This window comes from Cololabis saira, chromosome 12 (assembly GCF_033807715.1).
Source record: "Cololabis saira isolate AMF1-May2022 chromosome 12, fColSai1.1, whole genome shotgun sequence".
NCBI lineage: Eukaryota > Metazoa > Chordata > Actinopteri > Beloniformes > Belonidae > Cololabis > Cololabis saira.
In genome coordinates this window covers 33,614,983-33,759,161 of record NC_084598.1, presented here as the reverse complement: position 1 = coordinate 33,759,161, position 144,179 = coordinate 33,614,983, and the positions used below count along the sequence as shown (strand labels likewise).

Here is a 144,179-nt window from a genome sequence, read left to right as displayed (position 1 = left end):
GCAAGCTGGAAGTTCTGGCTGCAGGCTATTTCCAGGATGTACTCAGTGTCATAATTAAGCAGCGCTACTGCTGTTGTGATTCATTTTTGTATGTACACCGACTGCACGGCTTTAACATCATGCAAAGCTGCATTAAGACTTCTTTCTGCATGAATGCTTTCGGAAAAATAAACCAACTTTTTAAGAGGCTTAGTGTGCGCTTCAAATATGAAATATTCTCAATGTAGACATTTTGGACTAGAAGTTGCCATTTACTGGTAGAACCCAATTTCAGCACTTTACTTTCACAGCCATCATCACAGTGGGAACACGATTGAATGCAGGGAAGGCTGAAAAAGCTTTACCATTTTGACCTCACATCCATTTGTAACATGTCCAGTGGTGAAAGAAAAAAAGAAAAAATCCTTTATTCAATGGTCTTATTGAATACATTTTTTTTTCATAAAATATGATATAATGTCATATAATTCGCAATAATCAACAAAAACAATGTACTGAAGTTGATAAAATATAAGGAATTATCATTTCTTGTGTCTTTATTGAACACACCCATTAAATATACACAGTAAAGAGGTAAAAGTAAACAAACCCTGGGAGTTTAGAACTGGTTGAACTGCCTTCGGCAGGAATGACTTAAAGTAAACAGTTTCAGAAGAATTGTTAAGCGTTTCTCTTTACAGAGCTGATTCAGCTCAGACATGTGTGTTGAAGTCTGGCACTGATGTCTCTGTTTAGGTCCTTCATCAGAATATTTATGAAGTAAGGTCTTGGCTCTGACTGGATCACTCTGAAAGCGCAGATTCTCTTTTTTTCTGAAGCCATCCTGTGGTGGATTTACTGTTTCTTAGGGTCAAGAGGATGATGCGTCACCCAACTTCTGGTAAACATCAGCTGGTGGATAGTCCTCCTGACATTTCCTTGTAAACTTGTAAATTCATTTTTCCATCAATGATGGCAGCAAAAGAAAGTCCAAGTCATGACGCTCCCTCCAGAGCAAAGGCTTCTGTTGTGGTGTATTGCCACGGATATCCTGTCTCTTTATTAATGTCTACTGTTACGGTAGCAGCATCAGAGCCACCGACTTAAAAGAAAAAAACTAAATGAACAAAGTGATAAAGAAAGATGATTCTGTTCTGGAGCTCCAAGAACTGATTGTGCAAAGAAGGATGCCTCATAAAATGAAAAACAGACGTTTCGTCTAACTGTTGAGCGATGGATGTCGAAACAGTTTGAGATTATTCGGTCCTCTTATCTAACGTTATGCAGATCAGCAACTCTTGATCATATGAGTCCAGAGATCTCGTTTGTGTGGCGAGGATCACATCAGCAGATTCTTCTCACGAACTTTATGAACATCAATAAAGGAGCTCTCAACGGCACCTCCAAACTTATCAACTGAACCCCAGGTGTACAAACAAATGACTCCAATAAGCTTAAAGTAATTAGTCATGGGTTCACTTACTTTTACCACCAGTGCTGGGAATATTGAATGGGTATGTTCAGTAAAGACACTTCAGCTATCATGCAATTTTCAGCTAAATGAGAACCGTGCAACCAAAAAGAGTAAAGGTTTTATCTTACATTTAACTTACCTCTGTAAATGAGAGATGTAGACATGTTCCAATACAATCTGAAATTAGTATTTCCAATCTGTGGAAACGTTACTACAGCTGCAGATGATTAAATTATTCAATGAAGATCAGTTTTTGATCAGAAGCTGGTCATCCAACAATTTTACACTTTTGTCCATCATTATTCTGGTTTCTGACTTTATTTGTGAAATTTCTCTCATTTCTTAAAAGCAAATTTCAGATTTTGCTGCGGCAGTTCGTCCCTTCTTTCCCTCTAATTTTTTAAACTTGCATTTTCCCAAATGACGGCTCGTAAAATGCTTGATATGGTCGGTTGTGTTATTTTTAGCAACATTTGTGCCACCTCTGGAAACTTCAGCCTTCTAAAATAATTATGTTGCTATCTTCCTGGCAGGATATGACAGCATAAAATAATGCAATAATGTAACCAACGTAATGCCAAGGCCAGACAGCTAGATCAGTCCAACAACTTGTGTGCGACTGCATCTCCATCTGGAGACTCAAAACAGGCATTTGCAAGGCAGTATGATGTACCTTCATGTGCTGCCTTGTAGAACAACAAAACAGAATAGGGATTTACATGAAAATGTGACACGTGTCAGGAACTGTGTTGTTGCATATTATAATCATATCACACAGGTACAGTGTGCCAGGTCGGAAGGATACCTCTCCAAGGCTTTGCAGTCATTCCTTCGTAGGCTCACCTTGTTATAATATTGTGTTCAGTACTTGTGCAACCTTTGAAATTAAAAAAAAAAAAAAAAATAAAACATGCACCATTTTCCATGTGTCAATGAAGTTTTGCATTTTTTTCTCTTTTGTCTTTCTGAAACTTAAGACTTGCTTCGTCTTCGTTTAAATGTAGGTTGTTAAGGTTAACCCACGTTAACAGACTTTGTTTTGTCAGCCCTCTGATTCCTCTACCCTTATCACTGTTTCATTACCTTTTGGTATGCCACAAGTGCATTTAATTAGATCCCACCCCACCCCCACCCCCTTCCCCCAGTACTAAGCAAATCAATGGATATTTAACATTCTGGTGTCATCAGCTGTTCATCTGATGTCTGTTGCTCCCTCATGAAGGATTATTTCACTCGTCTTTGTGAAAGGACACCAATAGGTTTGGGAGATGTATTATTTCTGTTCTAAACAGACTATTATAAACAGGCATTTGCTACACGACACAAGGGTTTGGATTCTTAACAAAGTTAAATTGCTTATTTTTTGTCACACAGGATTCATATTACCAGGGCTCTCTGATAATTTGTAACAATTGGAGAGGTTGTCTGTGATATTTAATCCAGTGCAAAATGTGCCAGCATTATAATTTGTAAAGTGAGAAGTGACCTACGATATTTCTGCAAACACAGTTCATGGCATCATTTTAAACTTGAAGGAATGCACAACTCAGTAATTTACTGACTTGAGGGTGAAGTCCACTTTTTTTTTTCGTGACAAATTGCATTTAGCAAGTGCTTTTATCCAAAACGACTTACAACAGAGGAATACAATCAAGCCACACTAACCCTGTAGATCACAAAGTAAGTGTAGATAAAACATTATTTAAATCAGTGCAGCTAAGTGCCACTAAGACAAAATTTAAGGGCCTGGGAAGTTATAGGGTGAGCGCAGTTCCCAATAGAAGGTGTTCTTGGAAGAGAACAGTTTTCAACACCTTTTTGAACGTAGAGAGGGGCGACTCTGCTCTTGTGGACACAGGTAACTTGTTCCACCATTAACGAACAACGTGGGAGAAGAGTCTTGACTGAGATCATTGTGTCAGGAAAGAGCAAATGACAAAACTTTACTAATGAGCAGCCATACCAATTAATTTCTTGAAAATGCTCTATTGTGAAATGGGTCTGGTGCCCTCCCATTCAAAGTCATATCAAGGCAGCAGCGGATTCACTTGCTGGTACTGTATTTTTTGGTAAATATTTCACGCTATGGCCTCTCCTTTGTCAGTAAAAGTTACTGTTGTTCAACATCAATCAGTTTCGCCTCACAAAAAAATATGCTTTATTTGTTGCCATTATTAAAGGAGCTTGAGGCCAGATTGAGGCAGGATTTATGAAAAAACATTTGTATACGTTTTAAGTTTTCTAGTAATAATGTCAGATGAAGCGTTCCAAACCAAAAAGAATGAGCCCTCTAGCGAATCTCAGGCTGTGTGCTGCAAAATGTGCTACAATTCCGGGCCGGAATTTCCCGCGCCGTCCTGCGGATGTGATGTCACATGACGCTGCATGCGCGTTCTCCCCGTTCTCCCGTGCCGGCTTTGCTGTTGGCTGCAGTACCCCCGACGGCCGTCGTGGTGAAGGGTGGCGCTATAGAGTCTCATTTCTTAAAAAGTCAAAAAAAGTCTCAGCTACATTACAGAAATTCTACAGTAAAGAACCTGGAATGCCATCTAGTGTTTGGTGGTGTTATTGTAGAGTGAGCCGTACGTCAAATAAGTAAAAACACCAACAATGACGTAGGTCTCGTATATTGACTGTGCATAGTGGCTATTTGGAAGCATAAGTCCAGTTTAACTTAACCCTGTGTACAGAGCCGTTTGGGAGATTTGCGAGGCCCTGTTCGAAATGGCCAAAATTTGGGGGAAATTTGGGGTTTTTTCGGGTTTGATCGGGTGTCTATATGCGCAATTTTAACTCTCCAATTAGCAAAATACTGGATACCTTCCCCTGCCTCATCTCGGCTTGCCTCGACGCAGGGCCCCGCGGCTGCTTGAGACCCGGTCGGATCGGTGATTTTTGTAACAAATTTATCAAATGAGCCTTTCAGAGAGGCATTAAACTCTTCCATTTTCTTTAGTTTTTTTCTTTTTTCATTCCCTGATGGAAATGTCCTGAATCTGTCTCGTTCTCTCGACATTGTGTGACAGTTTGTTACACACTCCACCCGTCTCAATCAGAACACCTTGTGTCAATGCGCTTGGTCTGACGCAGTTGTATTGAACAACAGACACGTGCAGCTGCGCAGCGACATCAATCAGCAAGCACATCATTGCACATATATTTATTGATATGCACAGACTAGTACACATTTAGGTTTGTATTGGAATGTGACTGTTGATATTTATAAGGGAAAGAAGGAAAAAAAAAGAAAAAAAAAACAAAAACGGCCCATATCGCGACACACTTGGGGCGCGAGGCCCCGTGCGGTCGCACGGTTCGCACACCCCTTGCCGCGGCCCTGCCTGTGTATGTACCTTCATTTTAAATAGTTTTATATCGTTTTAGTATAATTATTACATATGCTTTATAGCTTTTTTAATCAAGCATTACTGAGAAAATAGCAGCTGATTGGATCTTCTAGAACTCCTGTATAGTGGAGAAATAGGTGAACCACCAGTTCTTCAGAGCTGAAATTGTACTCAGGATGGTATTGCAAGGTATCCAAGTTCCCTCTTTTTTCCCCTTGTTTGGACTGGATATTTCTATCCTCTTGTTCCCATCCACAATCCATCTCTCTTCTCATCCTTTGTCCGACTTCGGCTCCCCTCTTCTATGCCTCTTTCTCGCACCCTCCTCTTGTTTCGTGTGACAGCAGTAAAGCTCCACTGGGAGGTAATTAGAACAAGCTCCACAGAAACACACAGCCACTGTTGGAAACAAAGTTCTCCATACTCAGTCCTCTCTCCCCACATTACAATAATAAAAGGCTAGGAGCTACATTTGGAGGATTATTAAACAGCACATGCAGGCACTAGTAGGAGATCTTTAGGGAGTGATGGCAGGAGGAAATTCTTCTTTGGTCATTTCAGATTTTTAGACAGTGAGGTGTTTGGGAACAAGTTCTGTATTGCTTATGACTTTGCTTGTGTCAGTCAAAGGCAAACGGTCCCATGTGGTCTAGTCTAACTGGCTAACTTTGTTACAAAAATAGAACTCAAAGCCTTTTTTTCCCCCTTTTTTGGGGTCAGAAACAAAGTTGCTTTTCTTCCTTTGAGCAATTTGTCCACTTTACAGAACTGTATGTTACTGGCTCTATCGCTACTCTGCAGTGTAATCAGCAAAACCTTAGGATAACTCCTCAGTAAATGCACCTGATGGTTTCTTGTGAACTTACTGCCCTCTGGGCAGATTTCAAGTGTTTTCATCAAGCTGGATGGTCAGTTTGTCTCTGCCTCGCTCACCATGAATGACCTAGTTTAAGTACTTCATGGGAGAGAAAAATAAAAGGTTTCTGAGTCAACAGTGTTGATGAGTATGAACCAAGGAGACATTCAGAATAAAACACAAAGGCTTGCATATTAAGACAGCGAACCACAGTATACGACAGCTTTCATGACTTCCAGAATCTGTACCCAAACACCATAACAGTTTCACATTAAATGACTGGGTTTCTTCAGCATACTGACCTTCCATAGGAACAGAAAAGCTCAGTGGTGCTTAGGCCCCGTCTAGACCTGGTATTAACAGCCACCCTGAGTCATCCGATCACAGGGGTGCAACTCTAAGTGTGTCTGTTCACACCTGGCACTAACCAGGTGCTTACACACGTGTCTCTGGTGGCAGCTTTTGATCAGATCCAATTTCCATGTCATATTTGTAAGTAAACAAAGACGCCATGCATCGTCTGTTTTTGTCTGTAGGAGGCAGCAATGCATGCCTAGTTACCGGGAAAAAGAACAAGGATACACTTCCGCCATGTCAGATTCTTTATTTCTGTCTTTATTTATCAGAAAAACTGTAAATATACAACTATAAAGGCAATGAACAAATATCCAAAAACATGAGAGATCAGAAAGACCAGAAGGAAGGAGAACTCAGATACTCAAATTAAAACAACACAGACATCTATGATGTTGTGGTTCTTCGTTCTTGGTCTCAATCCAGGAGTGGGACATGTTGCCTATCTGACAATCCCTTGACTTTTCAAACATTGGGTTAAATGTAATAATATACATCTTCATGGCAAATTGGTCAACATTTTTATCAGCATCTATGCTGACAAAGATTATGTTGCCTTACAAATTTATTTATGTGAACAATTCTCTGAAATATTGGCAACATAATCTGACACGATCACTGAAAAAAATGTTCAAAGGCTGATGGTTAGCAGGTCTACCAGGCTGCATTTACACCGCATGTCTTGATGGCCAATTCCGATACAAGCCTGTAAAGTCAGAAGTATTATATTTGATACATGATTTTCTGAGACCCCATAACAATAAAAGTAAAAATATAAAATAAATGACATTTTTAAGAAATATGTATTCATAATGACACAAAAAGAATATTCAGACACTATTAAAGAGAAAAATAAGGGTAAATCTATGATCAATATGTAATAAACTCTTGAAATTTTGAAATAAAAGTATATATCAGAAAAATTAAAATAAAAAAATAAAAAAATGTATGAGCTGCTCACATCATCTTCTGAAGAGGTAAGCAGTAGATTGGGTATATTTAAAAGTAGAGAAGAAAGAGTAGAGCCTGTCCACTAGTGTTTATGTCAAATCACATTTTTTACGAGTTGCATTAGCAAGGAAACTCTGTCAACTTGGACGACAGATATACATTGAATGTCTGATTTATTAGAACATCCACATCCATTTGCTGTTTTACCGCCTTCCTGTCAGTCATATCTGATCTGTGCGGCATGGGAAGGGAATTAAAAAAAACTAACTCTGACCTGGGTCACTTTAACTCTGCAGCTGAGGTACACCTTATGTGAGCAAGAACAGATGTGGAGATTTTGACCTGATAAGGATCCCAGATAACAAATTAAGGATTCTCCAAGTTAACAACAGAAGGTATAATCCTGGACATGTCACTGTAATGGAGCATCTATCTACCCAGGATACTGAATGGTGGATAATGAACCAATAATTCCAGGATTCCTGCTGGATGTTGACCTCCTGGCTGCTGCGAGTTTCCATCCACGTCTTCTTCTGAGAGCTTTCACCTCACAACACAAACACTCCAATGCTTTCAGGGTGATTGCTGGAGATCAAGATCGAGCCTCCCTCTGGTACTCTTTCAACTGTCCAACATTTTGTCCACTTTTGTTTATCTATAATTTATTCTAATTTATACTGAAACAGCATAATTCTCTTTGGGGATTGATTATCAGTTCAGTTGGAGTAGATGCATGGCTAAACTGCCTGTACAGCGGTGGTAACCAAACAATGAAAAAACAACATTTAAATGTGGACAAAAATGATTTGGTCCCAAAGATCTTAAAAGGTTCTGCTTTCTGGGGCATTCAAATTCAATATTATTGAACTTTCCAAACAATTCAATTCAATTCAATTTTATTTGTATAGCGTCTAATACAACAAAAGTTGTCTCTAGACGCTTTCCAGAGACCCAGAACATGACCCCCGAGCAATTATTACATAAATTATTACATAAACAATGGCAGGTAAAAACTCCCCTAGTGGGAGAAAAGCCTTAAACCAAACAGTGGCAAGGAAAAACTCCCCTTTAGGAGGGAAGAAACCAAGCTCATAAGGTGGGGGCCCTCCTCCCGAAGGCCAGACTGGGGTGGTCGGGGACGTCAGCAAGCACACAGCAGACATCCACGCAGGCATGTGGAAGCAGCAGCGGCATGACCGGAGGGGGGTGGGACTGATGGCATGTGGAAGCAGCAGCGGGATGACTAGAGGGGGAGTGGGGGAACTGCAGGCCAGCACGCAGCTCCTGAAGCTCTGGCCTGCAAACATGCACGTAAGAGAAAAAAGGGGGGCAGCACAAGAAACTACAGGAACGATGGACAAAAATGATGGCTATGAGAAACTTATAATAAATAAAAATGGAAAAGGAGAAGAGAAGAAGGGAAGAGGAGAGGAGAAGAAGGGTGAGAGGCACCGCCCAGTGGATCATGTCGGTGCCCCCCTGCAGCATAGGCCTATAGCTGCATATCTACCACGAGGCTATATTTGAGACTAACTATTATAGTCTTGTTCTATAGCTGCAACTATGACTACTGACTCTAACACACTAGAGTTTACACTACCTAGAGAGTTAACAACACCAGCTACAGGTTTACTAAACACTAACTATAGGCTTTACTAAACAGAAAGGTTTTAAGTTTAGTTTTAAAGGTGGAGGTGGTGTCAGCCTCCTTAACCCACATTGGAAGTTGGTTACATAGTAATGGTGCCTGATAGCAGAACGCCCGCCCTCCCAATCTACATTTGGATACTCTAGGAACTACGAGTAAACCTGCACTCCGAGAACGGAAATCTCTGCCAGGAACATAAGGCACTATCAGGTCTTGCAAATAATGTGGAGCTAAGTCGTTTTGGGCTTTATACGCAAGTAATAACATTTTAAATTGGATTCTAAATTTTACGGGTAGCCAATGGAACGACGCTAACACTGGAGACATGGTCTCTCCTGCTGATTCCTGTCAGCACTCACGTTGCTGCATTTTGGATCAGGATTTGGATTTTGCAAATTACTTGGACATCCTGCTAATAACACATTACAGTAATCTAGTCTAGAAAATACAAATTCATGAACTAGTTTTTCTGCATCACTCTGTGAGAGGATTTTCCTAATCTTTGCAATATTACGGAGATGGAAAAATGCTATTTTACAAACCTGAATAACATATGGTTTAAACGACAAATCCTGAATCCGAAAAACAACACCAAGGTTTCTCAAAGTTGCACTGGAAGCCATCGCAACACCATCTAATCCCTTCCTAAAAATGCTCTGGACCAAGAATGATAACCTCTGTTTTATCTGAATTTAGAAGCAAGAAATTTCTGGACATCCAGTCCTTGATGTCCCTAAGACATGCCTGAAGTTTAATTAACGGTTCTGTTTCATCTGGCTTCATAGACAAATAGAGCTGCCTATCATCAGCATAGCAATGAAAGTGTAAGCCGTGAATCTGGATTATACTTCCCAATGGCTGCATGTATAAACTGAACAAGATTGGCCCTAGCACTGAACCCTACGGAACACCCTAACAGACCTCCGACTGTTCTGAAGAAACCTCATGTACATGAACAAACTGGAATCTGTCAGATAGATATGATTTAAACCAACGTAGAGCAGTCCCTTTAATCCCAACAACATGCTCTAACCTGTGCAGTAAGATGCCATTATCTACAGTGTCAAAAGCAGCACGGAGGTCCAGTAGAACCAGTATGGACACTAATCCCTTATCTGAGGCCATAAGAAGGTCATTCGTGACTCGAACCAGTGCTGTCTCTGTGCTATGATGCATTCTGAACCCTGACTGAAAAACTTAAAACAGATCATTTCTATACAAATAGTCACATAACTGGCTTGAAACTACCTTTTCCAGAATTTTAGATACAAATGGAAGGTTGGAAATTGGACTATAATTAGCTAAGATGTCTGGGTCAAGAGAAGGTTTTTTAAGTAAAGGTTTAATTACTGCAACTTTGAAAACCTGTGGTACATATCCTAGGTTTAGGGATAGGTTGATCTGGTCCAGTATTGTCGCATCAATAAGAGAAAAAACTTTTTTGAATAGTCGAGTCGGGATGGGGTCTAACATACATGTTGTTGATTTAGCTCTATTGACGAGTGAAGTCAGCTCAAAGAGGTCTATAGGATCGAAACAGTCTAGAGTCAGGTCAGAGCCTAGGGAAGTCGCTAAAGCTGAAGAAACGCCCACAACCGGCTGGTTGATTTCTTCTCTAATTCTCATGATTTTACTGTTAAAAAATCTCAAAGTCTTCACTACTGAGAGCTGCAGGAATGCACGGCTCAACAGTTGTGACTCTTTGTCAGCCTGGCTACAGTGCTGAAAAGAAAACGTGGGTTACTTTTGTTATCCTCTATCAATGATGAATAATAAGCTGTTCTGGCTTTGCGAACAGCTTTTTTATATACTATTAGAATATCTTTCCATTCACGATAGGAGTCTACAGACTTACAAGAGTACCCATTCCTTTCCATTTTACGCACGTTTTGTTTCAACATGCGGATATCTGAATTATACCTGGGAGTTAAGCTCCTGTGGTTAGAAACCCTCCTTTTCAAAGGAGCAACTTCATCTAAAGCTGAATGCAACAAATCAGCAGTGTTACTAGCAAGGAAATCAACATCTGCAGAGGCAGAACCCAGGTCACTGGCCTCGACTACTTCACTATTTTCCACTGTCGTAAGATGAGCAATAACCTCCCTAAATTTTGCAATAGCTTCATCAGACAAACATCTGCTAAAATAATACCTCCTATTTTGCACTTCAACATCGACAATATTAAATTCAAACGTTATTAAATAATCGTCGGATAAAAGGGAGTTTACAGGTGACACCAACAGATCATCAGTTCAACACCGTAAGTGAGAACGAGATCCAGGGTATGATTAAAACAGTGCGTCGGTTTGTCCACTTTTTGTGAGCTACCCATTGATTCTAGAAGAGAATTTGAAAGCTAATTTAAGATTATCGCTTTCAACATCCATATGAATATTAAAGTCACCCACTATGATGAATTTATCTGTACTGATCAATATTCCAGATAGGAAATCTGAAAATTCAGACAGAAACTCTAGATAAGCACCAGCAGGGGGCCGGTACACTACCACTAATAAAACTGACTTCTCTGATTTCCAGCTCGGGAATTTCAGACTAAGCGTGAGGCTTTCAAATGTATTATAATTGCACTTAGGTTCAGTTTTTTTTCCCCAAAACGTCTTCCAATTGTCAATGAAGGCCACGTACTTTTCTGAACACCACCGAGACAGCCAGCGGCAGAGCGAGAGCATGCAGCTAAATATGTCATCGCTGGTCAGATAGGGGAGGGGACCAGAGAAACTTACGGAGTCTGACAGGGTTTTGCCGTAGTTACACACCGAGACAATATTCATTTTAGTGACTTCCGACTGGCGTAGACGGGAGTCATTAGCTCCGACATTTATGATAACATTACCAAATTTACGATTACTCTTTGCCAGCAGCTTCAAATTTGCTTCAATGTCGCCTGTTCTGGCCCCCGGGATGCACCTAACTATGGTCGCTGGAGTCGGCCTCACATGCCTGACTATGGAGTCGCCAATCACCAGAGTCGGTTTCTCAATGGGTGTGTCGCTGAGTGGGGAAAAACGGTAAGACACATGAACCGGGTGGTGCTTTTTCTGTGCGCCCTTTAGAACTACGCTTCCTCCAAACCGTCACCCAGTCGCCCTGCCTGACCGGCTGCTCGGGAGCTGCAGTGGAGCGGCTAACAGCAGCTACTCTTGGTCGGTCCACCGCTAACTTAGCCTGACTAGCGGATTATGGTCAAGTTCGCGGAACCGCACCTCTACAATCTAAGTTTATATATATTATATTTTATCAAACTGAATTTGGAAGATGGTCAGCTGTAATGATGTAATGTTGTTATGCAGAGTTTGTCTTTCATTGGCTAGATTGGACATGGATGGCCTCAATGTTTGCATATCGTGCATTCCCCTTCAGTCGTTGGTAAGATCAGACAAATGTGTGAATCATTTATGAGAAGATGTTCATACGCTTGCATGGAGTGACTGTTCGCTGGCGGACAGGATCGCTGTATTCGTTACAGTGTGAGCTCTCAAGGCTTTAGGCCCAAAAGCTCTGTAAGAATCTTTAGTGAGATGAAAGCTGCCTTTGGCCACTGTGTAGATTGAGTTGACAACTCCCCAGTGGCATTGACTGACAGTTACCGTTTAGCTGCCGTCAATAATCCACAACTTTAATATTTCCACTTAAACTGTTAAAAGAAAACAGCAGATAGGAAAGGCATAAAACACAATCTGTGATGCCCCTCTTAATGTATTGACTGCGTTTTTTCCACAATGCATGTAATGTTCCCATTATGAGTTGAAACAACCTCTGAAGGGGGTAGAAGTGCAGTACAAGTAAGTTTAAGAGGCTCAGTGTTAAAGGCTCAGGGGATGGAGTCACCTCTTAAGAAGTAAATGGCTGAATAAGTATCTGCTTTTAAAGCCATTTCAAGAGCAAATCAGTTTCGTGTGGAATAGTTCTGATCTCTTTGGTATATTCCTTTGTATGATATGCACACATGAACAAACTCTTTCTGTTTGATATGCACACATGAACGGACAGTCTTTGTATGATATGCACACATGAACACACAGTCATTTGTATTATATTCTCAAGCCACTGTTTCACTACATCTTAGCTACTGAGTAGAAGTGCCAAATCATTAAGTTATTTAATAGTTCATTGACTCTCTACATTTGGCTGGTAATTAAACAACATTCGATCAGCGTGAGGAGGGAGAGGCAGTGTGTGATATTAAGTGGATGAGATGGTCATAACACCTGCAAACTGCTTGGATTCACTGATTGGCAATTAATGTTCTCACCAGCTGCTGCTGATGAAACCTACTGGAATGACTTTGAAAAGCTAAATGCTTCAAAATTAACTCTGGAACTTCAAGTATGTCTAAGATAAGTATGTGCTGTTTCTTATGCCTCGCTCACATCATGTTGCAAAGTCCTTTTACCATTTACTCTTTTCTAAAATGTTTTACTTGGAACAGTGAGCCATCACATTGTCAAAGTTCAACAAAGGCAGAAAAGCTGCTCTTCCACCCAATATACTTAAAGAACAACATTTTAAAGTCTATTTGGAAGCAGTAAAGGTGCAAGATGGACCATCTATTAGGGCTTTGTTTATTGTTGTAGCATCAACCACTAATCCATGTGTTTGCGTCCTTGGACAACTCATAATGATAATCATATTTGTAAACTGAACTTCATAGCTTCTCCAATAGATCATGGTTAAAGGTGGTGTTTGGACATGTTGGGCCACAGTCCGAAATAAATTATGGATTGTGTGATTATATGAACAGTTGAGGCCTTGGGTCAGGTTTGAGGCCCAGCTCTGGGGCCTCAGGCTGAGGCCTCGAGTTTATGATACCTGACCGCATGGTTTAGAACAAAGGAAACCCCATGGACTCAAAGCTCAACCAGGATTTGCATCTAAGGCCCTGCAGTGATAAAGAACAGCCTCTGATTGGACACAGACCCCAAGCCACAGGGGGGGCATTGACTTCCTGGGACCAGCTATAAAAGAGCAAAGCTCTCTTCTCTTCTCTGCTCTGCTCTTCTCTTTTTGCTCTTTTCCTGCAGGATCTCTGCATCTCGGACCTGCCGAGAGGTTCCCCGTGAGCAGGAACCACCATTTTTAGCACCAGGAGCGACCAGCCACGGACCGGCCTCCTCCTGTGATCGTTGACCGAAGAAGCGTCTGTCTGGATAGCTGCACGACTGACCCACGAGGTTCCGAACCAGAAAGCCGAACCAGGGACCCTGCATGCCTCGACGTGAACGCCTTTGGACCGATCTGGAGCTGAAGGAGGCCCAGCTGCTGTGCTCGTGCTGCATCCCCTCATCCGCAAGGGGACAAGGACCAGGATTGAAAGAGAGCCACTCCTTATCAGGATTCCCTGCTGAGTGTAACCCCCTTTGTTCAACAAAGAACGCCGACCAGCCAGACCAAACTACCTTTGCTTAATTTACAAAGATCCACGTAGGGACTGTTTTGTGTCTGGGCAGATAAACTTAGTTAACACAAGTTTAGTTTTAAGTTGTGAGCTGGATCGCTGATTAATTTGAATGAGAGGAGTTGTCTGTGCTTATTTTACACATATTTGTCACAACTGCTGGTTGCAAGGGCCTGTGCTCGATCTCCTTCCTTCACAATTATTCAGTAGAATAATTTACCCTGAGACTGATTTTTTCTGTTTAGTTATCATCTTCCTGATTACATCAAGTGGTGCCCCATTTTTTGATTAAGTCATTTTGATAATTCAATTTGATAAATAATCTACTTTATTAATTATTAAGGATTGTCCTCCAACAATCATTAATAACTTTTTGATAACTGAACCAGCACACCCCCTGTTGCACAACAAACAATTTGGAGTGTCTGCCTGCGTAAATGGTTTCTACATTGAAATGGTGGGGCAAGAGTGGGCTTTATTCAATGATTTATTCAAGAGCTTTTATTCAAAACAATGCTGAATGCGTGTTAGTTCCCCCATGACTTCGGCGCCCACACTCTGGGTGGGGTTGGTGAAAGGGCCTTTCTGTGTGGAGTTTGCATGTTCTCCCCGTGTTCCCTTGGGTAGCTAATGTGAGCTACCCTCACAAAAACATGCACACAGTCCTGGGCTACACATTTCCCTCTGGCCGGAATAACGTGATCCTTCCACGCGCTACGTCCGGCCAGAGAAGCCCCACCCTGTCTGGTGAAAAGATGCGGCCTGCTCACTCCTCAGGTTAAGGAGGAGACCTGAGCTCAGTGCAGGGCCCTCCCGGGTTTGGTAGAGGGGAGCAATGCCCAGGGGCCTCATTTATAAAGCTTGCTTGCGCACAAAACAGGGCTTGAAAGATGCGCACGCCACCTTCTAGGCAAAGGTTGGGATTTAAAAAAAAAACAAACCGAAAAATTTGTGTATCTTTACCCCAACCCTTGCGCACGAACATTTTGAAGATATGGGGAACTGGCGACGCAGGCGGTGAGGTGGTGAAATGAAGCCAGATTCATGTCATACTTTTAATGTCATCACATATCAGACGTATAATATAACAGCACTGATCGTGTCCCTCTGTGTTTGAAGCACAGTGTCAGCGCTTGGTTCGCTCTGGTGCTGCTGGTGCTGCAGCCGCGGTGCAGGACACGCCAGGCCGGGAACCTCCTCGTCACCCACCGCGACAACTGGAGAGTGACTGAGAACATAACAAATGAGTGCCGTGCCACTTTACGGAGCCCCTAAAGGGAATCCGTTTTTTTTTTATATATATATGAGTTTTACGTGCGCACGAAACCTTTACGCGCGCGCGTAAAGCCTAAATTATGGTTCCGTGTTAAGACGACGCAGAGCCTACTGTCAGGGTTTGACACTTCCCCCCAGTTTGTGACTTTCAGTTTCTGTCTTGCCCCGCCTGTGTCCCATCTGCCCTGATTGTGTCTGCACCTGTGTCTCGTCATGTCTTGTTATCCCTTCAGTATATCTTGTCTTGTCATTCCTTGGTTCCCTGTCGGTCCATACTGGTTCTTCCTCCATGTCTCTGTCGTTTTTTCCTGTTCCTGGTTTTTGTTAATCCTGCTCTGCAGCGCTTTGTTTTTGCCTTTTTATAATTAAACCCTGTTTTTTGAGAACTCCTGCCTCTGGCCTCCCTCTCTCTCCTGCACTTGGGTCCTAGCAAACCAAACCGCAACAGAACGGACCGACCCGATGGACCCAGCGGGAGAGCGCCTCACCCTAAGGGAGTTTTTGCGCCGGGCCGAGGAGGGGGAGTATGGGGACCCCCTTCTGGGAACATGCCAGGCTCGCAGTGGGCCCAGGAGCCTGCAGGCTCAGGGGAGGCGACAACGAGGGCGTCAGCGCCAGCCCCAGCCCCAGCCCCAGCCCCAGCTTGTTCTGGCTCCAGCTCCTGCACCTGTCCCTGTTCCAGTGGTGGTCCCGGACGCACCTGTCCCTGTTCCAGTGGTGGTCCCGGACGCACCTGTCCCTGTTCCAGTGGTGGTCCCGGACGCACCTGTCCCTGTTCCAGTGGTGGTCCCGGACGCACCTGTCCCTGTTCCAGTGGTGGTCCCGGACGCACCTGTCCCTGTTCCAGTGGTGGTCCCGGACGCACCTGTCCCTGTTCCTGTGGTGGTCCCGGACGCATCAGCCCCTGCTCCGGTGATGGTCCCGGACCCCCCTCAGCCAACTCCGAGGACCCGTATCCCCCCCCAGCCAGCTCCGAGGACCCGTTTCCCCCCCCAGCCAGCTCCGAGTACCCGTGTGTCCCCCCCCAGCCCGCCCTGGATGTGGACTGTGGGGACATCTGGGATCTGTCCCTTGAGGGGGGGCCAGCGCCCCGGACCTGGGTACCCCCGCAGCCGGCGCCCCGGACCCGGGTACCCCCGCAGCCGGCGCCCCGGACCCGGGTACCCCCGCAGCCGGCGCCTCGGACCCGGGTACCCCCGCAGCCGGCGCCTCGGACCCGGGAACCCCCGCAGCTGGCGCCCCGGACCCGGGTACCCCCACAGCCGGCGCCTCGGACCCGGGTACCCCCGCAGCCGGTGCCTCGGACCCGGGTACCCCCACAGCCACGTCGAGTTCCAGAGCCCCGTCGAGTTCCAGAGCCCCGTCGAGTTCCAGAGCCCCGTCGAGTCCCAGAGCCCCGTCGAGTCCCAGAGCCCCGTCGAGTCCCAGAGCCCCGTCGAGTCCCAGAGCCCCGTCGAGTCCCAGAGCCCCGTCGAGTCCCAGAGCCCCGTCAAGTCCCAGAACCCCGTCAAGTTCCAGAGCCCCGTCAAGTCCCAGCGCCCCGTCAAGTCCCAGCGCCACGTCAAGTCCCAGCGCCACGTCAAGTCCCAGCGCCACGCCAAGTCCCCGAGCCACGCCAAGTCCCCGAGCCCAGCCAAGAATCCCCGTCACGCCCCCCGCCAAGACCCACGCCAAGACCCAGGCCTAGGCCTCGGGGACGCTCCCCCGAGCTCTCTCGCCGGCCTGCCGGCCTCGAGGACGGCCCCCGAAACGCTCTCGCTGGTCTGCTCGGTCCCGAGGGCGGCCCCCGGAACGCTCTCGCTGGTCTGCTCGGTCCCGAGGGCGGCCCCCGGAGCTTTGGCCGTGTGTGGCCATCATGTAGTTTGCATTGCCCATTTATGGTAGAAAGTGGGCGTGTAGAGGGCGGGATATGAGGCGAATTCACGTGCGCAACCTTCCAGCTGGACTGTGATTTATAAAGCGAACATTGCGTGCAGATGTGCGTGCACACGGTTTTATAAATCAGGATTTTTTTGTGCGCACGCCATTTTCGGGTTTTGGGCACACGTGCACTTTTAGTATGGATCCTACGCATTTTTTTTATAAATGAGGCCCCAGGACTGTCACTTAGGTAGAGCACTGGGTGATGAAAATGGGGAAAAAAATCTGGGATAAAAATATTTAAAAAAAAAGAAGAAATGTGTTAACAATTCACTGCGTTCCTACTCCACTGCACACCTTCTTGTATATCTTTCGTTGATATTGGTTTTGTTGTTCTTCTACCAACTTACGTCATACTTTGTTTCTCTGATAGGTTGCATGCCTATCCAATGGCGTGTAGAGGCAGTTTCTTCTGCATCCGTTGATGCTCCCTGGAAATTGACGTTTAATTCAAAGGAACCAGATTTGTACGAGGAAAAAGTGTAAAGATGAGTTGGCCAGGTGCCAATATTATCTCCATTAGTTTCCTGATAATTAATACACCTCTCTGCCTTGGATTTTAGTTGTTTTTCGTATTCTCACTTGCTGCCATTATCCAGTTAATACTAAGCAACTACAATATAATAAAATGATATCATAATAAGCCATAAAAAACGAGAGAACAAATTACACATTAGATGTGCATAACTCGCGCTGACCTTACATTTAATGGTTTTACAATTGATTTCATGGTTGTTGATCACTTTCCATGGTCTTAGGAAAATCATTAAGAGTCACGAGTTGGTCTGTGCCTATGCGAGTGTCATATATTGGACATTGTTTGGAAAATTGTGCTCTGTATGGTCAGAATTAGCTTTGGCTACATTAAACACACCAATTCAAATTAAACAATTGTATAGTTCAGCTGAGCCACAGTTATAGTCAGTACTATGTACAGTAGAATAATGTTTGTTATGTAAAAAAGAATTCTCACATTCATCATGAAATAATTTATTCAATACAATAAATACAAAACATCTAGGAGGTAATTTTATTACTGAAGTGTTTGAAAGGATTCAGTAGATGTTCTCTATTTATTAAACCTGTGTCAGACCTCTGGTGGTTGATGTTATTTTTTATGGAGGAACGGTCAAGCTGATCTTCAGCTGCAGATTTAAACCACAGGCTCAAACAACAGTGTAGGTTCAAGAGGTCAAGTAGTGTTTTAACACCAGGTTCAACTCTAAACTACTGCTAACCCAGCAACCCTGAAAATGAGCTCAACAAGACCCCAGTGAGACCAAGGACTTTAGAGATGTCAGACAATATGTATAATGCTACAAATAACTTTTAATCTGGGAATGTATCTAAAACCTTTACGTAAAGTTAATTTCTAAAGTCTTAAATTATATTATACAAATTCTTCATCTGATATTTCACATTCGTAACATGTGGCTCATTGCTAGTGTCTGCTCGGTTTGGGGGAATAAATATCATATTTCAGTCACTAAATGAAACTGCCAGTCTTTCATCACTGTGATGACGGTGTTATAATGACAGCAAAACTAGCTGTGAAAGACATGCCAATCTAAAAGCACAGGGCCAGAGCCGCAGCAGGGCAGCAGTTGTATCGATCAGAAACAGATTCCCATGAAAACAGCTAAAAGGTCAAGCTGGCGGGACTATGTCTGCAAAATATTAAAATATTTGACTTTTTCTATGAAAGTTATCACAGTGTGCTACAACTTCTGTTGCCTGCAGGCACTAAGCATCTGGAGGGGAATATGTCAGATGGAGCAAACAAATTTCATTGTGACGCATGAAACATGGTCATACAATACCACAAACACAAGCAAGGAAGGAAGCTGTTTTGTCCTTGAACTGTGTTTTGCAAAAATCACAGTGAGAAGGCAGTATCTGATAGAAATCAGGTGTAAATGTTGAGTGTAAAATTCAGGTGATGACAAAAAAGAGAGATGAATTGTGCAGATATTGTTTGGCATACCCCAGGAGAGGAAGCCACATGGAACCATGGAACTTTTCCCTTTCAGCCGACTGAGAAAAAAAAAAGATTCCTTTCAAGCACACCCTCGAATAGAGGAGAAAAGATGTACTGTATAAAGGCAGACAAAAAAAGAAAGTAAAAGGAGAAGGGGCATAAACAGTGCAGAGGAACTCAATGCAACCCCGATCTGAATTGTGTTGAGTTACGCAGCAGGATTATTATTAATCAGATGAGATGTTAGGGTTGTTGCAAGTTGAAGAAGGAAAATGCTATTTAAAGGAGGAGCAACAGGCATTTCTATTATACCACCTTCCAAAGAAAGTGAAAACACTGGAAAAATGACACAAGTTGGAAGAGAATGGATTCAAGAAACCCAGAGGGACTAATGATGTTTAACCTGTGATGTGTTGGTGACCTTGGTGGGTGAAAACGCAGGACTCCAGGTAGGTAGGATATCAATAGTCAACAATATCCTTAAAGGCAATTCTATGTAGACAAAAGAACTGTTGACAATACTGTGTAAATGAGTTGGGATGGTCCGATATGTACTGTTATACCACTGTATCCCACTGTACTCTTGGTTGTCTCTTGGAGACATGAACTTTCTCGTGATGTGCTGCCCTGTGTAGTCAATTAATTCATACATAGAGTGGCTTTGATGAGCCAAAAACACTGCCACAACAAGATACACTGAAGACGAACCAAGAAGTTGTGGTCATGTGACAAGCTTCAAGATATGCCCTAGCATAATCCCTTTTAATGAAAAAAAAAAAAACTACCAGCACATCAGTATCTGTACAACCTGTTTGGTGCATTGTATGCAATATGTGGTTTAAAAAAGTGGTCCCCAACCTTGGTCCTTGGGGCCCACTGTCCTGCATGTTTTAGATGCAACCTTGCTTCAGTACACCATGATACAATTGACCCTTTGTTAGCCTTCTGATTGGTCCCTGACTGACTAATCAGAAAAATGATTCTTCCTGACTGACCAATCAGAAAAATGATTCTCCGTTGCTACTTCCAGGCAGAATATCCGATGGACAAAACAGCCGTCTGTCTGGTTCACATCAGTTAAGGTGAAAGAGTCAAAACCGAGTCCGATGACATCACCCACGACTGTGTATGTCATACCATTCAAAAGTTATGCCAGAAAATAGGGACTATCAAATATCTACCAATCATAAGAGGGGGCGGGGTAATTCAGGCCATTGAAGGTCAAGTACTCATCCCGAGTCCGATGACACCACCCACATGTCTTTATTACAACCTATTCAAAAGTTATGGCAGAGAAAAGTACTATCAAATATCGACCAATCAGAAGAAGGGGCGGGGCTAATTTGCACCAATTATGTTCAAGGACTCAAAACCGAGTCCGATGACACCACCCACGACTCTCTATGTCAAACCATTCAAAAATTATGGCAGAAAATAGGATCTATCAAATATCAACCAATCAGCTACTAGTATCACTTCCTGTTTAACATTGAAGTTTGACGCGGCAACACAGCTCTTCATGACTGACAAGACTTTGTCAGTCATGAAGAGCCATTAAAAATTACTGTCATGAAGCCAGCGCTAAAATGTGAAATTGCGCCTATGAAAGATAATTCGACATTTACCATGACTGGAAATCATGTGAGATCATACGGCCGGCTGCGTGAGCTAATGGAGAAAGGTGATTACACTGTGAGGGCCATAAATGCCCCGAGGCATGAAGCAAAGGCTTCAAATCACTTACGGCTCCCTGTAAGGCTGTATACAGCAGAATTATTTAAAATAAAAGGTCTTAACTAAGCTGTAATGTCTCATTGGATCTGACTTCCCCCAAACACTTATGTTTACTGTTAATTTCCCGTTTGCTCCAGACATCCACCTAAGTCCCTAAGTAAAAACAAACAAAACAAATATAACTCATAATGTACAAATATGTTTAACAAAACTATGATTCTGACTTCTATGGATGAAAACCAAACAACAAAATTAAAAAAGAAATAAAAACCATGGCATGGAGTACTTGGTCAGGTTCAAAAGTGGATTTCAATCTCTCAGGAACTTGTGACTCTTCGATCTTCTCCTGCCTGGGTGGAATAGAGCTCAGCTTGAAAGAAAGAAGTCATCTTCTATCAGCTGAAAGAAAACAACTCACATATGGCAGACAATGAATCAAACAGAAGTTCTCTAAATCGACCCTTTTCCCCCCTGCTGACTCTGTTGTTAGATGGAACCTTGACCTGCTGTTTGCCAATTGCGAGCCACTGGTCTGAGAGAAGGTAATCAAAAGTTCAGCGTGGATGAGAGAAGAGGGACAGTGATGCTATGAAGAAAGTGGGTTCCACCATGGAGATAATGATAGATGAGAAAAGGCTGATCTGGAATGTCCTAGACTCAATCTGTGCTCACGTAAAAAGAGAAAAGAAAGCAATAGAGAGATGGGTGGTAAAAGGTGTGGGCGCTGGATGGTGGGTAAGAGTTTTGGATGAGAAAAAAAGGATATAGCTTTCAGGAATCCCACTTCCTCTTTCAATAAACATTTACCATTTACAGGAAGAAAAACCAATACCCACAGGTTCAAATGTTCAAATGTGTTGCTTGTAACTGCTAAGAACAATGTTGGACAGCTTATATGTAGAGTCATCTGAAATCACTCACACAGAAATCAAACTTAAAATAACATCCAACTCTTTACTAATGAAAAGAGATGAGGATGAAACAGCGATTGTGATCAGCCCAACCAGATTGAGATCGCTCAACAGTCAGCTGACAGATTCCCATGGAAATTGATTTTGTTGAATGCAAGCAAGCTTGGCTTTTTGGGGACAGTTTGCTCTTTGAAACAGAGGACAGAATGACAGATGTGATTGCTCAAACCACATATGGAAGTGGTTTTATATCTAGACACAGTAAGAGTTGCACGGTTGCTAAAATAAGGTCCCAAATAGTGTTTTTTGTCAATTGCAATGTGGCGCAGTAAAGTTGATTACGTCTACTGGAGGGATGGAAGTGGCAGGAGGTTCCCTCGGTCAGCTAGCCTCATCTGTTCGTTAGCTGACAGCTGATCAAGCCGGACCCGCTGTACGGACGCACCCACGAGAATGCCCGTTCACCAAACACAGGACGTCCATGGACATCTTTTCTGGGGCTAAATGTTGTCAGATCATCATGACCCTTATTTACTACAAAAAAAAAGAGACTTGCCAATGATCTGTGTTTTACTGGATTAATGTGGTTTAGATTTAGCCTTTAAAAAAAACATTTAAAATTGGTGTGTGTTAAATCTATTTAATGATTACTTTTTATCTTTCACTTTTCAACCAAATCAAAGCAATGTAGATGACGGCAAAGTCTCTGTTACTTGTGGAAAAAATTGGCCACGTGCATGGGCGTCAGCAGCTTTTGTAATGTGGGGGGGACACTTTTTTTGGGGGGGGTTTGGGGGTCCTCCCCCCCAAAATTTTGAAAATAGTATATTCAATTTCCCCCATTCTGGTGCACTTTACACCCAAAATAATCTCCCTCTCTCTTTGTTTTTCCTTGGAGCTGGCATGGTCTGCAATTACTGACTACTATTATGTTTTGGTTTAATTCATAGAGGACTGACACTGACAACTTTTTTGGCACTTTTTAGGCACTTTATTAAATGAGGATTAATAATGTCATGCAACAAAAAATCTCTTGAAAAAAAAGTAATGAGGAAATACAAAATATTCAGTGACCTGCAGAACATACAATATAACTCAATACAACTATAACTCAATACTCAATACAACCTGTTAAATGTTCCATATCTTCACCCATCTCCTCTTTTATCTATACATGCTTACAGCAGGATTTCTACAAATAGAACATAACCATCATACAAAGGCTCCAAAAGTGTGACCTCTTTTGTCATTTGCAGACACAAATGACTGGCAAATCTCCTCTAGTCAAGTTTGTCAAGATGCTCTTGGTGGATGTGGCAAACAGCCACATTGTTCAAGCGATTTGAGTCATTGAAGAGCGCGGCCAGGTCTTGAGCCTTGTTAAGGCACTAAAACTTCTCTCAGCCTCTGCTGAGGAGCATGGCACAACAAGAAGAAGCCTGACCAACACTTCTACTTGAGTGAACAGACCTGGAACCTCTGGCATCATAGCTCTCAATGTATCCACCACTTCACTGACTGTGCTGCAGGGATACTGAAGTTTGAACATGGCCAGCTTTACCTCCAACGAATGGCGGTTTAGTTCTGGGTACGAACTGACCACATCCACATCCTCCACCTTTCCAGTTATTAACACTTTATATATCAGTGGCGGCTGGTGACTGAAAAAATTGGGGAGGTTGGGAGGAAAACCAACCCACGGCGTCATGTTATTTTATATCAGTTGACTACTTATCCCTATTTTCTTATATAAAAAAAAAAAAAGTAAAAGAATGGCTTACAAGATTTCTTAACAACAACAACATTTTATTCAATCCTGTTGTTTCCAGATGAACCATACAGGCCTACTACAGTATTTATCAAGGATGTGAGGTGTAACAAGAAGCAGGCCAGTGTTCAACACCTGTGAAGGCACCCAGTACGTCACAGTGGGAATTTTACACAACACCCTCTGATTTAAAAAGAAAAAACTAGTTTTCTAGGGACAAAAAAAAATCCCAGAATGCTTTTAGTCGTCATACAGCGAGAAATATATATTTTACTTTCATAATATTCACTCAGTGAATGTACATAATCACTTTTTTGCACGTTTTTTGCAACCTCGCCAGAATAAAGGCTGATTTCTGTCTGCTGCTGGCCCCGGAGCTGATTAATGGTTCCGGTGTAGGCGTAGGCTACGCGGCGACGCGCAACGTACGCCGTACCCTACGCCGTAGGCTCTGCGTCGATATATATATATAAACTGGCTGTGTTTGACCATGGAACAACGCAATTTTGCTGTTTGGCCACTCAAGGTAAAACTTGGTAACTTACTTAATTTCTTATGTCCATCTCGGCATCTCCACATCGGCTTGCCTCAGACTGACTGAATGTTTTGAATGATGCTGCTGCTGCTGCCGTGTTAAAAAACAGAAGTAAAACGCGGAGTGGATTTCTGTAAATATGGGTAATGTCCTACTCATAAAGTGGAACGGATTTGATTGTGAAGCAATGAAAACACGCTGGACTAGCAAATGTGGGGGGGTCCGAACGACTTTTTTTCAAGAGTGGGGGGACGCGTCCCCCCCAAAATATATGGTGGCGACGCGCATGGCCACGTAGCTCCACATAACGATTAGTGAACAGTAGTGAAGCCAGTTCAGCCCTCCAAATTGGTCATTGGCATCAATCCTACAAGTGTAGTTTACCAAAGCAACCACGCAACTCAGGGATCATCCACAATATAATATACAGTAAAGGGTCAATCACAACAATCCCAAAGATCAGATTGAGACTGTGGACGTATTCAACTGTATTTATTGATAAACTGCTCAGATTCTACAACTAGAACTACCTTGCCGGTTTCTCCATATATGTTCATATCATTTCTCTACCTTATCTTTTTTTCTACCTTTATCTGATTTTGTTTGACTAATCTTTAAATATAACTAATCTATATACTGCATTTTAGCCCAACAATGACAACAAATTATACTTTGTAAGTACACAGTTTTTTATTTTGAAAAAAATAAAATAAAATCATCAGCTTTAATGTGGGATACTGGGTCTGCTCAGGTCAGAAGAACAGACAAATAAGAGCAGACTGGGCTTTTCAAACCGGGCATCCTCTGTTGCTTCTGATAATAGGCTACAATGAAAGCAATTGACAGTTGAAAGCAATGGCACTCAACTAATTGTTCTAAAAGAATTTCAAGCCTTTGTATAAAAGAATAATACATACAAATATTTTACGATTTCCAGTCTTTGGCTTCTGTTGATCTGAGGTTTCTTGGCTTCATAGCTTATGTGTTTTTGTACCGTTGATTGTTCCTTGGTTGTCCTGACCTTCCCTCCCTCCCTGCCTTCCCCTCTCATTGTCACTCTTGATCAGTGCCAAGTGTTTAGTTTACCCACATCTCCCCTGATTGTACCACCTGTTTGTCCAAAGCCCTGTAAGCTACAACCCGTTGTTTAGGGCTAGAGGCCCAAAACAGGAGGGTATTTAAAAAAAAAGAAAGAAAAAAAAGAAACACATTGAAGCAAGAGCATGTTGCCAAAAACCAAAACCAGACGTGAAGGTAATGGAGGGTTACAGAAAGAATGTATTAAATGAAGCAGGTAGTTTACAAAGGGATGCATATCAATACAGCTACCTCTGGCCAGTCAATCATCCAAATGCAAGTTATCTGGCTGAATGCATGCCGGTCTGTGTATTACTACTCTGAGTTGGTCGTAGACACTCTGTATACTCTGTAAAACCATCTTCTGACAGCGACAACTTGAATTTGGGTCATGCAACATGACAAGGATATAAACCACAAAAGAAAAAAAAGGAATCAAGGTTTTGGAATGGCCAAGCAAAACTCCAGACCTGGTCCCAAATAAAAGAAAGGAGTGAGACTTTTGCACAAGAAAACATAAATAAGTTCATAGATGAAATGCCAACTTTAAGTTATTCCTGCTAAAGGTGGATTTCCAGGCTTTTGAATCATGGGCATACTTGCTAGTATTACTAGCATTATTTAAATATTATTATCAAAAGTACTACTAGTACGACAGTAATTTATTTTGGCTTAATTTTTCTGAAATAATTCAGGTCAGACTGAAAACAATTAGACATTGTCCAATATTTGCAATATTCCCAATATTTCATACACGCACTCACACAAATAGGATTATAAGAGGTCCTGCAAATTTTATTCGTACGAGCAAATAAGTGTAGTTGTTTTGCGAGGCAGCGGTGCTCAGGAATCTGAGCTCTGTTTGACAGGAAGTGCTGGCAACGGGAGAAACGAACCGCTTGTTGAGAACTGCAGTTTCTGTGACTGTCTGTAGGACTAGTGGCACAAATGTAACAATCTTTTTCATCATGTACGTCACTGTCTCTTATTTAGTGCTTCTTCCAGCGTCTGTGTCTGCATATACCAGCATGATGGAGTACGCCAATTCAACGGTGCAAGTAGTGTGTGATAAAGCTATTGTATCAGCCGGTGAGTCAGCAGTTGCTGCATCTGTTCCGCATCTGTGAATTCAGTCCTTAAACTCAGCAAAGAAACTCTGGGAGAAGCCCATTAGTAAGGAACTGAACCGCTCTCCAAGACAGACTGGACCGTCTCCGACAAGGATAAAGCAAAAAAAAAAAGAAGCAAAAGCTTTTTCACTTCATTTGGGAACCTGTGTATGAACTGCCTCTCTGTATCGTGCAGGTAGCGTCTGAGAGGCTGGTGCAGAGACAGCGAAGGAGCTACTTCATAAATGTTTAATCACAATTTTGAATGTGCAGTCAAAACAAGCATTTATATTCCTCGAGCCGATACCCAATGTGGCTTAGAGGAGGCTGATCTATGTTTAGCCATGCAAATGTGGGGATTAAAAACTTCAGGCGAGGCTGGAGAGCAGGAAAGCACTCGCTGCTAAATTAGTCATTCCCAGAGAAATGCATTTACAGGCGCACGTGTGCATTCACAGGCACAAAAACCGAGACCGAGACCCTTTTTTTTTCTTGATTTCCAACAGAACGTTACTGAAAAACAGTTTGATGTCAAGAATAAACTGTGTTTCTGTAAATCTGCTGGCTTGTCATGTTCTCCGTGACTAGCCACCCTGCAGCGAGAAAGTGCTGCTGTTCTGACAAACATCCAGCGTCCCGGAGACTCTTCAGCATCAATCAGCCCGGAGCACAAAAAGTGTCCAAAAAAAGCCCTTTTAGGTCTCTCACTGATGTGTTTCCCTCAAAGGTGAGTCATTTGTTCCACACCCAGACACTCTCTAATTGGATTGTAAATCTTTGGTGATGATTAATCATATGACCCGCTTCAGAGGTGCTAATGAGGAGCTATTTTAGCTGGATGACATCACCACAAATCACCCCGGCTGCCCCGGCTGCACGTTTTAACCTGTGTTTCTTCCAGGTGCAGAAAAATGAAAGTGTTATTGTTGCGCTCTCTCAGGGCAGCTCTTGATTTCCAGTTTGTTGAAGTAATAGCAAAAGACCCAACTTTCCAATAAGTGTGAAACATTTATACGTTTCTGTTTTTTTTCTTCCTGTCCTATTAGCATCTTACAACTCAAACAACATTTAGACATTATGAAGTCTGTTTTTCCTAAAATAGTAAAGCTGTTTATCTCGATTATGCAGGCTGTTTTTATTTTATGTTATTACTCTAGTGACATTTGCTGAACATACACCGCTAAAGGCCAACGGGCTGGGAGTTGAACTTACACCAGCTTCACAAGGGTTGTGTCCTTGCTATATTGGAATCCTGCTCAACCACAGGAGCTATCTGGCGGCCCTTCTTTTCTCTACAATCAACAATAATTGAGAGCCGCTGTGGGCTAAACTCTGGGCTCTTGTCTGACGCGCCTCCCAACAAATACATTCCAAGCACTTCCTTCATTAATTCTTTGGTTCCATAATCTAAAAGTTCAGAATAAACCCATATCCAGCTGAGACAGACTCACTGATTACTATTCCTTTGATACGCCGTCAACAGAGTATAACCACCACGAGCTCAGCCCACTTCCTCATCCATACCAAACAACGCCAGTGAGCTGGTACGTGCACCTTTTTAATGTTGTAGCCACACCCAGAATACACACCCACCACCCCCTGTGATAATGTTCAACACCTGTGTCACCTCATGAATGATATAACCCGTGAAGCTTCTACATCTGCTGTTATTGGTAGGACAAGCTGTTGTTCAGCAGGCCTCCCTCTTGCATACAAATTATTTCATTGACTTATGGCAGAGTTAGCTGATGTTAGAATATGCAGAATTCTTAAAACTAGTCTGCACTAGTCTTCAAACTTTCTTGAAACAGCTGTGGTAGCTTCTCTCGGGTCCATAGGCCTTCACTTTCTTTGGCAGTTGTACTGAGCTTCAGTTGGAAAACAAATCTATATGAACTGCTATTTGTGGGGGCTCAGTTCATGACTTGTATCTACGAGGGCCCTGGGCCACGACTCAATCTGAGGGCAACAAAACACAACTCTTCCATGGTTTTGCTTTCAAAGGCTTATATGTGCTAAATGTATATCAATGCCGAATGAGGTAGAAAACACATAATGACAAGTGCCCTACAACTCAGTGAGTTCATAGTCTGGAGCTGAAACTGAATACTTACTAGCCTAATTACAGTTATTTTATCTGGTAAATGAATAGAATTATCTGTTTTTGAAAGTTAGAATAAAATGAAATTGCTCTTGCAATCAAATTAAACACTTCTTTCTCGACATCCTGGCATATGCAGTCCCTCACCTTCCTCAGGGTATAAATCCCACTGGCTGAGTCTGCAATTCATAGATTTGAGCAGATGTGGGGTCCAGATGTAGGGGCCGTGCTGTACTTGGAGTCCGGACAGCAAGGCCGTGTCTCTCCTGATGTCAGGACATTGAAGCTTTGAAAAGAAAAAAAAGAGCAGTCTGAAATTTTGTGTTTTTGGCACCCTGGAATAATTTTAATTGGTCACATATACTTAAAATGAAAGAAAATGATTTAAGAAACAAATATATAGTGACAGATCACAGATCATACATATTATGGGCCCTTTAAGTCACTACATTTGCAGAATTAAGAATCCACCAAACGTGTGATGGATGAGTACATTCTTTAGAAAATATCATGGCTTGAAAATATCTTTTTGGTTTCGGTTCTAATCGGTTTAATGAATATATTAAGTAGTTGATTTGTCAATAAATTTAGTCATGTTTACAAGTAACTGTAACCTGGGGGAAAAATGAAACCTAACAGATGTGTAATCTGTTGAAAGAACAAAAAAAAACTATTGTTACAATGTGAAAAAAAAACACTTATGGTAAACAATTTTTTTATTTCATTGAGCATTATTTTCATTAAATTCATAATCACATTCCTTATTTAATTTTGCATTTAAATATTAATTAATTTCATCCCAGAGGTCAGAGTTGATTCAGAGTGGTTCTGTGAAGAAAAGGCAGTGTGTCATTGGTCCATACCGAGGCAGCTGAATCGCTATTGGTTTAAAGTTGTTATGTCCCGCCCTAGCGCAGGTTAACGGTACGTGCTGTGAGAGGTACACAGAGCAGAGACACGGGAGACACGTGTATGGATGAAAAATTTATACTACGTTGATATTGTGCTACACTGTTAAAAGGAGGAAGAGTTTGAGTCACTAAAAGTCGAGTGAACCACCGTGAGCGGCCCTGGGAACTTTACCTGTGTTTAAACCTTTTATTTCTCGGTGAGTACTGTGATGCAGCAGCAGAGCTCCGTGAGTTAACATAACCTCCGTGAGTTAACATAACGGGAATGTGTGTGTGTGTCTATAAAGAATATGTGAGCATTTTATTTACATTGTGAGAACAGAGAGTTATCATTTATGAGTTTCATGGGTTATGAGACTGCTTAATCCTGTATAGTAATGTGCTGAAACATATGAGTGCAAAATGTGAGTATTGTGATAACAAACTCACAAATGATCAACAACAAATTTATTTTGCATTATATTACTTACCTTAAAGGAGCTTGAGGTAGGATTTATGAAAAAAATTTGTAAACGTTTTAAGTTTTCTAGTAATAATGTCAGATGAAGCGTTCCAAACCAAAAAGAATGAGCCCTCTAGTGTATCTCTCCGTTGCCTTGAACAGGCTGTGTGCTGCAAAATGTGCTGCAATTCGGGCCCAAATTTCCCGCGCTGTCCTGCGGATGTGATGTCACATGACGCTGCATGCGCGTTCTCCCCGTTCTCCCGTGCCGGTGTCGGTGCTTTTTTTTCCCACCTGCTTTTTTTTATTGGAGGTCTCCAGGTCTCCCGTACGTGATGACGTTCCGTCTTGTGATTGGCTTTTGACCGTTTGCGTGAAAAGACCAGGAACATAAAAATAGTCCCTAATAAATATTTTAACTCTAATATTTTTTTTAGCCTATGTCAGTAAGATCACTGATAATTCTGATAATTCCTTGTATATGTTTCTTCTCCCTTTTACCTCCACTATGATCTGCTGCTTCTGACTTTACAGAAGTGTATGTCTCTATATGTTCTCATTGTTGAATCTGTAAATGTCTAAGCAAAATAGTCATAATACATTATATAAATACAATTAAAAAAATGTAACATCAACTAAGCGCTCACTGATTAATCCGCAATTGCCAAAAAAGACGTTTTGAATGTGAAGACATGGTGAAAAACTACCTTCCTAGCTTAACATGGCAAAAAAATACCATCGCGGGGAAAAAATGCACACTTCCGGGCAGAGCCGGTTTAAATAAATGGACTACACTAGGCAGACTGTGATTTTTGGGCCCCCCTCCATCGATGTTATTTATGAAATCTTAAACTTACCAAAGTTACTAATAAAACTTAATTCACATTTTACATAGCATAATCATAGTCAAGTTGGTTCTTTGTATTCCAAAATAAGTCATGTGTTGTATATTAAACAGTCTATCAGACTATTTTTAGATTTTTATTATTTATACGTTATTACAACGCTCTATTAAATTCTATTAACAAAGACCAATAAAATTTGCAGTAAGACAAAGTGTGCTGTAGTATGTATGTCTGTATGTGTATATGTACGTATGTTTATGCGTATGCAGAGTCGGGAGATTTGCGAGGCCCTGTGTGAAATAGGGGGGGGGGGGGCTCTCGCGCGTGAGCGTAGCGAGAGCGCGCAAAATTTTTGGGTTTTTCGGGTCGGATCGGGTGTCTATATGCGCAATTTTAACTCTCCAATTAGAAAAATACTGGATACCTTCCCCTGCCTCATCATCATCTCTTGCCTCGACGCGGGGCCCCACGGCTGCTTGAGACCCGGGCGGATCTGTGATTTTTGTAACAAATTTATCAAACGTGCCTTTCAGAGAGGCATTAAACTCTTCCATTTTCTTTAGTTTTTTTCTTTTTTCACCCCCTGATGGAAATTTCCTGAATCTGTCTCGTTCTCTCGACATTGTGTGACAGTTTGTTCCAACTCCACCCGTCTGGATCAGACTAGCTTGTGTCCGCGCTTGGTTGTATTGAACAACAGACACGCGTCATCATTGCACATATATTTATTGATATGCACAGACTAGTACATATTTAGGTCTGTAATGGAACGTGACTGTTGATATTTATAAGGGAAAAAACGAAAAAAAAAAAAAAAAAAAAAAAACGGCCCATAGCGCCAGGCCCCTTGGGGCGCCAGGCCCCTTGGGGCACCAGGGCGCCAGGCCCCTTGGGGCGCCAGGGCGCCAGGCCCCTTGGGGCGCGAGGCCCCGTGGGGCGCGAAGCCCCATGCGGTCGCACGGTTCGCACATCCCTTGCGGCGGCCCTGTGCGTATGCGTATATATATATGTATGTATACTAAATATAGTAATAATGCACATGTATATATGCCTTAGGTTTTTACCGGCATGTTATCAACCATTAATATGTGTGCAGACAAAAAAAAAAAAAAATTTTTTTTTTTTTTTTTTTTTGTCCCTCTGTCTGGGCCCCCCCCTCTGTCGGGCCCTAGGCACATGCCTAGTCTGCCTTTGCGTTAATCCGGCTCTGCTTCCGGGGAAAATATTTCAGCCCGATAGAATCTGGTACTCACACCGGCTTCGCTTTTGGCTGCAGTAACCCCGACGGCCGTCGTGGTGAAGGGTGGCGCTAGAGAGTCTCATTTCTTAAAAGGAGCCTCATGCTCCTTTAATCCAGTGTAAGTGAGGATTTATTGCTGAATTGTGAGTGGTTCCCCAGATCATTTACATATGATTTCCTGATTGTTTATCAGTCATTTAACGATTTTGTTTTCATTATAAAAATGGTAAGGTTAACAATTCATATGTTAACACTACAATACAGCACTTATCTTTTATAAGTTAACAGTTAAAATAAGTGAATAGATTTATTTAAGCCTGTTATATTGTACAGGCTGGGTTTTTTGATGACCCTGGATTCTGGACTGAATGGATTCTCTCCCTGACGAGGGAGTGGCGAGCCAACCCTGTGAGCATCTGGATGAAGAGGACCTTCTCCATTCTTCATCGGTCGTCTTGTCAGTGTGGTAGGACTTTGGGAAAAGACTTAAAGGAACAATTGAAGCTAACTATTTTTTCATTTTTGACAAAGACATTTATTTTTATGAAGGGTGCACCCAGTTAAAAGACAATACAGAGAGACAATACTTACTGCCGGCAGAAATTGTAAATTGTTATTATTTTCTATGTGTTAATACAGTGGGTTTGCTGTAACTTGCTTTTGTGTCTCTTTACTCATTGTGGTGTCCAAATCATTACTCCTCCCGGTGAATCTAGAATATTCAGGTCCAGAGTATATTTACCTAGCAGGTGGGTTACATAACTAAAGAAGGATTGTGGAAAAAAGAACCTTACAACATTATCTCTCTTTCTGTTCACTTCCTTGTCCTCGCTCCACTAATATTGAAGCGGTCTAGAGCCCATAAAATCAACAAGTATTAAATTCTATCCTGAGAGCTAAAATTTTGAGTGGACCGCATCAAGTACAGCTGTAAATAGAGGATGTATCAAGATCTGATCACTAGGAACCACAATCACAGGTGGTCTGGACCACATGTCTTCAGTCTAATTAGAGGGCGTACTCATTCTCACAACAACGGTGTCATATTGAAGTGTGAACCAACAAGTGGAGCCATAACAACGGACCACAACACACAACCGCAATGTCATCCCACTAACTCGTCTGTGTCGTTTTGGTTTGCCGACCATGACTATTTTATTCTTCTTTTAATTTCCATCATATTGCATTTCTGTTTCAATCTGTCTGAAGACTTTTTTTTTTTCTTATCGTCAATGTGAATCACCTCTATTGTTGGAAACAGTTCATCTGGCAGTTAATTATTGAAAAACAATGAGGCTTCGGACAGGAAGGGCATTATTCGTCCTCTTTAATAAAAAAAATATGAAATAATAGCGACCCATAATCACCTAGGAGGGTGGAGGAGTGAGATCTGATGCCAGCTGAGGCGTATGTGGAGACGCACGTTAATGTCAGCTGTGAACAGACGAATCCTTGAGCTGTGCAATGTTGATTGGATCACTCTGAACAGATGATAATTCCAGGTCAAGACAGGCCATTGATTCCCAAAGTTAATGTAAGGGGATCTCTTTCTCATTATGATTGCAATAGTGAGCATTTGGTTTAATTTATAGAATGACCAGACTAATTACAATCACCTGTTAGGCTGTAAAGTTTGCTTCAGTTCATTAATGCTTTATTAATCCCTGAGGGGGAATTTCCGACTGTATATCATTGCATCCATCCACCCACACTGACCCCCACACTGAGAGTTTGTGACACTGAAGTGATATATTTATTCAACCATGTCTTTGCCCCTCTGGCCATTAGCAACTGGTTTGAAGGGGTGGAGTCAGCCTCTCAAGTCCACGCCCCTCCTCCGTTCCAGTGTGTATACCGTTTGTTCAATCAGTCATACAGCTTTGTACAGCCCACTCCTGGGTAAAGCCGCTGCACCAGAATGTGAATTTAGATAGAGATATAAGAAAGCTAGATAATTCTGCTCTGATCTGGGTTCATGATGTCACCGAACCCTGCATATTTTGAGTTTTTACATATTTTGAGTTTTGGAAATTTAAATATAGGCACAGCCACACAAAAGGAGGGAGAGCACATTGAAGCACCGGCAGTATATGTCTCTTTTTAAATAAATGTAATTTTGGGACTTTTGCTGAAATGACTGATTTCCTCTTTCCAATTAAAGAAGAAATCATCTTTTAGGAATGTAAATGTTCTCACCTTACTCTCTTCCAAGGCTCTCCTGGTGTTGAAGCTTAGAAATAATATTGCAGAAAAACGTAATCTACACCCGCAATGTTTCTCCATAATTAAATTTTGTACAACATTTGCCTCAGCAAATTTGTTGTTAATTTTCTTCTCGAAAGAGATTAATCACAGTTGTGACATAAAGCCTGAAAATAGCATCTGTTAGGGCTGAATCTCATTTCAGAAGCTCCTTTTAACAGGATTATTTACTTATATTGAAGCCAGTGTTTTAGCAGCTTTATTAGTTTAAAGGTAAAAGGAATGATTTTAGTTTTAAATACATACACACACACACCGAAATACTTTAAAGCATTGATTTGGGTTTTATGAGGTTTTATGGCTGCCTGACTGACGCCGCTGATTCATCACAGGACTGACTAACCATTCACACCTTATATTACATTTAGTGTTGAAAACTGTAACGGCTCTGTCTCTACTAAAGGGGGAAAGAAACTAAAGAAGGGCATAGCCAAAACAAGAAAATATGCCAGAGAAACAGAGCTGTCAACAACCGGAAAAGACCAGAACAAAGGAAGTCAAACCTGAACTTCATTCTTACAGAATAAGACTTTCAAATTAAAAATAGCAAACAAGGTGACAAAAAGCAGGTTTTTATCACTTACCTTGTTAAGTGAACTTAGAGTGAGCAGTGCTTAAGGGAAGAGGAGAGATAGACTTATTTAGTCTGACTGCCTCTTCACCTTCGCAATATTTGTTTATTTGCACCATCACCATGACACTAACTGCAGTCCCTGTCCTCTCACTGCATGCACCTCAATGTTTAATAATCATCATTAAGCACACTATGTGGATATATGATTTTAATTATATTTAGTATTTTTTATCTTCAACTCTCTTTACTGTTCATCTGTGTTCTTTTATATTTATTTACTTATATTTGTCTGTCGTGTCTGTCGCTATGAGTTCAGTTCTAAAAAATATCAGACTATGTGAATCACCATGGAAACATACCTATACTTAAATGGGGAGGGGGTAAGTTTTGCTCATAATATATTGAATATTTTATAATGTCCAGTCCATGTTCAGCAAGGCTGCGGCTTAGTCACTAATATGAAATAAAAAGTAATTCCTTTTTTTTTTTTTGTTTCTGTAGCCTGACATTTCAACAATTTCCCCCCTATAGACTTGTGCTAGCATCAAGGCCTATGCAAATGCTGTCCGTTGTTCTCCATCTGCATGTTAGTGGGGCTTTTTGCCCCACTGGACAAGAGTTATTTGTCCAGAATCGGGGACACAGAGCATGCTGGCAACTGCTCACCAGTCTGCGTGCAGTTTGTTGCACGTATGATCAACATCTAGGAAACAGGGATGGGATTGGAGGGAGAAGATTTATTAAATACACCAGCAAACATATTCAGGCTAAAACACATAAATTGTACCTGAGATCCTGAGAGGCTTCTGGGCTTTAGAGGATGTGTACCAAGGAATCATGTCCATAATGAGTCGACATCTGTTGGCGCTAAAAGCCAGATCCACAAAGGGGGTTGGTGCTGGTCCCACACCTGTTTTATGGACCTGTCCCTAATTATTACTGGCTATAAAATAAGTGTTCTAAAACAAGACATGGTAGCACATATGATAGTCCTTGGGTCTTTTTGGCACCTCCCCCAGCACTTGGAGACCTATAAGCAGCAGGTGATGTGTAGCGGTGGCAGTGCTCCTTGCATTAACAAGTTTAAATATTACTTCATCCTTGTATTTGAATATTCTCCATGCACTTCCAGCCTGGAGACCCGTTTGCTCTGGTGCAACTCAATGAGATGACCCTGGAACAGCATATAGTAGGGGTGTAACGGTACATGTATTTGTATTGAACCGTTCGGTATAGCGTGTTCGGTTCGGAACGGAGGCATACCGAACGAGTTTCCCCACGGACATATTAAGTAGAGGACCGCACGTTGTGGAGCAGAGCGCTGCTGCAGTTGCGCTCACACTGAGAAAGTATTAGGATTAAAGAAAAAAGCACTAACTAATGAAGAACTAAAGAGCTAAGCACATAATTGTGACAAGTCCAGTGTTTCCCCTACCATTGTTTAGGCCTGGCGGGGCCAGGACTAAAAAAATCAATGATCATTTACGTTTTTGAGCGCCTCTGCAGTGCTGTTCTGCAACGTGAGTCAACCTGCTTCGTTGCCTAGTAAAGCCTGAATTATGGTTCGGCGTTAAATCGACGTAGAGCCTACGCCGTAGGGTACGCAGCGACGTGCACCGTACAGCCGTTCGCTGCGTACCCTACGCCGTAGGATCTGCGTTGGTGTAACGCGGCACCATAAATCAGCCTTAACTATGCGAGTACAGCTGCTGAGAGCGCGGGCATATTATTATACATTATGGGATGTATAGAGTTTGTAGCCAGCCAACTATGGCGCCGGCCAAAAAAACAAAAAATATCGCGGGCGACAGACAACATGATATAAAGAAATGTTTCTGCCAGGTACGTGTGTTTGTGTTTGCATGTGACGCTGCAGGGAAGCATGAAGGAAAAAAACGCCCGACGACACACCATGCGTCCGCTGGGTCCTAGCGCCGGCACACGTAGAGCCAATGTTATTTTGTGTGTGTGTAATAAACAACTAGCACGTTTATATTTTGCATTTTGTTTTCTTACTGTACCGAAAATGAACCGAACCGTGACCTCCAAACCGAGGTACGTACCGAACCGAGATTTTTGTGTGCCGATACACCCCTAGCATATAGTTGAGTAAAATCTGATAAAGCCAGATGTTGACCTCTAAGCTGGGTTGATTGTGTTCATGAAGACTTCCATGACATTAAGGCAAGAGCATTACCGGATAAGCGTTTTTTCATAGTTTCAGGGTTAAAACCAAATGGTCTATTAAAGCTACCAGTGCACAACTATACTGCTTCTGAGTCTTACTTAATGATGTTAGGGTCTGTTATCCACTGCAATTAGTCCCAGAGGATAGGTAGAACTATCCAGAGGATAGGTGGAGGTTGGTATAGAGCTTCAAACAAAACCTTAAAAGTAAGAAATGATTTGTTCACCGTGCCGTCTAGTACCTAGTGATACTACAGCTGGCTGCTAAATCAAAAGTGAACTTCATTTTGGGTTTGGGGGATAAATGAAAAATAGTTTTTCCATCATGGGAGTAGAAGTGGAGGTGGTGGAGGATAATAAATACATCAGTGTCCACCTGGACAACAGACCGGACTGGAGATACAATATTGATGATGTTTATAAGAAAGGACAGAGCAGTCTTTACCGTTTAAGGAATCTTAGGTCCAGCGTTTGCAGCAAGATGTTTGATAACTTCTATAAATTAGTAGTGGAGAGTTCAATCACATCAGCAGTCATCTGTTGAGGATTATTCAGGAGCCTCTGGAGATGAATCACTGTGTTGTGAATAGGATGCTCAGGCTTGTCCATGATCTTCATTAGTTTAGGAAGGATCCTCCTTTGCAGAAATATCTTCAGTCAGAAGTTCTTCAGATCCGCTGCAACACAAACCGCTACAGGAGATTCTTCCCACAGCAATGAACATCTACAATTAATCTTTTAAGAGACTTAAATCATGGCTACTGCAACAACTGATTTCTCTTTGGGGATTAATACATTATTTTTTAACAAAATTTCAATTGAATTGGAGTAAGACTCAATAGAGGTGTCTATCATCTGAATGGGTCAATGGTTCCAGAGACTTTTGGTCTTATGTGCAAACACCCACAAGCTCATCAACATGGGGTGCATAGTGCACACACTGGAGTGGTCAACTGTTGGGAAAAAAACAGTTCATATTTTAAACAAATTGAAACAATGAATTACATACTGTAGATCAAATAAAACAAGTTTTATGGTTTGGTACCAGGAAAAACCTCAATATACTGTACAAGAGGGGCCAAAAGCACCATTCTCCATAGTCAATCTGTGCATTCTTCTCTGAAATTCATTAAAAACACTTTGTCACTGAAAAGGAAAATCAGTGCAGGTACAATAAATGGGGAGATGTGTTTAAATTGCCACGACATATATCCAAAGAGATATGCATTCTAAAAGGTATCATATTTGTTATACTAAAAAAGAAAAAACTCTGTTATCTCCTTATTTAGGCTAGTCTGTAGTCATAATATGGGTACTTATTTTTTTACATTGCTGTTGTATTCTTATGTGTGTTACCTCTATTTTAATACCACATTTATTCAGCTGCACCTTGTAATTGCTGATGTAGTCATTTTAATTTAAATGTAATGCAATCAGGAATCTCAAAAACAGGCCTTGTTAGGATGAGAGTGACACTTAAAATAAATTACCTTTGTGTTGAAGTGTTGATATTATTACATGACATTAACACCAGAGTGATAAGTACTGCAAGGTCAAGTACTACAAGGGGCAATTTTTTAACGGAAGAAAAGTATTTTGGGCTGCTAACTTTTGTCACATTACTTTCCTGATGGCAGAACAGCCTGAAATATTATCTCCTTTGCACATAACAGAAAGTGTAACAAAGCCAAGGGCCAGCCACATGCTTTAATTGCACAAATGGTGCATTTACCAGAAGGATACACTGTTTGACTGTGAGTTGCTGTGTTGAGGACAGACACACCTGTATATTGTCTCAGACTTGAAGGATTATTCATTACATCCTGTGGTTTTCAACTACAGCGTCACTGCAGCTAAATACAGTCTCCACCGTTTCAGTCAGGTTGGGCATGACCTACACAGCGCAACCCGAGCATCAGCAGCACCTCTGACTAACCAAACTCCCTTAGGCACACAGTTTTGAATTTCTTTATCACGTTGCTTAACAGTTTGGTTTTGTGGAGCATGCTCAAACTGTTGCGTTTAAGGTGACATGAGCAGGATGTGCATTAACAGTCAGTCGAGACATTTTGAAGCAGAGCAGCTGATGCTCTCCGACTGTGAAAAACAACTTTACAGCACAAATCAGGAAATGTGGTGGTGTTTTCCCAGCAAAAATGGATTAGAAAGTGACATCCCCACTCTCCAAAGAAATCTCAGGATTTATGAAAAACACAAAATGATGAGTTTCTTTTTTCCTGCAAGCAAAAAAAAAATATCAACAGCAGCATTTGCGTTAAAAAACAATAATAACAACAGCCACTGCTCCATTGTCTCAATACAAAATGGAGAGAATGAAACAACTGGATTTTGCTCTGAGAAAGAGTAATATTTTGCTTGGTGGATGTGTAACAGCAAGGATGTTTGAACACATTTAAAAACCCTCAGCAAGAACTTTATGATTCACAGCAAGAATTTTCATCGTTTCATCGTCAACATTAAATTTTCTATTTTTATTGGTGTTACAGGAAACTAGAAATCTGACTGGGTTGTAATTTGTCAGCTGTCAAAACAACTCTTGGAGAAGGGCACAGATGAATGCAGCTCAACTCCAACAAGGCCGTGACCTGGATGTCGGCTCTCCATTGCCTCCACGATGGGAACACATTTATGAATAAAACATGACTTTGAAAGGGGTAGTTTAACCCCTGGATTTCGTCGGGAGTGGAAGCCCCATTGGCCGGCGCACTTCGTGGAACTTCACATCACACTCAGAGCATTTCGGAGGTGGATATTACCAGAGTTTTTTGAGATCATGTGAAAATCCCATGGTCATCTGCTTGTTTGAATAAACATTTCTTGCCGTGTCTTTTCTTTCTGGTTATCATCCTTATAAAAAGGATGGGGAGCATCAAATAAAATGTGCATTTTGATAAGCGCGTCCTTGTATGTGGATGATGTCTTTTCTGACATCATCTAAATTATTTCCCTGCCTCCTCCACAGGCTGGTCTTTTATTTTGAAAACTCATGGATTCTCTCTACCGCACTTGTCTGACTTCCTGCCAGTTCGAGCTGCATACATTTATGCGGCTTATCTGAGCGTGGACACACACTGGGTGAATATCTTCTCGGTAGAGCAGAGCAGACAGTTGCTTCTGCCTCTAACACCTCGTTTCACTTGCTTCTGTGCACTCCTGTGAAATGTCTGGAAGTCCATTCATTCCTCAAGGAACCTCTGCAATCTCAGATGCAGTTAAGAAAACATCACCTTCTTCTGGCTTTTTTCAAGCGCATTGAAAAAACGTCAACACCTGCAGTGGATTTTGGACAAACACATTTGGTGTGCTAGAATCTAATGCTAGCTAGCATAGCCAAAATAACTAGCAGTCTCTCGAAAAATGTACTTCTTTGAGTTTTTTGATACAGTACAATATAAGTATTGGTTTTCATAAGAATAGTTTCTTGCCAATAGTAGCAAGGATCTGGTATTACTAATGTTAAAATCATAAGCATTAGCATAGAACCATACCATCTGCAAAGAGATGTACTTCCTTGAGCTCATTTCCAGGGTACTTGTATCTCATATGAATTGACAGAAAACAGGTGGAAACAAGGCATAACCCCACTGCAACTAGTCTGACCAGTCTCATTGACTAGAGTGGTTAAAATTCACAACGGTTGACACAGATGATGTAAAAAAAAAATCTGGACAAAACCCTGTTTAACGTCACAATTGTGCTTCAAAAGCACATTTGTTGGAGTCTCTGTATGATGCTATCTTGACAGGAGTTGACACCACTTAACCCCAGTTAATCCAAAAGCAATTGTACTGTCAGAGTTGAAACAAGGACTGCCAAAGCTTTAACCGATCTCTATCATTACCCTCAACAAGGCCACACTTGTAACCTCTGGACCCTGGTTGGACCTTTGTTCCAAGTGGAGATAAAGATTTCAGATTTATTGTTGGCTAGCACTGTGGTAAGTCGATCTGGAATAGTCAAGGCCAACCTTGAAGGTGGCTTGACCAGAGAAGTCTGCTGCTCCTGCCACTGCCGGCAGTGCAGAGGCTCTCTGGTTAGCCTTCAGCTGGGGAATAAAAGGGCAGATATAGCTTCTGCTTGCTGCCAAGCAGAGCTTAACCCCAGGACCATTCCAGGCCAACTCAGAGCCGGTTATGGTGGTCTTTTAGTACATTTAAAAGCAAAACATGCCACATTGTCTTTAAAATAACAGTGATGATTATAAGTATACGTCTTGTCACGTTCTCTGAAAGTGCGAAGTAGCTAAAGTGACAGCTAGAGCCCAATGCCAAATTTTTAATGAAACCCTAAACTATGAATAAAATTTTCATGGATGTGACAACTGTATGTGAAATCTGACCATTTTTTGGACCAGGTTGGAAATCTTTCATTTCTGCTGTAAGTTTTGATATTTTAACCATAGACTGTTGAAACAGATGATGAAGCATTAGTCATGTGACACTCAGGTTCCTGAAGGGCAGTTTTAAAGCATCGCTTTCTTCTCACAGCCTTGTTGCTCAGGAGGCCGACGGGAACACATCCAGCATATGTCACTCGATCATCAATGAAATATCAGCAGAGCTGCTAGGAGATGTTTACAGTGAAATATTTGGTTTCACATGTTGGTTTTGATGGGCTGCTGGGTTCATACCACTTTTCACCCCCCTCAGAGTTGTCATAGATGGGAAATCAAATGACTGAGACCAAAACGTTTTTTTGAACCATGCAAGTTATATATGTTTATTAAAGTTGGACATTTAAACATGGGAATGGGTGGAGTTTGACTCACCTTTGCAGACAGCCTCCTGCAGCCAGTGGAGGAACTGCAATAAGTCTTAATTTTACATGAGATTCAACCTGGAAGTTAGAAGTCTGGTGCTTAATTTTAACATTAGTTAAATTGAAATTGTCACTAGCTCTTTGTGATTATTCCAGGAGCTGCCGTTTCTCCTACTTTTACCCTGCTCTCAACTGTCTCAGTCACCAGTCAGAATTGGTATGGGTCCCCTTCTCATCGCACACTCAAGCAGCTGCTCACCTTTGACCGCCCTGCCTGGGCTTGGTGGCAGCAAACTCTATGAAGAGCGCAGCTATGCAGCAGGGATTAATCTCACAGTACTAAAGTGTCTCTTTGGCAGCTGTCGGCACGCTCTGTCCACACCATTGATCGTGCCCGTCTGTGCGGGCAGGGCTGCATAATTTTATTTTATGTATGAGGAGCCTGGGGGTTCCAGTCCTGTCAGAGTCACTGTGGACTGATCTAACTGGCCTCATGGTAATGTGGCCTGGCAGGCCTGCCCAAGGGCACATTCTGGCTTTAGGGCACAGTGTGGCGGACTCATTCTGCCCATGCCAATTCTTCAAATAGTAGAGGAGAACCATATCTTCAGGTGATTCAAAAACCTGGAGACAGCATGAGCGAAAAAAAAAAGAGGATAAGGTTAAATACAGAAATACATTTTTTTTAAACGCAGACAGTTATATGAAAGATTAGTGGCAGGCTGTCAATATTTGCTTCTCAGTTCAAATACATGACATATCAAACCTTAAAACTTTCCTAGATATAACAATTCTTCAGGTAGTTTTTCGGGCTTTAAGTTCCAAACAGCTGTCATCTTGTTATTTTGGTCTTGCAGTTGACATCTTCTTCAGTACAAAATCCAGTGATTTTCTCAGGTTGAACACCGAAACACGTGTTTGTACTGTAAGTAATTCCTTTCCCAGGCTTTGCCTTATTTTAGCCCCATAAACTGACCCTAAACTATTCTCCCTGAAAACATTGCAGCTTATTCGGTAGCCTCTGGAATCACATTTTAATTCACTGAATACCCTTTTACTACTCAGTGTTACCCTTTGGCATCCTTTTGAAACACGCAGGGTAGTCATCTACAATATCATCATGCTGGGTGGGGATGAATACAAACCAACAAAGTCAGCATTCAGAGGTCCAGGGGATAATGGAGGACTTCCTGTGATTTAGTCCTGGGAGACTTGGCTTTTAGTTTGATATAAGGCCTCTATGCATTTAAAGTTTGTTTTGTTTTTTGCTTTTTGTTATACTGGATCTCCCTGAACCACTTAAAGGGGAGCTATTATGAAACACGTTTTCTCTTGCTTTAACATATATAAAGTGGTCTCCCCTCAGCCTGCCAACTCAGAGGAGGAAAGCAACCAAATTCTGCAGTGTCTGTACAGCCTCCCGGATGAGCCGTCCAGTGTGATGTGGCTTCTACAAGCCGTTCAAATTCTGCTCCCTTTCGTTACGTAACCAAAATGCAAACCACGCCCACAACTAAACACCGTGTCCTAACTGCATGCGAGCGTCCGACTATCGCGTCACACTGCGTGACATCGGACGCTCTCTGTCCATCTCCCTCCAGCCAGCTGCCACTTTGAAGTTTTTGTAGCGAGCGACAGGAAGAAAATAGAAGCAGGGCGTCCGACAAATGTTCAGCTCAAAACGGCGCGCCGCAGCGCCGCATCGCGCAGCGCTGCGTCGCTCGCGGCCAGTTAGGACAGTCCAATAGAAAATAAAGCAATGGAATTGATTTTGTCGCTGACGCTCGCTCGCTTCCGCCATCTTTTCGTAGAGGTGTATCGCGTCATTCAGGCAGCCAATCAGCACAGTGCCTCATTATCAAAGCCTCCCCGCCCACTCAGAATCCCACATAGATAATGAGGTTAGAGAATGACATGATAAAGACATGGCTCAGAGGCTGACTTTCTAATTTATTTAGCAAAAACAATCAAAAGCTTGTTTTTAAGACATTCAAGGCCTGTTTAAAATAGGTATTAGATGCCATAATAGGTCCCCTTTAAAATATGCAATATCTGCCCATAGAACTACAGGGTGTAATAATAGATCAGAAGTATGTCAGTCCGAAAACAAGAAGAGCAAAAGCAGACATAGAGTCTTCAGAGCATATTGTAGATCTGTCAGTCTTGTTGAAGGCATCGGAGCTGTGTTGACTTTTCTTTCTTTTTGTAGAAGTCTTTTTAAAAAAATGAGTGTGAGAGACTGCAACTCTTCTCCTGTGTGTTGTGAGTTTTTTCCTTCTGCTCCGGAGTGGGCAGATGTATTGGTACCCCTCCATTAAATTAAGAAATCACCACAATACACCAGATTGTCGCGGTAGCCTAGCCTAGCTTTGATTGGGTCCTGGGGACTTGGGATAGTTGCTGCTCGTATCTCTGCCTGTTCCAGTGTCTGTTTGTTTTTTCTTAGTCGCAGGTCATGGGTCGTCCAACAGGATAATTACCAAACTACACACAGTTAACACACCTAATAATGGGTAAGAACAAAACATTGGACTATTCTGTCCTACAAGTCCTGATCTAAATCCTACTGAACATCTGGAGAAAGAGCTGCAACATGCAGCCTGGAGAAACCTGTCGGACATGAGATGGCTGGAGCAGTTTGCTCATGAGAAGTGGACCAAAATACCCACAGTTTTGGGGGTCAGATAGTCGCGGTAGCCTAGCTTAGCTTTGATTGGGTCCCGGGGACCTGGGACAGTTGCTGCTCGTATCTCTGGCTGTTCTCTTGCAGATTTCCAGTGCTCGTTATGCGTTTCCATGTGTTTTACGTGTCTTGGACTAACAGCGGATGTCCAAAAGGACTGACATTTGGGCTCTGAGCGCTTCCTGAAGCTCTCAGGATGGTGTTTTTTGGTTTGGAAAAATCCAGATTTATATTTTGTGGTATTGGCTTGTTGGGAGATCCAGGGGTGATGAAAAGCTGGCCCGGCAGATGATTCCTTTACATTATTCATTAAAATTCATGTTTGTCATGATCCCATATACCTGGACAAGCCACCTTGTACCTGATGCAGCAAAACTGACTTCTTCACCAATGATTGGATGCAGTGAACATCCACTTTAGTTATCTTCCATGGCCTTTGAGCTATTGTAATGCTGTTGAGCTCACCAGTTCCTACTTTCTGTTGAAGAATGTACCAAAGTGCTGACTTGGCCACACCTCAGGTTTTTGTTAGACTTGCCAGCCAAAACTAAAATTCACAATTTCATTGGTCTGGCACCCTCCCATTCATAGTCATTTACACCAGTACAGAATGTACTGAACCACCAAGGTTTTTGCTTTGCCTATGCCTCATGCTTTGTTTCCTTGATCCAGAGATAGTTTCTTCTGCATCCATTGGTCGTACTCCTGGAAGTCAGTCAAATTCAGAGGAACCAGACTCATCTTTTGCTTCAAAGTAGAAAAATATTTATGAAGCTATGTTTTTGCACCCTCACTGTCTCTTTTTTCATCCTATGAACCTCGCCTGGTATAGACTCCACCTCAATTGGAGTAAGTGAGTAGATATGGATGGATGGATGGATGGATGGATGGATGGATGGATGGAGTGATGGATGGATGGATGGCAAATTGAGCACCTGCATTTCTTCCTCCTTAAATACCAACTCAGAACATGATACCAACTCTTCTATCTATTTCATGGAAATACATTATCTGTAATTCCTTCACAGTAAATGTGTAGAAGTAAAGTAAAATTGAAAGTCTACACTTTGATCACATCTTGAGTGTTTGATTTCAACTCCATTATGTTGATGAATAAAGGCTAAACAACAACAACAACAAAATAAAACTAAAAACAAAAGCCACACATTTCCCTGGTTTTTGGACACCTGAGCACAGCATGGACAGCTGTGGATGCTGATGCTCCCCTCAGTGGTGGTCTCGCCCGCTAGTGTCACTGGAACTAATGCATCCAAATTAACAGGGTAATTAGTGTTGCATTAAGGTGACAACCAAACATAACAGCTCAAAATCCAGCGTGTCATTTGATTTGACAGACGCACCAGATCCCAGAGTGAATTCATATCCAGGTCTTTTTTCATTCATTCTTTTTTTTTTTACTTCCCAAAAACTCACTCTAACAAACGTCCTTCAGCCCAACCCGTGTTTTTTTACATTTTATTATTAATAGCAACATCAGAGTACTAAATGTACAGAGGACGAATCCAATGAGAATCGCATTTACAGTGCTTGCAAATACAGAGCTTAGTAGTACAAGAGTAACCAAATCAAAGTCACCTGGAAATTGAAACATTTACCAATAACTACAAAAAGAAGATGTGGTTCATAAGACACAAAATTAAAGTTATACAACATTTAGCTGTCCCGGAGACAGACTGGAGTCCCTTTTTGTGGAGGTGTGTTTTGTGTGTGTGTGTGTGTGTGTCTGTGTGTGTGTTACGTACATTTGTATATACTATAGTCAGAGGTCTTATACAAAAGTTAACAGAGGTACTCATTGATATATTAAACACAATTATAAAAATTTCAAGAGTCACAAAGTACAAACTCTTCATTTTTATGGCAACACCACAACTTGAGTCTGGTTTCTTCATGATATATATATGGATTGTGATTGTAAGTCAGCGTTACTGAACGAACCACTGTGTGAAAGAGCTCCTCACCCCTTCAAACAAAAAATTGAAAGAAAATTCTATAAAACTTCATCAACCCTTGACATTTAACTTAATTTGTCATATTTATGAAGCTTTAATAGTTATATTAACTCCTCCATGTTTTTTTCTTCCCTGCCATTCTTGTTTAATCCTGTTGTTTCACCTTTGTCTGAACAACGTTGCTCGTATTTTGATCTACACTTTGTTGGGAAGGCAACTTACAGTGCTCGAGGCCTTTTATGTAATTCGGTAGCCTGTTCTCCACCTAGCAGAAGGATTCTGGAAAAAAGCGCCTTTTCTTCTTTTCAAGTTTTTGGCTGTACGGAGAAGCACTGACAATGACAGCGCTTTAGCTCTTGTGAATAAAAAAGTAAAAACATGACCCGAGAGCGGAGTCGAGAGCCCTCCACTTTAAAAACAGTAAGCGCACAGTTTGTGATTTTTCTTTTCTGAAACGACGAGGAAAAGCAGAGCGAGGGGCTGGAGCTTTCTGGCGGTTTAGAAATGGATTCAGTAAGATTCACTGTCACATCAAATGTTTTACTCGTCTTCCCCGGGTCTCGCCTCATTGAGCTTTCCATCGACTTTATTAAAACTGAAACCACCACAGTTGTAATACATTTTGTGGCTAACCAGACACCAAAAGACTTTGATGAAACAGAGTCGATACATTGATCCCTTTCCTCTCACGTTTTCACTCCTGGTGATGAGATGTACGTGTGTGTGTGGGGGGGGGGGACTTTGGAGATGTTCAAGTAACATCTAATTCAAACATCTACATCTGACATGCAAACAGAAATCAGATTGCCTATAAATGTGCCACATCCTTCATGTTGACAGGAAATGCCTTGCTGATTAAGAACTTGTTTGTGCTGAAGGGAGTGTAAGGCTTCATGAGTTGTTGAAGAGACAGAAACGGTAGCTGCAAAATATTCATTTGCTGAGGAAAAGGCAAGTCCCCCGCCAAGTCTGCATCCTCCTGCTTTAGCCTGTCCTGCTGCCAGATAAAGCTTGTTCAATCAAATCTGACCAGCTAGATCATTTCCCTCATTCAATAAGCCACATTCATCAGCTTTTCTTAAATATTAACTCAAAAGGCAAAAAGCATTAAGACATTTTCTTGGGTGTTAGATTTTAGACTGATGTAAAAGAGTGCTCCATGCTGATGTCTCAAGACATTCTTGCCTGTTTAAAATATGTGTCATCGCTGTTAGTGTAACTACTACTTTTTCCCAGTTTCCCACTGGAATGCAAAGCTGGCAGCTTCTTACCAGTACAGACAAGGCTTTCAAGTTTGACTGAAGTAAAACCGTTAAAACTTTGTTTCTATTCTTCGAGCAACATGATTTGCAAGGAATCAAAAAATGAAAAAAAAAAAAATGAAAAGAGAGTTTGGTAGAATATTTCAGCAAAGTTCAGAGGGCTCACATTGACATTTCACATTTATCAGATGCTCTGGTAACTGTACAGAAATGTGGCAACTGCAAGTATTTTTCATATATTTAAACATTTCACAGCAATTTAGAGAATGGTTACAGCCATAAATGGTCTCACAATCATCAGAAGAAAATTAAAACACAACTTCATGTGAAAAAACAGAATTTGGGAACAAACAGTAGAATAATATCAGTGCCTAAATCCTGGGGGAGATACAGATCCTTCTTATCACAGAAAAATATATTTTGTGAAAACATATGGTATATTTTTGAAAAGATATCTCAATCTGAGGACGCAGGTTTCTGTTTTGTGCAAAACTAAAGCAAAAAAGAAAGAGAAAAAAAAATGAAATTGCTTTCTGTAAGCGTTGTTCTCAGCTAATATATGATAGCCTTCTTGAACAATACTGCTTTTACCACGATTGTGCCACATCTAGGGACTGTTCTTAGCCATGTTCTGCAAGCTTGAAGACAGAGTTGAGCATGAACAAATAATTGTGAGGGAAAATGATTATATTATTTTTAAGCAAAAAATACATTTTCACTAAATGAGACTGATGTACTCTTTGCTCAGAAAAAAACTACATATATGTATATCTATATATATAGATCTCAAATACCAAATAGTGCAAACGGTTCATTTTACACACATCTGCCATTTGGTACAAGCGGAAATCCATGATGCTATTGAGTGCTTCCATTTAAACAAAAAAGACTCAATAAAACCATATATTGAATAAAATAATGGACATAGCAAGAGATCACATCACTCATTGGTTTCTGAAGAGTGGATTTGAACCCTCTTTTTCTTCATACTGAGCGCAACCATGTTGAAGTTGAAGGGAACAAGCCCACAATAGTCAATCAAATGTAGCTTTGGCCACCAGCTCCTTCAGCGGATCCCCGCCAAAAGATCTCCAGAGCTGCCCACAGATAATTGCAGCAGAATATACCTTTTTAAAAAAAAAAAATTTTTGTGGCTCTAGTAGTGGCTCTCACTTTGAAATTAGCCAGACAGGAAACAGGTAAAGAGACATGAGGGAAAACACGCAGTGAAGAGCAAAAGGCCAAATCTGCTCTATCTGCAAAAGGGCGACAGCCTTTGCATATGGTGCGCCTGCCCAACCCAGCTATCAGGAGCCCCTGAATATATCGCTTAACATGTTCTTAGCAGTGGAATAAAAAATTTGCTGTCACGTTTAGGGTGTTTGTACAAACAGCTGGTTGCTTCACTAAGCGCAGTAGTGTGACAATCATGGATGAAGAAGTGATAATGGCTAACCATTGGTTTGGCTGACAGTCAATCAATGATATTGAAAATAAATACATTGCTTTATATAAATGGTGTCATGGATGTGAAATCAAACGATTGAGACCAAAACGTTTTCTTGAACCAGGTTGTAAATCTGTTTATTTCTGCTCTAAAGTTGGACATTTCTAACATGGGAGTCAATGGAGATTGACTCACTTTTGGAGCCACCCTCTATCGCTCAGTTGAGGAACTGCAACGGATCTTAGTTCCTCATGAGACTCAACCCAGAAGTTAGGCGGTTGTCGCTTGATTAAGACCCAAAGGCTACATCCAATCTTGCTAAATTGACCCAATCCAGAATGTGCCAAAACATGCAGTTCTTCAAATGATCACTAGGACCTGAATTCGAAAGCGAAACAATTTTCACTGATCCCTGTGTCCAGAAAGCTCTGTTATTCACACAGTATTCTGTTCTGCATGTCTTAAAAAGCAACTTTCATAGATTAGGCTGTCAGCAAGTTCACATATTCATGTAAATATCAGCTCACTAAAAGCCTGGAAAGATGTGTTGGGCCATCACATTAGCTCCTAATAAACAGGGGTGCACATGACTGGTACTTGAGGGCCAGTCAACTGCATGTTGGGTTTCCCTGATTCAACGCACCTTGATAGACATTAACTGACATGTGCAGACCTTGATGACTTGCTGATGATGACCCTTAATTGGAATCAGCTGCGTTAGAACAGGGAAACCTCTAAAACATGCGGGACACCGGCCCTTGAGTACCAGCTATGTGCACTCCTGCCATGAGATGCCCAGGCAACCAACCCTGAATGGAGAAGAAAATGAAACCAAACAATAACCCCAATTTACAAGCTGTTGTCAAACACTCGTCAAAATTCACAGGGTTCAGCGTTTGAATTTTGATCGTCTGTATTTGCTGTAACAGCTGCAACTATAGTTTTGCACTCATGCTTCACTCTTCCTGTCTTACTTGTAGCAATGTTGCCAGGTTAGATTTCTTGGTCAATAAATGTCCAGTAAAACCAATAAAAATCCCAATAAAAAAGCCAAAGCTGACCCAGGTACACTGCTGTCAGACCTACCACGCCAGCAATATAACTTAAAAAAAGGAAATAGAGAAAAAAGCTGAAACAAATCAGAATTAACTTTCAAACTTTGGCAAAGGCTCATTCAATCTTTAAGTTAGATGTCTGGGATCTTTTCTTTTTCAATGAAACTATCGGTGGTCACATCAACAATGAAAATTGTGTATTTTACAAACCTTTTTTTTTTTTTCATTTTGTGATGATATTGTATCCTGATAAATGCAACATTACTATTGTTATATTTTTTTTGTTGTTGCAGTAACTCCATTTTAAACCTTACATGATCTGGGGTGGTTATAGCTAGCCGGGCCAGCCATACCCGTTAAAATCGTAGAAATTCCCTCTTGAAATAGTTCAGATACTTCTCCCATTCACAGCCATTTCCACCGGTACGTATCAAACCAATCACAACAGGACAGGGATTTATGCAATGGCTCAAACAGGAGTGTCAAGATTCACTATTTAAAAATAAAAACGGCATGCTTCAAACGCTTTGTTTCTCTGACTGGCTGTTTGAATAGCCAATGATGTCTAGAGGCCGTTTCTTCTGCCTTTGTTGGTGTCTAGAAATCCAGAGAAAGTTGAATCCAGAGGAACCAGACTTATTCTTTTCATCAAAAAGGAAAACAATTAGGATGGCTGGCCAGGCTGAGTTATAGCAACACGGAAATACAAATGCATAATGAGAAATACGATGAATGGATGCAACCCAGTCTAGATCAAGTTTAGTTGTTTTCTTGGCAGCTACTGTTGGATTTACAGTTGGTTTTGTTTTGTTTTATTTTCTTCCTAATGTGATTAGACACTTTCTATTAAAATTCACAGAGAAATGACATTTACGAAGAGCAAGTCATTGGTTTTCCAGCAAACTATGAGTACAGTAGAATCTAAAAGATGATCACAACACCTGGTAAAACCACGCGCAGCTGTTACTTTCAGATGTTCCACCTGGAAATCTCCTCAGTCTGTTGACTATTGCAGCGTCTACTGAAGTATTATACTGGTTAGCTAAAGATATAATACAAGTACTGCTTGAAAGTGCAGATAAGAAGCTTGGCACAAGGTTAGTTTTGTGTTTTTGAAAAAGATACTGTAGATACACATGTAAACAAAGACACTATCCCCGACCTAGCTGAAACCTTCCCATAAACGGGAGAGGCCTTTAAAAATAGAACACACCTGTACACAAATAGAAGCAAATATATAGAAAATACATTTACACGTGTATAATATACAGTAAGTTTCATAACCCTCTGACTAGTAATAACACTCTTCAATCAAAAAAATATATGTTATGTCACAGAAGCAACACCGTCTGACACATGTGGCTGGACTGAGTCATTCATGACTGGTTTTCATGTTGTGAATGGGCCAAAGCAGGAGTTTTGCACCACAGTGTTTATCCCAAGCCACCATGACACCTCTTAAATGGCTCAAATTTACACAGACTCATCTCAATGGGGTGGCCTGTTTTATTGATTCTTCTAAGGGACTGAGTCTGAAAACCACAAAAGTGAATTGCTGGAAATCACCCGTCAAACACCCAGCAAAGCCCACTGTTTAATCTGTACATATTGCTGTCTGCAGCCAAAAAAAAAAAGAAATGTTTACAATTGCAGAATTGTATTTGTGCTTTGAACAAACCCACAGCACAATAAAAGGTGGATTAACAGACAACTTCCACAAGAGCTCCATAGCACAAAGGTAATCAGAGCATGACAATGGAGTTTGCTCATCTTGACTTGAGAGACAGTTGGAACCAATTTGGAGGCAGCAACGTGGCTTTTCTTAATCCTTTTGCCTTGACCAAACACAGTAAAGATGTCAGATTAAAAAAAAAAAATAAAATAAAGAAAAAAAAATACTGAAAAAAACCTTTGCTCACACCACTTCAGCATAAATCATAACAATTCACTCTTTCACATTTCCTGCACATCCTGGCTGTGATTGCTGTAATTCTGATATGTTTGAAATATCATCCTCAAGTATCGAGCAGATCTAAGCAACAGATTTGGTAAGGGAGTCCCTTCGTGCTTAGATCCTGTATCAAAATAAAAAAGGAAAAGGAACTGAAGCAGATCACTTTGATCCCAAGAGTTCCATTCTCCACAAAATATGGTTCATAATCTTCAACTTGCTAACTATAAACTTACAGGTTGCTTTCATAACACATTATTTTAACTTTAATTTGCCAGTTGCAAAGCTTGCAGACTGGCCAGTGTCACCCTGGGCATGCAATCATTATGTGTGAACAACAAAAGTTGCATCAACATGCTTGTCAATGTTTTCCTGAGCCATCTCTGAGTGCTGACTGATATGTAGCATACCAAATACCTGTAGCTGTCAAGGGAATCACCATTAGAGTAACATTCAGAGCAAAGCAAGAGAAGGGAATACCCCAAGACAATGGGAAGAAGCTCTAGACTTTTAACAAAACACAATGGACCTCACAACAATTCAAACAGGCAGCTAGTTTTTCCATTCCATAACATTGTTTTACTCATCCCCCGATTATCTTTAGAACAAACCCTGCTGCCCATACAGTATGTGCTGATCTAGTTCTTTACCCAAGTTCTTTGAATTTTCTTTTTTTTGCTTATATTTTGTACATATAGCACAAACAGCTTGCACCACTTGTTTCTTTCCCTCACCCACTTTCTCATAAACAACTTGTGTTTTGTGTTAATCTACACCTTGGGTGACCAAGTTGTTGTCAAATCTTGTCAGTGCAGGAATCTGCCAACCCTCAAAATCATGCAGCGCCTTGGATTCAAATGTAACTTGTCAAAAGGGAACACATTTTGAGGTCTAGTGGAGCTCTCCGGTTACCATTCGAGTGGGTATTAATTTTCAAACTTCTTTAGTATTAATGCACATTACTATGGTTGGACCAAATACCATTTTATGGACTTTAGAGCTTCAGTGGACGAAGCCCAGTCTAGAAGAAACACAATACTGCTTGCTCTTGGTGGAGGGACGAAAAATTGGGTACCTGGAGCTACACTCAAATGGCAAGGGGAAATACCACTAGAGCATGCTGATGTTTTACGTTCCCAGCGGATTATGCCCTGACTGTGAATTACTAGACCCTGACCCCAGCACCAGGTCCATATTAACCCTCATGAATGCCAAGCCCAAGGACTGACTGTGGGAATGCCCATCTCACAGGGGCAACTAGTGCTGATGGACAGCGAACTAGAGGCCCAGATAGACGCAGAGGCTGGGCAGACCTGAGACAGTATCACGGCAGTGTCCTATCATGCCAAGCAGTGCAGTCTGTTGCGCATTTTTCTCTTCAAAGTGCTTATGAATTTGCTACCGTGGGGTTTGTTGAAGTCTGCACCACGGCAGCCTTTAGTGTGTTTTTCCAATAAGCCAAATTAGATACAAATTTCACATAATAAGCAGGGGAAGTGGGCACTGGGTTGGTTTGCATCATGGGCAGATGATTTTCTCAACTCAGGGTGGGATTAATTAAACAGTGGTGTTCGGTGATCCATACTTCCACTGTCAGGGCTGTGGCAGGCTCTTCTGTGTACAAAAATAGACAAAACTATTCTGGCTTTAAAATGGGACCTATAGATACAATGATTTAAAGTTGTATGTCCATTAAAGCATATACCATTTCTTTTTTTCCACTGTCTCTCTTCCCATCTAATAGAATAGTGATTCATATAAATATCTTTTAGACTCTTTAGCAACACGTTTCTACTATTTCAAAACATATTCAAATACATTTCTAGCATTTTTTTTCAAATAAAAAAAGAACAACAACATAAAAAACAATGTAGGTGGAATTCATACAGGGTTAATATAACACTCTTTGTTTAGTCCTTCAGTTGTTGAAACTTCCGTCTTTTCAGGTTGCGGCACATATTGGCATTATTGGCACATTGTTCAGAAATACAGTCGATCCTCCAGCCAAAGCAGCTCCTTGGGCTCCTTGGTTGAATGTCACGTTATCATTGAGACATCCGTGACGTCCACAGTCTTGCTCCATATATCCTTGTAAATAGATCTATATATAATCTATATCTAAATGACTGTATGTTCCTGGAAAGATGGATTGGCAGCATTGGTGCTGCTCTGTCTGTGATCTCTAGAAAAATAAATATCTTCACCAGCGTCCATGGACTATTTTACAAAAAGAGTTGTTTTGTGTATTTCTTGTCTCCATTGGGATCCTGTGAAAAAGAAGAGAACAAAAGTCCAGTTATCCCCTCATAATGAGGCCAATGCACAATACATAAAGATGGAACTTTTAAAATGAGCCATCTTCCCACTAATTTTAGAAGTGTCCAAATGTGGCCTGCAAGACCCAGGTATGACAGCTCCGGCTCCAGTCAGTTGATAAAAACACAACACATGGGTGCTAATGGTTATTTTTCGATTAAGATGCTGCACTCTATTCTGAAAGAGTGAGCACACATACACTTTACAGAATCATGTTTACCAGTGAATGCATTTTATATGGAGACTCAGAACTGTTTAAAAAAATCTACCACAAAGAGACAAGGCTGATTGATTTTACTTGACTGCAAGACAGCCCATTTCTCATTTTCACTGTAGCTGTCAGCACTAAGAAACTACCCAAACTATCCCAGAAAGTTGCGATTATTAGAAATGGTGATCTGTTGCAGATTGATGTATACAGTATATGGACACTATCACTTCATGCTGTCAAAGCTTGCAGGCTTTTTTATCCTGGGAGATAATGCTAATTACGTAACATCACTCCATTTCTAGCAAGCTGCAGCCCCCTGAGCAATGAGCACAAACACAATACGGCTTGCAGTGGGAAAGGATTTAATCAGCTTTGTCATGGGATAACCTCCTATTTTCTGATAAGCAGATTGCACACAACCAAAAAATGAAAAAATATACTACAGTTCGTTTGTTTTCATTTTTTTTCTATTCAGACAGCTTATTAGATTGTGTAGTTTGAGTTGTTTTGCACCGTTATTTTCTCCAGGATAGGAGCTGCTAATATTAATAATAATAATATTAATTAATAATAATTCAAATTAGGATAATAGCATAGTAATATCATTAGTATAGGAAGCTACAGTTGACTTACAGCTAACCTTTGGTTTGCTTTGTGGTGCAAGTTAACAGTGGCCGCAAACAACCAGAACTAGTTTAAATGAAGGATTTTTTATTTTTTTTTGGTTAATAGACTAATCACGTGTGTCTCCTCCTGTCATCTTCATGTAGTATTCTTGTCATTTTATCAAACCAGAAGGAGCCGAGTCCAAACCCTTTCATACACGTACCATGTGTGCAACACAAAATAAGTGTTTTTATGTTCATGTAAGATGTACGTTTTAAATATTAGTACAGTCTATAACTGCAGCAAGTGGTGGCCAGTTGAAACAAGCCACTGCTTAAAGCCGTAAGCTCTATTGTATTGTATTGTCATCTTTATTTCACATGTGAACAAATAAACAACAAACAGAAGAAAAGGAAAACAAAGAAAGCAAAGCAGTTGCACATTGCCACTAAATTAGAAGAAAGTAACTGTATATAAATAATATAATTAATAATATCAAATTTGCACACAAAAAACACAAACAAGGATGCATCAAGCATTTTGAAAGACTGTGTGGGCACACGGTAATTTACGACTCAATGATGGCATTTTTTTTAAATTCGTATATTTGTATTGATTTTCAATAGTAGGCTGGGCACTGCCTCTTCCATAGCCCATAACCCATCCATACCAAGGGCCTATTATTGATTGTAAAATTGTTTGAATTTTACTTGAATAGCATAAAGATAATGTAACTTTTCCTACTTTTCCACAACTACACCTTTCACTTCATTGATAAAGAGGAAAAAATGAAACAATCAACTTGCATCTTTGGTCAAACTCTTTTCACGGGTGTACCAGTGTTACTAAAGAAAAAAAAAACAACCAGATTAAACACAGTACTTCTGGTTTTAAAATATTAATGAAGAGCACACCGTGGAAAGCAGAGCTGAGTAATGTGTGCCCAGACTACATTACTTGCAGGCAATATATATTCCTTTGTAAATCTGGGTCAATAGCAAACGTAACACCTCCCCCCAGGCTCCCGCCAACACTCTGGGGCCAGAGCATGTGTTTAACACTCGCACTTTGAATTTCAAATGACAGACCATTCTGGCATACATCGGCCGTGCATAAAAAATTTGTCCCACTTCAGTGAAAGTACCCCTTTACTCCAAGAAATGTTCTTACTCTCTTGGAGCAAAGATGCAAATGGAACTATAAATATTAATGAAAATGTTTCAGATATTGAGAGAAATAAATAACTGTGACCATCCGGTTTGTTAATAGGGTTACATGCTTGATTAGTCTTTAATCTCCAAAATAAAAGACCTGTGATACTGCTCTGTGCTGGATTTCTCAATGCATTTTCATCACTGTGCAGAAAATGGAAAGGAGAATAATCATGTCACAAATAACAAACATATGCCAAGTTCCTCTCTATTCCCAAAGTGGGGCAGCATTACCATGGGGATTGAGGTGGCAAAGGCTCAGATGATGATTCGGGGGGGGGGGGAGGATACGCACCGGAGTGTGAAAAAGCCTCTTCCACCCACAGAACACGATCAAGGACTTCAGCTCGTCAACAAGAGATCTCAAACCATTTGTCCGACACAAAGGCCACAGGAATCAGTTGCCTTTCAGTGGGGGAGGGCCTGTTGGGTAAAATACAAGATGTTAAAACATTAAGATGATTGGTTTTGTAAAGATGTTGTTGCAATGATTTTATGTACTGGATCCTCTAAGATCCAATGAGGTTCCTAGTTACCCTTCAGTCAGCTCTGTAATATTGTCTCATACCGATGCAGCCACTTACAACTGCCACTGTCAAAGCAATTTTTACCCAGGAGGAGTAAAAGTTTAAGTTTTTTATTTTTTTCCAGCAGGTACTTGAACATGTTAAATAAATTGTGCCATTCAATCCGGTTTTCACTGCCAACAGTTGTAAAACAAGTGATAAAGCAACTCCTGGTTGAACCAGAGACCATCAAAACTATGAGCGGCGTTTGTAATCTGTTGAGCTATACACCCCTCGCTGTTAGCATAAGGACCACCAGATTATCCACACTGATACCATCAAAGTATAAAGGACACTCTGCTCGTGGAGGACAGTAATCCTATTTGCTTCCGCGAAAATGTGTTGAAGCTGGAATTTATGGTAAAAACGTTTTTCATAAAGAATTCTTCTAGCCCACTTTAATTCCATTACAATCAAAAAGTGGGTTTCCATCAGTGGGGGTCCTCTACTTTACACGGCCTCGGCTGTTGGAGCATGTCTCTATTACTAGTAACTGACCTCGCAGTGAGAGTATTTGGGAACTTCAATGGTGCCATAATTATTCCCTGCCGAGGGAAGTACTTCAGCATGGCTCCAAAAACTGCAGGGTGCAGAGCTAGGTTGATTTTTGTACTGATTGTTTATGCTGTAGTCAGGATATGACAATATTTAGCCATTTTGATGTCCCCTTCAAGTTTCAGTCATCTGTTCTCATTCATCTCATCATATGCCAACATCACACAGACACACAGAAATGATCTCAGCTCCTTCAATGTTGATTTTGTCATTCCAGTTTTTTTTTCTACTTCTTTGCTGTCTTCTGTTTTATTAGTGGTGAATTACTCCTATCAACTGGTATGGAGTGGTAGTTTACTAAGTCAGTGAATCCTACCAGGTCCAACACTCAGTATGTTTACATGCAGACAAAAAGTCGAATTGTTGCCTTAATGCGACCGATATCAAATTTTTAAGAGCCATGTATACACCTTCGCCGGGCTGTAGTTGAACCAAACTGAAGCTCTTGAGATCGAGCTTTTAGTGCCAGAGAACGCAGTACTAAATCAAGTTATGCCGTCACATATACGCAACCCACGCTTAGCCGAGCTACTGACTGCCCCGGGACTCCCCCTTCCGGAAGTGACGAGACGTGAAAGCCAGAATATCAACACAGTAGGAGAAGAAGAAGACGAACAACAAACAAGGAACCGGAAGAACGCCAACTCAAAAATGCATGTGACGCCACCTAGAATCGCGGCGTCGAACGCGCTTCCCTCAATAATCGATTGTCTTCCCACACACGTATACTTGGATTTCTCGGAAACTCCAGTTTAATCCTTAGCTAGATTGTTGCCAATAGCTCGATTTATATAAAGCCACAATGGCTGCGGTGTCTGAAGAGGTAAGCCCTGTTTCAATTCAGGCCTCCTTAGTTTTACCCAGACTCCCACAAATGGAAACCCACTTTAAATCAATATTTTTGTATCTTTACTATATTCTGTGCATTACTTGGAAAGATCAGCTGGGTATTTCTAGCCTGCTAGTCAAAATCCCTCTATTCTGCCACCATTTTATTCCTTTCAATGTATTAGCCTCAAATACACAACTTACAGAAGCTTGACAACATTCAATGGTTTGAGTTTCCACAACCACTGCCCCTCCTGGTGGGCAAATAAACCTTTATAGTGACTGGGGTGTTTTCAATAAGGAAAGTGCTAACCATATCATGTGTTGTTGCGTTGGTATTTAAGCTACAGACCTTGCAAAAAACAAACTGGACTCATCATCAATGATGTGGTTTAGCATGAAAAGTGTGCCGGTAAAAATCCATCTATGATATTAGATTATACGGACACAAAATGAATGCTCATACCCTCCCTGTTATTGTAGCGACATGGATCTGTTGGAGGGTTTTGGACACACTGAGTAAGTGTGACCATCTTAGCTGGTCCTGCAGCTTAGATGACTGATACTGTTGTTCTCTCAAACAATGAACACAGTCAATACAGTACCAACTTACTGTTACACCACCCACACAATGGGTGCATGCTTTCTGTCGGTACACCTGTCGAATCAAATCACATGAAAAGGGGGTCGTCAGCATCCCCATAGAAGATAATTTAGAAAAAAAAGTAAAAGTTGCCATCTGTGCCATCTGAATAGCTGTCAGGAAATGGCACAGTAGAGACATCCTATTTCCCTGCATCTATAAACTGACTCATTACACAGCAATGAAAGTCAGTGGAACATGTTTTTTGTGTGCAGCTTGAGCGCGCTGAGGCACACTATTGAAATAAGTGTCAGGCAGATGGATGAAGAATGCAGAAATGGACAATGGTGTAAAAGGAAAACAATTTATATGTGTTGATTTGCTCAAAAACATCTCTAATTGAGGCTGACTGTAGCTGAGTGAAACAACACAAGCAGTGAGTGGAATGTGAAGATCCATTTTTGTCATTTCATTGTAATATATTTTCTGTCTTTTCTTCTCTTTTCACTTTTCAGGCTTAATAATTTAAGTAAATAAGTAAGTAAGTAAGTAAAGTTTATCTATATAGCACCTTTCACAGACAACGGAATGTCACAAGGTGCTTCACAAAAAATAAAACAACATCATAATAACATTAATAAAACACTACAATAAAAGTAAAAATACAATAAAAACAGGACGATACAGATAAAAAAGTGAATAGAATAAAAGTGATGGTCATAAAACAACCCGTCACTACTGATGTTTATGGGCTTGGAGAAACAGGTGGGTTTTAAGTTTGCTCTTAAAAGCATTGATGGAGTCCAGTGAACATAGAGATGGCGGGAGATCGTTCCAGAGCCAGGGAGCGTCTCCTCGCGTCTTAAAGTGGGTACGAGGGACCATGAGCAGGCTCTGGTCACATGATCTCAGCCTCCAAGATGGAGTGTAGACCATGCAGAGGTCTAAAAGTCAGCACCAAGATTTTAATGTTAAAACAAAACGGGACGGGGAGCCAGTGAAGAGTTTTTAAAATTGGGGCGATGTTGATGATGATTCACAACGCCAATCATGGAGGAGAAAGAACAAAGGGCCGTTTCGTCGCCCGGATCGGCGTCACGGGGGCCCCGCCCTGGAGCCAGGCCTGGGGTTGGGGCTCTTAGGCGAGCGCCTGGTGGCCGGGTCTTTGCCCGTGGGACCCGGCCAGGCTCAGCCCCAAACAGCGACGTGGGCCCGCCTTCCTGTAGGCCCACCACCCGCAGGAAGACCGTGAGAGGCCGGTGTGGGCTGGGTAGCAGTCGTGGCGGGGTGCCTCGACCCAATCCCTGGACCAAAACTCTCGCAGTGGGGACATGGAATGTCACCTCGCTGGGGGGGAAGGAGACGGAGCTTGTGCGTGAGGTTGAGAGATACCGGATAGAGATAGTCGGGCTCACCTCCACACATAGCTTGGGCTCTGGAACCCAGCTCCTTGAAAGGGACTGGACCCTCCACTACTCTGGAGTTGCCCAGGGTGAGAGGCGGCGGGCTGGTGTGGGCTTGTTTATAGCCCCTCAGCTCAGTCGCCATGTGTTGGAGTTCACCCCGGTGAACGAGAGGGTCGCTTCCCTGCGCCTTCGGGTCGGGAAAAGGACTCTCACTGTTGTTTGTGCCTACGGGCCGAACAGCAGTGTGGAGTACCCGGCCTTCTTGGAGTCCCTGGGAGGAGTACTGGATAGTGCTCCAACTGGGGACACCATTGTTCTACTGGGGGACTTCAACGCTCATGTGGGCAATGACAGTGATACCTGGAAAGGCGTGATTGGGAGGAACGGCCTCCCCGATCTGAACCCGAGCGGTGTTTTGTTGTTGGACTTCTGTGCTAGTCACAGTTTGTCCATAACGAACACCATGTTCAAATATAAGGGTGTCCATCAGTGCACGTGGCACCAGGACACCCTAGGCTGGAGGTCAATGATTGACTTTGTTGTCGTTTCATCTGACCTTCGGCAGCATGTCTTGGACACTCGGGTGAAGAGAGGGGCTGAGCTGTCAACTGATCACCACCTGGTGGTGAGTTGGATGCGCTGGCAGAGGAGGAGGTTGGACAGACCGGGCAGACCCAAACGGATTGTGAGGGTCTGTTGGGAACGTCTGGCTGAGCCCTCTGTCAGGGACGTCTTCAACTCCCACCTCCGAGAGAACTTCTCTCAGATCCCGGTGGAGGCGGGGGACATCGAGTCCGAGTGGACCATGTTCTCTGCCTCCATTGTCGACGCGGCGGCTCGAAGTTGTGGACGCAAGGTCTCCGGTGTCTGCCGTGGCGGCAATCCCAAACGCGGTGGTGGACACCGGAAGTACAGGATGCCGTCAGACTGAAGAAGGAGTCCTACTGGGCTATGTTAGCCTGTGGGACTCCTGACGCAGTAGATAGGTACCGACAGGCCAAGCGAGCCGCGGCTCGGGCAGTCCTGGAGGCAAAAACTCGGGTCTGGGAGGAATTCAGGGAGGCCATGGAGGAAGACTTTCGGTTGGACTCGAGGAAATTCTGGAGGACCGTTCGGAGCCTCAGAAGGGGGAAGCAGTACTCTGCCGGCACTGTTTACGGTGCCTCGACTGGGGACATCGTTGGACGGTGGAAGGAATACTTCGAGGATCTCCTCAACCTGACTGACATGCCTTCCATTGAGGAAGCAGAGAGTGGGAACTCTGGGGTGTGCTCATCGTAACTATGGTTCGTAAACTCCTCAGTGGCAGGGCACCGGGGGTGGATGAGATCCACCCTGAGTGACACTCAAATCACCTAAAAACTGGCTGATAGCTGGAATGACATCATCAGGGCCATTCACCAGCACTTCAGTTTTATCTGAGTTGAACTGCAGAGACACTGTTGTATCTGTACAAGGCACTCCATCAAGGATCTGAATCTCAAAGCCCTTAAAAGAACAGTACAGCTCGATATCGTCTGCAAATAAATGGTATGAAACATCAGCAAACTCCTGGATTTTCTTACCCAAGAAACCATTTTAACATCATAAATGTTTGACATCAACATGAGAACAATACATTGTCTTCTTTTAAAAACCATTATTGGAAGGTAACATATACTGGTTTCTTGACATCTCTTAAATCGCAAAATATTAATCTGTTACATTAACTATTACTTGTAGACCTATTGATTTTCATGTGAATCATTCCTCCACTGCTGTACCTGTTTCCGTTGTAAGTAGTCTTGTAGACAGGTGTCTGCTGGATCATCTCATCAGTGTAGATGGGCACGGCAGTCCGAACACACTCATGTGAGCACTGCAGGCTGTCATTGTAGGCAGTGAATATGTCCACCTTGCTGGGCACCCGGGCCGGGGTGAAGTCTGTCAGGTTTTGGCAGCTTTCCTCTTGCTGGTGGATCTTTCGCTGATGGCTATTGTGGCGGCCGTTTCCAGACTGCGCACAGCTACAAAAACACGCACCAAAGACAAGAAACAAACATAAAATCATACCTTGTACCTTCGGTTAATCTATAAGGATTTCTGCAGAAGAGAAGAGTTCAAGTAGCCTGGCCAGAAAAATCCTAAATCTTCTCCTCCTTTTGAATCAAATATTTGACTTTGATTTCCAGGAAATGGTTAACTTAGAAACCTAAATGTAACACTGCTAAATTTAAATTTACTTTGCAGGTATGTTTAGCTACCATCCGTTGGAGCTCATCAAAAGTCATGGCGAACCGATCAAATCAGTCTCTGGTTTAAAATGTTTTAAAACAATGAAGCCGGAGTGGCAACATAATCTGGTTTTAAACAGTGTAGATGGCTGCAGCCGAGGAATAGTGTTATTTTGAATCAGCTTTGATATTGAAATTTAAAGACTTGGACGTTTTCTTTGAAAATTGAACCTTTTGAAAACTGAAGTTGTTCCAACCAGATTATCGAGCTGCAAACACGAGAAATAAAAAACAAAGTCGCTGTAACTCGGAGTGTTGCAGCTGCAGGAGAAGAGACCGGTCTGGGTCCCAGCCTCCGTCAACGGGAGGAGAGACCGGTCTAACACTTTCTGGAGCCCTGCAGCACCTGCAGCCGACTCGATATAGGACCCTGAAAGTAGCGTAAACATTCAATAACAACTTTATTCATATATTGCTGAATCACATCAGTTCGTACCAGCCAACACTTCCGTAACATGTTAGTTATATTTTAAAAAGACTACTTTACAGAACCGGCTCTTTGCTGCAAAATGTATTTTAATGTTTGTCTGTTCAGACACAGTTATGGAATATTTTAAGGATCTGGCTTTTATCTCGAGTAGTCATCCCATAGGTTCGTCATGGCGACTGAGAGATGTCCGAGCTGTCAGCGGCTTCCGCTGAAGGGTTCATGGTGGTCCGAACCGGAGCATTGCTGGGACAAGTTATGGGCATCGATCCAGAAGGATCGTCTTGGTGACCTAAATCCGCTGATGATCCAGTCTTAGTCCTGGACCAGCAGATCGGTGTGATCTGATGCATCAGCAGTTTCTCTAACGGAGCCAAGGCTTCCATTGTGATGTGCGGGTTCCATCGTTGAGCTCCTGCCTTAGTATAGTATAGGACCCACAGATGCAAAAGAAATTAAAGCTGCAAGCAGCGATGAACGGGCCCTCGCGCATGCAATTTTCACAAATAAAGGTCAAGGACGTCTTTTGTGTCTCCTGAGCGAGTTTTATATCGAACGGACGATCCTTCTAGGAGTTCGTTAAAGTACGACACATGAAAATGTCATAAATTGCGCCAAAATTATACGATTAATTCAAAATGGCCGACTTTCTGTTCAGTTTCGGCCAAGGCGCCAAGAGACTTTTCTTTAAGTTAGGACATGATACAGGTGTGTACCGATTTTCGTACCGGCCTTCGCACTGTCAGTGCTCGGGTCCAAATTATCTCTGGATGCCATTGGATAGGCACGCAACCAATCAGACCCATCAGCGGAACACAGGTGAAGGACAGTTATTGCTTTTTTCAGTAAAAATTGTTGACCCAAGGTGGTGTTAGCAATCTGGAGCCTCTTGGTTGCTTTTGGATAAATATCACCCCTGCCCTGTTGCAGCTCTGTGCCATTGGACATGGAAGTGAATGGGGTTACCAAAACTATTTCATGCGGGAGAATCTTTGAAGTGAATGAATAAGACTGGCCAGGCTAGGTCTCTAAAAGGTAATAAGTGTGATATGAATTAAAAGTAAAGGAATCTTTCCTACCAGTTTTTAAGGACGAGTGTTGTGATCAAGGCTGCAATAACCATGATAAGAGACACAGTGATTGTGATTATCTGGTGAACTGCCAAACCTGAGGAAAAAAAAGAAAAGAAAGAGCAGATAATTACTAACAGTTGAGGAGGAAGTGGTTTCAGTCCAGCTGTTCAAGTTTTTTCCTTCAAATAGTTACATTTATACATCAAGATGAATCATTTGGTGTACAATACTTCCCATTGTGTTGGTCAAAAAGGCAATAAATACAACTCAACCCAAATAATTTGCAGACAGGAGTTGCTCACACAGAATTGGTATCCTCTCACCTTTATTCCACTCAAACTACTTTGTAGTTTTTGCCCTGAGGCTTTCATTTAAACATTGAATTAGAACAATTTATTTGACATGGTATATCAAATGAAATATTTGATCAAAAGATATTCCCGAAAGGTAATGTGAACACTTCAATGATCACTGAAATGAGAGAGGGTATAAGGAGACAGTGGATAAGCATATTAACTGATCTTTATGGAGAAGTACCACTTCCTTAAAAACAGCAAAGAAGTCCAGCTGTGGTTATGGTCATTGGATTAAACTTTTCTTTACGATCTGTTATGCATTTTGGTGCTACTTTGCTCCGGTTTTGTGATGCTTCATTAGAGGTTTAATTTTGCAAAGTGCTGAGAAAAGCAACTGAAAATAAGTCAATTACACAGGCATCTGATGGCCTTTTTACATTACACACAGCCTTCTGAACCATTTTAAATGTCAAAATACTGAATGGTGTAGCTTTAAAGAATTGTGGATGCCTTGTTAAATCCTAGATGAGCCTACTTAAAGAAGTATTTCTGGAACATTCCTGTATTCTGCTTCTAAACTGAGGCATTTAACCACAGTAAACATATGAAATGACAGCAGAGTGCAGCTCCAAAAGTTGCAGCTCATAATCATCAATTGTTAAAATTTAAGATACAGGGGGCTGTGTTTGATGTAACTCCACTTCTCTCTTTGCTATTTAAATGTCATTACTGAAAAAACATTAAAAGCCAAATACAATGGCATATAAAAGGATGGGGGAGCCAGTGACAGCTTCACACTTCAAATTGACTGGTCAGTGGAGAAAAGAAAATAATTGTTGAAGTCACTGCTTGTCGTTATTTACAAAAGTGATTAAAATACCTCTACATCATCACAATTTCTCTAAATAAAAAAGGATGAAAGCATTTATACACCTTTTTCTGCACACAACCTGCTATTTATAAAATGATGCGGTTAGAAAGTGCACACAACAGACCACATGCACACATTTTTTGTACAATTTTTGCAAAAAATCATTTGACAGAAACATATCATTGCAAGGGTGTCTGCTCTGGCTGTGGAGGACCTTTTCTAATGCGATTTTAAGAAGAGAACCTGTGATTACAGATTGTTCAGTTTTTCTGGCACCAGATAAAAGTAGGTCCATGTGCTGCTTTAAACATTGAAGGTCCATTTAGAAAAAAAGAAAAACAGCCATCAAACGGCTCCATCTGTACATCTGTGTCTCCCTCCTGATCATGTCCATGCAAGGCAGAATGATCCAGAATACAGGCTACCGTTCATTAGCCGCAAACGATAGTCCAAAAACTACCAAACCTCTTATGCTTTCTCAGCTTTGGGAGCTTTTTGTGCTTTTTTCCACCTAATGTTTTCTTTTTTTTTTTTTATCCAAGCAGGATCCTATGCTCTTAACTTTTTTGCTACTGTTACTTTGTCGTTGTTTTTTTGAGCCCACCAGTGTATTTTCTGTTTTTGTGTCTCAATTTTACATCCTGAAAAAATTTGCTCCCCCTCTTGTAACTTTATGGTGCAGTGTTTTCAATGCATACTGAATTGTGCGACGAGCTGAACGTGTGGACAAGACTGAATGAAAGTGGCTCCAACAAGTGTGACCTTATGAGTCTGGTTCAAGACATAATTATACATCTATAATTATATCCTGAAGGATTTGGACAATGAAAAAATGTGTTATACTGTTTCCTTTCATACACTTTCATACACATCACATCGGGTTTAACATAAAGTAATGAAGATGTTATCAAAGTGTAGAGTTTCAGCTGTAATTTAAGAGTATTCACAGGATAATTACAGCAATTTTTAGTGAAGTACCTTGGTTTTCAGGCACTCAAAAGTATTGGAACAATTGATTGTAAGGAAGTTAATTAGCCAGACATGGTCCATTCCAACGTCATCATAAAAAAGGTCTGGCATATGTCAGGTTTTAAGTTTGATTGGAACTACCAATATGAAGTCCAAGAGAAGTGCATGAGCCCATCGTTATACTGAAAAAAGTGGAAAAAACAACAATCTTTGAGAGAGATGTACCAATATGTTGATTTTGCTACATCTAAGATATTTTCTATCTTAAAAGAAAAAAAACCCTTCTGATCTCAACATCAAAAGTCCTGGAAGAACATGGAAGACAAGTGAAGAAAAAACAACCTTTGCAACATTGAGAGAAGTCAGAAATAATCTTCTTAACATAAGACAAGCCAAGAAAAACCAGTATCAGAGAAGAGATATATGGAAAGTATGGAAAAGGAAAGGAATGGCTCAGGAGCCAAAGCATAGCACATCATGTGTTAAACATGGCGGAGGCAGTGTTATGGTATGGTCATACATGGCTGTTAATGGAACAAACTCACTGGTGTTTATTGATGATGTGACTGCTGGCATACTATAGAGATAAAGTCTGAGGTGTACAGGGTGATACTCTACTAACATTCAGCCAAAGGCTACAAAACTGATGAGATGGCAATTCACTGTGCAGATGGCTAAACTTACTGTTAAAGTTGACTTTCTTTGAATGCTATTAAAATGAAGTGAGTAACCCAATGTTAACTCAGTAGAGCATCCTTTTCAGTTTTTGCAGACAAAACTAAGGGCCAAATCCACAAAGAATAGATTGCGCCCGCAAATAGCGCTGTGAATTGCGCCGCATTTGCGCCCGCAATTTGCCCTGCTTTAAGGTCCTATTCACAAAAGATTTTGCTCTAATGATATGCGGGCGCAAACACGCCCATAAAGTTTTGCAGCTGAGTGCAATTTTCCCTTGTCTGAGTAAGTGAGCGGAGCTGTTTCCAGTGTTCTCCATATTTCTGCACACAGATTGGTCCATAATGAAAACTGCAGAGAGCACAACAGCCTCAACTTTCACGTATTTGTACTTCTCTAGTATTTCCCATGTATGACATAAGCTAATGAAATGTCAAATGTTAAGAGGCTGTGCGCATTTACGCACAAGGCACAGCACCGGTAACTTAATTAACACCGGATCGGGATCAGATCAGGATCTGACGGTAATTCATGTTCTGTGTTTTGCTACACACACCTACAGGTCAGCTGTTAAACACACACATTCTAGATTTATATGTTTATATGGTGGAATTGTTTGTAATAAAGCAGCCCCTTACTGTATGGATGAATCCTGGGCTCCGTCCTGTTATTTTTATTTTTAAATCCGAGATAAGTCCACAACCCCACTTGATCTGACTGTCTACAGTCATGTCTGACTGTAGATTTCACCCTTAATAAATGAAGGCAAAAAGGAAACAATGACACTGCAACTGGTGACATACGCTAGGAAAATAAATTAAAGAAAGAAAGAAAGAAAGAAAGAAAGAAAGAAAGAAAGAAAGAAAGAAAGAAAGAAAGAAAGAAAGAAAGAAAGAAAGAAAGAAAGAAAGAAAGAAAGAAAGAAAGAAAGAAAGAAAGAAAGAAAGAGAAAACATCACAATGAAAATACCACGTGGGCTTTTTTACATCTAGGCGCCTCATCAGCCAGCTGCCTAGTGGCTGATCCAAGCCAATTTGTCTTTGTGAAACACTCAAAAGGACGTGGACGCTGTCATTTTGGGAAGGAAACAACCTTTTCCTCTGTGTCCCTGCTACCTGAGAAAATCCTATTAGATAATAAAACTAGTGTGGCCAGGGCTAGGTGAAAGGCAGCCCAGGTCAACCTTGGATTAATGATATCTCCAGCTGTCCTTTCTTTCCCAGTGCAATCACAGTCCCTTGCCTTCCCAAAGACGCATTAACTTATCAGGCATGCCATTCGCATTTCCTGCATATCCCCTCTCCATTCTCCAATTCCCTCTCTGTTCACTTCTGGCTGGTGTTGAAGCTGTTAAATAGAAAGTTTCTAGTTTTAAATTAACATCTGTTCAAGTTCCGACACAATAGAGCCTGTCTCTGACTTCTCAGTCGATAATTCAGGTGAGGGCTGGAAACTGTTTTCCCTATATTCACAGCAGACTAGATTTCAAATAAATGCAACAGAAGAAAAACTGACTGCATCACATTATAAGGATGAATTAAGTTGTATTCTATCCCAGATTACAATGGACATTACTCTATAATATTATACAGGAACCTGAGTGGCTGAGCTCGTAAACAAGAGCATGTTGTGTAGTGATGATGTGTAACAAATCTCAGGGTACTTAAGTCAAAGTAGCTCATTAAGAGCTACATCAGGCTGTCATTTGGGGCCAAAATGTGCACACAATGTTGGTATAATTCTTTAATGAAGCAAATGAAGCTCTGAACGTAAGGCTGAGCTACACAAACATAACATTAAGCCTATTATAACCTCATTTTCAAGGCAAAACGTTTAAGGGTGCGGGGATAATAGAGTTCATGGCAGACAAATATAAGTGCACAGGCCAATTCTATTTTCACACAACTGCCAATTGGAGAAAGGAAAATTTGGCCTGGGAATCTAAAACTCATTGTTTTCTGGCAGAAGGGGTTTGAAATCACCTTTGGCATTGGCAGTCACCTTGCTTTAGAGATACCCAGTTAGGTTTTTGTTTTGGCAAATCACTGTCAAACAAAGAGGGGGGGCAAAGAGAAAATGAAAAAAGGAAAGAAATTGATACAGAGGAAGGGACTGATGGTTTCTGGCATCTGACAGCGGGACTTGAGCCCCCCATTAATTTCTCTGCAGTTTGAGAATAATGAGATTTTTTCACCATCTTGGCCATTACAGTCAACGGAAAGCATACAGTTAGATGAGGTTGTCTCTAGCCAGATATAAAGTGCCAATTTAGATGGAATGAACTCAGGGGGGAGTTAATGAATATGCAGAACAGGTATTGTCTGGTCTGCAAATTAGTACTTTTAAAAATTCCTACAAAATGCCCCCATCACAATATCTCAGTAGTCTGCAGGCTGAATGCATCAAAGGCATTTAAATGACTGACTAAAGCCACGTTTTTTTTTTAGCTAAGTAAAAAGATCAAGAAGCCAGTAAAGTAGAGTCCAGCTTAGAAGACACTGCAACTCAGAAATACTTTATGCATGTATGTATGTATGTATGTACAGATTTCTCTCTGTCTCCCGAGACAACCTGGCAAGGCAAGAACAGCGTAAGGCATACATGGATTGACACAATAGCTGGATGGCTGTCAAGTACTGGGATGCTGAACAACTGTGTCCACTTTGGTCCTAATGCCGAAATAGGAGACAGCTCCAAGGGTGGTAAAGGATGAAATAGCAAAGATACTTTGGCACTTTTAGTCTGACAAACTGTTGACGGCTAACCAAACAGACGCCGTGGCAGTTGACAAACTCTGGAAGAAAGAAGCGGTGAAAGGTGTCTCAACCCCAACAAACGGCAGCCTCAAAAATGATGGACAAAATAACGTTGAAAAATACCAAGAATTGCAGAGGATAGAGAAAATATGTGCAAGGTCATTTCGATAGTGGTAACGAAGGTAACTGAAGCACCTGGGGCTGTAACCATCAACGTGGGAAAGTGGTTCTTGCAGATAATGCACCCTAAGAACCCTAATGCAAGTATGTACGTAAATATGTGTTCATGTGGTATTGTAAGCAAGATATGTCGAGAAGAGGCCATGCTGGCTTAGATGTCACCCAGATTAACAGTGACTGATAATGACTATCAGTGTCAGTAACCAATAACTATGCAGAGGAAATGGGACCTTTGGATAGCTTCAAAGCCAACATCCAAGTTAACCGAGAACAATCTGTTAGTTTTGTGTTCCGATGTCTGCTAGCAAAATTAGCGATAATGACAAACTGATGGAGTACAACAAAGGAAATGACAGGTTTTGGGGGGGATATATCATCATACCACAGGATACCTTTAGATAGGCTGGGGTTTGGTTTCATCTGTGGATAGATCTAAGAAAGAATACCTGCAAAATCCATAGATATCGATTGTTCTTCTGATTAATATTGTCATCCAACTACCTAACTCTTCATAGTGGACTGTTGGGACAGTTAAACCGTATGGCCTTCTTCTCCATGTACACAGTCTAAAACTTCCTAACTGCCTTCATGGCAGCCCTTTCCTCAGGCGCTGACTCTCCCTGGATAAATTGTTTAAACATGGATGTAGCACTTAGATGACCCTTAGTCTTTATTTGCATTCAATTTCAAGTTTTTTGTCCCAGTTTTTCTTTTGTAAAATTTTTGCTTATATCCTCTCTCTATGCCTTGGTTTCCTCCAGCTTTCCTTGTCTTTTAATTCCTGCTATAATTTGCTTAATAATGCCACAGTAACAGATTAGCATAACAGGTTATGGAAACTGACCCATAACTAAAAGAATATCCCTCCATTTGATGGATGGCAGGTGCTAATTTCCATCCCTCACACATATTAACACTTATCCGTTCCATCCAAAATGGAAACTGTTCTAATTCCATTTACATTTTTTTTCCAACTATAGAATCCAGTTTGTGCTTAAAAGCAAAGGGAGCACGTTTGTTCCCTCCACAGGAGTGACTAGTATAACTGAGGGTCTGAATGCACATGTGCATCATTGACATGGGGGAGTGTTACACCCATAGAGCCTTGACATGCAACCATAGAAATCCAGCTTTCAGTGTAATGAATACTTGATTTTTTTCCATCTACATTTTAAATTGTGAAGCATGTGTACAGCAGACTGATAAAATGCTGTAACAAGGCAAAGCAGGACAAATGATGTCTTCATTAAATGGCTGTGTAATTTATATGGCTGTATGTATGAGGCATTGTGTGCTGGACCGCCAGTGTGCAGCAGAATCCGTCATTCTTTTGCAAAGAGCTATTTAGAGCTAATGGTACGTGCACCCACTCGGAGTTTGCTTAAAAGCTCCTGAAAAATGTGGTGAAGGCCTCTCATTTGTAACGGAGTTGCAGCTTATGGTGCTTGAGCCTCTTTACTCCCACAAACCACAGAGCGCATTTACACAGGCATATTCAATACACGCTAATACGCTGTCTGACCCCTCAGAGACTGCTTCTCCCACAAAGGCGCACCTGAGCAGAACGTGTCGGGGGGGAGACTTCCGTCAAAGGTCGCTTGCTGATAGCGGGGAATTGCCAATTAACGCTGGTGTCAAAGTGTCAATCTAGGCTGATTTCCACTGAGTAAGCACGAAATCAAATAACACTTATTGCTGAAGAGGTGGAGAAAGAAGCAGGATGCAGAAAAGAGGGGGGAAGCTGAAGAGGTAGAGACCAGGCACAATTACTCTCAATGTCTTTTCACTCAATGTCAAAGGCATTGCTGTATAATTCAGTTATCTTGGGTGGCAAACGGTAAAATGGCCAAAGAAGGGGCAATCGAGGTATATTACCTCAATAATAAATATCTAAAAAGGAAGATACACTCATCTGAGTGTGTGTTAGAAACAGCGGGGGACGCTCGAGCTCATTCTACCGTGGACAAATGAAAATGACTGTAATTTTCAGGTGCCGCTAAGTGGTATTGCTACTAATGCAGCACTCTGGTGTCTGTGCTCTGTCATGTTTATAATAACAGTTTTTCCTATCTTTTTTTGTTTGTTTGTTTGTTTGTTTGAACAAAAAAATGTTAGCTTGCAATTTGCCAGGCCTTTTAATTTTCTATTCTATGTAATGTAAAGAAACTAAACTTCTTCCCTCTGACCAAACAATATCCAGCAACTTGAAGCGTGTCTCAGTCAACATCTGTACTTTCCTAGTTTAAGCCAGATGTGTTAAGCCATGAGGAAAGAAAAAGTGAAGCAGCATCTGCTTAGTCTCGCCTGTTCATCTCTTCTTGGCTGAGTTGTCAGTGAATCAGGGACAGAGGGTTTGACTCTGCACGCCTGTCACCAGGCATCAGCATTTAAGTCCAGATTTAACGCTTGAGAAAAGGAGATTCATTTTACCCACTTTATTCTGAGTCAATACAGAAGGCCGTGGCAATTTTATTGAATTGCCATGGTAACTGTTGGAAAAAGTGCTTTCCCCTTGTCTTCTCGTGTCTCTCACTGTTGCAGAGGCTGTATTATACGGCCCAAAGGTCTACCACAGGTCAAAATATTGTATTAAAATGTTCACAGAGCTGGATTCTTTCAAATTTGATTTGTGAAACACTTAACATGTATTTTCGTAAGCCATCACTCATTTCGGTAGAGAATGACATGATGTGAATTGTTACCAGATGGATCTGTTTGATGTCTTTATGGAAGATCACCTTTAATTTTAAGCATCGACCTCATACAATTTTCAGGAGAGAAAAGTGGCGATCTGCTGAGATTTTAGGAGCACCAAACAAATCTGTAATAATCATCTTTGCATCCCTCACATCACCATGTCATCAGCAGTGGTTTGCTGACTGGAGTTTTAATCATTTCATATCCATAATGAAGGTGACAGCTCCATCTGTGTGGGACACAGGTCACAGCTACCAGGAGCACAAACACTGAGAACAATCAGCGAGCATCTGGAGTGACCGCTACTAAACGCCCCAACCCACCTGCCCCCCAACTTCTCCATGATGACCATCGCACCATGACTGCAGGGTCAACAGTCGCCGACGCCAAGGGGTGCAACATCCAGGTGAAACGCTCATCATAAATGAAAGAGGCGCTGATAATTCACACCAGTGGCACATTGTCTTAAAACAGGAAATTACACATCACCTTTCAGTTATTAAGCACGAAAGCTGTATTCTGCATGACTTTCCACCGCTGCTGGCTGTGGCCCGCGGCGAGACGGCAGCTAATTAAAGAATTACAGCCACCTCAGGCACTGAGTCATTAAATTCAACGGATGCGCTGGCAGATGACGTGCATGAGAATAGTTCAGACTAGTTAAATGAGGTGGAAAAGCATGTAAAAGGTCATTTTTAAAGGCATTTGAACTGACTCTTATATTCATGAAATTCTTTTGTTTTATCAAACTTTTACAAAAACCTAAGCCCTTCATGCCATCAGTGAATGGGATTAACCTACAGTCTGCAAATGCCCTTCACACAATAACATAATCTGTCATCTAATTTTCATTCATTACTACAAGTCAAGTTTATTCAAACACTCTCAGAAGCCAATCACTCTTCCTTTTTTTTGACAGTTTCCTAAAGCCTTAATGAAACATCTTTGAAACAGTACAGTAATCCGGTACAAAAGCATCTAATTAGAGCATGGCGTAAAAGTTCTGTTTGAAACAGTCAGTTTTAGGGGGCGGAGTCAGCCACAGCCCTCTTCCACAGGTTGTGCTTCTTATGAAATCAGTGTCAGATTATTACAGAAACCACTACTGAGGTAGAGTAAAAGAGGCATGATGTGAAGTTTGATGGAGGTTAAAATGGAGAAGCTGGATAATTCTACAGTGCTCTATTTCGCAATGTTGCTCTGCCCTACAAATCTACATGGCTGTCGCATCTTGTCAGAGTAACGTGGCATCAAAGAAAGTGACAGGGATGTGTTATATAATAGATTTTAATATGGTCGTCACTTCACCCAATCACATATATGCTGTATTTCATAGTTTTGGTCAATACTGAGTTATTTTTTTCCCATCTACCTTAATTGTCCTCGCTGGCCGTGCTGTGTGTGTCTCACCTCCTTCCCCTGCTAGTGTGTTGTCATTCAGTTTGTCATGCAGTTCTTCATGTCTCCTTCCTGAGCACATCACCTCAGTTTTTTAATTGGGTTTCTGGTTTTCAGATAACAAACTGTGGTAAACCTTTTAAGTGAAAATAGAGGACATCATACTTCCCTGGTCTCTTGCCTTATGAATCTTTTTTTTGGCATACCTGACACTATTTCAGAAGATTATTATTATTTTTTTCACAATGTATAATCTAAATTCATCAAATCAATGGCATATCTATAAGAAAGAGCAAGAAACGTCTCTTCTATCTCAGAAAAATAAGGAGTGCTAAAATCCCTCAGCAGCTTATGGCAGCTTTTACCACTGTGTACGATTGGCAGCGTAGTGACCTGTGGTTTCTCAGTGTGGTCCTCCATCAGCACTGAGGCTGACCAACGGGCACTTCAGAGGGTGCTGGAAAATCATCGAGACTAGCATGCCAGACACAAGTGTGATCTATCTACACCCCCCCCGCTTCCTACGTCGCGTGCACATCTTGCCTGATCAGCATCACCCTGGACATTGCTTTTTCCACCTGCTGCCCTCTGGGAAAAGACATAGGTACACACAGGCCAGAGCCACTAGATTGGCTTCTGTCCTCAGGCAGTGAGGCTTCTAAACAACAGTCCTTCCTCCCTCTGCCCCCTCCGCATCATCACACACAGCCATCCACCACTGCAATAACTATCAAATTCACCTAACATTCCTGCAGGTCCATGCAGCAACCCACACACCTCAGCCTGCTTCACCAACTCCACATATTTGCCTAAATAGGACAAAATATTGTTCTTATTCTCCAATGTGCACTTTTTAATGTGTGTATGTATATATATACATATATATATATATATATATATATATATATATATATATATATATATATATATATATATATATATATATATATATATATATATATATATATATATATTCAATTAAATTGAATCCTGATTTTTTTTTTAAAAGAGGATCTCAGTTGGACCAGAATGCAACGTGCTGCCAGAATCTGAGCAAGAATGTGTTTATTCAGAAACTGAAACCTCTGACTTTCTGCATGGAGACATTTCATTTGAGAAGACAAGACCCTTCGACAACTTTTCTAGTGTTCTCTGAAGCATGCATTTTTTAGTTTATTTCCAATTCACAAGGGGAAACAGTTGCAACAAGCTGTCAGATTCATCCCATGAAATATTCATTATAATTGACCACATTAAAGATGGAAACTAGAAGGTTCACAGCACTGTTGACAGTATCCAAGCTATTTTTCTGTACAAAAAAAGCCTTTACACATTGTTCCACTGCTTTCTGCTCTTACTACGTCGTAATCAAACACTTGCATGATGTCTTACGTTGACAATGGTTATGACAAATACATATCTGGAGTTGCATTTACTTTGCATTTCTGATATTCTAATATTTATCCTTCCATTGTACTTCCTGGATTCCCTTGTTTGTCTTTCCCAGTTTTTTAGTTTCTCAACTGCTCTGATTGTATCACCCCACCAATTCAATTCCCTTCATCCCATTAGTGATGGAGAACTTCTGCTGTATTTGGATGCGACCAGGAACTCGGAACTTGAATGGTGAATGTGAAAGCCATGATGACGTATTAAAAAAAGGTAAAAACTGCAACAGTGTGCTCTAAAACCATCTGTCTTCTCCTCCCAGAATGTGTGATTACTGAATGTACCGCAGCCTTGGCATCCCTTCCGCTGCGATTTCACAACCATTTGCACCTTGAATTATGTGAGCACAACATCTCACCTGATGGCTGGTGAGAACAATTCACAGGTGACAATGACCCCAAACCCTGACACGGTGGTCAGGTGGGTCCGTACACACATGGGACTTATTCTCAAGGCGCGAATGACCCCAAAACAGCTTAAACTTCCTGTTGGTTGGTTTTTGTTTTGTTTTGTTTTTAAGTGGGGTTGTGTGAAGTTCATATGAGTACAACAGCGGTCAGCTAGCTCTTTCTTTGTGGAATCGGGGAGGGATGAGATGAAAACCCAGGATAACCAGAGCTCATGGCAGAAACAACAGTTGAGCAAATATTAACTGTCTTAAGCAACTCAAATCAAAAGAATTGGAGTCTGACAGGAGTTGTGCAAGACTTGCCGGCCAACATTGGGACAATTACTAAACATGACATGTCATTTTCAAGCTTTTGGGGGGTTTTTTTGCTCTTGTTTTGAGATTATACTGCCAAAGCAGTCACATCTGAACAGCAACAATGTATGAAAGCATGCAAACAAAATGGATGTTTTTCTATTGAGAACATGTAGAGGAAAGTAAATCACTGTCTGACGAAAAAGTCACACAATGTAACATCATACCTAAATAACATCATCCTGCGATTAATTCCTCATTGATTATCCATCAGATTGTTCAGTTGACCTTTTAGATTCATTTTGAGTTTCAGCCGCCTCGTCCAGCTGCCTCTCACCGATACCCGACGCTCCCTCTCCGGCATGCTTCTAGTCTCAGCCTACACCGCCGTCAGCTTCCCTCATTCTTCTGCCTTCAGCTACCCTAACCTCCACTCCTTCCCTTGAGCTCTGTAATAAACTCTTTTTAACCTTTTTACAAGGCCATTTCTGCGACCCTGCTTTCACGTTCAACCCTCAAACCACATTAACATTACCCACGAGTCACGGCGAGTTTGTCCGTGCAGTCCAGTCAGTGACACAGCTGCATGCATCTACTTTTAACTAACAGTGATATCAGGCACGCATATCATGCACAGGTCTTTTGAGGTGGAGCTGAAATATGGGATATAATTGAGGATAAAAAAGTACATTTTTGGTCTGAAAGTGTATTGTATATGTTTTTTGTTGCCATAGCTAGGTTTCAAACCCATGACAGCAGTAGGGGGTTCATTTCTATTTACTGTGATGGAAAATCTAGCCTTGGCCAACTTGGATTAAACTAAAACTACTTTGAGGACCATTTAGCCTTGGCCTCTACAGAGGTTTCAGACTGATACTTTGTCCTTAATAGATTAGCTCTGTTTATCAGAATCATAAGGATGAATCATAATTTATGCTTTAAAATCATTACGCTTCCCTTTGTTCTTTGTCATTCTGCATCGAGACGCATGATGTATGTTCTAAACCATTCGCGTGCAAATGCTTCATTAAATCTACTGAAATCTGGCTCATCTCTCAAGTCTAATTCTTGGTAACTTAGATGCACTCAGTTTCAGTCCAGATATTCAGCTAGTGGGAAATAACATATTATAGAGTATTTAATAGGTTTTTCCACAACATTTACATAATTTGGTAAAATTATGTGAAGCCAAACGATCTATGCACATTTCCTGGCATGGCTTTTTGGATGACAGTTGCATTAGAGTAAACAGTGTTCATGGTTATCTGCTAGTTTGCTATTTAGTGTTGACTTCTGAGCTGTGAATAAAAAAACTAAGAGAGCATAATTCATCTTATTGGAAAGATATTGTGCCTTGTTGTGCTGTTAACTGTACTGACCACTGCAAATGGTTCTGGGTGGGCCTGGAAGAGTCTGTGGGGCAAAGGTGGGTTGCCAAGAGCAGCTGGCCAGAGGGCACCATTGGCCAGCTGCCTCAGGATACCAGCTTTGCTCAACTTCTAAACAAGGGAAAATCCAAACAGTGCTGGCAAGACACTTGCCATATCCATGTTTGCCTGGGAGTCTGACCGCTGTTGCTCCAACTGAGCCAACCAGCCGAGCCTTAGCTTTCAACAGAAAGCCGCAGTAGTTCCGGTGTAGCTTGGTCAGAGCTCCAACAGTCCTCGTTTCAGATGTCTTTTTGGTAACTGCATCTCAAACAGGGATGGGTAGACACTTTCAAGGCTAACTAATGTTAAAGAATGAGTGTAATAGGGGAAGCTATGAGAAAATAATTAGCCTCTGGTAACTGCTTGTTTGTTCTGCTCATTAATCAATTTTCGTATTAAATGAGGTGGGGTCAGTCAAAAACGTTGCAAAGCCACTTTCAAGAACCCTGTGGGTTACTCTCAGAAGGGTTGGTCCAGTTCTTTTTTAATACAGTATTTTTCTATCGTCTTTGATCTTGCATACATTGAAAATCCATAAAAAATGTGTGGAGAGATAAATGGACAGCCTGACTAGTTTACAACCTGTTTATTATCTAATAATTAACCTCACAGTTAACGTTCTGCACTTTCTCTGAGGTATTTTTTCTTGTGAAAAAAATGTTTAAACCAACAATTTAAAGTACGTGGACCCTTCTTTGTTGTGTAGAATTTGTAATTATAATGTTTGACATTTAAAGGAGATTTCTTAGCCCCTTTTTCACAAATTGCTATATTTTTCTGGAGGTATTAATGAAATGGTTACATTCTTTGGTCAAGACACCACAGAGATAGAATACTACAGTTGTTTTCGTAAATCTATCTTTATAAATCTATGCACAACACCCTCTGGATATTATTCCATCCCTTTTCTATGGGGCCTTATTTGATATTGAAACATGTTAAAGGGAAAAACATATGGGATTAAAACACTCTCCAGCAGTTATAAATACCAGCCAGTGGTTAACAGACCAGACAAAAAGCATGCCGTAAATCTTCCATCCTAGATCCAATGTAAATAAACGGTTCTCATTCTTAACTTAAATGTATAACTGCTGATGAGAATTTGCTGTAAATAGCCAACACAAGGGCTCTAAATTCCCACATCCAAGGTACAAGCCTAGTTTGAAGCTTGTGGGTGGAGATCAATTCCACCAAATAACGCAAAAGATACCGGGTTCATAATAAAGACATGTTGCAAGCCAGTGATCATTTTAAATAAGGGCCTTCAGATTGCAGCTAATTGAGGGTGTTGTGGATTTAGGGTGCCTCTGTTTGTTTTTCCCAGAGGGTTACTGTGAGCTGAAGAGTTTTTGTCAGGTGGTGGATGAGAGGGAAAGAAAAGGCTGCCAGAAATTGAGCAGCTAACATGCATTCTGGTACTTAATTAATTAAACGGTGTGGAATTATATAACAGTATTCTGTATTGAAGCATGAAAACCTTCACAACAAAGCAGCTGTGGGTATTTCCAGTTACCCTTTCCTCTTCACACTGAGCTCAGATCACCTGGGATTCATGTTGACTGTTTGGACTGAAAACTTAACATGTAAAATTGGTCACAATTAGAGAAAGAAAGCTTCCTGGAGTTAAATGAACCCCTAATTTTTTGGAATTAAATAATTGCAAACTTTCGCTGGGGGCCACTTTAATGAGTGCATGTTGCTGTAAGTTAATGTGTTAAATGAGACCTGAATGTATTATTACTCTTATGATGCAGCATTTTAATGTGTTTACTTTAGTTTTTTTTCCTAATTTGCATGGGTCACAGTGAGATTGATTGAAGTGTATCGCTAAACATCCGTGGGGGGTAAAGTGGACATAAGAAATAGAAATAAAGTGAAGGAGCACTCCTGTTTTAACAGTGTCATACAGTAGCTTCGTCTCATCAGCCATCCAGAGCTGTGCTGCTGGTTCGGTAATTATATCTTGCCTTGGGGCTAATTTGAGGCAGACTTGGGTTAATGTGTAGTGAAAGCAAAGGAAAGTCTGCAACAGTTACACAGGCAGACTTTACTTTGAAAAGTGCTGCTATTCATCTGCACTGACGAGGAACAGCTTGCTTATTTTAGCAACGATTTGCACCCAGATGGGGTAAAAAAGAAAAAAAACAGTTGAACCAAGTGGCTTCACGCTCACATCCCAATCAAGGGAAAATAAAAAGATCTCAAGAATGTTGACAAGACAATTAAGTGCTGCCATTTCCCATTCATTACGTCCCATTCAGTCAGTAGCGAAATACACTTATACCTCCAACAGAAAAACCTTCATCTTTTTCCTATATGAGAGCTGAGAGTTTGTTTTTTTTAAACATCAACAATATTGAGTGGCAACTGATTTTATTTAGATTAATATATAATTAGTTTTTCCAGTTCTGATTCTGGCCCTCTTCATTACCCAGACACTGCAATTATAGCATCATTTAACTTTCAAGAAAGTAAAATCAAATGATTGCACCATATTTCACAAACATTGACAACCATCTGAACCTTAATTAATTATTTACTGTAAACAAGAAGTCACTGAGGACTTTTTAATTATTTTTACTGTTTAGTGCTGACTTTTATAATTCTGCTGTTGCAGCAAACAGGGAAAGTTCAGTTAGCTTAGTTTGTGTTTGCCTGATGCTTAACATCACTTATATTTTATCACATCTATAAGAAAGTCATGTTCCTCATAAATATGTTCAAATGTTAATTATAATGCACCAAGCTGAGAGGTCAGTGTGTCAGAGGAACTGCCCATTAAAGCCACTCGTGTCCATGTGAAGGGTTTCATGGATAATTGGCTGCAACTGTAGTCAATATAAGATAAAACAGTTTCTTTTCATGCAATACCATTAAATATAAATAATGAAAAAAACATTATGCACCAGAAGCCCATTTTCAGCCCATTTTTCAAGAGCTCAGCCAAAATTGGGTTTTTTATGACCTTTGGCAACACGATGGCTGATTTATGATGCCATTTTGCACTTGCCATTTTTGACATCATATGTTGGACTGATTTTCTTTTTAACCTCTCTATGGTATATAAGAGTTCAACAGAACAACAAATAATGCACACTTGGTGACTGCTTGGGTGAAAACCTCATCTCAAGATGTTTTTAAGCAAATTTTTAATAACATTAAATTGGAGGTGAGGGATTACAGATCACGGTGCAAGACTCTCTTGATGATCACAGATGACCACAACCAAGGTTAACAGTATTCATGAAGGACAGGGTAAGATTCAGTAAAATTACTTTTTGTTTCATCTAGAGAGGCATGAATTCGATCCAGTGAGCTACACAATTTTAGACTGAGTGCAACATACAGTATCCTCTATAGTTCTGAAGCTACGGCACAACTTAAGTTAAGTCTGGGGATCCCAATTGTGATTAAATACCTTTAGGTAATGTTAGCAGAGTAAGAAGTAGTGTTACTTTGATTTATCTTAGAACAAATGAAGACATCCCTGTTGATCTTCAGCACGTAAAGTTGACAGACATTTAGTTCTGTTTTGTCTTTAGGAGATGTAATGGAATGAACTGCATTACCCATCCTCTCTGGATACTTGGAATCAGTATTACAAGTAGTGCAGACACATTGTTTAGAATTTTTCCGTATGAACAATAAAAATACATGAGGTCAGGATCTTCCGATGATCATACAGTAGGCCTATATGGAAAAGAAAGCTTAAAGGGAACCCTGCATATTAAGACATGTAGTCCCTAATTAGCCACAATTGTTCTCTTATACTAAAATATGTTGTTAGAAACACATAAAATAATCTAATTGCTTTAAAAATCTACAATGTTTATTACATATTTTGACCTGCGGGAGGCGCCATGTTTTACCTGCGCAATGTATTCTGGGGGCGATGACGTACGACGGTGGCTCTGGGAAGATAAGCCCCATTAGTTTAACTGGGACAGGTATCTAAAACATAGTTGAGCAGCTCTCTCCCGGCCGTGGAGGCTGACGAGGGAGCCCATAAGACGTCTCGGTTCAGGCAAACTGGATCAAAGTTCTGTGATGCACGGGAGATCTGCAAAAATGATCAATGTTGTGCGCATCTTACCAGTGCATTAGGCTCCTGCGTAGACGGCGTAGCCTACGGCGTAGACGGCGTAGGCTACGGCGTAGACGGCGTAGGCTACGCCGTAGCCTGCGTAGCCGGGGCTCTACAGCCCGCAGCGCACCGCCATCCGCTCTCCGCTCTCCGCTCTCCGCTCTCGCTACCGCCGCCGGGATGGAGACGCCGGTGGGCAATATGCACGTTTGGATGGGCATAGCCCACCCCTCTCCCCCCCTAAAACTGGCCTCGGTGCTGGGTGATGACAGACCAGAGGCTGAGGGGACTGGCCCGGGACTTTGACGAAACGGGAGGCGCAGACTTCGCTTCAAATAGGCAAGAACATCTTTATTTAATTTAATGACGCCAGATCTGGCTGGGGTTTTTATTGTAGCATCGGTTATCTGCTAGTTGAAACGTGTGGTCGGTTAGTCTATCTGAGTTTTATGGTGTTTTTATAGTTCATGCTGTATGGGGCTGCACTTTTTTTTAATTTTATTTTACTTTTTTGTAGGTGCGCCGTCACCTTAATGTTCAGCTGTGTTTTCATCTGTGTTTCTGGTGCGCCGTCACCTGTTTAGCTGTGTTTTGATCTGTTTCTGGGTGTCAGAACAGTGGACGGGGGCCAGCAGGTGCCACCGTGTGACGTACTACCCAGAATGTAAAAAACAATGGCGACCTACATGTTAAATTATATTTTCAAATTTTATAAAAACGAAGACATCAACAAGGTTTTTTATATCACATTGTTATAATTGATACCAACATTTATCTTTTAAGACCTACATGTCTTAATATGCAGGGTTCCTTTTAAGATGCCAATTCCAGTACTTGTGTAACTTAACAGTCATTGGTTTGAGGGGTGGAGTTTACTCATAGATCAAATGACATATATCAATAAACTCTGTATTTTCCTCAAAACTACAAGAGGTTGCAGCTCCTTCTGTCTATATTGTGTTAAATATTAAAGGAATTGGATATTTATCATAGATAAAATTGAACTGAAATGTAATTATAGTAAAGCCTCTCTTGTGTTTTTTTTTGTTACATATTTGAATTGTTTAGCAAACTTTCAAATAAAAAGTATTTTTCAAATGAAAACAGACACACCTGACGATGATGATGATGATGATGATGATGAAAATAAGATTAAGAAAAAACAACATTGCCCAAACATTCACCCTCCATTATTTTGCTTATGATAATCGGACTAGGCACCTTGTTGATTTTATTTCTTGGCATCTAAGTCACATTAATATTAAGATTTTTTTCTTTAAAGACTTCGAGCAGGAGCTGCAGCCTCTGCTCTCTGATTATATGTCAACATTTTGAACGGCCCCTTTCTGCCACTGTTTTCTTTAACACAATGCAGCAATATGTGAAAACTGGAGATTAAAGGGGACCTATTATGAAAAACACGTTTCTTCTTGTTTTAACATTTATAAAGTGGTCTCCCCTCACCCTGACAACACAGAAAACATGAAATCCCATGAAATTCTGAAAGGTCTGTACCCCCCGCCCGGCTGAATCTTCCAGTGTCATGTGACTTCTACGAGCCGTTCAGATTTGTGCATTTTCGTTACGTAGGCAAAATGCAAACCACGCTTCGGTCTCCTCCGCTGCTGAAACCACGCCCACAACTAACTCCGCCGGCTGGAGCTTCAGCCATTGTTCAGAAGCGGTGGCTGTTTCCACAGCGAGGGACAGTTAAAATGAGGTTTTGCATCGACATTTACCCTCATAAAAGGATCAGTTCCATCAGCACGGACCCGGCAACTGCACACGAGTCAGCAGTAAGTGACGTTATTTTTTTACGTTTTTATTTGTCTACAAGTATGATCTTTGCATGGGCTTGCATGGGATTTAGCTTAGCACCGGAGCACCGAGGCCGCATACGGAGCTGCTGGAGCTGCTCACGAACCGGACCGGTGAGGAGCCCCGGGCCCCGGTGGCTCCAGTGTTCTATTAGTACCGTAATACATTTTTCTTCTGTTTATGGTTTCAGATCTTCCAAGCAATGCACCTGAAGCTGTTCAACGACATCTTCAGAAGATGCACGGTCCTTCCTTGAGCCAGCAATAGTGCATACATGTTATTTATATACAACTTATGTTCTTATTTTTTTAACAATAACTGAACAACAACACTGAAACCGTTAAACTCGCGGCCAGTTAGGACAGTCCAATACAAAAAAATAAAGCAATGGAATTTATTTTGTCGCAGAAGCTTCTCGCATGGGACATGCTTTGTGTATGCAGCCGGCTGCTCTGGCCGGAGCAACGTTTTGTTCCCTCCCCTCCTACACGTCATTCAAGCAGCCAATCAGCACAGAGCCTCATTATCATAGCCTCCCCTCCCCGTAGAATGAAGCACAGAAAATAGGTTAGAAGCGGTAAAACTAGAGACATGGCCCACAGGCTGAATTTCTGTTTTATGTAGAAAAAACAAGCTTTAGATTGTTTTTAAGACATTCAAGGCCTGTTTAAAATATACATTAAATGCCATAATAGGTCCCCTTAAGTCTTATGTCATGTCGTTCTCACTTGAAGAAAAGATCAAGTTATTCTCAATCTCAAATCCACCCATTACTGTATCACAGTTAAACCCTCACAAGTATAGCTGACCTTCTAATACATATGTAGAGAAGTGATCATTTCAGCTTCCATCCACCAATATATTGTTACCATCATCTGTGCACTTGGTGCGCTCATTTTTTAAGTACTATTCATCTTTCATGTTTAATTTATACCATTAATTCAAAATTAATCAATGTCTGAATGTCACAACTTTACTGATAGAGACTTTGATTTTATGTATCTCACGCATGTGGAATGGGATTTTTTCAGAAAAGGGTGGCTTCCCTGGTTATTTTCTTACCTGGTGTCTCCCCGTATGGCTTTGGTGGTTTGACAGTCTCTGTGTGGCTCGTACTTGACTTGGTGGTGCTCTTGGACTCTGTTGTGGTCACCACAGTGAACGTCCTTTGGGAGGGCCTGGTTGTAGTGCTAGTGGTGGTTCCCACTGTTGTAGCCGAGGCCCTGGTGGACAGCGTTACGTTGGGCTCCACTTTGCCATCCTCATCTATGCTATCAGTCCCCGTTGGTCCCCAGTCAATAAATCCGGCCACTGTAGTAGTCCGGCCCTCCTGAGAATTGTCATAGCTGTCCCATTTGAGCTGCCTCCTGGCTCTGATTAGCAACCTCCAATTTGATAAAGCTGCTGGAACTTCCGCTTTTCCAGCCAAAGCATCACCCGTATCCATTTGAGAGTATTTCAACTGGCACTCCTTACATGCTGCCTGTCCTTTATGTGCTGGCTTGCGAGGCTTTTGGCCTTTGATTTTTTGGCCTACCCCTGCCCTGTTGTCTTGGGATGGAGGGAGTGGGTTGAGGAGCCGCCTGGCCAACGGGCTCACTGTTCTCCAGTGTAGCTTGTTGGGCATGTCCCAGAGGGGCTGCAAGCGTGGCCGGGATCGAGGCACCGATTTAGGTGTATGTTTGATGCCCAAGCCCTGACTGAGAGGGCTGCACACTGAGAAGTCCAGGGTGAGGTGTGTCATGGCCAACAGGATCCAGACCCGGTGCCCAACACCACTGCCTGCCTTCAAAGAAGATGGACTGCAGGAAAAAGCAGAGTAAACAAGATGAGATGTTTTAGAGTCAAGCACAAAATGTTGGATACATTTATATGAGATTACCTCTGCAAGTCGTAAATACCCACTCATTAAACTTTGACTGCAATTTTCTTTGCTAAACGACTCTTGAATTACAGTAAAAAGCTCAGGCACAAAGTAAATGTATTAGAACAAGAGTAAGATTCTGGATATACACACATAAGAATTGTCATAGGAAGTAAGGATTCATCCTTGATGTTACAGGTTCTTATCCACTGAGGGATGATTACACCAGCACGCAAGGTCAGACATACTTCAGAGGATCATCATATTCTATATTATCTTCCCCAGACTCAAAGTCATCTGCTCACAAAGGGCAATTTGATTATGCAGAGCAATGTTTGAGGAGATACAGTATTTTGCAAAACTAGCGTAAGACACAGCATGACAAGTACAGTATATTGTAAAAACCTCCAGCTGTATGGATATTACGGGATATATGTTTTCATTATTAGATGGCAATAAATGGTCTTTGTTCCTCTACAAACTTAACTTCTGATTGCAAGGTGATAGATGGGCTGGGTATTCAGGCTGGGACCCAGCGGCTGTTTTCAAAGACAACCTTCAGCGGCCCCTGAGACAAAGCTATGCATCGATTCCTGGGTGAGAAACGTCATTATAGGCTATCTTTCATCTCTGTCGTCCTTGGCCAATTTAAGCCACAAGGAAGACTCATTTTGGAAGCGTCACAGAGGTGATGATAGACAGAAACGTGTTAATGGGCTCATCGACTGTCAAAGCATCACATCTGTTGATCATGTAATTCTTAGGTCTTATTTGTGCAAATGTATTATGCAACAATGATGAAATTAAATTTAATGAGACAGACTGGACTCCTAAAAAAAAGAAGATATTTTTCTGATGATAATTATTCTCCCATGTGGATCTACATTACTGTGTTTGCCAGAGACAAATTATTCTGCAAATGGGAACCAGACAAATTGCTCACCACTGTCATCTTTACTTAACTGAATTAACTGACGGTATTAAACTCCCACCTGGAACAAATCTGACTTACTGCCAGCAATGTGGACAAAACTGCCCGTAGGGGGACTCAATGGCCAATATCCCATGTATCATAACCCTGCAGGACACTCCAGTGGATCCCAGTGGTCACACCATCTCCAAGTCCATAAAGATAAATATGGACTGGCCAGGCAAACTCCCATGTTCCCTCCAGGGCGAAATGAGGGTATAGAGCTGGTCCAGTCTTCTACGCCCAGGACAGAACCAGCATTGATCCTCCTGAATTTATGGTTCCCCTAGCAACATGACTCTCTTCTCCAGCACTCCTGAATAGACGTCATTAGTGAGGTTGAGGAATATGATTCCTTTGTAATTGTAACACCTTCCAGTCCTCCTCCTTGAAAAGGAACCACCACCCCAGTCTCTCAGTCCAGACCGGGCCCAATTTTTATACAACGTTTCAAAGTAAGCCAAGCTTGACATTTTGCCTTTGAACTGTCATGCATCATTGGTCTTTATGAATTTAAAATCCGAGTTGATCCAATATCATATAATCAACAACCGGATTTTGCACTTATTGTGTGTAGACTGACCAGCTATGATGAGACAAACCATGTTTAGTTTTTTTATCCTCTGCCTTACAGCAAACCAATGACTGAGAAATAATTTAGAATGGCATTTTAACTGAGCTATAAATGGTGACTGATGTGGTGACAAAAGATCTGTGGCAAGGTCAGCGTATTATTGACAGCTAAAAATATGGGAGATAATTTGTCTTGTGAGGGTTTGGCCCTGACCTCAGACTGGTACTTTGGCACCTTCCCAGTCTTCACAGTCGAGGTGACTCAGATTTATCTCTACAAGCCAAATGAACACAATATCCAATATGGAAAGTGGTTTGTAATCGTCACTGATAACATTTTACAACAGGAAAGGTAAAGCTGTAAATCCTTGATGACCATGTTTGTTAAACAAGATGCTGTTATTCTTGACCCTTAAGGTAACAGCAAGAGAAGGTAAAAGAAGAGGGTACCAAAGAGGTCATGTTTCTTCCTCAGCAGAAGATTTTGAAATACAAGTGTATTTTCATTTGTCTATAAAATCCACTGCAGTAATTCATAACAAGACAAGAGTGAAGATCTCTATAAAGAAACATGTGTTGACATTCTTTTGGTCTGGACCATTCAGACGGGTCAACAAAATGTCAAGGAGGAACAACATTAGCAATGATCTTAAAGAAGTAATTGTTACCATCTATCAGTTTGGGAAGAGTAAAAAGGACATTTCCAAACAAACGATCTGAGTTTTACCATTGTACTAAGTGAAAAATATTATTTACAAATGGAAATCATTCAAAACATTTGCTTTAGTTCCCATGGGTGGGCATGCCTTCAAGTTCAGATCATACAATGCTCATAGAAATTGTAAGAATTACATCTGAGACACTGCATGCCCGCTAAAGAGATGTTAAAAGGAATGGCAGTCAGACTAGAAAAGGCATGCACAGATATGTCGTTTTGAACAGCGTGTTTGTCCAGTGAGTGGTACTGCTGTCTTGGCTTGCTACTAGAGATCAAAAACGTCCATATTTGGTTGATTGGTGATTATAACTTGTCTGTGTGGTGGTCTCTCTCAGTTGTTTGGCCCTGAAATGGAATAATGACTGAAAACCCCAACTCCAGAGTTAGTTGAAGTGGGTATTTTAGATAAATAAATGAATAAAGTATGGTTTATTTTAAAAGGCTGGGATTAAACACCCCTTTTTGCCAAACATGGCGGATCAGTCTTGGTTTGCAAAATTGGATCTGAGCAAACAACAAGACTCCAGAAATGAAGTCCTTTGGACAAAGTTGAGATATGTGGTCACAACGCACAGGGCCATATATGCAAAAGGATTTGACAAAATTGGCAAAATGTGGCTGTGGCAGGGTGGAGGAGCTGCAGCCACTCAGGCTGATGGGACACAGGTGTGGCCCGTCAACCTCTCCACCCTGCCAGCCTTATAAGGGAGAGACAGAGAAGCTGCAAGGGGAGACTGAAGCTGAAGCTGCTGAGCTGTGTGATGCTGTGCCTGTGCACGTGTGGCGGTGTGTTGATTAAATAAAGGGTTCTGCACAAAACTCTGTGTCCTCTCTATCCTGTCGGTCGGGCCCCCGTAGTACTCGCCCTGCTACACTGGCGCCCAACATGGGCCCCCGACGGGATGGAGGAGGGAGGCACGGAGCGGGCCCTGGAGGCGCTCGCCCATGCCATGGCGGACCTGGCCGCCCTGCTACGTGACCAGGGCGAGCAGCAGCTGGCGACGCTGGAAGCGCTTGTGGCCGCGGAGCGACCCACCCCTGCGCCACGCCGGAGGTTCGCCGCAGCAGCGCGGGAGGGGCTGGCGGCGCCGCAGCTGAGAGGCCGGGAGGCAGAAGCTACGGGCCGCCAAGCGACGGCTCCCGAGGCGGCGGGACCCCCGGAGCGGCCCACCCCGGCACCACGCCTGAGGTTCGCCGCGGCAGCGCTGGCGGGGCTGCAGCCGACCGGCCGGGAGGCAGTGGCTGCAGGCCGCCAGGCGATGGCTCCCGAGGCGGAGTCGGAGGGGGCTGCGGAGATGGAGGCGGACCAGCAGAAGGATTTGACAAAATTGGCAAAATGTGGCTGTGGCAGGGTGGAGGAGCTGCAGCCACTCAGGCTGATGGGACACAGGTGTGGCCCGTCAACCTCTCCACCTTGCCAGCCTTATAAGGGAGAGACAGAGAAGCTGCAAGGGGAGACTGAAGCTGCTGAGCTGTGTGATGCTGTGCCTGTGCACGTGTGGCGGTGTGTGGATTAAATAAAGGGTTCTGCACAAAACTCTGTGTCCTCTCTATCCTGTCGGTCGGGCCCCCGTAGTACTCGCCCTGCTACACTGGCCAACACCAAGATAATATCTCAGAGTAAAACCAACTATTGAGCACAGTTGGGGAAGATTGATGGTTGGGGCATGTATGTTTTTGCAGTCACAGGACTTAAACACCTCATTGTAGCTGAGTGAACCATGAAGTTCTCTGTATTGCAAAGCATTCTAGGGTCAAATGTGCAAAGACCTAAAGTGCCAATTTCAACCCAAATAAAAAATACTGGTGGGACCTTAAGAAAGCTGTGCATAATTAAATGCCTGTAAGTGTTAAGGAAGTGAAACAAAATTGTAAAGAAATTCCTCTACAATGACATGAGAGGTTGATAACGTCATACAGTAATGTCATACAATGGTTACCTTAAGTTATTGCAGTTAAAGCTGTTGCAGTTTACCATGTGTTCTTGTTCATGTAACGTCTAATTAACCTTGAAAGGACCAGTTAATCTAGGTACTTAAGTTTACCATTACTCACTCACTTTTCTCACATTTAGTATGTAAGTAGTGACACAAATCAAACTAAACCCAGAGCAGATCTTTGAAGAGCCAGCTCTTGCTTGTATACATGCAAAGACGTGTAGACAAAGATTACACACGAAGATGTTAACTTGTATTATATATATTTCTTATACAATAACTAAATATCAGCAGAGGTGGACAGAGTACTTGACCCCAGTACTTGAGTAAGAGTACAAATACTACTGGTCAAAATTTACTCCGTTACAAGTAAAAGTAGCTCAGTCAAAATATTACTCGAGTAAGAGTAGAAAAGTACTTGCTTTTAAAGGTACTTAAGTATCCAAAAGTAAATTTACTTTAAGTAAAAGTAAGAGTAAGAGTAAGAGTAAATTTCTTATTTTCCACATCAGTAAATTACTATATTTTTTCTAAATTAATTTAAGGTTCTTTTAACTCTTGTTTCTGAGAATTCGATGTTGAGTTGTTGAAAGCAGAGAGGTAGTTCTGCTTCGGCAGACACAATAAACATTTGAAAATAAATGTCTGTGGTTTTTCTGTGCCCTCGTTTTTTACTCTGTCGAACTTAAACATTGAGTTAAGATACGGCCAAGGATTTTGTGAAAGTCCCTGCTCCGAGTCCGGCTCATTATCAGACTCAGACGACTCAGCGGGTTGTCTTTCTTCGGTGTCTTGACTTGTTGCAGCTCTGTCTTGACTTGTTGCAGCTCTGTCTTGACTTGTTGCGGCTCTGTCTTGACTTGTTGCAGCTCTGTCTTGACTTGTTGCAGCTCTGTCTTGACTTGTTGCAGCTCTGTCTTGACTTGTTGCGGCTCTGTCTTGACTTGTTGCGGCTCTGTCTTGACTTGTTGCAGCTCTGTCTTGACTTGTTGCAGCTCTGTCTTGACTTGTTGCGGCTCTGTCTTGACTTGTTGCGGCTCTGTCTTGACTTGTTGCAGCTCTGTCTTGACAAGCTACTTTGGCGGTATCGTTTTGAGGAGGCTTGACGTATTTCCGCTTTACGTACATCCCAGTGGAGAGCGTGCACTGTGATAGGTCTCCTCCTTTGTCAAAAACAGCTTGTGTCCAATAAGATTTTAGGGAAGAAGAAAAAAGAGCAGACCTGAAAGTAACGAGTACTTTTCAGCCTTCCTAGAAATTTACTCGAGTAAAAGTAAAAATATTTGTCTTGGAAATGTATTCAAGTAAGAGTAATAAGTACCAAAGAAATCTAATACTCAAGTAAAGTACAAATCCTCTGGATATGTACTTAAGTACAGTACTCAAGTAAATTTACTCCGTTACTGTCCATCACTGAATATCAGACAGTTATATCAAACAATAGGAAATTTCAAAAGTGTGATTCATAGACATGAAAGAAATTATGAAATTATGGTCTGTTTCCATGCTAGATTAACCACACCTAAAGTGCTTCAATGCAGTAATAACTAAAATCAAAGCTGCAAGCAGCGATGAACGGGCCTTCGCGTGTGCAATTTTCACCAACAAAAGTCAAGGACTCAAAACTAAGTCCGATGACAACACCCATGACTCTTTATGTCAAACCATTCAAAAGTTATGGCTGAAAATAGGAACTATCAAATATCGACCAATCAGAAGAAGGGGCGGGGCTAATTTGCACCAATTATGGTCAAGGACTCAAAACCGAGTCCGATGACACCACCCACGAGTCTTTATGTCAAACCATTCAAAAGTTATGGCAGAAAGTAGGAACTATCAAATATGGACCAATCAGATCAAGGGGGGGCGCGCTTTTTGGTGTCTATCGTCGCCACGGTAACGCTTTTGACTGAGAAAAGTAAGGCCCATCGTCGATCGAGACGCACATTTTGATGTATAACACACCTGGGTGCACGTTACGGTTCGGGCCGCATTAACGGCCGAAGAAATGGCATAAATTGCGCCAAAATTACACGATTAATTCAAAATAGCCGACTTCCTGTTCAGTTTCGCCCATGGCACCAAGAGACTTTTCTTTAAGTTGTGACATGATACAGGTGTGTACCGATTTTCGTGCATGTACGTCAAACCGTATTGTGGGGCTTGAGGCACAAAGTTTTCTAGGGGCCGCTGTTGAGCCATTAGGCCACGCCCATTAATGCAAACCATTAAATATCAAATTTTTCGCCAAGCCTGGCTTGCGTGCAAAATTCGGTGACTTTTGGGGTTTAGGGGGGCAAAAAGGCCCTCATTTCGTCGGAAGAAAAACGAGAACGAGAACAATTCCTACAGATACAATAGGGCCTTCGCACTGTCAGTGCTCGGGCCCTAATAATACATAGTGTTTCCACTTGTATGTGATCGTTATACACAATTTAAAAATCAGTCGTATAGGACAGATCACAGCAACACATGCTTCAGATAAAATGGCCAAGATGCAAGTAGGAGTTTCCAAGAAGTGAAGTTTCATAATTTAAGAACCAAACAACACATTGAAATCCCATGATGGAATATAATTTGAAAGTACACTGCACAGATGGCAAAAGAAGTACAGCATTCACAGAGTGAACAACCCAGATTGCTTTCTGGTGGAACTGTCTGCCTGGTGTCCAATTTTATGAGCACATGCTACATCATATTGTCATTGCCAACGTCGGAGTATAGGTAAGCTCTAACAATATGGCAGGAAATCCCTTTGGTGGAGCCTGTGATGCCTCCTTATTCTCAACCTTTACTGCAGAGACTTACTGTACATTTTGGGACTGATGGGGTTTCTTTATTTTTTTGATGTACAAAAACAGATTCAGCTGAAAATTTATGTTGATAAAGGAGAAAAATTATGCAAATATTTATTTAAGGAGTGGTGGGAACTCAATTTGCCTGCAAAATACTTGGGCAATATTCACTGACCCGAAGGTTACCTTCAGGTCCTGAATGCAGTATGCCAAGCCCATAATTGGGCAAGACACACTGGGAATGATATTACTTTGAGAAGTTACAGAGTGAACCATTAATTAGCGTGTCTTTTTGCCTGGAGGACTTAGTTTTGAAGGTCAGCTTGAGTTGCTGCAATGATGATTTTATAAAGGATTTAACAAACAGCAGATTAAAGAGGTATTGTGGGCTTTGACTCACAGATGTACTGTATCATACAAAAAAGGAAGAAAAAAACCTGCGTGTCTCACATACACTCACTCTAAGCTATTAAAACACACAGTCACAGTCATATTTTCTGATATCCCTCGTTGTTCCTTCTACCTATTGATCAAGCAACAACGGTAATCGATAGCAGCTTCTGCAGTCCTTCATCAAGTACAATTTATATACAACTTCTAACAGTAAGCCAATGATGCAACAGTATACAGTATGTGACGTGGTATTTCAGGGCAATATATTTAGATTATGCTTTTCAGCCAAAATATGAAAGAGTGCTGAAGGAGAGTTCACCGAGCTTGACTTCTCTTTCCTATGTGCCAGTTTAAGCTGTACTATATTCGGCAAATCCACTTCTAACTTATTCTGCAGATTCTTACAAATGCCCCTGTCAGGAGGTTTGGATTAGTCCCTGACGAGCACTTTAAATTAAACAGACGTGCTTCATCCTCAAGAACCACAGTCTAAATAACATTATCAAGACTTCTTAATTTATCAAAACATCACTGGGATATGAGTCAAAGGTCTGGTTTGTGACTTAAGGTCATAAACAAGTATCATTCTGCAAATACTCCAAAAAAAAAGTACTGACATGTGGGCTTGAAAATATCATTTGCTGGGAAAATGTTCAGCTGGGAGCTGGGATCAGAACTGACAATTTTCTCATTTCTTGGCACTTTCCCCATTTAAATCCCACGCTGTTAAGCTGTGCAAACACATAAAATGTTAGATCTTCTTATTCTTTGGCTATTAGTAACACTTACCTGCCTTGAAACAAGAAACGCCACATTACCACAGTAAGAGCAACAACATACTAAAATGTTTACAGTATTTTTGAAGAATGTGAGAAAGGTGTGACAGATAATGATGTATCACCTCTGCCACCTTAAAGCCCCCCACCCCATACCCACCATAAAGAGTGAGAGCAGATAATGACAAAAAGCCAGTCAATGCATTGTGTCATAAGGATTCATGTAGCTTTGCATAGGAGATTGTCTTCCCACATGTCGGATTGTTGACATGTGGAGAAGTAAATTGTGCTTTGCGCTTCTGTATGACTGCTAGGTTTGGAGTCTGTTGTTTTTCACACTTTTATGTTCTATTAACTCAGCATGAGCAGCATTTGATGTTTGCCGCTCTCAGCGGCACAATGGCCAAGTAATGCTGAATAAAGTACTAACATTTTCTTCCCTCTCAAATATATATATATAGTCTTAGCCCCTTTTGATTTTTATATGCCTCAGTCACACTAAATGCTAAATCTCTCCAAACAAATACATAATAATAATAAACTATATTTATAAGCACTTTTCTGAACAATGCTACAAAGTGCTTATCATAACAGCAGAAAATTCAATTCAATTAAGATTTAAAGGCACTGAAAAAATAGAATGAAACTCCAAATTAGTTAGATTATAATTAATACAATTACAATATTACTAATAATAACTGCCAAGCTAAAGAAACCAACAGGTTGCATGAAAACCTTTCTGTGAAACAATTCCCTGTCCTGAGCAAGCACCAGGCGACTGTGGAAAGAAAAAACTCCCCTTAAACAGAAAGAAACCTCTGGTAGAACCAGATGCAGGAAGGACAGCCTTCTGCCTTGACCGGTTGGAAGTTAAGAGGACCGGAAAGAGGAGAGAACAACAGCAACAACTACAGAACAGGAACACGGGAAGAAGAAAAACACATCTTTAATATCCCACATGAAAAACAAGCAAACAAGCAACATGATGTTTTGTTAGTTCAGTATTATATTTTCATCTTTTTAATGAGATAGCATTTTGTTAATGTTTTAATCTGTTGCTTTTGTTGTTATTTGTATAATTGATTTTGCTGTAAGGTGTCTTTGAGTGTTGTGAAAGTATTATTAAAAAATTATAATCATTTCATGAATAAAGTTGGCATGAAAGACTCCAGATTTTAGAATAAATTTAATGTATCCATCAGAGAATACATGAGGACTTCCAAAAAAGGAAAGTGTGGAGGAGAGATTTAGAAGTATCACGTGAAGTTGTGTGCCTGAGTGCAGCAGGCAAAGCGTTCCATAAGGTCAGGGCTCTAATGGGAAAAGTTAATCCCCCTTAGTGACAAACTGTGATCTGGAGATAGTTAGAAGCCCACTATCTAAGGATCTCAGAGGTTGGGAGGGCATGCAGCAGGTCAACAGGTCCGAGATGTAAGTTGGGACCAGACCATGTAAGGCTTTGAAGGTGATCAGAAGGATTTGGAAATCAATAAGAAATCTAACAGGAAGCCAGTGAAGGGAAGCAAGTCCAGGGGAGATGTGCTCGTATTTTTTGTGCCAATAATGAATCCTGCTGCAGCATTTTGAATTAATTGGAGGCAATGGAGTAAACGCTGACTGATACCTGAACACGTAGTTCAGACGAGAATAGACAAAAGCATGCACAACTTTTTTTTATATATCAGCTGTTCAGAGAAATTACCTGATTTTAGCAACTGCCTTAAGCTGGAAAAGACAAGACTGAACTACACGTTTGACCTGAGCATCGAAACTAGATTTCTTGCAATTTGTTCGATATTATATAAGAGCTTGCCGAGACTAGAAACAACAGAACCAATGGCATTTGGGGGCAAAAACGATTGACCGCTGACTTTTTGTCAAATGTAAGATAGTTTTAGGCTATCCAGGATTTAATGTCAGACACAAGTTGAGATTTGTGAGACTGCTGGGATCTGAGGGTTTTACAGGCATCTACAGTCGAGCGTCATCAGTATATAAAGGTTAATTTATATTATGGTCTTTAATAGACTGGCCGGGAGGTAGCTTTTAAAAGGAGCAGACCTTGCAGCTCAGTCAGTGTTTTCAATGATGATTCTTTTTTTTTTTTTTTTTCAGCCACTTTGTTGTAGATTTGGTGTGATTGGGATCATTTTCCTGTTGCTTGACATTTGACTTGAGATTTTAATTTTAGGTTTATTGGAATTTTGTTCAGTTTTAGTTTGCTTTATTGGTGATCTTTTGCATTTAGACTGCCGTTTTGTGTTTATCTCGGATTTCCTTTCATTTCGAAGGTTTTTTCCCCTCTCTCATGTCTCTCTTCCTCTCTTGGCCTCCTCTGACTTCATTGTCTCCAGCTGTGTCTCATCAGCTTGAATGCATTTTTATAGTCCTGTGTTCTCCTCTTTCTCTTGTTAGTCTGTTTGTTGTGCTCCCTGGCTGTGCTGTCTTGTGTCTGCTCCTTTTTGCATTTGCTCATCGGGGGTTTTATGATTGTGTGCAGCATATTTTTTGTTATGAATAAAATATATAATTATTATTTCTGCTCCTCTGGTCTTCTAGATTTGGGCTGTCCAAACAACACAGTGTGAGTCAATTTTCACGGACAGAACATTGACTCACATTTAACTTTACATACTCTCTATACTGTTTACAGGACAGAAAACCATATTGGTAACTTCAGAAGTCCTATGTAATACGAAAATAAAAAAAAAACAGTTACAAAGTAAAACAGGTCATTTTTAATACATAAGTAACTCCCTATAGTTGCAATCTTAAAATCCCAAGTATTTTATTGACTGCCATATAGAGTTAATACCTCTAAAAGCAGTACAGGTTTGCTTATATTTTTATACACTTTGTTCTAGAAAACATCTAATGTTAAGAAGTTAAAACAGCAGCTGCTGAGAAACGCAAAATCTGCATACAAGCAAGTCCTGACCATCTTTTCTTTTCGATACAGACAACTGAGGCAAAGTATGTTGTACCATTGTAAAGTTGTTCTAGAGAAAGCTATATGTCAGCCGTACAGAGAAGAGTCCATTCCCACCAGCGTTACAGCACACGCTGCAGTACTCAAGGTAACTGTCACACACTTTTTTTTAAGTATATGGTACATGAGTATCGTTAGCCTACATTGCAAATACCTTATGTAAGAATATTATAGCTTTATAAAAAAGCCCCTTCAGGACATTTTCTTCCTTGTTTTACATGTCTCAGTTGGACTGAAAGTGCTTGCTACCAGGTGTGCTCCAAAACTTAATAACAGCTAGAAAGAAACATTTTTTTTTTTACGTATTAGGGGTAAAGCATTGTTTTTAAATAACTTCAAGAACCAACTAACAAACTTGAGTGTGACACTCCCCGTGTTCAAATAATCAATACTGTACTGTCTTTGACATAAGATTGACTTCGTATCATAACAGGTGGATATCCTCAACCTACTTTTTTTAGTTTCCGTGCAGTAATTGTATTGTGATGGCCAATTATTTTGAAAATTAACTATATAAATACTTCCCTCTGCTTTCAAATGTTATTTCAAATTATGTATGAATTGTTTGTATTGTGGATTAATGAAGTAATTGGGAATTAGTGAAATAATTGAAAGTATTGGGAAGCCACTGTTTACACCTGGTGTTAAAATGCATCCTGAGTGATCCAGTCACAAGTGACCATGCTTAAGTAGAGATGTAAATGCACCCACAACAGTAATTTCAAAACTATCTTATGAAATTTGGGCCACGTTGTATGCGACAACCCAAATGTGGCCTTGTTAATCTCCCAGTATCCCGGTAACTGAGCCATAAATTCATCCCAAAGTTTGCTAAGATTAGGGACAGTCTGAGGAGCTCTCCACGTGTGCTTAGATCAATCAAGACTTGCATGAATATCAGGTCTAAACAGGACCATAAAACAATGTGCATTATGTCAAGACGTATTATTCAAGTTGAGATAATTACTATACTATTTATTTTAACAGTTAATGGTTAAATGCATTTGATGCTATTGAAATAAGCTTGTCCAACTTCCCAATCTAATTGAACACTATTTTGGGGCCAGTTTCAACCACTGTTTCATATCACAGAAGAGAAACACATCACTATCTAACTATAGATATTGTTTCCAACTAGTCAACTAGGCATGTCAAAAGGGGAAAAAAGGTCCCGTGCCTGATAGTTCTTCTGGTCCCTGAAAAAAAATATCAGAGTAGGTAAGTGCAGTGTAGCCGGTTGTGCGCAGCAATTCTGCAAACTATTTGCCCAACAAAGGGCAGGACATCGCCTCTGCGAAGCAAACTTTAAAGGCTCTTCGCAGAACATTGATGTTTTAGTACTCCAGAAATAAAAAGGGGAAAAATTAAAGCTGCACAACTCTGAGAAACTATTTTAAGAGCCGAACTCTCTCTTTAAAGTGTATCTGTCATGAGATTACAAGAGGCTAATGAAGGATTATGTGACTCCTTGAACTATTCATCTGTTCCATGTTAGACCCAGTAAAACAAAACTGTTATCTCTGCAACTAATCAAATATTGCACCTAATTATTGTATCTGCACTGGCCCACTTCTTGCATCATCATCATCATCATACTCATACTGTGATCACTACTCAAAGTAGGTCTTAATTAGAACTTGTTGGGACTTTGCAGAAGCGAGGCCTCAGCAGATAGGTTTCCCACAAGAGGGAGGTGAAAAAGGCAGGCCTTTTGAATCCCCTCATCGAGTGTCCCCACGCTGCCATCAACAGGAATGTTATCAATGTGGTCTTAACAGCCCTGCCACCGACACGTCATCTTCCAGCCAACACAGCACACTCAAATGTGCTTTGTTTGAAGGTGACTTCCCCTCTGCTGAAGAGCTTGGTGTGACGGCAGACGCTATCTGCCAGGTAAGATTTGGACAGACAGCTGTTTGCTTGTTTAACCTCTCAGTGGGTTTGTTTTTTATTCTTCCTGTTTCTAGAAACGTGTTGCTATTCATGCCTTATGTTAACAAAGTACAAAAAGTAACCATCTATTCGCGGCCGCGCTCGCAGTTGATGGAGTATTTAGAGGCTGAACTATGGTATCCGTCTCTCCCACTCGCTTCTAAAAACAGCAGCTGGAAGAAAAAACTGATTTCACCGGGGAAAAGCTTTACCAGCTATAGGTCACAAAGTTTCAGGCTGCAGTGGGTGGTTTTTCTCTCGTGGGTCCAAATAGGCACAGCAAAAGGTTAAAATGAGACTTTGTGAGTACATACTGGAGGAGTGCATTTCAACAACACCCCCCTTTTTTCTTTTTTTTTCCTTTTAACTGACTTGACTCCTTCTTTACTGTTTCAATTCATCTGTTGGAGGGTACACTCTAGGAAGAAAGTCCCTCACATTTCCGAGAACTTTTTCAATAAAGAATACACATTTGTCTTAAAACTGTTCCTAACCACTCTGTAAAACTGCATTCCACCTAGGAGTTTTTTTTTATTTGCATTTTACAGCACGACTGTTTTGTAACAACAAACAAGATTAAATGTTTTTGTTCCTCTGATTGCACTGTTTTGCTATCACAATGGGAGATCTCTCCTCTTTCACTCTTGAGCTCACCCTGCCACACAGCTTGCAGTACACCTGTGTCTTCTCATCTGACTGAAGCTTGAAAGTTGTGTTTACAAATGGTAAATATGACTCCTGTGGCCCAATTATAAAGTTAACAGATTTTTACAAATTCTGAGGTGAGAAGGAAAGGTGAAATAAATCATTGGGAATACTCCATCAAGACACTCCACAGCCCCTCACTGAAGGTACCCAGAGGTTCTCAAAAGTGGAAGTGGCTCTAGGAGCTCATATTCCTTCTGACAGTATTACAGTTTGAGTATTTTTCGGATCATTGCAGGTTAAAAAAAAACATATGATGAGGCAAATATTGTATATGACCCATATGGCGAGGGTCAGGACATAAATCGACCAGTAAATACAGAGCCCTGGCATTTGGCTCTACTATCCAGATATACTTGTACTCATTCCACGCATTCAAGCCTTTTCCGACCGAGAACCATGGTCTTGGACTTTAAAGTGCGGATTCTCGTCCATGCTGCTTCACACCCGATGATGACCCGATGAAGCCAACAGGACCACCTCATCTGGAAAATGCAGAGATGCAGTCTCACCAAAACAGAGCCCCTCTACTTCTTGGCTGCACCTAGACATTTGGTGACAAAGGGTAGTCCAGACGGAGTCCTACTCTCACCAGAAACACCCAGTGGAGCCAATATCTAAGGCCCTATCCCAATACTCCCACTACCCCTAGTTTTCATCCCTACCCCTAAATTTTGCGCGTTCCCGTGAGGGTAGTGGTGTCCCAATTCCTCTTTTCACCTAGGGGTAGTGAAGAAAACGAGTGTAGTGGCTATGAATCTGTCCCTACGGATCGAGGGTTTTCCAATGCTCACTAGCTGAACTAGGGCCAGAAAAACTTCCCAGAATGCTTTTCGTCGTCATTTGCGGGCTGAATCAAAAAAAAACATGGCGGACATTTCTTATTTTTTCGTGAATAAAATCAATATTTTGAGTTAGTTTCTGCATAAAAATGCATTTTGATTACATTTCTAGCGAGAAATATATATTTTACTTTCATAATATTCACTCAGTGAATGTATATAATCACTCGTTTGCCCGTTGTTGCGAAGTCTTTTTCAAACCTGGCCAGAATAAAGGCTGATTTATGGTTCCGCTTTACACCAACGCAGAGCCTACGGCGTAGGTTACGCGGCGACGCGCGCCGTACGCCGTACCCTACGCCGTACCCTACGCCGTACCCTACGCGTGGAGGCTCTGCGTCGATTTAACGCGGAACCATAAATCAGTTCCCGAGCCGGCAGGCAGTTTTTATTCCGAAATTTTCGGAGCAAATTTCTTAACAGGCGTAGCTACAACTGTTAGATTTCATCTATTAAACCAACATTTATCTTCCTAAATGATTTATTTCAGCCAGCGGTAATTCTCAACAGAGCTGCAGGTTTCTCCCCCGGGACGACGGCGCAGGGTGACCTGGCGATCACGTCTGTACTCCGGTTTCTGCTGCTCTGAGCCGGCGGCTCTTATCATCTCCGAAAACATCGGGTCAAATTTCTTAACAGGCGTTATTTGGATAAACTGAGCCCAGGTTGGGGATCTTAACGGTTACTTTTACGCCTGAAAAAATATTAAAACTTAATAAAGTGGCATATTGTCAGCGCTACAGCTGAAATTAAAACAGCTTTTGGCTCTCAGCTTCCTGATTTTAGGGGTGGTGCTGAAAGTAGGAGTAGTGGGTGTATTGGGACAGGGCCCTGGGAAGATTTCAAGTGCCCTAAAATCTGTCCCTTCTTTTTTAGGGGTAGTGGTAGAAAGTAGGGGGTGTATTGGGATTGGGCCTAAAAGTCTCACAGCAATCCCACAGGATACCCCAGGGGGCATGAAAATGCCATCTCCAAATCCATAAAACGCATGTGGACTGGTTAGTCAAACTCCCATGCTCCCTCCAGGATCCTAGCAAGGGTAAAGAGCTGGTCTGGTGTTTCACACCCAGGGTGGAATGTGTGTTGTTCTTCCTGAATCCGTGGTTCAAATCTCTCCTCCAATACTCCTGCGTACCAGAGAGGTTGACTCTGGACTCTCACTTAGATATAAGATAAGAAGATGAGAGGTTCAGTCATCCCAGAGGGGACTTAGGGTAGAGTCGATGCTCATCAACGTCAAGCAGCTAGTTGATTCTGTCATGGCATCAGGTTAGGTTGCCTCCTTAGGGAGGTGTTTTGAGCATGTCTGATCCACGACACTCTGGAGGGATTTTATCACTAAACTGGCCTGTAATGCTTTGGGGGCTATTTTTTTGGACTCTCCCTTAGATATAAGCTTGTGTCCATGTTGGACAAAGTGAGTTTCCCCATTGAGGGAGAAATAAAGGACAATCTTATCTTATGTTACTGATCTAAAAAGTACAGTATTGGCTAGTTTATGAGTTTTGATCAGGCGGGTTTTATTAAGTTACATCTTTACATGTGGAATCTAATAAAGCATTCTTTGAGGACTATTATCCTTATGAGAATTTCTAATCAGAGAGACAAAACCTGTGATTTTTTTTTTTAAAAGTAGCCCCCGACGAAATAGAAAAATCTAGAAATACTTTAATTACATTTAAGAAAAAAAAGATTTGCCTAAAGAGAGAATATTACGAGAGTTAACTATTAATATTTCTGTGAGAACAGTCTGCTCAAACCCAGCCTCTGAGATGGAGTCAATATGCTAGGAATCGGCAAAATACACTAATGAGGCTCGATGTTTGAAAACCTATTTGCTATTCATGTGTCCTGAAGATCAGTGCCTCCAGTACACACAGTAAGGAATACAGTACATGCCGCGGATACAAAGTCTACTGAAGTTCTTGAGCGCATGCTGAATTTCCTCTTCCACCAAAGTGGCAGTTTTTTTCCCTGCATGAAAAATCCTTTAAAGATCAAATTGCATGGAAACCTCTCATTCTGTGATTTACTCTTAACGTCGAAGTGTTGCACATACAGTAACCTCTGGAAGATATGCTTCTAGGCTAAACAAAGCACTTGAACTGAGTTAAAAAAAAAAAAAAAGAAAAAAAGGCTACTGCAGGTTTTAACATAGAATCGCCTCTTCAGAAAATCCGGTGTGTGGACAGTAAATGTGTTTACAGGGATGACTTACTCCAGCTTAGATGTTTTATGTTTCTTCTACATTTAATACAGATGCATGAGCTCACAGTCGCTGGATAACACCGGTTATCCATTATTTTGATCATTTCAAGGAATTACTATTTCACTGACTTCAAAATATCATTCTCAACAAGCACCACTCAAGAATAGGGGTGTGCAAACAAGGGTACCTCACGATTCGATTCGATTTTGATTATTGGAGCTTCGATTCTTCGATTATAACGATATTCGATTCGATTATTGGTGCCACGATTCTTCGATTATTGTGATTTTTAATGCTTTTTTCCATACAAGATTGATTTTGTCTTCATCTGTGGCTACATTTGTAAATAAATAGCCAATCAATTAACTCAGTTCCTCTAACAACACTCATTAAGTAAATAACAAGGTTTTTTGAACATTTGACATGTATTTTTCAAAGACACAAAATAATGTATTTTATGACTATGTAAACACTTGCTCTTTGACTTACTTAACTTTGACCAGGGAAAGCTGCACTTGCATGAGAGCGCCCTCTATTGGCGGAAAACACTGAAAATGGTCAATCCCTGGATTTAATGAGTTCATTAATTCAAGTAAACAAGATATGTACTTCCATCAAATTTATTTAGTGTAAACATATCTGCCATATTTCAAGTGAACAATAAGAAATGTGCATTCTTGAAAATGAAATGATTCAGGAGCTTATTCAGTCTGGAATCTGGATAGGATAACTTAAAAAAAAAAAAAAAAAAAAAAAAAAAAAAACTTTTTTTTTTTTTTTTTAATTAATCGATTCCAAATCGTCACGTGACGCATCGCGATGCATCGACACATCGATGAATTGCACCCACCTCTACTCAAGAAGTACATAAATATTGTTGGGAAGTCAGAATATTTCAGTCCCAGAGCATTTGTCAAGTCATTAGCTACAGTACAATTACCATCTCGGATTCCATGTGTTGCTGGGCAAACAAAATAGTTCTTTTGTTGAACTGATATTGAGTCTTAATCACAGCAAAAATTCAATTACGTGACTCAGAGTACAAACATAAGGTTTTAACCCCATCAACAAGACGTATATTAACAATATATGATGATAAAAATCATGTGAAACATTGTTACATGCAGAAACTGTAATAACTCTGCTGGACTCTAATGTCTCTTTAAACTGCTATGCGTCCGTGGGGTTTCTCCAGATGCTCTGGCTTCCTCCCACACTCCAAAAACACATGATAGAAAAGTTGGTGATTCTTTTATCCCTATTAGACCACCTTGAACCAGATGCTGGCGCTACAGCCAGTTCAGAGCTGGTTTAGTCTTGGATTGTTTTAAGAACTGGTTAATGAACTGGTTTGTCCAGTCTGAGCTATCATGAATACCACCATTTATTTCCCTTCATTCTCATCTAATCCATCTATCCATCTTCATTTCTGATGTTGTCAGAGTCAGAGTCAGAGTCATTTTTATTGTCCCTCTAGGGGAAATTCTTTTAGCAGTCTGGGAAAAACAGTCATCATCATACAAACACAGACATACCAAAAGAACAATTAAAACATTAAAACGTGACATAGTAACCATAATAGTGAGTAAAAGCAAAAGTGCTTTCATCAGTGCAGGCAGAATGATAAAAATATATTAAAAATATTAAAATTTATGCAAGTTGATCATCTTAACAGCGGTTGGTATAAAAGAGAATTTATACCTATTGGTATTGGCCTTGGGAAGCCTATAGCGCCGCCCAGAAGGGAGAGGGACAAACTCTTTTGACAGAGGGTGATCAGGACTGGTCAAGATATCTTGTGCCTTATTCAGGACTCGACCTTCATAGATGTCAGTCAGAGAGAGCTGCTGAGTGCCAATGATTTTACTGGCTGCTCTGACAATGTCCTGCATCCTCTTTTTGTTCTGCACTGTCAAGTTGCCATACCACAATACAATACAGAAAGTTAAAATTGATTCAATAATCAGTTTTGATTCAAAAATTGATGTTGCGACGGAAACAGCATCTGAAAACGAGAACTGCATCTGAAACGAGAACTGCTCGAGCTCCAACCAAGTTCTCAACTAGGTGATGCTCGGTTAACTGTCCGCAACCTAAAGCTTGAGTCCCAGAGGGATTTTAAACAGCGTGGTCCAGTTTCGCTACATCCTCAGGTCTCACCAGGAGCGTGTCAAAAGCGCAGCGCTTGCAAGTGCTGCCCCGTCAGCTGGATTCAGCAAGTTCATGCAAAGGTTCCAATCTGAGAATGGTGCGATGTTCAGCTTATTTTTAAAAATGTCCCAACATGTCTTCTTCTTTCCAGAGTTACACAAGTAAAAAATAATGAGTGGTGTCACATATGAGCTTTTAAACTTCCAATGTTTCAGTGCCTAGTTATGGTATTTCATTTTGAAAATTCACCAGCTACCCTTTACCTGACTTCCTGCCAGCTCAGCCTGCTTAAGGAATTGCTGTGTAAATTGATACAGCTTAAGGCCCATTCATGCTCCCTATACCTTCGTAAATAGGCATGTCCGTTTCAAGTGTTGTCTTACGATGCCACCCTCATACTTCCATGCTTGTTTTATGTTGCCTTGGTTGAAGTGCTGATTTCAGAGTTCATGTCTGCGTTTTTTGGCATGTATCATTTTCCCCTGTTATGGACTGGTGGTTTTTCCAGGGCGTACACATCTTTTTGGCCAATGACAGACAAGATACATCCAACCCATCCATGAAAAACTTAATACTCATATGCCTGACTTGATAAAATCCAGTATGGATCACCATGTTGTGTCATTGTGGATTCAACCTACATTTTTACAGTCTAGGGATAAAACACTATGCAATAAAACAGAGCTGAATTATGTTGAGAATCTAAAACAGTCTTGGTTAAATGTCTCTGCTCAGTTATATACAGTCATTCTGATATTCAGTGCTTCATAGTATTAGATGTCTATTAATAGCCAAGTTGTCTAAAAAGCATGGCGCTGTCATGGCTTTTCTCGAAAGCCTCTAGGGAAATTTTCTTCCTAAGTCAAACAAATTGAGACCACTGCTAAGTAACTCCAGTCGCCATTTCGCTAGGATTGAACACTTCTTAAGATTATGGATTTAAAAACACACCCAAGACAATATGACGCTGCTAAGAATGCTGCTAAGAGCCCATACATTTTCATTCCTTCTTCCCTGATCCTACCAGCCTGAAGCACAGTGCATCCACATTAGAGTTTCTTAAAATAGAGAAGGAAAAACATGAAGTATGCATTCGCATTACCCTAAGAGAGCTGAGATGGAGAAAGAAAGGAGAGAACCAGTCTTAACCCTCTAGGGGGTAAAAAAAACATCCAAGGACACTTGTGCTTACAGATCACCCACTGGAAGGGAAGAGCACACAAGATTGGGCGCCTTTCACTGCATTTCACTGCTTGACCACATTACTACAATTGTAAAGTATAGTATATTGTATGAATTGCTATTTGTATGTACAGTCCTGTATGGGGAAAAAAAGTTGAAAGTGCAAAGGGGACAGTAAAAAAATGACCCTTTTCTCAAGTACATTTATGATACTGAAGGAATATGAAGCAACAACCAGCTGAGAAAGGAACAAAACAAAACACCATCACTTTGTTGTCCACCTTTATGTCCACCATCTGTATTCACATATTCACAATAAACTGCATTCCCTAGAAAGCAGGACCACTTAATTTAAAAGAGGCACAGCCCTTTTAAATAAATGAGACTAATAGTTTATTTTACATTTACAACTTAATGATCACATCTGATATTATAAAGAGAAAAGAAAGGGAGAGAAATTAGCATTCCTATTTCCCCCCGTTTCTGAACATGCCATGGTTTTTAACAAAAATCAGGATAATTGCATTGCTATGAATATAGATGATTGCCAACTGAAGCAATTGGGATTATTAAATGAAACAAGATTAACCTAATATAAAATTGTACAAATATGTTTCAAAGAAGGAAACAAGAGGTGTGTCTATTAACATTTTGACCATGTTTACATGCATAATTGTAATAGCCTCTTGATAATGATTTACTTTTAGAGAAAGGCCCCCTGCCAGTTTAATTTTCTTAACATACTTAGAGTGGTAGCTGTAAATAATGAGTAGTTATGAATGCCTCTGTTAAACATGTATTCCACTGTTAAGCTCAATTTGCTGCTTAGTTGTAACTATGAATGTAACCAAAGTGCAAGACCAACTTTGGAGTTGGTGTTTTCACTTTCACGCTGTTTGTTTAGTTGTGTAATTACACCACCAAAATGTAGGTGGCAGTGCAGGTTCTTTTCTACAGGGCTGAGCTTTCTTTTACGTACATCAAACATGGCAACAAAGTGAATGAAACATATCTTATGAGAGTTGGAGCTGATAAATGATGAGCAACATCAATTTTTGCCTCTCAAGTTTGACGATGACAAAGGCAGGAAATATGTAGAGGGAAATTTCCCCAAGCAGTGTCGATCTGCTGCATACTTGTATTTCTGGGGGGGTGCAGGGCAGGCTACAGTGGAGGTTGAGGTGCATGGCTCAAAGTTTCCATAGACATACAGTATCCTGTTAGTTCAATGCACAAGCATCCTCCATTATGCAGCACAAAACCCTCAAAGACTAACATTTTAAGTTAAAGGGGACCTATTATGGCATCTAATACCTATTTTAAACAGGCCTTGAATGTCATAAAAGCAAGCTTTTGATTGTTTTTGCTAAATAAATTAGAAATTCAGCCCTTTAAAACTATGTCTTTATCTTCCCATTCTCTAACCTCCTTCTCTATACTGGATTCTGAGTGGGCGGGGAGGCTATGATAATGAGGCACTGTGCTGATTGGCTGCCTGAATGACGTGTAGCAGGGGAGGTACAAAGCCTCGCTCTGGGCAGAAGAGCACCCGGCTGCGTACACTATTAAGGCTGATTTATGGTTCCACGTTACACCAACACAGAGCCTACGGCGTAGGGAACGGGCGACGCACACCGTACGTTGTGCGTCGCCGCGTAACCTACGCCATAGGCTACGGCGTACCCTACGGCGTAGGCTCTGCGTCGATTTAACGCGGAACCATAATTCAGGCTTTAAACTGTGTCGCGAGCGAGCGTCAGCGGCAAAATCAATTCCATTGCTTTATTTTCTATTGGACTGTCCTAACTGGCCGACGCAGCGAAACAGTGCTGCGCAGCAGGACGCGGCGCGCCGTTTTGAGCTGAACATTTGTTGGACGCCCTGCTTCTATTTTCTTCCTGTCGCTCGTGTTGAAAGCCGGTTGAAAGCGCTGTAGGAAACGGTCACGGATGAGGAACGGCTAATCCAGTTAGTTGAAATGAGAAGTTATCTCTATGATTCCTCCTCATTTCACTACAAAAACCTCAATAAAGTGGCAGCTGGCTGGAGGGATATGGACTGAAAGCGTCCGATGTCACGCAGTGCTATGTGATAGTCAGACTCTCGCATGCAGAAGGCTGGATTAGGACACAGTGTTTAGTTGTGGGCGTGGTTTGCATTTTGGTTACGTAACGAAAATGCGCAGAATCTGAACGGCTCGTAGAAGCTACATCACACTGGACGGCTCATCCGGGCGGCTGTACAGACACTGCAGAATTTGGTTGCTTTCCTCCTTCTCTGAGTTGGCAGGCTGAGGGGAGACCACTTTATATATGTTAAAGCAAGAAAAAACGTGTTTTTCATAATAGGTCCCCTTTAAATATACTGTAACTTTAAGAAATTTCGTAATCTTTTTATTATAGACTAAAGGAAAAAAATAAAGGTTTGATTCCACCAAAATGAGGGGTAATAAGACAATTATATGCCCAGAAGCTATGCACAAGATACGATGAAACTGCATTCTTGTCCGATGTACCCAAACTCTCTGCGAGGACTTGATAATGGCACGGCCCTAATATTATGCTTCATCGTTACTTAGGTTTTTCAAGCCGATATGTGTTTGCTGAGCAGAAAAGACCCTTTTTCTCTTATCTCTAAATATATCCATCTTCTGCTTCATGAATCAACTTCATTACCCTAGACTGTAACTAAATGGTGCATATAAGTGGTGTTATAAAGGTTACAGTAATATACCAAATCTGTATGTGATATTAACATCAGTTTGAAGTCTCAAGTGTTTTATTTTCTCAATATTTCACAATACATGCAATACATTGGTAAATGTCTTTCTGTCAGAAAGACAGAAATTTACATGAAAGAAATGTCACCATGATACTGGGTTTATTGAGATGAAACACGTTTTCCTTCAACTGCGTATTGAGAAAACAAGGGCATGATAACAGTCCTCCCGTGCCCTTATCGGTTCTATTAATTCGACCAGGTAGCTCTAAAAGCGCCTGACCCAGAATAATCACTGTTTTCAGGAGAGGGTCAGCTGAGACAGCCTCAAGCTGGGAAGCTCAAAACAATCTAATGTAACTGCTACTCTCTTGGTAAAACAAGGGCACAACAGGGAAAGGTACTCACATCGAAGTAACCTGACAGGTACAGTACTTTGTGTTAATGCATTAAAGTGATACTTCAGGTTGAAGACTGATTCTTCAATTCCCTCAAAAACACAAAGAGAGCAAGTTTCATGCATGTGCAGAGTCCAAGGCAGATCTTTCTTACAAACATTCATTCCTTTGGAGGGTAAAATCCGTAAAAAAGAAACTGGTCAGAAACTACAAGCAGAAACGACCACTGGGATCCTCAACTATTTGGCGCTCTGCTGACTGGCTGCTGCTTTTGGGTTCTCTGCTCTTTCTCAGAGACAAAGGTCCCAGCAGATTTAGTTTGTCTGAAAGGTTTGTTCAAAAGTGCATAGTCTAAACTGGAGAGTGGTTCGGCTGGAAGAGCCAGCTGTTCAGGCTGCTGGTAGGGAAAGCACCCAATGAGAAAGTTTCATCATCGGATCCTTCCAGCACAACTCACAACCAATCGTGACGGTTTGTTAGTACAGTTAACTGGAAAGAAAAACATATTACACTTAAAAATGTGTTTGAGGCTGTTTTTTATTCCAAGCTTAGAAGTCAGGAGGATGCATTTCACTTGGTAGCTAAAGTGATGCAAAATGCAAAGGTCGATTAACCAGCTGATAAAACCAGAAAAGCAGTCAAAGCAAGAGGAAAAAAAGACTACAGAACTATATAAAAAAAATAATCAAGAAACCCAAGATATGAACCTCGAACCCACAACAGTTCAGTGTAGTGAATAATCCCAAACTTTTAGTCCTCAGTTTTGGTTCTTTTTTATGTAATATAGTTTATAAATTAATTTCAATGTTAGTTTGCAGGTGCAAGATGCACATTTCTACAAAACAAAGTCTACAATGCTACAAATATAGCTGGCAGAGAACACAGCCAGAATCTGCGTTATTCAGTTATTAAATGCAAATTATTATAGTTAAAAAAATCTGACTTTTCAAAAAAATCAGGAACTGGAATTACCTCTTTTAATAGATCTTAAGTACTTAAGTTAGGTTTTACTTTGGTGTCAGACCCTTATTTAAATCTAAACCTCCCTTATAATTTAAACTCCACATACTACTTTATTATTTTGTTATTCGATTTTGCAGTCTTGTAACGCTAATGAAATGAGTTTCCAGGCGTTCACCTGCAACGACCCTCAGAGCGTCTGTCGGGTGGTTCCCGTGCCTCAGGGACCAGCTCCCTGTGATGACACACCAAAGTAAGCCACTGGTGAATATTGGATCGTGTTTATACTGAGCACTCTGTGATTCTTTAATCCCTTCTGCCATACCCTTTAGTAATATTAATTTGAAAATTGGTAAAAGACCATTAACTCTTAAACATCAGGGGAGTAAGTTTTTTTTTTTTTTTTTTTTTTTTTAATTAAGGCTGGGTAAGTAATGACCACATTACTTATTTTGACAGTTATTTCCCTGTACGGTATTAATAATTCACTGAAGAAACCGATTATCAATGTGTTTAGTACAGCAAACATCAACAGTTTAGAGTTAAAGAGAGTCAAAATGAACCGCGAAAACAGTTTGAACTATTAATTCTGTTCTGCTCCAGATACTGTAAATATGACGTTCTGACCCTTTCTAAATTAATTTATGCATATAACCGGTGCTAAGCAATCAGCTGCCTGATTTAATCACTGACTGTATAATTTCATCAACTCTCATTAGGGGCAATCAGATATGAACTGAGAGCGGGTCTGGGGGATAACTGTTTTGTTTTTGTTTTTCTACTTGTATCTATTCATAGCAGAGGCAAATGTAGCTGCACTTGTGGCTACAAGTGCCACCAGCTACAACAGACAGCAGCTACATTTTTTAATATTTAGCTTTCACAGTCACTAAGGACAGGGTCTTGTCCGGGTGGTGCAGAATGCACTTGTTCTGTTTTTATTGTAGCCCGACTGACAGAGATCTCCGTCTGAACTGTCAACAGCAACATGTCTTATTGGCAAATGTCTTAAATTAGAAATAAAGTGACATTCATGCAGCAATACTAAACATATTATATATTTTATATTATATACATAGTCATACTTTACACCAGCTGGAGCACTGAAGCTGAAACACTACAGATAATTTTTTTATCTCGATATTTTTGATAAATTAAAATGGCATGTAGAGATGATCTAAATATTAAGTCATACCACTGAATTATGAGGTTCAAAAGGTATCTGTAGTAATTTTACACTGATTAAATCACAAGAATATCCCAAATTGGGGTAAAGTCAACCCCTGAAAACATTTAGCTCAGCATGAGGGGCAAAACGTGACATAAAATTAGATCAAAGAATATCTTGGGTTTTTAATGTATTGATTAATAGTTTATTGTCCCCCACGGGGGAAAATATATGGCTGCAGTACATTGACGATTCTAAATTGCCCTTAGGTGGGAACGTGTCTGCCTGTCCATGGTGGACCCCTGCCTGTTCCGGCTCCAGCAGGCCCCCGTGACCCAGTATAGGGAGTCACGTGAGGATGTAGAGCAGGTGTAGAGGATTGATGACTGGATGGATGGTACAGTAAGGGAAAATAAATAAGTCCAAAATGCAGTTAAATAAAGACAAACATCAGCTGAAAAACAGTTTGAAGCTGTAGCAGAGAGAAGAGCTCACGCCACTGAGGTGTTGGGTTCGGAGCCTGACAACTGACCTGATGACATCATATGCAGCAGGTAATGCAGGTGAAATCCGTTAGTTGGACAACCATTCAGTATCCGTGATACAAAAATGCTCCGTCACACTAATGTGTCCAGGATTACACCAGCTGAAATTACCATAAACCCCTGCAGACCCTCGAGCTTCACTGCAAAAACAGCCCCTCTAGAAATAAGCCTAATATTTTATAAATCTAGTCAAAATTGCCTTATTTTAAGCATAAACATTTTTGCCAATGGGACAAGAAAATAAAGTCTTGACTACAATGCTTAAAAGTAGAAAAAAAGTCTAAATTATTTGAAATAAGGCTTTTTGACTTTCTTCAAAATGAGTATTGCAGTGTACGCTAACCTTTCTGTTTGCAGACTTTCTGGCTACTGCTTGAAATCCATTTCACAGAGGTGTATAATTTGGGAAAGTTTTCCTGCAGCTGTGTCTTCATGAAATATCTACTTGTGCATTCCAAATATTCCCACTGTGTCCTTTTGACTGCTTTATATTGTCAATTCTGTTTGCCAGCAATCTCACTCATTCATGATTGAGGAGAGAAATAATTTGAGTTCTTCTCTTTTCTTTCTGTTGAACTCCTGCTCAACATTCCCAACACTTCCTCTTCACACCCACTGGGATTTGAGATCTTTTTCAGACCATTTGCTTGGTCATTGGAGAACTTGATCAAACTTTCGGTTGTCATGGTTACTAATCACACCAGATGTTTGATAAAAGTGCCAGAAAAACCTCCTTTTAAGCAGCACAGCATCCAAACCCGTACAGAAAAACATTCTGAAAATCAGTGTTTTGTTGGAAGAATGCTCAATAAAAAAATCTCAAGAAGATACAAAGAAAACCCCGAAATGACCAGAGCAACTTCAACAGACTACCATGACTGCAGGACCATTCTTTTTGTACTTCTGTATTTAACCACTCAGACTATTTTATTTTTATCTATTTATCATAACAAGCTGATTGCAGATTTGTCTGACTAGTTTTCCTCTTTATCCTGAGAGCTACAATTTTATTTGAACAGAAAACACAACTTTATTTTTACAATAAAACAGTGATCATTAAATGATTCCCTAAACTTCATTGCTACCAGTCTCTAAGAGAGAGTGCAGTCTTACAAAAGTGCTCCAATAAAGTTACTGAACATGACAACAGTGGGATTTAATCTCCCAGCAAACTCACAAGTATGCAGGAGCAATAAAAGTAATGTTGATTGTCAATTGTCTGGTTGCAATCTATGATCTGGAGTAACTCTGCAAAGAAAACATTTGGAAAGACGACGTCACCAATTTTCATCTGCAGATATCCGTCATTAATAATAATAATAAAAATCAATTTTATTTATAGAGCGCTTTTAAAAGATCTCAAAGACGCTTAAAATATCTATCCTATCCCTTAATGAGGGGGTTATAACAGCATTGTCTTTCCTCCTGGTCCTGGCTGCTCCCAAAGTATACTGTAGTTACACTGGCTAATTTCCATGTTATCCGATGTGCGCTTATTAACTTTCTCCAGTCAAAGCTTCAGTTAATAAACTGGAGCTTTTTAAAAAGGGAATTTGTGCAGAGCTTGCACAGTACAAATCTCTTGAGGGGAGTGAGAAAGTGTGGAAGCTTCAATAATTTAAAAAGCCAGAAACACACTGAATGAAGTACATTAAGACCTTCTTGCCTTAATGCACCTGTTGCTTGATGGTCTTTGTCATTTATACAGTTTACATACACAGGAGAAAACCAAACAATTATTGGAACAAGAACATGAATTATTTGCAACTTTATTACCTCTCATTACTCTGCAAAAATATCCCTCCAGTGAGTTTATTGCCGTGCTCTTGTGTATGATGGATAAACTGAACGACTGTAAGTCTGTATAGATCTGCATAGATCTATACAGACAGGTGTCCAGGGAATCTCAAGGAATTCCAGTCAAAAGTTTCCAATACAATGAAAGGTCTCACACATTCTAAGATGGATTCACATCCCATCACTCATTTGAAAGTGATGGGATGTCAGTGCCGAAGTTCTTTTATTGAAAATGTCTTGGGATGGGTTCAGAAGCAGCCTAATACATTTTGTCAAAGGAGGTCAGGATGTCCTCATGCAATAATAACTTATGTTTTGTTTTTTCTTTTTATCGGACACAAGATAAACACAAAAATGAAACACACACCAAACTGAGACAGCTACCGGTCCATCCAAAGGACAAAAAAATACAATGTCATATATTGGAAATCCCATGCAGATCATGCAATAAACCATACACTGGGGAGACAGGGGAAAACAAATAAAAAGACATATCTAAAGGAGTGTGAAAAGGAAACAGCGGGGCGACTCACAAGGACCGGAAAAGTGGAACAGGAAAACCTCAAATCAGCAATATCAGTTCACTGCAAAAGAAACAATCACGTGACAGATTGGGACTCACATCATCGGATCGGAAACCAATAAACAAACAATGAATCAAAGAAGCCAGTGAGATCAGGAAGGCAACAACACCATCAACGGGGACATGGGAGCGCTCATGCGCTCCCACCCCAGTAACTCTCTCTCCTCCAGAGACCACCGGATGGCGCAGATAAACGATACATGACAGATGTCAGGTAACGCTGCAGCCGACAGTCAAACGACAAAGGAAACGAAATCATCTCTTCTTATTAATGTGTCTGATTAAAAGAAAAGAAAACATAAATAACCTAACAAATTACCATTGTCAGCTTGTACAATGATTGATTTTATTTTATTTTCACATTAACAAAATAAAGGAATCCCTTGTAAATGTATTTGTGTTGATTCATACCTTCTGTATGTAGTGAATATTGTTTGTTGTTGAATAAAAAAAGAAAGTGTGCATCTTTGTCTTCGTTATCTCCGAGTTTTCCTGAGTGTGTTTACTTGCATACCGTGGGAATGTCAGATCGGGTCACTTGTGATAGATGTGGGTGCATATTTGAGTGCAAAGTGCGAACTCACGTGCTTCATGTGAGTTTTTTCTTTGGTAGACCAAATTTCTTGCCTGTATTCAGCTGGGATAGGCTCCGGGAGAGCCCCGTGACCCTGTACAGGATTAAGCGGGTATAAAAAATGGATGGATGTTTTTTTTGGGCTTCGTAATTCTTTATTGGGTTGTCCCAAATATCCTAAATAGAAACCCTCCACTTAATCCAAAATGCTACAGCCAAGGTTCTTTTTTTTCTCCCAAATCAAAGAGCTGCCACACAATTCTTTGGCAGGTACCCATCCTTCCAAAAGCCTAAATAAACTGATGTATTACTCCGTCTAACATTCACATTATTTCATACAATACAGAGGGGTGGGTTTTGGGGAGAAAACTTGTCTAGTTGTGCTCAGACGGAGACTAAAATTAACAGCATGCTGACACATACTCTTTTGCAGTTCAGCCATTTGTGAAATAAATAAATAAATACCCTCCAGACCAAAATGCAAAATTGGATGTCTGTCTAACAAGCAAACATTTGAAAATCTAGATATTCAGATCCAATCTACTCTAAGCTATGAATAAAATAAATGGATTCTATGCACGCTTTCACAGTGTTCATGGTCAAATGTGCGGCGTTACAGAGATGTTGATGATGTAAAGTCATCAGCAATTACTTCTTATTGTTAAAACTCTAAACTCATCCCTCTGTATTGTCTGAAATAATGCTCATTAATCACTGAAACCTGCCAGACGCATCAGAGCCACAGGCGAGCGGAATCTCCAGAGATGAAGCCAAAATTGACTGAAATCATCTGGTCTTTCACAAGCAAATAAAAATCAGCGCACAAGGGAGTATAATCATTTGTTACAGTCTGAAAGAAACTCCCAACTGTGCTTCTCACTGAAATGTGTTATTCATATGAGAAATATGGCAGCTCTGTCTTTCCAGTTCAATAAACTTAATGGACCGTTTATAATATGGCAAATTGAAAATGTCTGAGGGTATACAACATGCTAAAAGAAATTCTCGTCAGCCCTGATGAATGGTGCAGCATATTGGATATTTTCTAATTATAAGGCGACACGGCTTGCTCCATTAAAATTCATTTTCACTGCTAGCCAGACCACCCTGCTGGACACAAAATGGTCTGTTGTTGCACGGAAGGAAATCTAAAGGACATTGTTGAAGTTTCTTTACATTTTATCATAATGAAGAGATCATTTTTCAAAAGGAAAGTTCAGTTCAGAACAGTTATTTGCAAGTCCATTTAAGCCTTTATGTGGATAATAAATGCATTATGATGGCTTGGGACACTAGCAACATTTCTTATCCACCATCATCGTCACGCAAAGTCTGAAAATTGTGTCAGAAGTGCAAAACTTTTCAAATAACACTTTGCTTGGGGCCGCCAAGGTGCCAAGGTACCGCCACGAGCAGAATTACCCAAACTCCTTCATTGTTTTCACCCAACTTCCACTTGAACTGCTGTCAAGTCGAGTCAAGTCAACTTTATTTATAAAGCACTTTAAAAACACCAACATGGTCCAAAGTGCTGGACAGGCAAATGGAAGACAAAACACCATAAAACACAAGGCACATATGTGCCTGTTCAGAAGTGGGAAGTCAAACCCTTTTGCTCTTGCTTTTTGCTTTTATCAGCAAATTCATCGGAAATTTATAGCACATAATATAATACATTATGCTATTACGAGCAAATGCAATGAAGAGGTCTGCTTCCCATTACTTTCCTGCATTGTTCTAATGAAGACATAAATCATTAAATAAGGGGCATAAAAATACAGTAGTAACTTTCAAAGGAATAATAATCTTAAACAGCGGGGTGTTGTTTTCAACATTATGGATATAATGCAAGATCCATGCACAGTAAGTTCTAAGGATACTAAATTCACGCAAAAGTTAATATTGAGTGGAACTTTGTTCCGCTAATCTACAGTGTAGCATCAAAAGATGGCGATTTAGTTTACTTCTCAACAACAGCCAGTAGTTTTTAGAACTGGAAGATGCTGAATTGTGTTGCTTTAATGACAGGGAGACACATCTAAAATGGCATAGAAATAGTTAGATCAACACATATTTGGACAAAGACATATTTCTTCCATTTGTAGAGGCTCAAAAGAATTTGGACAGTGGGAAATAATTGAAAAATATAACTCAAACATTGAATACTTGGAAGAAAATTCGGTGTAGTAAGTGGCTGCCTTGGACAGTCAGTGGACATCACCAAATTCTGCCCTGGAGGAAACCATTGGACTTCATATTAATAACTTCCGTCAAACAGTTGCCAAATGTCAAATCAATACCTGATATCAACTCTTCATTTATCTTGATTCAACAACAGTATGGACCAAAAGTAATGCAGTCAATTGTCTAAATACTTTTGAGCTCCTGAAAATGAAGATATACCCCCCCCCCCCCAAAAAAAAAAAAATTAAAGCTGAAGAATCTACTCTACGGTCACATCTTAACTGATCTATTTCATATCCATTGTGGTGGCTTATTAGGACACAAAAACTCTCCCTATACTTCTGAATCTGCATTTATCAGAAACCATTCTAACAAGTGAGATGAAGAGATCATTAAAATGGTTAAAATGATGAGCAATTAAATATTACTTGCTGGCATTGTATATTGGGTATAAAAAAACTACCGGTAACCCACATCCAGAATATGATTAGGTGTTTCTACAAGTAAAACATTTAAGACTTTTGTAAGATTTTGAAGACCTTGTAAATACCACCTTGGTTTGGATATTCATTATATATGATATAGCTAATGGGATAATTGTAGCTCAGAGGAAGATGAATGTAATAATACATTTTAATATCTTAAATATTCCACCACAATGTAGCTTGAAGGGTTATTCTAAGGAACTGGCTCCACGTGAGCTCATATTTTTCTTCATTTAGTCTGAATTCTGGATCTCATTTACTGTAAATGTGCAATGTGCAGGGATTCGAAGAAAAAGTGCAAAATGCATGAACACTGCCAGGCTCTGGTCTAATGGATCATTATCTAGCAAATAAGATGATTTATTGCTTTTTGATAAAAAGTTAAGGGTTGTATATCTTCTGAGTTGTTTGGGTTTGCAACTGTTTCTTGCAGTAAACCTTAGAGGTTCATCTCAGTCCACATAATAGAAGATATATCATACTTTTGCACCATGTTGAAAATGCTCTTGTTGGAACCAAAGACAGATGTGCGCTCATCGCTAATCACTAAGCAATTTACAAATATATAATCCAGTTGGTATAAACACACACAAAGACACATGTGGCGGTCTTAATTACCCAGATACACAGGAGTCTGATCACCTAGTCCAACTCTGCCTTTTTCTTTTCCTGTTATTTTGCTCATGGGGGCTAAATCCTCTTAGAAACTGGTGCCTCGAAGGCTTTTTTTCAAAGTTGCCTTTTTCAATGTGTAACTCACAGTGGGTGATTCTGCACTGGAGATGCACTCTAACAGCTGGAAATGTGAGGGAGGGGGGAGGGGGGACTGCCTGTCTGAGAGCACATAGGAGGCATTACGCGATGCAAAAAAAGATTTGTTTTCAGGAGATGGAGAGTCGCCAGTCAGGCTCCTCGATGACTCCTTTAGTGCTGACATCGTCGCCCTGTGTCTTTAAAAATGTATCCACATTACTGTTTAGTAAGAAGGAAGCATCACACGGGGTATGAGAGTGAGAGAAGAGATTATGAAGCAGAGATGGTTAACAACGCTCGCACTCATTCACTCGCTCCAGAACATTAACTGCTGCATTCACAAAATGTCTCATCCTGCTATCTTTCCAAGAACTTACATGGGAGCTGGCTGGAAAACCTCCACATGAAGTCAGCAGTCAAGTCAGAACATCAATTTGTCCTCTATCGAACATTTCTGTTCCATGGCGGGGATGCACTGCATCTAATGAAATTTTCATGAAAGTTTCAAGAGATGGAGTGTATTTTGGGAAATGGTTTAAGTTTCATATCTTCAGTCTTCAAATGACTGTGATATATGCACTGAGACTGGACAGATGTTCACTCCAAACTGACATCTCCCACAGATACGTCACTCAACATTCAAATGAAACACCACGCCACACAAGTAGAGGCAGAATTTTATTTTTTTTTGTGTTTAAACAGCTGTTTGATTGGAAAGAGTGTTTGATTACTTTGCAATCGCATTGTCTTGCTCTGGCAGTCTCCCAGCTTTAGTATCAAAAACCACCCTTTGGCTTTGTCACTGAAAGTTAGCTATTTTTGCTTGGCTTGCTTAGCTTCTGCTACTCTTTTGGTACTAATTGATATTATTTTACATTCATTCTGATGAAATCTGTCCAAACGTTTTCTACTTAAATGAAATTCAAAGCAGGTCCTGCAAGAGCTGGAACAAGGGTCTCCGTTGGGACCAGGCATTGTGCCGCCTGCCACTAATGATGCTAAGGCACTTGCATTCGCCTGCAGGTCAGACAGTCCTACCAGCAAACCCCACGAGTTGAGAGCGAAGTGACCAGGAGTCCCGGCAGACTTCTGTTACCTCTCACCTCAGCCGGGTGCTGCTAATCACACTTCATTGTATCAAGTATCAACACATCTACAAAAGTTGACGTTTTTCAGTCTCTCCTATGGTAGAAAGATGGATTTGTTTGTGATTGATTGATGGGCTGCAACAGTTACCGTTCTAAGATTATTATTACAGTCGTCCCACAAACCTGAGCGCTTCAGACCGGCTGTAGCTCAGGATGTAAAGCTCTTGTCTGACAGCTGGAAATCTACGTGCCAAAGAGTCCTTGCGTGAGAGAATCAACCTCACACTATGGTCTATGAGTTAATGGTGCATGCATAGGTACAATGGAGGAAAATTACTCTATTGAATAAAAAGAAAACAAATATACACAAAACAAAAATATACAACCTGTAAGGCTTGAATGGGTGAATGTGGCTCGTAGTGTAAGAGACTTTTGTGTGTTCAGTAAGAGTAGATAAGCAATGAATAACTACAGTCCACGAACCATTTAGATCAGATAGGCAAATTCTTATCATCAAAAGGACTTTTTTTCCATACCTTGTACTTTCACATGTACCTTCCTATGGGTGTGTTATCCTCAAGATCCATTGAATTGAGAAATGATGAGAGACTTCTAGAAAGGTCAGGAACATTCGGTAAGGAGATATTGGGATTCGCCATCATCTTTGCAAACACGCACTATGTCCTGACCTTTTACTTTGGAGGATACCAACACGCAGCTGTATGGCTTTCCGTTGTTTGGTTTGATTTAAATCATCTGCATGCAGCTGTGCAGCTATGAAACCTGATGCTATGGGAGTTAAGCTGTCATCGGCAGATATCCACCAACAGGCAGATAAATACCACAGCGACTTTCCAAAAGAATTCGAGAGATTTCAGGATTTCTTTTGTACCGCACGTCTCGGGGAGCAAAATATTGTATACAATCCTTCAGCTGTCCTGCTAGTGTGCAACACACTTCAACACACACACACAGACAGGCTTCATCTATGCCTTTCAGGCAGAGCTGCAAAATCTGCTACTGTGAGTTTATAACTGTAGCTTTTGAAACTTTATTGAAGTCAGAACATAATTTATAGAAGAAAAGAATGAAAAAGAGCAAAGGTTTGGGCAGCGTATATGTGTGGTTAGAGGAAAGTCCAAGATGCAATAGCCAAGGGTGTTGCATCATCCCATTAATTTCTCCCTCTCCCACAGTATCCTCCAGTACAGTATAGCTGACCCACATCCTGCAAAGACTAAGGACAAACAACAGAAAGTAGAGCAATGCTCCAGTCTCGTCATTCCAGCTCCACAACATCAGGGTTTGTACAGGACCTCGTGCCACAGTAGACATCCATTATCACGAAGAAAGTGTGAAACAAGAAAAACAAAGCTCTAATAATTACCGAGCATTTTTGCAATGCTGTGAGAGGTCCCTGAGTTGGACCAGTTATTGTGAAAGGCCATGATGGATAGGTCTGATCCTTTGTAGAGGTAATATTGATCCAGCCAAAGCTCAGTACATGAACTGGGAATGATCTCTGTGCATTAGCTCTTTTATCCCATAGAATGGTGTAGCCAGAGGACACATCGTATGATTAATACCAAACTTGCACGCAGGAAATTAACAGGTGGCTTTCAAAATTTACCAGCTTCTTTATTCTTATTTTATTTTATTTCCACCAGCCACTTTAGGTGGCATAATGTTATTTGGGAAAAATGATATAATAACTGCTCTAACATTCAACCACAATTGTTTAACCGAGTGAACCGGTTCCTTTCATTTTTATTGCGCTGACCCTAATGCCATTTTATGGGCTCTGGAGATTACGAGCGCGGCTCAAAGGCACAAGACTGAACGAGTGCAGAACACGACGAGGTAACAGACGTGCGCTAGATGGAAAGTAACTTGTATACCATAGAAAATCACCTTCTTCCTCGGGATTAAATGTGACAGCGAACGACTTTGAAAATTTGACAACTTGTTATCACTCAGTTTAAAGTGTGCCATGCAGCTGAGGCCTTCGGGGTGCTTTCAGCAGCTGAGGTGAACTTACTGTAAGCATGACTGCAGGTGAAATTCACGGCCGTCAGTGAGGGAGAGGGCTGAGTTTTGCGGTTGGCTGTTTTTGAAAGCCCAAAAAAGAATGTCTGAGGTATCTGACTAATTAGCCCTATATTTATATTATTGTTTATGTTCATAAAAAAACAAACGTCTTACTTACATTGACATTTGTAGTCTTGGAATGGTTGTCCCTTCTTCATAGCTGCCCGGGCATTTCTAAACACTTTCCACCTGCAGTGCTTTCAGGTTACTAATTGCCTTCATGACGGCCTGTTCCTACAGCGTTGACTTTCTCTGGTAGTTGATCAATGTTTGATTGTTTCCAGTTTAATTTCTGCATTAAAGTCATTTATTCTGTCAGCAAGTGAAACACAACATAGTCGTAACTTGTCTCATCCCACACCAACCAGTCACATGACTGAGGGTTAGGGTTAGGGTTTAAAGAAAGTTAAATGTGTGTCTCCATCTGGGTTTTTGGGGGCTCTGGATACTTTGTACCTCCTGCTATTTAACCCCACAAAATTTTTCTATAAAGAAAAGGACAAAGGGTGGCAGCTCCGAGTACTTCCTTTTTTCAATTCATGATAGAACAGAAGCTGTAGAGCATAACTTTGCTGCCATGGTAACCTATTGTGTCTCATGTAAAACATCTTGGAGAAACAGACTCTGGATGCAGTCTCCTTGTGAGATGTTTTAAATTAATATGATTTTTTAAATTCTGTACCTGCCACAGTAGCTGGCAGTTTGAGCACACCGACCCACCACTACCCAAAATAACTTGCATTTAGGGGTGGGCGATATGGCAAAAATATCATATGATGATTTTTATTAAATAAAGTAATGATTTCAATTTTCATCACAATCTTAAATGGAAAAAAGAAAAACAGACATTTGGAAAAGTATTTACGGTGCAGCTCCTACCACGGGTCAGCTACTTTAAGCAGGCGTTTTAACTCCTCATTTTTGCACCATCTTCAACTGTACCATATCCTTTGCGAGATAAGAGGTAACAGCTTCTGTTACCTCTTTCCATCGGTTGCTTGACTTGTAAAATGCCTGTTTATGTTGTCTGTTTTGGTCTGATGCTAGCTGTAGCCTGCGGTGATGCCGGGCCCCTCGCTGTTTGGCTCTCAGCATACTGCTTGCGGTGCTTCCTCTTCAGGGGGTTAAACAGATTCGTCATGTTACCAACCGACGGTTTCTGTGCACACTTTGCAAATTACATTTGATTGAGCTCAATCACTTGCAGAAACTCCAAACCAATTCCATATAATTGAGGTGGAATTTCTTTTGCGACCAACTCCGTTTGGCTTTCAGCCATCGCTCTCCATGTGCTACCGCTACACACACAAACAAGGAGGCGGGTAGGAAAGTGCGTCACTGCCCGTAATTCGCTATGATTGGTCGGTCAGGTTGACAATGTCAATATGTCTGGTGAGTCGGTGCATCGAACTGCAATTAATAGAATGTGCCCCAAACGATCCCATAAATCTCTGCAGTTTGACAGATCGTCTTCACGTTGTAATCCTTCATGATCGAATATCGTCATATCGCCCACCCCTACTTTCATTTGGCCGATGTCAATACTAATTGAATCTTGTCTCTAGTGTCATGAGCTCATCTCATCAGACATCGGATTGATTCAAATCAAACATGTTGGAGATGCGCCAGTTAGACTTTTCTCAGCTGATTCTGTTTTCCGTTTTTCTCAAGGCTCTGGTCCGTCCATACCGTTTTTGATAGCAGTGGCTGCATTTCCTAAAGTGATGCTCTTGTTGTCCTCAAATATTTGGGCCGTTCTTCTTCAACACATTATTTTTACCTTACACAATTCTACCATCCTACCATCCACTTCGAAAGGTGGCTCATCCTGCAAACCTTCACCCATGCCAATAAAAACACAATTCCAACTGCTTTAATATGAATTTCACCACACGTGTTGTTTGATGTTCAGTGAGAGCTTTAATTCTTTTAACATGAGATTGTTTATTATCAAATTAAACAAATCCAACTGCCCGATCGTTAGTGCATTCACTACTCCTACTCATATTGGTAAAGGCTGATATACAGTAGAACCAGTGGACTCATTCATTATGCTTGCTTCCACGTTAGTTTCTCATAAAAACCTGCAACGTCATGATGTTGTAGTTGCCATGGGGACGCTACAGTTTGATGAATTTCTTATTTTACATCTGCACTTTACCAATGACAGACATTCAACACCAGACCTTCAGAAGCAACACTCCAAGAGAACCGACCCTGACAACTCGCATTGCAGCTGTGTTCACACAGCTGCCAGTTGGGCGAAAGATTTATCTATCTTAAGCAACACGTTGTTAGCTGTTTGCTGATGCAGTCAAGCTGCAAAATCGAGTGTTTGAGTGAATTCAGGGATGAGCAGCTTCATCCAGAGCGGGGCGGAGGGGGGAGAGACGCGGGGCATACTTGTAGCTTTGTGGATTATAAATTAGGCAACGGGCTACAGTCATGTCTCAGCTATTTTAAGATGTATCAAACATGCAATTTTTATGACGAGAGATTATTTTTTTTGTAAGATTTAAACAAAGCATGGCACAAGAGGGATTTAATAGTGAGTTGAATGTTGCCGTTGTCATGGCGGCTGCCGTTGTTGCAGCGTGTTGGGTTAATTAAAGCCGTACATTTGAAACTGCTCATTTGGTTCTGTCTGCCAGTTCCTTTCCACAGTTGTGTTTATCGCCACATGCTACGTCGGAGAAGTGGTTGTCATGCTCTTTTTTGGGGGACTTAGAACTATAACGAACAACGGCCCAGAATGGTCTTTAAGTTCATGTCCAGCACAGCACAGCACCCCCCCTCCACCCTCCCACCATCATCCCCCCACATTAGCACATTAGCAAAGACTGAACCAGAACCAGGCGCCTCAACGCTAGCAAGACCAGCTCTGTCATTTTCTTCATCACTTCTTCAATCTGAGCCTGACTCAGCAGGAGGCCCCATGACGTGGAAAACATCCGAGATTGTTCCAGGTTCTAAACAAAATCATCCATCTGCCCTTAATGACTGTAACCAGTTGTGTCTTGACATCCTGCATCACAAAACTCCTTGAGAGACTGTTAGCGGACCATCCAAGTAAGCAGAAATAGCACCTATCTGTCCTGGGGTTGAAGATACTATCATCAGTAAGCCAACACTCTCATCCAGACAACACTGTTCGATCATGTTCTTTGATTTCTCTAGTGCTTTTAACATTATTCACCCTGCACTGTTATTTGAGAAGCTCCAGAAAACACAGCTGGAGTGCTTTACAATGTCCTGGACTATTGACTACCTGACAGACAGTCCACAGATTGTGAGACTTGAGTGCGGTGTGTCTGAGACGGTGGTCAGCAGCACTGCAGGGGACTATACTTTCATCTTTTCTCTCAACACTGTACAGCTCAGACTCCCATTACATTAAAGGCTCCTGTCAATTGCAGATGATTATGGCGTTTTGAGCTGTATCAGAGGTGGACGGGAGTTCAAATGAAGACCATAATGAACAGCATGACACGCCATCTGCACATTATACTGAGTATCAGCATAGAAAGTAATTCCAGCTCATTCCAATTTCAATGTCTGCCTTTGACGGGACTCCTTGAAGATGAAATGCACCATCTACCTGCCTCTTTTTTGTTGTAATTTTCTTTTATCTTTACTCATTTCTTTCGGTCAATAATAGACTGCAACAGCCGAATTACCCTTTGGGATAAATTAAAGACGTTTCTACTCAGTTTCAATTGTCATCCTTGCGAAGAAGAAAGGGGCTTTAGTTGAATTAATGAGCTTTTTACACACGCAACAATATGCAGAACCAATCAGGTAATTACATGAAACTATCAGATCATAGATATTCATTCTACCCCCCAAAAAATCATAAAAGATTTTTCTTTGGACAGACTTCCTGCTCCTACTTTACAGCGTTGTTCAATCATGGTCCTGGGAGTTTTGAAATCATAAAAGAAAAGTAATCTCATTATGATGCATTTATCAGTCTTTCGCATCACTGTGGAGGAATTTTAAACCATTCTTTACATTGTTTCAGTTCATTTAGGGTTTTGACTGAAAAGTACCAAAACTTACAACCCACAATGCCCCAAACCCACTACAGCATTTGAACTGTGCCCCGCCACAGCATGTCAGTTCACCAGATGTTTGTACTTTCACTGGACTTATTCCAAACCCTTGCATCTTTTCTGTCACAGTCACTGTGACTTATACTTCCTAGAGGGCTTTAGATCATTGTCATGTTTCATAAAACAACTTCAAACTCTAGATTACTCTGGTATGCAAAGGAGGTCATGGTCGCAGACTGCAGGGTGCCCAGGTCCTGTGGCTGCAAAACAACCCCAAATGATCTCCCGTCCTCCTCACTGCTTGACGAGCAGCATCCAGTATTTCTGCTAAAATGCTATGCTTGGTTTTCACCAAACATGGTGCTGGGCGTTGGGCCCAAATAACTCAACTTGGGTCTAATCTGTCCATTGGGAATTGCTCTAGAAGCCTTGTAGTTTTCTCAGATGCAGTTTTGCTAACTTCAATGAAGCTTTCATCACCATTTTTGATAGTAAGCTCTCTCTGTGTAACTCCTCCAAACAAATTGTAAATGTAAATTTTCAGTCTTGTTATAATTGTGCTTTCACTCAGGCCTGTGGGTCTAAGGATCTTACTTTTTTATGCATTTCTCAAAGTATTGAATGCCTTTCACTTGTGAATAATCTTTCTCAACATATCATTTTTTTTATAATCCCTTGCAGATTGACGAGGAACAATTGATTTTCTAAGATAGTTGCCTTTGTCTTTCCCTTGTGGCATTATGTTAACAGACCTGAATCCTCTCAGTCAGAAAACTATTAAAAAGTCTGAATTTATGAAGGTCTGTACACCTGCTCCTGATCACTTCATCGGGATGTGACTGTTAGCAACACCGAGCTACTATATATATATATATATATAAATAAAAACAATATTTTTTTTACTTCATTCCAAGTTTTTATTATACCTTATAATAAAATTTATTATAATCAGATTATTGGTAAACATAGGTAAAAAAAAAAGAGTACCTACATTTGCATGACTGGATATTTCATGCTACTGATTCGTCTTGACTTTATTTATCTATTATCTTGAATCTTTCAGTTTTCCAAAGTGCATCTGAACAAAAGCTATCCTTTCACACATCCGAAATGCAGTAATGCATTATAATAGGAATGCAAACCACAAGAGCATTTATGATTTGCCTGTCTTTCTTTACTGCTGACAGCTAGGCCAATCAGTGACGGATCATTTCTGTGTCACCCCAACCTTGACAACAACCTCAATAACAATGTTATCAGTTTACATCCGTTTTATGTTAACAGTTTTTCTTCTTTTTTTAAATATATGTTTGTAATCTGTCTTTGTTATTTTTCAATAATGGTCAGAGGATTTTTATCTACCATCATTTTAAAGGGACAACCTGTCCTGGTCGGTCCTTCTGGACTTAACAGACTGCTGAGTACAGGGTGTTAATGACACACACACACACACACACACACACACACACACACACACACACACACACACACACACACACACACACACACACAAACACACACACACACACACACACACACACACACACACACACACACACACACACACACACACACACACACACACACACACACACACACACACACACACGCCTCCAGAGGACAGGATCGCAGAGAAGCAACACAGCCTATTTCACTGCAAATTAGGTTAATCACGCTCCAGAGAGGCCCAGTTAATAACCCTCACAGAGGCTATTAGGATGGCACCTAATTCATAGGAATATCTGAATATCTGATGCCCCCTAACTCAGTAATGCCACGTTTAGCCCGGGAGTTCCTGCAATTGCTAACTCTGAGGACGAAGGCTGGCCACATTAACTATCAGCTCAAGAGTGCTGATAATGGGTAACTGCTTCTCACAGGGAAAAAAAACTTTGCCATGGAGTATTACACAAATATAACTTCACGAAAATAAGTAATTTAACAAAAAAATAGAAGGAAAAAAAACTGATGTGAGCAATACAAAGTATCTCCTTACTGCATCCATAGGATGTCAGACAGCCATAAGAGCTGATATTTTGACACTTTTCTGGTGAGGGGCCTTCAGGTGTGTGTGTGTGTGTGTGTGTGTGTGTGTGTGTGTGTGTGTGTGTGTGTGTGTGTGTGTGTGTGTGTGTGTGTGTGTGTGTGTGTGTGTGTGTGTGTGTGTGTGTGTGTGTGTGTGTGTGTGGAAAATGGTCTTGGATAGCCAATTGTTGATACACATGATGCATTAGGAACTACAGCTGCAAAATATTAGGAAAACGTGATATGCAATATCATGCAAACTACAAACTGTGACAACAGTAGGGCATGACAATAGATGGCCTATGTAGACATTAAGTAGACACTGTAACAATGAGATGTACTATTTACATTCCAGCAACAAGCAGAAAAGAAACTGGACAATGAAAAAATAATACACCAAGTAAATCAGCATCTGATTTGCCAAATGTATTATTGACATGTAATGTCAATAATAGAGTGTAAATATCTGGCGTTTGGACTATAGGAGACCATAGATTACAGCAATACTTTAGCGATATTGATATTGTGCTTGTCGATATCTCAGTAACAATAAATTTTTGATACATATTATAAAGCCTTATTAAGAACCCTTGTTCATAAAGACAGTAACATTCTGAACTAAATGTTAATAAGACACAAAACCTTGTTTCTTTAATCCAACAGTAAAACAAACTACTCAGCACATTAGGTCAATACTGCTATAACATCTGAGCTTTCGCAGCTCACAGTTCATTAAAACCATGTTCTCTGTTCACTGCATCTTCTAATCCTAATTTCAAACTAATATTTCATCCCTCTCACATACGTAACTCCCTCCCCATTTAATCCAAGGATGTAACCAGCCCTGAAAAAGCCACACATCTGAAAAATCAGGCACCTGTGCAGAGCAACCTTACTGTATGCTCATTGTAAGTCATTTGGTGACTTTATGCAGCTGCAGTATAGTGAGACCTGCTAGCGCCACCTGCGCCTCAGTGGAAAAGAGCCCATTGTGGGGGGCCGAGGATCGTGTGTGTGGAGACCAGAAAAGGTTGCACGCTTGAGAGATGCATCTTGGTTGGTTAACCTTCAAATGAGACACTCTGGTTCAAACTCTTTGTAGTTTTGTACAATAAACGCACTTGCAGCTTGGATCACCAATAAATGCGTCTTCCATTAGAAACCTCTCTCAAACAAGAGAAACCCAACGTGGCTTGTGTCATTTTATTTAGACTGATGGGAAATATCCAGCTCCGTATATCAAAGAGATTTTCTTTCCATCGTTATAATTTTCATGCTCCGAACTGCACCACTTTAAACAACATTAAAATCAAATGCACTGTAATTAAACTAAACGTTTGCGGTTTTTTATCAACAGCAAATAAATCAGACTCGATTGATACACTTGACTTGAGTGATTCCTCAAAAACAATATCATACATTTTTAGCCACATCAAAGTCACTTCTGTCTTTAATCTTTAGGAGAGCACACCAGCATGGTTGCCGAGCAACACAGAGGCTTTTAATGACAAAAGTTTGTGTCTTAATGCAAATAAATTAGCCACCAAAATACTTGATAACCTCCTTTGTACTTACTTAACTTTAAATGACTGACAAGATTATAATTATTTACCAGGTTCTCATCATTCCAGTTAAAGCCCATAAAGTCTTTAATGATGATGACATTGATAAAGTGTTATCACGGAGCCTAATTTTACAGGCTCACTTAATGAGACTATTTGTCGGGAATACACAATGAGTAATAAGAGTGGGGACCTGCAAGAGTGGGGGTTTTGAATCTTATCTTTATTCATCCACCACTGTTTGTTTTTTGTTGGGTGTTTTTTTCTGGTTTGGTAAAGGCGGTGTTCTCGCATTTACGCCCCCACAGATCTGCTTTCTGTGGGTGGTTTGTTCTTTGTCTGCTCCAACAGGTACAGTAGCTACAGTAGAGTTCATCCCTCTGAAACGTGTCCGTGATAACGACTCTTAATAGCCCCGGTAGAGATGTGTTTTCAGCATCATTACAAGAGAGGACCATGAAGTGTCACTGAATAATAGATAACACACAAGATATTTTTAATTAGAAATTGGTTTGAGATATTAAACCAAAAAGCATTTAACATGACCAACTTATACAACTGCTCTGCCTCTGGCATGCACTGCCATTAACCTGTGAGGCCAACATAAGATCTACAGTGTGTGTCATGCATTATAAACGTACAGTTGCAGGCGGGCAGGAATGAACTCCAGCAGGTGTTAGGAGAGTCTGACCGCTGGCATTACATCTAAAGAAAATTAAAGCAATCAATTTTAGCTCTTTTTTCTTTTTTTTTCTTTTTTTTTTGGGGGGGGGGGGGGGGGGGGACTTTCTTTCACAGCTTAAGTCAGAAACTCTCCCTCCATGCTATTTCAATGTGGATATGATATTATCAAAAACAAAAACAATGCAAAACAGCACCAGATCTGCAGTTCAGTGAGTTCTGCACCTAGATTGTCTCCATGTCCTGCTTCCCTCCATCCTGAATGATTGGTGATCAGTAGCCTACATGTAACCACTTTCACTTTTTAGGGTGAAATCCAAGAATTAAAAGGTAGACTTTTTACCACCAAACTCAAATCCATGCAATGTTATTTATGTTGCAGTCAGAAATGAACCCAAAATAATCTCTGCTTTTATTTTTCTTCCAATATTCCCTTTTAATTGCCTTGTATTTGCTTGTCTGTTTTTTTGGATGTTTTTTTTTTTTTTTTTTTTATCACAGGTGGGGTTACAGAGGACGGACCCAACCTTGAGGCTGCGCACGCATGCGCAGATGCGCTCGTGTGTTGGCAGCGGGCGCGTCTGCGACCAGCGACTCGCTGGCGACCCCTAGCGGCCGACGCGCGAACGCTTGCATCACATTTCTCCAAAGAACAGCCCAAAACGCAGCATATTTCTACAAAACACTTCATACAGACAACCATGGCGCAAGAAAAAGAAGACTAATGTGGAACACTTTGATAAAAAACACCTCCCCCATGTGTGCGTTCCTTATCAGACCCATTAATAAACATAATTGAATCATCAATTCCAGCAGACTCTCAGAACTTGCCGTGGCGTAGGTTTAAAAAACTGAGACAAAATGTTTCACGAAAATCGGCGTCAGAGTGTGAAACAAGAAAAACAGCACATATATATGGGTCATTCAAGCGTTCACTAACCGTATTTAACACATAATTTATAAAATCCCAGCCGACGTGGCTTACCTGCGCGCAACACTCCGTTTTATCCACATTTTTCTCGACTGCCGAATCCGCCTCAGTCCTCCAGATACCCTCCCATTTACATGGGTTTCCAGCAAAGTCGATACAATTCTGCTTCAAAAAATGTATATATATAAAAAAAACACTCAAGTTACGGATCTTACTCCAGCTATCAACATCATTTAAGCCATATCCTTCAACGTGGCGCACATGAAATTCCTCCAAGAACGCTGTCAAATCCCATTAAAAAAAATGAAATAAAAAAAAAGATATGCCAGAACAACAGTCAGTTCTGTCAGGAGTTCTCCTGCACTTGATCCTCCTTATCAGGTGAAATCAGGAGGGGGACAAGGTGGGGGCAGGTGAGCGGGAAACCAGCAAAGATGCCCCTCAAACTTTGCCTTTACGCATATCTTTCATCCCCAACCCGCCCGGACAAAAAAGCAGAAAGGTGCGGAGAGGAAGAGCGGGGCTTGTAGTTGGCTTCCTCATCTCTGGCATGACAGCGCATCATTTACATCACTGAGAGGCGGATGAGCGTCCGTAAAACTGAGAGCGGAAGATGAGAGTGTTTTCTTCTCCGAGCGCGGAGCATCCAAGCCACCAGCAGCAGGGGCTTCTCATCATTCACTTACACATCTCGGAGGTGCAAAGGGTTGCAGAGGGGATTGGAGAAAGTTAAAAGCAAAAAAAAAAAATAGGTGCAACTGAAAAAAAAAGGGTAAGGGAGAATCCTGGAGGATGAGGGATGTTTCGGAGGAGTTAGAGAGAGAGAGGAGGGGGGGTTGAGAGCTTGTCATTTGAGAGGAGAGGAGGATGCTCGCTCTCCTCCTGCTGCTCCTCTTCTTCTCAGACTGACGAACGACTTGCCTGCTGAGCCCCACGCTGCCGTGACGTCATTTTAAAGCCAAATATGTCATGTGCTGGAGTGCCGCGCGTCATGCGGGTGCGGGTGCGGGTGCGGGAGCGGGTGCGGGTGCGGGTGCGGGAGCGGGTGCGGGAGCGGGTGCGGGTGCGGGTGCGCACTCAGGACTGAACCGGCGCGCTCCAGTGCCGCTGTCAGGTAAAAGATGGACGATGACAAGAGGTTTTATGATTTTGACTTCACACACCACAGTGGATTTTAAATAAAGCTGTAATGTGAAATGTTCCCCCACATTATAGCATCTAACGTTTAAGAATATCATCCATTTAAAAGAAAATACCCCTATTTTCAAGGTTTAGGGGAGTTTGATATGTGCGAAGTTAAGAAGCCAGGTGCGGTCCCTTCCCTTTACATCAAGACCAGAGGGATTTGATAAAAGGTCTGCACCTGATATCAGGTCCTGTACAGGGACCTGATATCAACATCCCAACCAGCATGTCCATGTGAGCCCCATCTGGATTAAAAATCGGTGATGTGGGCTTTGAGTTTGAATCGGACAAACGGCATGTGTGCCGTATATGGTTTGAGTGTGATAGACTCCAAATGGGAATCCTAGACCAATTATATGGGGCATATGGGAAACAAGGGCACTAAATGAGAAATTATGTTGTGTCCAACCTAAAATCCAGGTAAATCACTCAGAGTCCGTATGGACAAACGCATATGCCACCATCCAACCTGTGGACTAGTCCACGCAGGGTCCATTTGCAGCCTACTTTTAGTCCATATAGGGCCCACATATAAATGCTGGCTGGGATTATGTCCAAGTGCATATGCAGGAAGCCATCATTAGTCTGAACTGCCTCCGCTCCCACTACCCCACGATCCCAAAGCTCAACAGGCACCTTCATGATTGTAAATACAGAGTTTACAAAAAGGTGTGAACCACTGGTGAATGAAGAAGAGGGATGCCAGAGTAGACTTTTTTTAGAAAATGTTGAGGGAATATTTAAATAAAACTCCATATGTTCTTGACTAAGATTATTTGGACAAATGAAGCAAATAGAAACTAGAATTAGAACGATGGGAAGAGAAAAATGGCGATGGAAAGGATGAATTCTCAGGCATAAGGCGATACTCTCTGCTCACATTCAGCCAAATTCGACAAACCGCTCGACTGCACTTCATCGTGCAGTTGGGTAATAACCCTAAACATATTGTGAACGCAACTCAAGACTTTTTGCAGCTTTTCGGTAACTGAAGACAAAACCTAAGGCAGAAATACCCACAAACAAACAGCAACTGTTAAAGATTCCGGTCGCTGTGATTGCAGTGAGGTAGTTGCCACATTATTATGAAGCAAATGATGGAAGCAGATGGTTTTTTAGAGCCCTGTCCCTTCCAGAGTTTATTCATATTTTTTGATTTGATGTGAGAGCATTTCATTGTTTGTGTGTATCGGTGTGTGAAGAGGACTTCAGGCAGCAAGAAAAAGAACTCCTGCCCTTCCGGTAGCAGGTTCCAGGTTTACACAAAAGAAAATGATGTATTATCTATTTTAAAAGCTCACTCTTAACATAATGTTGGAGCACAATGCCTACACATTGTATACTTGTCATCTTTGATGAATTTTGACGGTGTTTTTACTCAGCACTGTTCTTGCCAAGTTCCAGATAAGTCTGTTTGTTTGTGTTTTTTTAGATTTATAAGAGTATACTTACAGTGGTACCAATAAGGAGATAGAACTGCATAGTCCTAATGATGCCAAAAAATAAGCAATGGGAGGATTTATTTGACATTTACTTGTCTACAGATTACTTTTAACAGAACAAACAGGAGGTATTGTCCATATTTTACCAACTTTTTGTAAAGTGCGTAAATCCTGTTTTTAGAGAAAGGAGACGATGTGGCCGATGTGGTGTGAACAGTTAGGTCCAGTACTGTAAATGGATGATGTCAGCCTTCATAGAACAGTCACATCTGCCGGACTGCTGAAGGCTGATGAGATGAGGGATATGCGTTTTCTGGTGCCGTTTGCCCGCTGGATGCTGGATGTTGAATCTGAAGCGAAGGCTGCTTTCTAAGTGCAGGGCTCATTTCCACCATCTTCTCCATTTGACATGAATACAGCATTAAACTGTCACCCGGAGGCTTTTTACACACCTGTACTACAAGAAGTTAGCAGTAGGCACAATCCCTTCTCATTAGAATCAACGGGCTGACGTGACCGAGCAGCGATATAGGTGAAATTATCATCCAGGACATGATCAAAGTGTCAAACCAATGAATACATCACACCTGTTTTAGCCTTTGCAGTGCTCTAGCCATTCCTGGAAATACAAAATGACACCTTATTATTGTCTTTTGTGCACAAATTCTGCAAAAAAAAAAAAAAAAGAATGTGCTTCCTTTTTCTTCAGGTGCCGTTGGACAGCACTTCCGCCAAGCAGATAAATTGCAGCTGCTTATAAAACTGACTGCTCTATACATGATGAGGCAGCTTTCCTCCTCCACTAATTGTTGCTATAAAACACACTTGTGTGAAATACCCTCATTACTTCATTACTGTGTATACATACATTCACACTGATCCAAGTGGACGCTTCTGTCTGACGATAGCAGGAGCAGCTCTCCAGCAGATGGAAGCTTTCATCGCTCTCTCTCTCACTCTGTTACACTTCCTCCATCTCTTCCCATCTCATTCACACTCCATCTCCCACTCTCACTGTTTTGCACGTTGTCTCCTGTTTCACGTTTGTCCTCGTCCACACACACTTGCCTTTTGGTCATGCTACGAACCAGCCTATGTGTGGATGGGCTTTTTAACTTCAGGGGAAGAGTCACAACAGGTCGTCATGTATGTCCTAAATGGTGGGTTGAGTCAGTTTACATGAGCAGAAGCAACATAAAAGGCATCTGTTCTGTAAGCCATTAACCCCCCCCCCCCCCCATGCAATCATGCATTTAAAGGAAGAAGGCATCCAGGATTGCTGTATATCTGCTAAACTGGGTTTAGTCATTGTAAACAGCAGTTGTTATGTGTGCAGGGTGAATTATATGCTGGTTTATGGCTCTAGTCCTGCTGGGGTCAAACACAGAACAACATAACTTGGTTCTCTGTGGGAAAGTTTGGTGGAACTCGTGAAAACGATCCTTCTCGTAACAGTTTTACCACATTGTTGTAATGTTTTCGAAGACAATCTTAATTTTGTCATTCAGTATTCACACAAATGGATAGAAGCCGGGCTGTCAAAGATAATATTTAAAAGTGATCAGTTTTTTTGCATTATTGTGAATTTTTTCTGTCTTTTGTTTTAATTACCTTCTTCCGAGTCAGGAATGTACATATACTTGATTAGTACCGGGCCGAACAAATTTGAAACTGCTCAATTTGACGTCCGTCCGTCCGTCCGTCCGTCCGTCCGTCCGTCCGTCCGTCCGTCCATCCGTCCGTCCATCCATCCATCCACAACAGTGACTTCTCAAAATTATTTGCTGGGACTTTGCTTTCCCCGTTCTGTCAGGGGGAATGGGCCAGAGTCCAACTAGTGGGCCTTCTCGCTCACAAATTCAGAGACATTTAGAAATGTTTCTACTGGATTTATGTTATTGGCCACTTCAGCGCCTTCTTGCTTAAGCCACTTTGCAGGTAATTTTGAGGCATGCCTGGTGGTCATTGACTATTTGGAAAACTCATTACAGCTTAAACTTTTTTCAATTCAATTCAACATACCGTACTTTATTAATCCCTGAATGGAAATTGATTGATTGATTTGGTTGATGTTTTGAAATATTGTTTGAATATATCCCCAATATCTTCCTCCTCCTTCTGCTGCCGGGTTTGTGACGTGGACCAATCCCTCCTGCAGCAAAGCACCCCACAACATCACGCAGCCACCTCCTAAATCACAGTTGGGATGGTGTTCCAATGCCTGTAAGCTTGCCAATTTTTTTTTCCTCCAAACGCAACATCATTAGTCCCCCTGTCATCCTACTCGGAGTCGCAGTGGTCTCCTGAAGCTTCTCCCCGCTGTCGCTGGGCAAAATCGCTGTACACCCTGGATAGATTGCCAGTTCAATGTCCGGGCTCATTATGATCAGGCAGTTCAAAACGTTTGTGCACCTGTGCAGCTGCAAACTGTAATTTTTTTTTGTGGTGGGTTTAGAGCAGTGACTTTCTCTTTACTCCTTGAAGTTCCTGTGAAGTTTCCTTTTCCTGTGGTTAACAATACTTTCTTCCTGGTTTCAGCCAGCTTCTTTAGAGGGCTTTTGCTTTTGTTCTGCGACTCATTTGCACATTTCAGACCAAATCGCATTTGTCTCTGGGACACAGAGGCCGTCTCCTAGCACAGATTGTACGTCAGCTGTGTCAGTTAGCCAATTAATAGCTTCAAATGCCAAAACAGGATCATGTACATTTCTCCAAGCCATTTAAAGCCACAATCAAAGTATTGTATGTAACCAGAGCCGGATTAACGCAAAGGCAAACTAGGCATGTGCCTAGGGCCCGATTGACAGGGGAGGGGCCCAGACAGAGGGACAAAAAAAAAAAAAAAAATTTTTTTTGTTTTTGTGTCTGCACACATATTAATGGTTGATACCATGCTGGTAAAAACCTAAACGCATACACATACATACATATACACATACAGACATACATACTACAGCACACTTTGTCTTACTGCAAATTTTTTTGGTCTTTGTAAATTTGACTTCTTATTTAAAAGGAGCTTGAGGCCGGATTGAGGCAGGATTTATGAAAAAAATCCGTATACATTTTAAGTTTTCTAGTAATAATGTCAGATGAAGCGTTCCAAACCCAAAAGAATGTTTCCTCTAGTGTATCTCTCCTTTGCCTTGAACAGGCTGTGTGCTGCAAAATGTGCTGCAATTCGGGCCCAAATTTCCCGCGCTGTCCTGCGGATGTGACGTCACATGACGCTGCATGTGCGTTCTCCCCGTTCTCCCGTGCCGGCTTCACTGTTGGCTGCAGTACCCCCGACGGCCGTCGTGCTGAAGGGTGGCGCTAGAGAGTCTCATTTCTTTTTTTTTTTTTTTTTTTTCTAACCTTGTCTGCACACATATTATTGATTGATACCATGACGGTAGAAACCAAAAGTGTATATATGTGCATTATTACTATATTTAATATATATACATATATATACGCACACATATGCGTACACATACATAAATATACACATACAAACCCAGTGTTTTTTTTTTTGTTTGTTTTTTTTTTTTGGGGGGGGGGGGTGTCTCATTTCTTAAAAGGAGCCTCAAGCTCCTTTAACTATTCAATTTAATCAACACATTTAATTAAGATTTTCTGCAAAATGCAATAGCTTAAAACATTTATCTTATTTTACTCTGTTTACATAGCAATGCTGACACCTATTGGTGATTTACTGGTACTATGATAGCGATAGCAATGACACTCGCAATCGATAAGATAAGGATAATTTAATAGCATTTAATAGAGCGGTGTAATAACGTATAAATAATAAAAATCAAAAAATAGTCTGATAGACTGTTTAATATACAACACATGACTTATTTTGGAATACAAAGAACCAACTTGACTATGACTATGCTATGTAAAATGTGAATTAACTTTTATTAGTAACTTTGGTAAGTTTAAGATTTCAATTCATAAATAACATCGATGGAAGGGGGCCCAAAAATCACAGTCTGCCTAGTGTAGTCCATTTATTTAATCCGGCTCTGTATGTAACCTTCTGAATTTGAATAAAAAAAATCTCTCTGTCTCTTGCTTTATATTTCCCCAAAATATAAATTCAGAAATCATAACTAACCTAACTAAGGGAGAAGCTCCTGAACTTCACCCTCAGATATATAAAAAAAAAGTCTCTACATCTGTCACTCTTGTCACGAGTTAAAATAAACAATGATTTCATCCATCTGTTAAAGCCACATAATTCATAGGTCACATTTATGTTAATGCTCCTCATGGCCTCATTCAGACATGCCTGCGAGTGACAGCAAGAGCAGTGTCGAGCAAATATTTTCAAACAGCGTGAAATTGGACATTTAACGAGGTCTGTGTGGAGTTAGCTTTCCCAAAGTACACTGTTCTGCCATAAAAATTCATACCAGCATGTCAAGCACTCCATGGTTATGGAAGACATACCCACCGGCAGTGTATGGAAATATTACTTTTCTGCATTTAAGTTTATTGAAGAGTCTATGTTATAAAGATTGTTAATTGGATTCTCACTTCCAAGGTTTTATTGCAGGCAGTAATAATGGAAGCCATAATCAAGTCGATTAAACCTTTTACTCTACCTGTCTGCACTGTCATCTCGGTCCTGTCCATTTTTCTGTCAACATTTGAGATTTCTTTTATCATCATTCAGCAAGAACATGAGGTGAAGAGCAGAACAAAAGTTTGAAACATGGCTTCTTATGAACAGGTAGTGTTAGCAGTCAGCCCAGGACAGTTTTTGCCACATTCAGTGAAAATCTCCTAGCTGTTCACAAGCTACCCATCAGTTAGGAAAAAAAGAAGAAAAAAAACTCATATTCAGCCCTGTCTCATGTAAATTGACATGTAAATCATGTAAAAAAGGACAACCTGCCCAGAAAACAATGACAAACTTTGCTCCAGCCAATTGTCAACAGTGGAAGAGTTCCTGCACATGAAGGGGGGCAGGAGAGGGGGGTTTGGTCATGATGGGGTGTGTTTTCAGGATGAGCACTGGAGGGAGGGATGGGAAGGGAGCTCTAATTTAATTTACTGATGTTCTGTTCCGATCAGGTAGCATGAAATCATCCAGAAATTACTTAGCCTTTCTTTAAATAGCACAGCTCATGAAGGAACATAAATATATTTAACCTGGGTGAACAAAAAAAAACACACAAAAAAAAAAACTGAAGTACAGAGCAAGTAAATCAATTATGGCTAACACTGAACTGAAGTTATTGTAGTTATTTACATGAGAGAGGGTAGAAAAGAAGTTACAGTACAGCCTAAAAGGCACCAGAAATTATTTAATCTTTTTAAATCTGTTTGGCTCGTGCACTTTGAAAAAACACAAAGTTGCTGAACCAAAATATGGTAATTTTTTTGTAGATTTGTTTGTTAATTTATATACAATATCTCCCACGCAGAGCTGGTTTTCAAATTAAAACACACTCTTCGTAACAATCTTTTACTGGGTTTGACTTTGGTTTGGGTTTGGTTACGACAGTCATCCCAATGGAAAAGCATTGCGAAGTAAATATAGACTAAATGAAAGCTATTGAGCAGCTGATGTAGTTTGAGGCTACTGTATATTCGATGCATGCTGCTGATTAAGCCATTAGAAGCTGGCAGTAGCAAATGAAACGAGGGTTGATCGCTATTAACCACTATGTCAAAACGTCCAATGTACCAGCAGAAACATATTTATTGCGTGATTTTAAAAAAGCATTTTGTTTTTGTTGTTTTTTTTTATCTCCATTGCTAGATTTTACATCCCTGACAACTTTATGGGGGTGACTTTGTACCACATCAGGAACAATTGTGTAAATAAACACATTTAATCACAGTAAGTAGTGTAGTTATTTGATTGGCTCGCTAATTAACAGCTAAATGCTATCTCTTAGTTACTTTGCAGTTAGCATATTAATTATTATGTTTTTTTGCTGTTAATTGAACTGAACGTGTGGTAACCTCCTGCCACCAACTACGGGCTTGGTTGTTACTGCACTCTTTGGATTCAACCATATTAAATTGTGTATTGGGGCGAAAAAGTTCAAAACGGGATTCATTTCAGTTTATGTAATAAGTTAGTTCCTTTTATTTCCGTAGAGCCTGTAAAGTCAATGCTTTGGACTGGATGAGGGCCACTGCAAGCTAATAATTTTGTCCCTTTTGCTGCGCTATAAAAAAAACAGACTTGAGGCCGACACGTTTGGTTGCCTTCATATTAATGTTAAAGGCTGCTTGTCTGATCGAGGCCATAGGTTAACTGTATTGTTCTGGGTGTGGGGAGAGAACTAACACACACCTATTGAAACATACACAAACACACACACAGGCTTGCAAAGCAGTTCTTGTCTGGACATTGAATTTTCTTATTTTCTCTGCGGACAGGTGAACACCAACCTTAGCCATAGGAAATTGATGGCTGATTTTAACCTTACCTAGGTTCAAACTTTAACCCTAACCCCAGAAATTATGTTTTGGCTCCTTTGGATGGGGATTCGGTGGCCATGAGGATAATATTACTGGTCCTTGCTACAAAGAAACGTTAATAGTGTAAAGAAAATAGCCAGGGGACAGAAGATAAAGTGGCATGCAAATAACGCCAATACCAAACTCTCTCTCAAAGCGGAAGTAAAGCAGACAGACTTCACTGAAAAACGTTTCCTGTTTCCCCCACTCTACAGTAAGCTTGAATTTGAAGCTATTTAACCATCATAATTATTAGCAGCTACACATTTACCAAATATTTGGGCTTGGCTGTCTGCAGCAGAGTTTATGAATATAAGAAATAAATATGTGTAGGAAGTTTGTCGTCCAGGCTACGGTAGCTATACCAGGTAACTGATGTAAAAAGAAGGCAGCTGTACTGTACATGTTCTACAGTGTCTTGAGGGTATTTCAGCTGTCATCCAAAGGGTGTGAAGAAGCCCTCTGGAGAGGCCTTTCAGATGAGAGATGAAACACCTTCCAGGGAATGAAGCAGGAGCAGGGCTCTCAATTTTTGAAGTTTGCCTGGAGTGAGTGGGAGGATTTGGGGGGATGTAGTGCTTGAAGCTGAAACTAAGACCTCACCCGGCAACAAAAAAATCTATTTTCTGATTGGCCGATATGTTGGTAACTCAAGACGGCTGCCCTGAGCTGTATAAGCGCTCAGTGCACAGTGTATTCTACCATAGATGGGTGGAAGATGTTGGAATTTCTAATGGAGAAGTTAAGAATTCCTCAGCGTGAGAAATGCCATGTGTGGCGTGTGAACTTGTTGAAATGCTTGAAACTAATGCTGCGTTCCATTTACCTCGGAAGTCGGAACTCAGAACTGGGAATGACGTCACAGCCGAGTTATCAGCGTTCCAGTTACAAAGTAGGTAAACAAGTTTGTAGTTCCCATATACCACATGAAAAATGTAAATTACACTATAGCAGCATATATATGCCGAACAATACTTGTATACAACTGATTTAGTGTGACCAAAACTAGAATGAAGTGCTACGAATTTTTACAGAGCTCTCTTCTACTGTTTACAACCGGGGCAGCCATCTTGGAATGTGAACTCGGGGGTGGTGAAGACTCTCCCACTTTCCCAGTGGGAAATCCCACTTCGAGGGGCGTTCCAGTTGAAAAATCCAACTGGGAACTGGGAAATCCCCACTTCCGAGGACAAATGGAACGCGGCATTAAGAGCCCTTTACAGGAATAATCCAGCTAACACCCTCCTACTTTCAGTAGCTGGAGCAGCCGGGGCCTCCGGTCGAGCCACCTTTGCCCCCCGCACCATTTTAGGACCATTCCATGTGACTAACTTCACCAGAAGCTAGTGAATATTCCACCATAGTCTGCCACGGGACACAACCCAGACCAGGACAATAAAGCATGATGTGAAGAAAAGTAATAATGACACTATTCATTTTCACTCCCAGATCCAGTTACAGGGCTTACCGAGGCATGGTATACAATGTAATAAATTGTGCTGTGTAAAATGAAAAATTGATATCTCATATTATTTCACTATAGAACATAAAAAACATAGAATTAGAGAATGTGGAGAAATCCCTGTGTACAAGGGGGAAAAGTCAGAAAAATCTATACTGAGTGGCTCTGATTTTCAGTCCCTCATGTAGCGTTGCTTTACAGACTGGGCTTGGTTCTGTGATAGAAATCACGCTCCGAAACACTTTTTTTAAAAGTACTCTATACGATCATGGTGTTCATACTGTTCACAAATGGGGGTTAAAGTTATTCCATGCAGAGAAGAAGCCATTGGGGAACTTGATCCAAAAATACCAGTGTCTAATTTTGGACAAAGTTCATTTAAGATGGACAGCGGAAAAGTGGACAATTGTCCTGTGGCCAGATGAATTGAAGACTATATGCTCTAGACAAGTGGTTCCCAACCTTTTTTCCTTGCAGCCCCCCCCTACTTGTGTCTAAGACCAGCCAGGCCCCCCGACCCGTACGTATTAGCACCAAAATAGTCTTTTAATTGATAAAATGAACATTAATTATGTTTTTTTGATACATTTCTCTTTGTTTTACTCTGCATACATATGACTTTGTTTTTCTCCAATGTCACCAATGTATAAAATACGCACAAAAGGACATGAAAGGACGTAAAAAAAATTCTGAAAAATGTCTCTTTTAATATGAGACCAACATTTTTTTATATTTTTCCTTTAACAACCTGTCGGAGTAGATTAAATGTTGAGTAATGACATAATAATAAGGAATTAAATCATTTCCTGTGTTTGTCACCAGTGTATAAAAAACCCAAAAAATATTCAAGACCATATATATATATATATATATATATATATATATATATATATATATATATATATATTCATACATTATTCCTAACAATGTCTTATGAATGACTCATTCGCAAATATAATTGTTACAACTGCATAATTTCAAAGCAGACAAAGTTTCGCGCCCGGACCCCAGGCTGGGAGACACTGCTCTAGACAAGACAGGAGAGGGATGTCCTGATCCTAGGGTTATGATTTAACGGTTATTTGATTCATTGTGTTCTCCGGTTTTGTTAAGTTCTCATTTTCTTGTATTCTTTTGCTGTTGGACTTAGCTGTTGGGTTTGCTATATTGAGTTCCTCTTGTATATTGAAAGCACTTCACCCTTCTCATTTCACGTCCTCTATTGGTTCTTCACCTGTGTTTTGTTGAGTGTCTTTCTGTGTGTTTGTTTTTCTGCATATTTTCTTTTATAACTTCTCCTTAGTGATAATTTGTCATGACATCAATGGTGAAAGTATACTTGATTTAGTGCAGCATATCCTGCTATCCAGATAATGTCCTTTCAAGGAAGACCTTGAGTCTTTCAGAAAAATTATGCTATACCGTATATATTACATCCTTTGTAAAAGTATGGCTTTATAGTAGACAAGTCTGGGTATTGAACTGTCTTGCCTGCAGTCCAGATTTTACAACAATTGAGAACATGTGACTATAGACTATCCAAGGTTTCTGTCCACGTGAGCGTATCTTTAATTGCCAAGCCATTGAACAGACCCTTTGGGTCAGTAGCAGGGAGTCACACAAATCCTCCTGCAAAACCCCACAGGTATTCCTACACAATCCAGACAGCGATGGGACGGTATGAGGCACTGACTATGAAAATGCACTTTAAAAGTCTCACCTGTTAAAGTCATCCCCACTGGGGATTTTAAACTGATCAAGGGCACAGATGATATATACAGAATTTTGAGGCTGGAATAAGGCGTTTTTTAGTTTCCTCTTTTATGCCACCTGGTGCCAATCCGAACAAGCCAGCAGTCATTTCCCCCTGAAGCTGAAGACAATGTAAGAATATAATTACTGACACGGGAGCCTGCATTCCTGGAAGCAACTTTTGAATGAAGAAAAAAGTTGCACTGTTCCCTTTCATCACAAAATGAAGTGCAAGACTCGGGGTTAAAAGACAAAAATATCCTCCTCAGGTAGATTTACTGCTACTTTGCTAAAAGTTAACTTCAATCATGAGCAGGATTTTGAAAACTGTTGTTCATGTAAAGTTTTTTATCTATTGGTTAATTTGTTCTTGTCATGAAGTTTTTCATTAATATATTTTATTATAGTATATCATTTTTAAAAAGGATAGCAGCAAAAGCATTTTATAAGTTAAATTATAAAATGGTACAATTTTGAATTGTTTGATGCTGAAGTAATGGTGGACAGGGATGTCTTCATATCTATTGCACGCTGCAAGTGGGGGGACTTTTCTTTGGCAGCTGGATTTTCTGTGTCAATAAAAATTGAATGAAAACAGAAAAACAGAGCGAGAGAGTGTGCAGCATTTATGATTGCAAGCAGACGTTTACTTGTTTACAATAAGCTGCATGCATTTTTTTTATTCTCATCTGATAATGATGTTGAGGAAATGTTTCTTGTTTCAACTCAGTTAGGGTTCCCACTTACTTTATGTGTAAAATGTCAGTAAGATTTTTTATGACTTTCTTGAAAGTCAAAAGTATATGTAAACTTAGTATCTGGTAGCTTTGCCTTTGGGCTATTTTACTTTGCCTTTAAGCTGTTTAACTTGGCTCTTCTTCTTCTGACATCATCTTGCTGAAAATTGACTGGACTGGTGGAACTGAGTCAAATTCGTGGGCTTTCTTGCTCACGAATGCCTTTTCAGTGCTGCCCACATGTTTTTGTGAAGGACTGAGGTTAGGGATTTGTGATGGCCACTCCATTAACCCCACTGTGTTGTACTTTAGTCATTTTTGCAGCTAATTTAAAGGTTTGCTTCAGGTCACTGTCCTTTTACAAAACCCAGAAAAGCTTAAACATTTTGCCTGAGATGTTGCTTTAATTTACCCGCAAAGTCTTCTTTCTTCATAACACTGTCTACTTTGTGAAGTGCAATGTTCCTCCTGCAGCAAAGCAGCCCCATATCATGATACTGCTGCCTTCATACTACCTTCATAGGGTTTCTGAAGCCTGCAACATTTCATATTCCAAGCATGACAAAGATAATTATGACCAGACACTTGAGTTGCAGTCTCATCTGACTACAGGGCATGTCTCCAAAGAACGAGGTATTGGTCCACATGAACTGCTGCAAACTGTAATCTGGCTTTTTTATGTTGGCTTTGGAGCAGTGGCTTTCACCTTTTTCCTATATGGCTTTCAGTTCGTGCTGGTACAGAATCTGTTTTACAGTGGATCATGATACGCTCATACTAGTTTCAGCCAGCATCTTTACAAGGTCTTTCATTGTTTACACCGAAGAACATTCATATCTCAGAAAAAAAAGTCAACTCCTTTTTATAAGTGATATGGTGGCTGTGTGCACCATGCCATTTATATCTAAACATTAAGGTGTGAATAGATGAACATGGGATCTATGGCACGGAATAAGGGCTAAAATTAAGACTATTGTGCACCTGACAGTGTCTTTTTCCTCAATGCAGGAGGCTATATCCAATCCGAAGCCGGCTATTAATCTGATTACTGATAGCCCTGCATCGATAAGTGAGCGGCA

At 41.0% G+C, this 144,179-nt stretch overlaps 1 protein-coding gene across 1 annotated transcript; it reads right to left on the bottom strand.

Annotated features, from left to right (window-relative positions):
• Positions 1-52,827: 52,827 nt before the first annotated feature.
• Positions 52,828-130,616, bottom strand: ajap1 (adherens junctions associated protein 1). The gene is made up of 6 exons (XM_061735056.1): positions 130,109-130,616; positions 84,489-85,228; positions 64,106-64,193; positions 62,090-62,332; positions 56,684-56,811; positions 52,828-54,311 (listed from the first exon to the last, which is right to left on the bottom strand). Exons 1-5 carry the CDS (start codon positions 130,135-130,137, stop codon positions 56,739-56,741), a joined length of 1,173 nt encoding a protein of 390 aa, XP_061591040.1. The 5' UTR covers positions 130,138-130,616; the 3' UTR covers positions 52,828-54,311; positions 56,684-56,738.
• Positions 130,617-144,179: the final 13,563 nt, after the last annotated feature.

What these genes read in the sequence shown, in the direction of transcription:
- ajap1 (XM_061735056.1), bottom strand. Translation starts at nt 130,137, where the DNA reads ATGTGGATAAAACGGAGTGTTGCGCGCAG. An exon ending in GCCATACGGGGAGACACCAG is followed by an intron (nt 64,194 to 84,488) that starts GTAAGAAAATAA and finishes TTTTTTCCTCAG; the next exon opens with GTTTGGCAGTTCACCAGATA. An exon ending in ACTACTTACAACGGAAACAG is followed by an intron (nt 56,812 to 62,089) that starts GTACAGCAGTGG and finishes TTTACCCAACAG; the next exon opens with GCCCTCCCCCACTGAAAGGC.